Below are 121,896 nucleotides of genomic sequence, written 5' to 3' on the forward strand. Positions count from 1 at the left end.
TTGAAGTACATTCTTTCTATACCTAATTTGTTAAGATTTTCTATCATGAATGGGTGTTGAATTTTTAAATGCTTTTTCTGTGTTTTGATATGATCATGATTTTTTTCTTTCTATTATGTGATATATCACATTTATTGATATGCATATATTTAACCGTTCTACATCTTAAGGAAAAATCCCACTTGATCATGATGAATGATCCTTTTAATGTGCTGCTGAATTCAATTTACTAGTATATTTTGCTGAGAATTTTTGCATCTATATTCATTAAGAATTTTGGCCTGTAGTTTTCTTTAATGTCCTTTTCTGATTTTGTTATTAGAGTAATGCTGTCCTTTGGGAGTGATCCTCCTCTTCAATTTTTAGACAGTTTGGAAGTATTGGCAATCTTCTTTAAATATTTGTTAAAATTTTTTGTAAAGCCAACAGCCCCTGGGTTTTTCTTTGTTGGGAGATTTTTGATTACTGATTCCATCTCCTTACTAGTAATTGGTCTGTTCAGATTTTCTATTTCTTCCAATTTAGTCTTGGTAGGTTGTATGTTTCTAAGAGTTTTTCCATTTCTTCTAGGTTGTCCAGTTTGTTGGCATAGATTGTTCATAGTAGCCTGTTAGGATTCTTTGTATTTCTGTTATGTCAGTTGGTAAAATCTTCCTTTTTATTTATAATTTTGTTGATTTGAGTGCTCTTTTTTTTCCCTTGGTTAGTTTAGCTAGATTTGTCAATTTTGTTTATTGTTTCAAAGAACCAACTCTTGGTTTGGTTAATCTTTTCTATTGTTTTCCTGTTTTCTATTTTATTTATTCTGTTCTAATCTTTATTATTTCCATCCTTCAACTAACTTTGGGCTCAGTTGGTTCTTACTGTAGTCCTTGAGGTGTAGTTAAGTTGTTTATTTAAGAATTGTTTTTCTGGGGCTTCCCTGGTGGCGCAGTGGTTTAGAGTCCACCTGCTGATGCAGGGGACACGGGTTCGTGCCCCGGTCCAGGAAGATCCCACATGCCACGGAGCGGCTGGGCCCGTGAGCCATGGCCACTGAACCTGCGTGTCCGGAGCCTGTGCTTCACAATGGGAGAGGCCACAGCAGTGAGAGGCCTGCGTACCGCAAAAAAAGAATTGTTTTTCTTTATTTTTTTATTGAAGTATAGTTGATTTACAATGTTGTTTCAGGTGTACAGTAAAGTGATTCAGTTTATATATATATATATATATATATAAAATCAGTTATATATATAATCTGAAAAAGAATATAATATGTAATATTTATATTTTAATAATACATATTATATATGTTCTTTTCCAGATTCTTTTCCATTATAGGTTATTATAAGATATTGAGTATAGTTCCCTGTGCCATACAGTAGGTCCTTGTTGTTTACCTATTTTATATATAGTAGTATGTATATGTTAATCCCAACCTCCTAATTTAGCACCCCCTACTATCCCCTTTGGTAACCATACGTTTGCTTTCTGTCTGATGAGTCTATTTCTGTTTTGTAAATAAGTTCATTTGTATCATTTTTTTAGATTCCACAAATAAGTCATGTCATACGATATACCTATTTCTTTTTTTTATCTTTTTTTTTTTTATCTTTTTAATTTCGTTTTTTTTTTTTCTTTTTTGTTTGGCTGCATCAGGTCTTAGTTGCAGCATGTGGGATCTTTTCCTTGTGGCATGTGGGCTCTTTGTTGCAGTGTGTGGGCTTCTCTCTAGTTGTGGCATGCAGGTTTTCTCTCTCTAGTTGTGGCACATGGGCCTAGTTGCCCTGCAGCATGTGGGATCTTAGTTCCCTGACCAGGGATCAAACCAGTGTCCTCTGAATTGCAAGGAGGATTCTTTACCACTGGACCACCAGGGAAGTCCCCATGATATTCCTATTTCTTAATGTACACATTTATTATTATGAGCTTTCCTCTTAGAATTGCTTTTGCTGTATCCCATAAGTTTGGATATGTTGTATTTCCATTTTCATTTTTCTCAAGAAACTTTTTAATTTCTTTAAATTTTTTCTTTGATCCTTTGGTTGTTCAGGTGGGTATTGTTTAAATTCTAAGAATTCATGAGCTTTCCAGTTTTCCTCCTGTTATTAATTTCTAGTTTCATATCATTGTGGTCAGAGAAGATATGTATATGGTATGCTCTCGAGCTTTCTAAGACTTCTTTTGTGGTCTAACATTTGGTCTATCCTAGATAGTGTTCCATATGTGCTTAAGAAGAATGTGTATTTCGCTGGTTGTCAGATTGAATGTTCTATATATGTTAGGTTCATTTGGTCTGTAGTGTTGTTCAAATCCACTGTTTCTTTATTGATTCTCTTTTTGGATGATATATCTATTGTTGAGAGTGGGGTATTAAAGTTTCCAGCTATTCTATTGCTGTTTATTTCTCCTTTTAGCTCTGTTAGTTTTTGCTTTATGTATTTAGGTGCTCAATATAGTTGATCACCTAAATATAATTATTTAAAAATTTTTGTCTGGTAAAACTGAAACCTGTGTTTTTGTAGGGTTGGTTTCTAGAGATTTATTTTGTTACTTTGAATAGGCCATGTTTCCTTTTTTCTTTGTATGACTTGAGATCTTTTGTTGCAAATTGGGCACAGGAGGAATGAGCCACCTCTCCAAGTCTTTGCAGACAGGCTCTGAGCAAAGGAAGAATTTCACTAGTTCAACTGGCCTGAAGATTTAATTCTTTTCAGACCTTTTCAGGGCTTGTGTCTTCCCTGAGCCTGTGTGTGTGTTTTCCCCTAACTCCCCAGTATACATGCCTGCTTTTAAATCTGTTAATTTCCCTGAGTTTTACCCCTGCTTTTTCTCAGGTCTTCAAAGCTTTATTGTATTCTTCAGCCTATAGTATCTTGCCCCCAGGGACCCATGGGTCTGCAGTCCCCTGTAGTTTTTATGTGTTATTTTGCCTGTCACTGCTCTCAGCAGCCTCCAACCTGATAATCAAAATTATGCCACTGTTCCTGTCTGAGATTCAAGTCAGGAGAAACAGAAACTAGTTCCTCAGGGTTTTTCAGATAAGCCAAAATGTTGCAAGCAACTTCTACTCTTTCCCTTCTGTTCTGAGGAGAGGACCAGGGATTTGGCAGCTTTCTCCTGACTGCCTTACTCTGCACTATTCCACATCAGGGATGGGGAGGGGTAAATGTGAGCAGAATATGCCACAAAATTTCCTATCATTTTGTGTGATTTTTTTGTGTGCCTTTTTTTAAATTGTTATTCACTTGGTTGCTGCATAACTTCGATTTCTAGAGCTCACCAAAATTATTCTAGTCAGTCCGTTGTTTGCTTGATGTTTCCATGGGGGAATGAGGGCCTGGAGCTTCCTGGTCCACCATCTTGCTTGTGTCACTATAACATTAATTTTAATAAGTGTACTTTTCATCACTTTTATATTCTAAAGTTCTTGTAATTTGTATTGATTTGTATTTTTCTCTTTGATGCAAGTGTAAAGAGAGTGTTTAAGTAATTTTTAAGTAGAAGAGCCTCTTTATAATCTAGTTTTCGTATTAATTTTTAGTTTTTTCTTTTTAACTGGGGTATAGTTGTTTTACAATATTGTGTTAGTTTCTAACAAACAACGAAGTGGAGTAGAGTTCCCTGTGCTATACAGCAGGTTCTCATTAGTTATCTATTTTATACCTATTATATTAGTGTATATATTGTTAATCCCAATGTCCCAATTCATTCCTCCCCCACTTCCCCCCTTGGTGTCCATACATTTGTTCTCTATGTCTGCCTTACAAACACGTTCATCTGTACCATTTTTCTAGATTCCATATATATGCATGAATATATGATATTTTTCTCTTTCTGCCTTACTTCACTCTGTATGACAGTCTCTAGGTCCATCCACATCTCTACAAATGACCCAGTTTCATTCCTTTTTATGGCTGAGTAATATTCCATTGTATATATGTACTACATCTTCTGTATCCATTTGTCTGTCGATGGGCATTTAGGTTGCTTCCATGACCTGGCTATTGTAAATAGATGCAATGAACATTGGGGTGCATTTGTCTTTTTGAATTATGGTTTTCTCTGGGTATATGCCCAGTAGTGGGATTGCTGGGTTTAATTTTTAGTTTTATCAAGACTGTGCTTTCTACATTTTTAGGTCATAAAATATTCTATGGCCTAACATACTCAATTTTTGCATATTTCATGTGAACTTGTAAAGGTTTATATACGGTTTTCTGGGTACAAAATCCATGTATAAAAATTATATCTATCTAATTAATAATATTGAAGGTCTTCTACATCCTTTTTTTTGCCCCTTAATGTAGTGAAGGAAGGAGCCTTTAAGTACAGAGAAGCAAAGATAACAACACTCAGAATCCTAATGATGTTAATCTCAAGGCCATTCCCATTTCATTACTGCTGTATTTTTTTTTGGCAATTTTATCCTCTTTAGTGCCCAGGCAATTTCAAGCTGGATTTTCTGTCACTTGGAGAAAGAGACTTAAGTATGATGATATCACTAATATTTTCTCTGGCATTAGTATTTGCCAGTTTATGTTTTTCTCTCATACCGATTCTTCAGTTATTTGTTATTTCCTTTTGAATTAAATTTAATTTTGTAAATCATCTGAAATTCCTTGTTAAGGGCAGCAAATATAAACCTGTACATAATATCAAGTAACTTCAAATAGAGTACTTTTCCACCTCTGCTGCAGCTGTCATAATGTTAGTCTGTGACATGAAGATTACTTGGTTTCTGTATTCTCTGTTTCAAAAAGCAAAGATGACTTTGACACTTTAAATATTTATCTTTAAAATGGTTAGAATAAGCAATTTTCAATGCAGTATTTCTCAGTTATCTGGAAAATCCACTTACATGGAAATGTACAGTTGATCCTTGAACATGCAGGAATGAGAGGCACTGACCTTCCTCAGAATTGAACTTTACAGTTGGCACTCTGTATCTGATATTCTGCATCTATGGAATCAACCAGCTATTCATTGTGTAGTACTGTAGTAAGTATTTATTGAAGAAAACCCACATATAAGTGGATCTGCACAGTTCTAATCCATGTTATTCAAGGTCAACTCTCTATGCCCTAATATGGGAAACAGATTCATTATCAATATAGTAAATAGTATATTAAAAACTGAATACAATTGAAAAACAACCAAGAATGCCTTTATTAAGGCATTAGTGACATAAAGTAAATAGCAAATATTCAAACTATACAATTCAAAAAGTTTTGAAATATGTATAAACCTGTGAAATCACCACCTAAGTCAAGATAATGAACATATCCATCACCCCTAGAAGTTTCCTTGTATCACTTTATAATTCCTCCACACTGTTCCTTTCCTTACCTTACACCCTAATACAAATGAAATGTTGATGCGCTTTTGGTTATTATGCATTAATTTTAGCTTTTAAGAATCTCTATAAGTATAATCATTCATTAAATGCTCTCTTTTAGTTGGACTTTATTCAGCCTACGAATACACTCTGAAATTATTTTGAGATTTATCCGTGTTGCATCAATAACTCATTCCTTTTTATTGGGGACTAATATTCCATTGTATGGATATGCCATAATTTATCCATTCTCATACTGATGAACATTTGGACTGTTTCCAATGTGGCTACAAATAAAGCTTCTATGAACAGTTATTTACAAGTCTTTGTATGGACATATGCTTTATTTTTATTTATTTATTTATTTTTTGGTAAACACCTAGGAAAAGAATGGACTATTTAATGTATTTAGTCTGTTTAGTGTATTTAATTTTAGCCATTCTAATTGTTGTATAGTAATATTGTGGATTTAATTTGCATTTTTAAATGACTATTGATGTTGAATATTTTTTCATGTACTTATTGGATAGTCATATATCTTTCTTTAGTGAGGCATTTGTTCAAAGCTTTACCTTCCTAAAATTTGAGTGGTTTCTTATTATTTTCTTGCAAGAGCTGTTTATATATTCTGAATACAAGTCCTGTATCAGATATGTGATTTGCAGATTTTTTCCTCCCTAGTTGTAGCTTGTTTATTCATTTTCTGATCAGTGTCTTTGAAGCGTGAGTTTTTAATTTGGATGAAGTTCTATTTATCAATTTATTCCTTTATGGATTGTGCTTTTGGTATTATATGTAGGGCATTTTTTTCTAACCCCAAACTACAAGGTTTCCTGCCAGAAGTCTTATAGTTTTATGAAATATTTTGAGTTAACTTTTGTATATGGTGTAAAATACGAAAAGTTCAGTTTTTTTACTTAAGGACATCCAAATTTTCCAGAACAATTTGTCAAAGACAATTCTTTCTTCACTGAATTGACTTTCCATTTTGGTAAAAAATCAGTTCTGTGTATATATGTGGTCTTTATTACTATATCTTTATAAAACTTGAAATTGGGTAGTGTTCATTGTCCAAATTTGTTTTTCATTTTGGTACGTTCCTTTGGCTATTCTAGGTCCTTGGTATTTCAGTGTAAATTTATATCTCAACCTAATAAAGGCCATTTATGACAAACTTTAATATTTTGGATATTAACCCCTTGTCAGTTGCATCATTTGCAAATATTTTCTCCCAGGCTATAGGTTGTCTTTTTGTTTTATTGATGGTTTCCTTTGCTGTGCAAAAGCTTTTAAATTTAATTAGATCCCCTTATTTTTGCTTTTGTTTCCTTTGCCTTATGACTCAGATTAAAAAAATATTGCTACAATTTATGTCAAAGTGTTTTGCCTATGTTCTCTTTTAGGGGTTTTATGGTTTCAGGTCTCACATTTAGGTCATTAATTCATTTTGAGTTTATTTTTGCATATGGTGTAAAAAATATTCTAATTTCATTCTTTTACGTATAGCTATCCAGTTTCCCCAGCATCATTCATTGAAGAGAATGTATATTCTTGCCTCCTTTGTCATAGATTAATTGACCATATAAATGTGGGTTTATTTCTGGGCTCTCTGTTCTGTTTCATTGATCTATATGTCTCTTTTTGTGCCAGTACCATACTGTTTGCTTGTTTCATAAATTTATTTATCCATTTATTTATTTTGGGCTGCATTGGGTCTTCATTGCTGAGAGTGGGCTTTCTCTAGCTGCAGCGAGCAGGGGCTACTCTTTGTTGTGATGAACAGGCTTTTCATTGCAGTGGCTTCTCTTGTTGTGGAGCATGGGCTTCAGTAGTTGTGGCTCACAGGCTCTAGAGCAGAGGCTCAGTAGTTGTGGTGCATGGGCTTAGTTGCTCTGCAGCATGTGGGATCCTCCTGGACCAGGACTCAAACCCGTGTTCCCTGCATTGGCAGGTGGATTCTTAACCACTGCACCACCAGGGAAGTCTAGTACCATACTGTTTTGATGACTGTAGCTTTGTAGCTTAGTCTGAAGTCAGGGAGCATGATACATCCAACTTTGGTTTTTTTGTTTTTTTTTTTCCCCCTCAAGATTGCTTTGGCAATTCAGGGTTTTCTGTGGTTCCATGTAAATTTTAGGATTATCTGTTCTAGCTCTGAGGAAAATGTCATGGATATTTTGGTAGGGATTTCATTAAACCTGTAAATTGCTTTGGGTAGTATTACCATTTTAACAATACTATATCTGCCAATTCATGAACACAGTTTATATTTTCATTTCTTTGTATCATCTTCAATTTCCTTCATCATTGTTTTATACATTTCAGAGTATAGCTCTTTCACCTCCTTGGTAAAGTTTATTCCTAAGTATTTGATTCTTGATGGGATTTTAAGTGGGATTTTTTTTTAACATTCTGTTTCTGATAGTTCATTATTAGTGTATAGAAAAGCAACAAATTTCTGTATATTCATCTTGTATCCTAAAACTTTACTGAATTCATTTATTAGTTACTGAATTCTAATAGTTTTCAGAAAGATACTATTGGGTTTTCTCTATATAGTATCATGTCATTGGCAAATAGTGACAGTTTAAATTTTTCTCGTCCAATTTGGATGCCTTTTCTGTTTCTTGTATGATTGTTATGCCTAGGACTTCCAATACTATGCTAAATATGAATGGTGAGAGTAGGCATCCTTGTCTTGTTCCTTATATTAGAGGAAAAGCTTTCAGGCTTTCACCATTGAGTATGATGTTAGCTGTGGTTTTGTTATAAGTGGCCTATCATATTCCTGATCTGATGAGAGTTTTCATTGTGAATGATGTTGAATTTTGTCAAATGCTTTTTCTGCATCTATTGAGATGACCATATGGTTTTTATCCTTCTTTTGTTAATGTGGTATACCGTCTTGATTGATTTGTGGATATTGAACATCTTTGCATCCCTGGAATAAATCTCATTTGATCATGGTGTATGACACTTTTTATATATTGTTGAATTCAGTTTGCTAATATTCTACTGAGGACTTTTGCATCTATTTATCATATATTGGCCTGTAATTTTGTTTTTTTGGTTGCATCTTTGTCTGGGTTTGGTATCAGGGTAATGGTGGCCTCATAGAATGAGTTTGAGAGTGTTCTCTCCTCTTCAATTTTTTGGAATACTTTGCGAAGGATAGATATCAGCTTTTCTTTCTGTGTTTGGTAGAATTCCACTGTGAACCCATCTGGTCCTGGACTTTCCTTTGCTGGGAGTTTTTAACTTACAAATTCAAGTTCACTACTGCTGATTGCTCTGTTCAGATTGTCTGTTTCTTCCTGATTCAGTCTTAGAAGATTGTATGTCCCTAGAAACATCCATTTCTTCTACATTACCCATTTTGTTGGTATATAACTATTTGTAGTAGTCTCTTATGATTTTTTGTATCTCTGTGATTGCACTTGTAGTTTCTCCTCTTCCATTTCTTATTTTGTTTATTTCGGTCCCCTTTTTTTCTTGATGAGCCTGGCTAAAGGTTTATCAATTTTCTTTATCTTTAAAAAAAAACAGCTTTTTGTCTGATATTTTCTTTTTCTTTCTTTTTTGGGGGAGGGGGTTCTATTTTATTTATTTCCTCTCTGATCTTTATTATTTCCTTCCTTCTTCTGACTTTGGGCTTTGTATGTTCTTCCTTTTCTAATTCCTTTAGAGGGTGGGTTATGTTGTTTATTTGATATTTTTCTCATTTCTTGAGGTAGGCCTGTATCACTATACTTTTCTCTTAGAACAGCTTTTGCTGCATCCCATAGATTTTGGAAAGTTGTGTTATTGTTTTCATTTTTCTTGAGGTATTTTCCAATCTCCTCATCAATTTCTTCACTGACCCATTTTTAGTAGCATATTGTTTGGTTTGCATGTGTTTGAGTTTTTCCAATTTTTCTTCCTTGTGTTTCCCCCTGCTTTCTTCTTTACCATTTTCCAACCACCCTTGTGGGCAGAAAAAGTGCTTGATATAATTTATATCCTCTTAAATGTAATGAGACATGTTTTGTGGTCTAGCATGTGATCTATCCTGGAGAACATTCCATGTGCACTTGAAAAGAATGTGTATTCTGCTGTTTTAGGTTGTAATGTTCAATGGACATCTGTTAAGTCCAACTGGTCTATTGTGTCATTTAGGACCTCTGTTGCCTTACTGATTATCTGTGTGGATGACCTGTCCTTTAACATCCCACTGACATCAAAGTCCCCTACTATTATTGTATTACTGTCAGTTTCTTCCTTTGTGTCTGTTAATATTTGCTTTGTATATTTAGGTGCTGCTATATAAGTTGCATATATATTAACAAGTTTTATATCCTCCTCTTGTACTGATCTCTTTATCATTATATAATGTCCTTCTTTGTCTTTTTTTATAGACTATTTTAAAGTCTATTTTGTCTGGTGTGAATTTGCCACACCAGCTTTCTTGTCATTTTTATTTTCATGAAATATCTTTCTCTTGGCTCTCACTTTCATTCTGTGTGTGTCTTTAGCTCTGAAGTGAGTTTCTTATAAGCACCATATGGATGCATCTTGGGTTTTTTTCAAATCCAATCAGCCCCTTATGTCTTTTGATTGTAGCATTTAGTCTATTAACATTTAAAGTGATTATTGATAGGTATGTACTTATTGCAATTTTGTTACTTGTTTTCTGGTTGTTTTTGTAGTTCTTCTCTCTTATTTTCTTCTTTCAGTTTCTTCCCTTCTGGTTTGATTATTTTCTTTAGTTGTGTGTTTATGTTTCTTTCTGTCTAGTTTTTGTGTGCCTTTGCATGTTTTTGATTTGTGGTTACCATGGGGTTCATATATGTTGACCTATATCTACTTGTTTTAAACGGGTAATCATTTAAGTTCAAACACATTTTAAAAGATCTGCATTTTTTACTCCCCTCCCCTACATTTTCTGTTTTTGATGTATTATACTTCATGTTTATCCCTTAACTGTTTATTGTAGTTATAGTTGATTGTACAGTTTTTTACCTTTTAATATTTATACTAGCTTATTTAAGTGGTTGATCCACAACCTTTACTATTTATTTACCTTTACTAGTGGGATTTTTCTTTTCCTATAAATTTTTACTTCTTATTGTAACCCTTTTTTTTCCCCCACTTAGAGAAGATCCTTCAACATTCCTTTTAGGGTCAGTTTAGTATTGGTGAACTGTTTTTGCTTATCCAAGTTCTTCATGACTCCTTCAAGTCTGAAGGAGAATCTTGCTGGGTAGAGTATCCTAGGTTGTAGGTTTTTCCCTTTCAGCACTTTAAATATATCATGTCACTCCATTCTGGCCTACAAAGTTTCTGCAGAAAAATCAGCTAATAAACTTATGGGGGTTCCCTTGTATGTGATTCTGTTTTTCTCTTGCTCCCTTTAGATTTCTCTCTTTATCTTTTACTTTGCCATTTTAATTATGATATATTTTGGTGTGGGTCTTTTGGGGTTTATCTTGTTTGGGACACTGTCTGCTTCCTGCACCTGAATATCTGCTTCCTTCTTCAGGTTTGGGAGGTCTTCAGACATAATTTCATCAAATACGTTTTTGACCCCTTTCTTTCTTCTCTTTTTGGGACCCCTATAATACAAATGTTAGTATGCTCAATGTTTTTCCACAGGTCCCTTAAACTGTTCTAATTTTTTAAAAAATTTATATGCTCTTTGCTCTTCTGATTGAATGATTTCCAGTATTCTATTATCTTCCAGATCACTTATATGTTCTTCTGTATCATCTAGTGTGGTTTTCATTTCAGTTATTGTATTCTTCAGCTCTGATTGGTTCTCTTTAAAATTTTCTAGCTCCTTGTTAAAATTCTATGTTCATCTATTATTTTCCCTAGTTAGCATTCTTATTGCTAATGCTTTGAACTGTGTATCTGGTAAATTATTTATCTGTTTCATTAGTTGTTTATTTCAGAGGTTTTTTCTTTCTTTCTTTCTTTTTTTGAGTAGTGTATTTATCATAATAATGTAATTTTTTCCCTAAATGAAAACATGTTCATTATAAAAATGCAAAAACATACACGTATATAAAGGAGAAGAGTGACATTTGCTCTTTTTGTATTCCTTTTCCATAATACCCCTTTCCTCATCCAGAGATAAACACTGTTAATGATTTTGTATACCACATCCTTCCCAAACCATTTCTATGCATTTACCAAACTATGTGTTTGTGTGCCTTTATATTTATATATATTAGACATATATACACATGTATATGGTTTATACATTATAGTATCATATTGCTCTGTAAGCTGATTTCCCTTTAAATATATCATAGATATATATTAATGGCCAATTGCCTTCTCATGATGTTTTACCAGTTTACATTACCTCCAAGAGGTGTGCTTTGTTTTTAAAACTTTTATTTTACATTGGAGTATAGTTGATTAACAATGTTGTGTTAGTTTCAGGTGTACAGCTAAGTGATTTAGTTATACATATACATATATGTATTCTTTTTAAGATTCTTTTCCAAAATAGGTTATTACAGAGTATTGAGTACAGTCCCCTGTTCTATACAGTAGGTCCTTCTTGATTATCTATTTTATATATAGTAGTATGTATATGTTAATCCAAAACTCCTAATTTATACCCCTGCCTCACATTTCTGCTTTGGCAATAATAAGTTTGTTTTTGAAGTGTGTGAGTCTGTTGATCTTTTGTAAATAACTTCATTTGTATCGTTTTTTTAGATTCCACATATAAGTGATATCATACAGTATTTGTCTTTCTCTTTCTGACTTACTTTACTTAGTATGATAATCTCTAGTTTCATCCATGTTGTTGCAAATAGCATTATTTCATTCTTTTCTATGGCTGAGTAATATTCTATTGTATATATGTACCACGTCTTCTTTATCCATTCCTCTGTCGATGGACATTTAGGTTGATTCCATGTCTTGGCTGTTGTAAATAGTGCTGCAATAAACATTAGGGTGCATGTATATTTTCAAAGTATGGTTTTCTCTGGATATATGCTCAGGAGTGGGATTGCTGGATCATATGGTAGCTCTATTTTTATTTTTTTAAGGAATCTCCATACTGTTCTCTCTAGTGGCTGCACCAATTTACATTCCCACCAACAGTGTAGGAGGGTTCCCTTTTCTCCATACCCTCTCCAGAATTTATTTTTTGTAGACGTTTTGATGTTGTCCATTCTGACCAGTGTGCGGTCATACCTCAGTGTAGTTCTGATTTACATTTCTCTAATAGCTATGTTAAGCATCTTTTCATGTGCTTCTTGACCATCTGTGTGTTTTCTTTGGAGAAATGTCTATTTATATCTTCTGCCCCTTTTTTGATTGGGTTTTTTTCATATAGAGCTGCATGAACTGTTTGTATATTTCAGAGATTAATCCCTTGTCGCCTCATTTGTTGGTCGCATCATTTACAAATATTTTCTCTCATTCTGTGGGTTTTTTGTTTTGTTTTGGTTTCTTTTTGTTTTATTTATGGCTTCTTTTGCTGTACAAAACCTTTTAAGTTTAGTTAGGTCCCATTTGTTTATTTTTGGTTTTATTTTCATTACTCTAGAAGGTGGATCCAAAAAGATATTGCTGCGATTTATGTCAAAGAGTGTTCTGCCTGTGTTTTCCTCTAAGAGTTTTATAGTATCTGGTCTTACATTTAGGTCTTTAATCCTTTTTGAGTTTATTTTTGTGTATGGTATTAGAGAATGTTGTAATTTCATTCTTTTACATGTAGCTGTCCAGTTTTCCCAGCACCACTTACTGAAGAGACTGTCTTTTCTCCATTGTATATTCTTGCCTCTTTTGCTGTAGATTAATTGAGCATAGGCGTGTGGGTTTATTTCTGGGCTTTCTATCCTGTTTCACTGATCTATAAGTCTGTCTTTGTGCCAATATCATACTGTTTTGCTTACTGTAGCTTTGTAGTATAGTCTGAAGTGAGGTAGCCTGATTCCTTCAGTTCCATTTTTCTTACTAAAGATTGTTTTGGCTATTTGGCATCTTTTGTGTTTCCATACAAATTTTAAGATTTTTGTTCTAGATCTGCAAAAAAGATAATTGCCATTGGTAATTTGATAGGGATTGCATTTAATCTGTAGATTGCCTTGAGTGATACAGTCATTTTGACAATATTGATTATTGCATTCCAAGAATATGGTATATCTTTCCATCTGTTTGTGCCATCTTTGATTTCTTTCATCAGCATCTTACAGTTTTCAGAGTACAGGTCTTTTGCCTCCTTAGGTAGGTATTTTATTCTTTTTGATGTGATAGTAAATGGTGCTGTTTCTTGAATTTCTCTTTCTGATGTTTCATTGTTAATGTATAGAAATGCAACAGATTTCTGTGTATTAATTTTATATCCTGCAACTTTACCAAATTCATTAATGAGCTCTAGTAGTTTTCTGGTAGCATCTTTAGGATTTTCTATGTATAGTATCATGTCATCTGCAAACAGTGACAGTTTTACTTCTTTTCCAATTTCGACTTGTTTTATTTCTTTTTCTTCTTGCACTGCTATGGCTAGGACTTCCAGAACTATGTTGAATAAAAGTGGTGAGAATGGACATACTTATCTTGTTCCTGATCTTAGAGGAGATGCTTTCAGCTTTTCACCATTGAGTATGATGTTAGCTCTGGGTTTATCATATATTGCCTTTATCATGTTGAGGTATGTTCCCTCTATGCCCATTTTCTGGAGAGTTTTTATCATAAATGGATGTTGAATTTTGTCAAAAGCTTTCTCTGCATCTATTGAGATGATAATATGGGGTTTTTTCTTTTTGTTTAATTGAAATGTAGTTGATTTACAATGTTGTGTTAATTTCTGCTGTACAGCAAAGTGACTTCATTATATATATATATATATATATATATATATATATATATATATATATATATATATACATACATACATATACATACACACACATTCTTTTTCATATTCTTTTCCATTATAGTTTACCACAGGAGATTGGATATAATTCCCTCTGTGAGACAGTGGGACCTTGTTTTTTATCCATTCTAAATATGCCAGTTTGCATCTGCTAATCCCCAAATCCCAATCCATCCTTATCCCACTCTCCTCCCCCTTGGCAACCACCAGTCCATTCTCTTAGTCTGTCATTCTGTTTCTGTTTAACAGATAGGTTCATTTTGGTCATATTTTAGATTCCACATATAATTGATACCATATGGTACTTGTCTTTCTCTTTCTGACTTACTTTACATAGTATGATAATCTCTAGGTTCATCCATGTTGCTGCAAATGGCATTATTTCATTCTTTATGGCTGAGTAATATTCTATTGTATATATGTACCACATCTTCTTTATCCATTCATCTGTCGATGGACATTTAGGTTGTTTCCATGTCTTGGCTATTATGAATAGTGCTTTTGTGAACATAGGGGTGCATGTATCTTTTCAAAGTGTGGTTTTCTCCAGATATATGCCTAGGAGTGGGATTGCTGGATCATATGACAGCTCTATTTTTAGCTTTCTGAGGAACCTTCATACTGTTTTCCATAGTGGCTGCACCAATTTACATTCCCACCAACAGTGTAGGAGGGTTCCCTTTTCTCCATACCCTCTCCAGAATTTATTGTTTGTCAAGGTTTTAATGATGGCCATCTGACTAGTGTGAGATGATACCTCATTGTAGTTCTGATTTGCTTTTCTCTAATAATTAGCTATGTTAAGCATCTTTTCATGTGCTTCTTGGCCATCTGTGTGTTTTCTTTGGAGAAATGTCTATTTAGATCTGCCTCTTTTTTGATTGGGTTGTTTTTTTTTATATAGAGCTGCATGAGCTGTTTGTATATTTTGGAGATTAATCCTTTGTCAGTCACATCATTTAAAAATATTTTCTTTTATTCTGTGGGTTGTCTTTTCATTTTGTTTATGGTTTCCTTCCCTGCACAAAAGCTTGTAAGTCTGATTATATCCCATTTGTTTATTTTTGTTTTTATTTCTTTTACCTTGGGAGACTGACCTAAGAAAACATTGGTACGATTTATGTCAGAGAATGTTTTGCCCATGTTCTCGTCTAGGATTTTTATGGTGTTATGTCTTATATTTAAGTTTTTAAGCCATTTTGAGTTTATTTCTGTGTATGGTAAGAAGGTGTGTTCTAACTTCATTGAGTTACATGTGGCTATCCAACTTTCCCAGCGCCACTTGCTGAAAATACTGTCTTTTTTCCCATTGTATATTCTTGCCTCTTTTGCCAAAGGTTAATGTACTGTAGATGTGTGGGTTTATTTCTGGGCTCTCTATTCTGTTCTGTTGCTCCATATGTCTGTTTTTGTGCCAGTACCATGCTGCTTTGATTACTGTAGCTTTGTAGTATTGTCTGAAGTTTGGGATGGTTATGCTCCTGGTTTGTTCTTTTTCTTTAGGATTGATTTGGTAATTCTGGGTCTTTTATGGTTCCACATGAATTATACGATAATTTGGTCTAGTTCTATGAAAAATGTCATGGGTAATTTGATAGGGATCACGTTAAATCTGTAGATTGCTTTGGGTAGTATGGCCATTTTAACAATATTAATTCTTCCAATCCAAGAGCATGGGGTATCTTTCCATTTCTTTGAATCATCTTCAATTTTCTTTATTAATGTTTTATAGTTCTCAACATATGTCTTTCACCTCCTTGGTGAGGTTTATTCCTATTTATTTTATTTTTGGGGTTGTGATTTTAAAAGTTATTATTTTTTTTAGCATTCCCTTTCTGATGTTTCATTGTTGGTGTAAAGAAATGTAACTAATTTCTGTATGTTAATATTGTATCCTGCTACCTTGCTGAATTTGTTTATCAGTTCTAGTACTTTTTGTGTGAAGTCTTTAGGGTTTTCTATACATAGTATCATATCATCTGCATATAATAACAGTTTTACCTCTTTCCTTCCAATTTAGATATGTTTTATTTCTTTTTTCTTGTGTCATTGCTGTGGCCAGGAATTCTAATACTATGTTGAATAGAAGAGATGAGAGTGAGCATTCTTGTCTTGTTCCAGATTTTAGCAGGAAGGCTTTCAATGTTTCACCATTGAGTATTATATTGGCTGTGGGTTTGTCATAAATAGCTTTTACTATTTTGAGATATGTTCCCTCTATACCGACTTTGATAAGAGTTTTTATCATGATTGGATGTTGAATTTAGTCAAATGCTTTTTTTGCATCTATTGAGATGATCATGTGTTTTTTGTCTTTTCTTTTTTTGATGTGGTGTATCATGTTGATTGATTTGTGTATGTTGAACCATCCTTGTGAACTTAGGAAGAATTCCACTTGGTTGTGGTGTATGATCTTTTTTATGGGTTGTTGGATACGGTTTGCTAATATTTTGTTGAGAACTTCTGCATCTATGTTCATCAAAGATATTGGCCTGCAATTTTCTTTTTTGGTGGTGTCTTTGTCTGGTTTTCGTATCAGGGAGATGGTGGCTTCATAGAATGTCTTTGGGAGTGTTCCCTCCTCTTCAGTTTTTTGGACGAGTTTGAGAAGGATTGGTATGACTTCTTCCTTGTATGTTTGGCAGCATTTGCCTGTGAAGCCATCTGGTCCTGGACTTTTGTTTGTAGGGATTTTTTTAAATTACAGATTCTATTTCACTTCTAGTGATCAGTCTGTTCAAATTATCTAATTCCTTTGTCATTCAATTTTGGTGCACTGTATGTTTCTAGAAACTTGTCCTTTTTTATAGATTGTTGAATTTGTTTTAATATAATTGTTCATAGTATTCCCTTAAGGTTTTTTATATTTCTGCAGTATGTGTTGTTATGTCTCCTTTTCCATTTCTCATTTTGTTTATTTGGGTTCTCTCTCTTTTTTCTTCTTGGGGAGCCAAGCCAGAGATTTGTCAATCTTGTTTATCCTTTCAAAGAGTCAGATCTTGGTTTTATTGAATTTTTCTATTTTTTTAAATTTCTATTTTATTTATTTCCTCTCTGATCTTTATTATTTCCTTCCTTCTGCTGACTTTAGGTTTTGTTTCTTCTTCTTTTGCTAATTCTTTTAAGTGGTAGGTTAGGTTGTTTATTTGAGATTTTTCTTATATTTTTGAAGACGGCCTGTATTATTATGAACTTCCCTCTAAGAACTGCTTTTCTGTATCCCACAGATTTTGTGTGTTCATTGTCATTTGTCTCTGAGTATTTTTAAATTTCCTCTTTGATTTCATCATTGACCCATTGGTTTTTTAGTAGCATGTTTTTTAGTCTCTGTGTAATTGTTTTTCCTCATTTCTTTTTCTGTCATTAATTTCTAGTTTCATGCTGTTGTGGTCGGAAAAGATGCTTGAGATAATTTCTATACTCTTAAATTTGCTGAGCATTGTTTTGTGCCCTAGTATGTGTTCAATCCTAGAGAATGTTCTACGTGTACCAAAAAGAATGTGTATTCTGGTTTTTTTGGATGTAATTTCCTAAAAATCTCAATTAAATCTAACTGTTCTAGTGTATCATTTAGTATCTCTGTTGCCTTATTGATTCTCTGTCTGGAAGATCTGTCTATTGATGTGAGTAGGGTGTTAAATTCTCCTAGTATTATTATATTCCTATCAATTTCTCCCTTTTTGTCTGTTAAAAATACGAAATGCTTTATGAATTTCCATTTCATCCTTGCACAGGGGCCATGCTAATGTTCTCTGTATCATTCTAATTTTAGCATATATGCTGCCAAAGTGAGCATGAACATATGGTTTTATTTTTCAATTTGTAAACATGGAGTATCACACTGATTTGCAGTTACTGAAAAATCCTTGCATCCCTTCGATAAATTCCACTTTACATGGTGCATAATCCTTTTAATGCACTGTTGGATTCGGTTTGCAAGTATTTTGTTGAGGACTTCTACGTCTATGTTCATCAGTGATATTGGTCTTTAATTCTCTTTTTTTTTTTTTTTTTGCAGTATCTTTGTCTGGTACTGATATCAGAATGATGGCCTCATAGAATGAGTTAAGGAGTGTTTCTTCCGCTGCAGTTTTTTGATACAGTTTCAGAAGGATCAGTGTTAACTCTTCTCTAAATGTTTGATAGAATTCGCCTGTGAAGCCATCTGGTCCTGTACTTTTGTTCATTGGGAGTTTCAATTTCAGTACTTGTGATTGGTCTGTTTATACTTTCTATTTCTTCCTGGTTCAGATTTGGGAGATTGTACCTTTCTAGAAATTTTTCCATTTCTTCTAGATTGTCCATTTTATTGGCATATAGTTTCTTGTAGTGGTGTCTTATAATCCTTTGTAATTCTATGGTGTTAGTTGTAACTTCTCCTTTTTCATTTCTAACTTTATTGATTTGAGCCCTCTCTCTTTTTATCTTGATGAGTCTGGCTCAAGGTTTATCTATTTTGCTTATTTTTTCAAAGAACCAGCCTTTAGTTTCATTGATGTTTTCTATTGTTTTCTTCATCTCTATTTCTTTTATTTCTGCTCTGATTTTTATTATTTCTTTCTTTCAGCTAACTCTAGGTTTTATTTGTTCTTTCTCTAGTTGCTTAGGTATAAGGTTGGGTTGCTTATTTTTGATTTTTCTTATTTCCTGAGGTAAGATTGTATTGCTATAAAGTTCCCTCTTAGAACTGCTTTTGCCACATTTCATATGTTTTGGATCATCCTGTTTTCGTTTTCATTTGTCTCTAGGTATTTTTTATTTCCTGTTTGATTTGTTCAGTGATCCAGTGGTTGTTTAGTAATATATTGTTTAGCCTCCACATATTTGTGTTCACAATTTTTTCTTGTAGTTGATTTCTAATCTCATAGTGTTGTGGTCAGGCAAGGTGCTAGATATGATTTCAATTTTCTTAAATTTACTGAGGCTTGCTTTGTGGCCCAGCATGTGATCTATCCTGGAGAATGTTCTATGTGCACTTGAGAAGGTGTATTGTGCTGCTTTTGGATGGAATGCGCTATAAATATCAATTAAGTCCATCTGGTCTAATGTGTCATTTAAGGCCTGTGTTTCCTTATTGATTTTCTGTCTGGATGATCTGTCCTTTGATGTAAATGGGGTATTAAAGCCCCTCACTATTATTGTGTTACTGTCAATTTCTCCTTTTATGGCTGTTAGCATTTGCCTTATATATTGAGGTGCTCCTATGTTGGGTGCATATATATTTACAATTGCTATATCTTCTTGGATGGATTGCTTGATCATTATGTAGTGTCCTTCTTTGTCTCTTGTAAGTCTTTTTTTTTAAGGTCTATTTTGTCTGATATTAGTATTGCTACTCCAGCTTTCTTTTGATTTTCATTTGCATGAAATACCTTTTTCCATTCCCTCACTTTCATTCTGTATGTGTCCCTAGATCTGAAGTGTGTCTCTTTTAGACAGCACATATATGGGTGTTGTTTTTGTATGCATTCAGCCAGTCTATGTTTTAATCTGTTTACATTTCAGGTAATTATTGATATGTATGTTCTTATTGCCATTTTATTCATTGTTTTGGACTTGTTTTCGTAGGTCTTTTTTCTTCCCTTCCTCTTTTGTTCTATTGTGATTTGATGACTATCTTAAGTGTTGTGTTTGTATTGCATTTTCTTTTTTGTGTGTACATCTATTGTAGACTTTTGGTTTGTGGTTACCATGAGTTTTTGATGTAGCAGTCTATATATATACACAACTGTTTTAAGTTGCTGGTCTCTTAATTTCAAATGCACATCCAATATCCTGCATTTGTACTCTCCTCTTCTCACAATTGCTGGTTTTGATATCATATTTGTGTGTGGATGATCTACTACATTTACGTTTGCCTTTACTGGTGAGCCTTCCCATTTGTAATTTTCTTGTTTCTAGTTGTGACCTTTCCTTTCCTCCTAGAGAAGTTCCTTTAGCATTTGTTACAAAGCTGGTCTAGTGGTGCTGAATTCTCTTAGCTTTTGCTTGTCTGTAAAGCTTTTGATATCTTTGTCAAATCTGAATGAGAGCCTCGATGGGTAGAGTATTCTTGGCTGTAGGCTTTTCCCTTTTATCACTTGAAATATATCATGCCACTCCCTTCTGACCCACAGAGTTTCTGCTGAGAAATCAGCTGATTACTTTATGGGAATTTCCTTGTATGTTGTTTGTTGCTTTTCCCTTGTTGCTTTAATATTGTCTCTTTGTCTTTAATTTTTGTCAATTTGATTAATATGTTCCTCAGTGTGTTCCTCCTTGGGTTTATCCTGCCTGGGACTCTCTGTGCTTCCTGAACTTGGGTGACTGTTTCTTTTCCGATGTTAGGGAAGTTTTCAGCGATTATCTCTTCACGTATTTTCTCAGGCCTTTTCTCTCTCTCTTCGCCTTCTGGGACCCCTATAATGTGAATGTTGGTGAATTTGATGTTGTCCCAGTTGTCTCTTAAAGTGTCCTAATTTCTTTTCATTCTTTTTTCTTTATTCTGTTCCACGGTAATGCTTTCCACAATTCTTTCTTCCAGCTCACTTATCTGTTCTTCTGCCTCATTTATTTTCCTATTGATTCCTTCTGGTGTATTTTTCATTTCAGTTATTGTATTGTTCAACTCTGTTTGTTTTTTATATCATCTAGCTCTTTGTTAAGCATTTCTTATGTCTTCTTGGTCTGTGCCTCCATTCTTTTTCTGAGATCTTGGATCATCTTTACTATCATTTCTCTGAATTATTTTTTTAGGTAGATTGCCTATCTCTGTTTCACTTGTTCTTCTGGGGTTTTATCTTGTTCCTTCATCTGGAACATATTCCTCTGCCATCTCATTTCGTCTAACTTTCTGTGTTTGCAGTCCCACAGGCTGCAGGAATTTAGTTGCTGCTGCTTCTGGTGTCTGCCCCCATCTTGTTGTTGCTTCTTCTTTGTCTTTGGAAGTAGAATATCATTTTCAGTAGGTCCGAGTCTCTTTTGTTGATGGTTGTTCAGCAGTTAGTTGTGATTTGGGTGTTTTCATGAGAGCAGGTGAGCTCAGGTCCTTCTACTCTGCCTTCTTGTCCTCAGACTCTACAAAGCTTTTGTTTTCCTTTGTGCTCTGTCTAGTTTCACTTGTTTATAATGTGTTGTGGGCAGAGGCCTTTTACCTGGTGATTCAGGTAGAGATCCTGGTGAGAAATGGATGCACTGACATGTCAGCTCAGGATGTGTGCAGAGGTTTTTTTCTTATTCTTGCATTTGAAACAAATTCCTGTCTTTTCATTTTCCATAAGTTTCTCTATTTCTATGAAATTAGATGTAAGAGTTACCCATCCTGGTCTTGAAGGGATGTCCTTATGTGGGTGTGTCCATCTACAGTCTGTGTGTGTCTAGTGGCTTTTGATGGGAGAACATGAGTCATGTCTTCCCCCAGGGTATGCTGACAGCTATCACTGAGGTGGGCCACAGAGATGGCAGAGCTAGAGCCAGAGCCAGGTGTGAGCTGGGGCTTCTCCTATGTTCAGTGCCTGACACCACTGTATTGAGGGTGGCTTCAGGTCTCAAGGTGCTAAAGAAGAGGCCCTGAGGTTTGGATCCAAGCTGGTTCTGTTCTAAGTGTATGCTCCTCACTCCGCCCAGCATTAATACCTTAGCTCCAGATGGAAGCAGAGTTGGAGCAAGAGGGGCCAGATCAGGCACCCAGTGCAGGCCAGGGCCTGTACTGGAGTGGTCCCATATACCATCCAGAGTTCCAGACCACTCCTGATCTGCTGCCTCCAAGAGTGCCAGGAAGGGCCACTCCAAACCCATTCAGATGTAGTGCCAGGTATAAGCCAGCTCCGTCCTCCACAACTGCACATTCCCCCTGGCAGCAGCAACCTTCATCCTAGTGGGATGCTGCCCCACAGAGCAAGAGGGGCCAGAGTGGGCACTGAGTGTGGGCCAGGGTGCATGGTGGGGTGTCATGGGAAACTGGCCAGGGTCCCAGGCAGTCTCAAACTGCTTACTCAGCCTTGTTTGGGGAACAAGGAAGCATGTGCTTGCACTTCACAAGTGCAGTCCAAGTTTCTCACAGCCCCCCTACTAGTCTTACTGGTCCTCAAACAAGCCAAGGGGACTCATCTTCCTGGTATTGGACTCAAGGTCTGGCACGTCCCATATGTGGTTTGAACCACTCACTTCCCAGGAAGTATCTCCAGGCCTGTGTAATACCCCCCTTCTGTGTCCCCTCCCAGGGGTGCAGGTCCTGAGATGATCACTTCTCTTTCCTTCCTACCTGACTTTGTGTGGCTCTTTCTTTATAGCCTTGGTTTCTTTATCACCTTTATAGTCTTTCTGCCAGTCTACAGTTTGTTTTCAGTGAGAATTGCTCCACATGTATATATATATATATATATATATATATATATATATATTTTGATGTGTTCATGGAGGGGAGACAAGCTTAGCGTCCTCCTACTCCACCATCTTGATCTCTCTAGTCATTATTTCTTTACATAAGCTTTCTGCCCCCTTTCTCTCTTTTGGTACTCTCATAGTACATATATTGTTTCACTTAATGGTATCCCATAATTCACATAGGATTTCTTCACTGTTTTTCATTCTTTTTTCTTTATTCTCCTCTGACTGGATAATAACAAATGACCTGTTCTCAAGTTCACAGATTCTTTCTTCTGTATCATTAAAGCCTGCTGTTGATGTTCTTCTTGCATTTTTTTTCATTCCATTATAATCTTGAGCTCCAGAATATGGTTTTTTTTGGGTTTTGTTTTGTTTTGTTTTGTTTTTATGATTTCTCTCTCTCTCTCTCTGTTGAGCTTCTCATTTGGTTTATGTATTGTTTTCCTAATTTGTCTATTTGTATTCTCTTATAGCTCACTAGTCTTCCTTAAACCAATTATCTTGAATTCTCTGTCAATTCATAGTTTTTATTTCTTTGGAGTTGATTACTGGAAAATTATTGTGTTTCTTTGGTTGTGTCATGCTTCCTTGATTTTTCACCTTTATTGTAGGCTTGTGTTGATGTCTGCATTTGATGGAACAGTAACCTCTTCCAGAATTTATGGACAGGTTTTGGTGGGAAAAGATCATCAGCATGTGGTACAAGGGCAGTGGCTGAGTGGGGTGTGGTAGTTCTGGCTCCAGGTAAGTCCTGGTGCTGCTGCTCCCTGCAGCTCCATCAGCTGAGGTCACTGTTCACAAAGATTGCTGGGGTCTTCATTGGCCAGGGCCGTGACTGTCTGAAGCAGTGGTGGGGTCTGATGGGGTCTTTGGCGGTGAAGTCTTCTAGGGAACTCCTGATCTTTCTTCTCCTGCTGGGGTTGTCATGGCAAAGGGTATCCCTTTTGGATCCATGTCCAGCTCATGAGAGCCATCGTGGTAGAGTTGGCATTGGTGTCTGATGCATAGGCACCATGGAACAGCTATGAAGTTGGGCTCTGGAGTGGATGTCCACAGAGCAACAGCGGCTCCAGGGATTGGGGCACTGGCTGCCCACAGTGGTGGTTGCTCTGGTATCTGAGATGTTGGTGCAAGCTGAGCAGCCAAGGAGCTGGGAGCTGGAGAGTGGGTGCATTTGTAGAGACAGTAACTCCAGAATCTGGGGCACTGCCTAGCCCTCAGTGGTGTTGACTCCAGTGCCCAAGATGTGGGTACACACAGAACAGGCACACAAAGAGCACATGCACAGTCAGGGTCTGAAGTTTTGGGACATGCAGAACAGCTGTGGGTCTGGGGTAAGTATGGGGCTTGGTGGGAGGGGTGGCATCCTTGGTTCCAGGACACCAGACTCTTTCTTGGGGGGTTGTAGTATCTCCTCTCTGAGGGGTCCATGATGGCAATGGTTGTTGCTTACCTCAGTGAAATCTGCTTGTATTCTCTGTGGAGCAGGCCATTGGGATTCATATGCACAAACACAATGGAGTAGTCCATACTGTCATGGGGGCTGTTGAGCTCCTCAGTGGCAAAGTCTGTTGGGATTCTCCACAGAGCATGCCATGGGGAATGTGGTGGCCTTTGCCATGTGGCTGACACTGATAGCCTTCACCTTTTTTATTTTTTGGTTCCTAGCTGTCTCTGAACACCTCAGCTATGCTGATCTCCTCGGAGATCTTTGTCGTGCAGTTATTCTCGTTGGGTTCCACTGTGTTGCTATAGGCTCTTAATTGGACTCTTGAGTCCTCCCAGGGCTGTTTTCATTCATGAATAGCTGCATACTTGTTATATTTTCTTGAGGAATGAAGGCTGGTATCTCCTACTCCATTATCTGGTTCTTTTCTGCCTTATTTCACTGGCTATGAACCTTTCATACAGTCTTGAACAGAGATAATGAGAGCAGATACTGTTTTGTTCTTGAGCTTTTGGGAAAGCACTCACTCTTTTACTATTAAGTATGTTAGCTATAGGCTCCTGTAGATGTCCTTTATCAGATTGAAGAAGTTCCCTTATATTCTTAGTTTGCTGGGAGTGTTTATCCGGAATGGATGTTGGATTTTGACAAATGCTTTTTCTCACTTGACTGCTATTGTCACTCGTACCCAGAATTGGCTATGACACATTCTATGGAAATGCTTTGGACGCTATGGATTTTAAGGCCATCTTAGATTCCAGCTGAGTTTGCCTACATACACATCCCGCTTTGCTAGCTAAGCTTTGGGAGCACAGGCTTATAAACATACTGGTTTGTTGTTGTTTTTCTCATTCTCCCCCTATACCTACCTCTGAAGTTTTAGTGTGACTAGCAACTACTCTGATGTAGCTTATGACATAAATTGTTCCTCTGGTTCAAACAAGTTTGATGCTACTTTTAATATCAAATTTAGTATCCAAATACTCTTACAAAATCTGAGAAAAACTCTTGATATAAAATAACATGCATGAGCAAAGCTTCTACTAATAAAGCTGTGATTGGAAACTTTGTTGCTTACTCTACTTTATAGTAACAGAATCTGTCAGAAACAGAACAGTGAGTGTAGATAAAGGATGAGGAGAAGGAAAATGCAGAAATGCTATTTTGGTCATTCTTTGCTGTTGATTACATGAAGGGATTGGAGGTGTACTGTCACCTGTAGTTTTTCCTGATAACCATGAAGGGTATAATCTCTTCCCAAGATTACATACTAGGAAGAACAATAGTAATACTTTATATTATAACTACAGTTGACCCTTGAACAACATGGGTTTGAACTGTATGGGTCCACTTATACAAATATATACTATAGAACTATGTGATCTGTGGTTGAATCTTCAGATGCAGAACCGCAGGTAGGAGGGTCGTCCTAAAGTTACAAGTGGATTTTTGACTGCCAGGGTTGGCACTGCTAACACATGCATTGTTCAATAATCAACTGTATGTAGAACTGTATACTACATAAAGCACTTACATATAGTGTGTATGTGTATATATATATAATAAATGTATATAAATCTATAATTTGATCTCTGTGGAACAGGCAGATTATTCTCTTTCACTTGGTAGAACAGCATGCCACTAGCAATTGCTAACTATGTACACACACTGAAGGAAGCATTGAAATGAATACTGCACATGTGCTCCAAATTTTAAGCTTAGATTCATGCCAGAATATACTAGATTGACAATTACTTCTCATGTGTACGTATACTGCTAGATTCATAGACATATTCAGATAGATCTGGACAGTGACACTAAGGTTCAAGTGATAATATAAGGGGTAAAGAGTAATCGAACCAGTGAACCCACCTGACAATTTTATAGACCTTAGGAAGAAAAAGAAAAGGTATACCACAGGAAAATTGAGGTGTGAGCTCTTCTTTCCACTCTTTCTTTCCCCCGTTTTTCTTTCTCCTTCTTTCTTTCTTCCTTTTCGTTTTTGGGGGGTTTATAAAGAATCTTTTACAGACAAATTTTGGGTGTCATTTGTTCCCAGTAAACACTTACACATTCATAGGGAGATAAGAGAGAAAGAAGTGTGGATTGATAACAGGGAGAGAGGTGGTAGGCCAAATGTGGGCTGGCTATTACAGTTTTTATTGGTGAAAAAAAAGTCTGTGGGCTAAATCACTTCTGAAGACTATAAAACTTTCCTATTTGGTACCTTTATTCTCTTTGTGCAAATTTTACAAATTTCAGTTGGTTACCTAAATAAACTTCTGCCAGAAACCTTCAAGAGAATACCATTAATCTCATCTGCCAACAATGAAGCTAAATCAGGAATTGAAAGTTCCTTCCTTGAGGCAACAACCGGGCACTACACCAGTCTGCTATACTATCTCATCCAATCTAAACAGGATGACTCAAGATATGTGCTGAATATTAATATCTCAAGTTCTTGATTTGACATCCCATTTTCAGGGCATCTTGGCACACAATCTGAACTGAATTCAAGTAATGCAATAACAGCCTTGCTTGAAATTCAGAATTTCTCTCAAGAAAACAGATGGAAATTTTAGTAACCAAATCTTTCTCAATTTTTCAGATTACAGAAAGAAGTCATAGAAATGAAATGAGTTCTTTAATGCTTTTCACCTTGCTCCATCTATTCATTAATATGAGAATTTGCTTAAAAATTGAGCAAATCTAGGCATAGACTCTCTCACTATTGGGTTGGCATTCACTAAAATTTACAATAATGTCAAAGTAGGATTTTGCAATAATATTTCATTTGCCCTGGCCAAGTTCTAATCTAAAATATTGAGGAAAATTCAGCACTCATCCAATGAATCTGCATGCTTTTGACTAGTTAACATGTTAATCAAGAAAAGGGTTGTGCTGTCCAACTATTAGATAAGCTATTTGGAAAAGAAAAAATATTTGTCTGTGAATTTGTGGATGAAATGTTTCCAAGAAGAAATTATAAATGGACCCTATTTTAGTTCTCTCCTATTATGAATGACAGGTTTAACATTCTTAGAAACCCTAAGAATATAATGACTACATCTTTAAAAGCCTCTAGGGATTATCGTACATTAACGTATCAGAGTCAGTAAATTATTTATCTATAAATTAATCTTTCTAAACAGATTTCCACCCCCCTTCAATTTGAAAGCTAAACTTCTGAGTCTCTATTTCAGCAACTTTATATCTGAAGAGCCTACATCTGTAAAAACATTTCTAAAGAAAACATGAAGACAACCCCCAGAGAAGCAAATAAAATGAGATTTAAGTATATAGCAGCCCTTCTACTGTTACATTCCTAACAATAGTGGGTTCTAATTTGATGCCAAATAGAGGTTATATAACAAAATCAGTGAGCACTCTAGTGCTTTTGGTTTCAGTGAAAAATTTAGGTGCTTAAACATTTCCGTCTGTACTTCCACATTTACACCAAGATGGAGGAGTTATGTCTTTGTCTGCCAAGTCACAGAAGCCGAGGGCCCATCGGATAGGAAGATACATAGATTGTGTTCTAAGGCAGGTGGCAGAAGAAGTGCATGCTGGAAAGTCTGGGTTCTGAGGCCTTTGTCCCAGTTGCCAAAACACAAATATCAAAGACGGATTTGAATTTTCAAGTCATACCATGTTAAAAATTATCCACCCAGACTTTATTCAGCACTCCCACACAAACCATTTCGTCAATTAATAAGACCACCAACCAACAATAAGACTACCTCACAGTAGCAACAAACTACCAGACTACCAAACTAACAGACTACCTCAATCGAAAAGATATTAAGCCTAATTTAGGGAACTAGTAATCCACTGTGAAAAATTCTCACTCAAATTTATGTCCATGTTCTGGACTACCTGCTAAATTAAATAACCAGTACTGTTTTATGTTGATTTTGTCATTATTCTTTTTTAAAAGGATAATAAGACCTTAATTTTATAATACATGAAGGCATTACAATTCCAAGTTTCAAGGATGCTCCAATTTTACCTTTAGAGGTTGGGATGAAAAAGTAGCCATTAATTTTCACTAATTTCAGAATTTACCAACAAAGGCACTACAAACGTATAATGAAGTATCTGATCCACTCCTACAATCAAGGAATGAAAGGATAGTATCTTTAAAAATGGCTTGCCAGGAGGCTCATGTGCAAAAACCCTTTTAGTATTTAAACACTGGGTAGGCAGATCTGAAGCAAACTTTTTTTTAAATTGTAGTAAAATGTATATAACACAAAATTTTAACAATTTTAAGCATACAATTCAGTGGCGTTACATATATCCACAATGCAACCATTTCCACTATCATCATCCTCAACAGAAACTCTGTACCTATTCAGCAGTAACTCCCCAATTCCTGCACCCCCTCTCCCAGGTAACCTCTATTGTACCTTCTGTCGCAATGCAATTGAAGCATACTTTTAAAAAGCCAAACAGGGCTTCCCTGGTGGCGCAGTGGTTGAGAGTCCGCCTGCCGATGCAGGGTACACGGGTTCGTGCCCCGGTGTGGGAAGATCCCACATGCCGTGGAGAGGCTGGGCCCGTGAGCCATGGCCGCTGAGCCTGCGCGTCCGGAGCCTGTGCTCCGCAACCGGAGAGGCCGCAACAGTGAGAGGCCCGTATACCGCAAAAACAAAAATAAATAAAAGCCAAACAATCCAACAAACAAATCCCTCAGTTTCAACAGAGCCGGGTCAGTGAGGCCAGGAAAGCGCATTCTCCCAGTGCCTCAGTCATTAATTTTTATGTCTATTTTGACTGGCAGACCATACACTATTTTTTCTTCATGAATGCAGCAACTATTGAATACCTACCTGGGGAAGCCACTATTTTAGTCCTGGCAAATGGCAGAAAGTAAGACAGACCTAACCTCTGTCCTCATGGACCTTCTATTCTAGTTAACCATGCTTCTCCTTATCCCCACTCTAGAAATCACGTGGGAAAGTGTGCAATTTTGACAGGATACCAGTGGCACGACACATGCCCTGTATCGATAATCCATTTCCAGCGTAAGAGGACTGCTCAGAGGTGTTACGACAGAACATTATCTACCGTTCTCTATTTTAGGTCACTGCTTTACTAGGTAATGGATAAGAACAGCTAAGCTATACTAACTGATTGAAAAATGTTATACCCTTATTTGGGCCTTCTGCATCTGTTTCATTTAATTTAACATCTGATAAAATGCTATATACCATAGAAGCTGGGCATACAAAAATACTTAAGGTTTCCAATTTTAGGATCAAATTTGGAATTTCATTTATATGAAATGTCCAGAATAGGCAAATCCACAGAGACAGAAAGTAGCTAAGTGGCTGTCAAGGCTGGGGAGAGGGGTAAAGGGGGAATGATTGCTAATGAGTGTGGTGCTTCTTTAGGGGATGGTGAAAACGTTTCAGTATTAGATAGCAATGATGGCTGCACAACCGTGTGAATATACTAAAAATCACGGAAGTGCATACTTTAAAATGGTGAATCCTATGGTATGTGAATTATATCAATAAAAAAGTCAAGTCAGGTATTCAGTCAAGCCAGACACAATGGTAGTGAGAGGCCAAATTTTCAAGGTCCATCCATAGCTACCAGGGGACCCTTTTTATAGACTGTAAGAACCAGGTCAGTCAGTCCATTCTGAGGTGGCTGAGGACAAGCAATATGTACTGGGGCAATCTGAGGACTCAGATTCGGGCTGGGACGTATCTGGACAGAGCAGTAAATGGATGAGAAAGTCATCTGATCAGACTTGCCTGTTGTAATCTTAAATTGTTCATGCAGTGCCTTAATACATCCTTAAATCATACTCAAAACTTCCACACCTGCTGGAAGCAACAGGATCCCAAGTCTATATAGAAATCACTGGGATATACCTGTAAAGGAACTCTTGCAATTTATACAGACACGGCACCACACATACCGGGAAGACGTAGTAATACACCTTCCGCGCAGTGTGTGCTAGCCTTACACGTGGAACTCGGCTTTCTCCGTGAAAAGGAATCACAAACATTTTAAAGGTAAACTTTGTTTCACATGAAAATACCTGATGAAAGGTCTGCTGTTACATATAGTACTGAGGAAACTTCTTATTCACTCACCTACTCACTTGGTCATTCACTCATCTCTCTACTATGGTCATAACTCAACTCCCAGGCACCGATGATAATTTAGTAAGAGCAATCAGTATAAATACAGTAAATGCCACTTACAAATGAAATGTCTGTTGCTACAGGACCACAAAAAGGTGTTAAAATTTCAGACTCTCCCAATCAATTTTAGAACATATAAAATTATCTATCTGCAATGTAAGCACTTAAAAACCAAAAATACAAAGTAACTTGATACAGGAAGTGCCAAGCACTTGCCCAATCCGTTTAACAAAAAAGTAACAGACTGCTCAGAAACTCAAAAATGCATACAAGTGTCATTTTTATTTGATGAAATACATAGCCAAAAGATTAGAGAAGGCAAACCGCACATCCATTTTAGAAACGTCCTTTTTGTTTCTTTAAATCTGAGGCCCCCTCTAGTGTTTGAAAAGTCACATGCAGCACACAGTGCAATTGAAGGCACAGTCACAATATTTCCCCAAGACCTTCCCAAATAAAAAGAATACTTCTGTTCCATTCATGTGGCACAAAAATCAATGAGAGAAAATATATAGCCATAATTAATACTTCACATTCTTGCTATAATTCACATATCCATTATTCTCTCAGTAATTTCTCTATTTACTCTTGGGTTGTTTTCAGATTAATACTTGTTAACAAGGGGGGAGGAAAAAAACATATAAAGCATGTAGGGACTTTAATTTCCCAAACAAGAAATACACCACCTTGAAAACAACAGAAAATTTAGTGTCACCAAATAGCCTATTCTGTTTTTGTGGAAGTTATCAGTAAATATTTCTTAAAGTATATACTTAAAATTTATTATATTTGGAAGTAAGAAATTTTAAACTACATATATTTCAAAGCTCACCTAATCTGTGAATTTGCTAATCAAACCTTTTCAGTACCCTGTAAAAGGAAGTGGAAAGTGTTGCTTTGAGGGCAAATGTTGGTTCTGAAGAACACGATGTAAAGGAATTCTTAAAAATTTATACTGACATGGCACTACATAAATCCAATGGCTTAATCTCATGTTCTTTTGTAAAAGACTGATTAAATTCAGGGGGAGTCAAAAATAGTAGGTTTTCACTCTACTTTCTTAGCTAAAGCGTTTATGCATTTGTTTCCATGTTTTATTACAGAGGGTTTACATTAACAACTAGTATTACTATTACTGCAAAATGAATTCTCTATTTTTAACAAAAGAAAACAATGCAATCTTGAGCAGGAGACTGACAGAGAAAACTTACTAAGCTATTACTTCATATTCTTAAAAGTTAAGAGTATACTAAAAAATTGAAAATTCAATAGCTGTTGAAACAAGTTTAATCTGTATTAACTTTACTTAAATAAATGACTAATTTGTCACTCAATAGATCACAAATGGCTTCTCTGCACTGATCCTGCTTTCTGTTTTCGAACGTGTCACCTGCAAATGTTACAAGTTAAAAAAGACAGCTCATCTAAAATGAATTAAATAAAACTAGTTGCATTTACAAGTGGTCTCAACTTTTAAGATACCTCTATTCAAATGAACAGGACAGCATTTTTAAAGTGCAACATGTACTCTTTTGGCTCAACATAAAAAATTATGTAACTGGAAATTACTACAGTCATTTCTCTGAGAACAAATTTAGTGAAAAGCTGTTTTGAAAGTTAGCCATGAAATTATAAATTATGAGAAACACTGAAAAGTCATTAAAAATGAGAATATAAAACGCAATTACAAATAAACCAGAGTGGAAGAGGTAGCATAAAGTAAATAAAATCGAATAAATACTATACAATAACATACAAAATTTTGCTTATAAAAAACTGAAAATTGCATTGTAAAACATCCATTTTCCCTTCTTTTGAGGGCTTTACTATTAAATTAAAATTTAGACCTGGAGTCTCTGTGAAGATTTTCCAAATGTTATTAATTACTGGCATTGTTTTTTGCCAAAATCTCTCCGATCTGTCGGTCAAGTTCACTTATTATTCGATCCTCATGATTATACACACCCGTCCTCATCAAAGTATCCCTTTCTTCTATGAGGCGAGTCAAATAATCATCCAAACCTTCTTCCAATGCACTGCCATGTGGGCCATCCATTTTTCCACTCGCAATCTCTCTGGAATCCTGGTACTGTTTTTGTTCTTGTTGCCTTAACCTGAGAAGTCAAGAACGCATGCCACTCTAGCAAGCAACAAACACTCTTGGTTTTCGGTTAACAACACCACTTAAAAACAAAATGATTTAGTGGTAAAATACATTTTTTAGTAATATTTTCAGGAAGAAAACAAAAACCACTTGGTTGGGCAGAGTTAGGGCACTTATAAAAGACAGTTTTAAAAACAATACTTGTTTTTCTAATTATATAATACATGAAAACTGTAGAAATTTGGGGAATGTGTAGAAAAGAAAATCATCACAATCTTATTAACCAGAGATAACCAATCTGAGTAATAATTTTCTGTATTCTCAATTTAAAAATGCATGTATTTTAAACACAGTATTGCTAACTTTTTAGAAAACTATATAGGCAATTCTGTACATTATATGTATCACTTATTACTATAATGAATATCTTCCTATATCATTATTATTGATCTTTAGGTTGTTATTAAACTTTTGTTATGTTTTTTGAACATAAAATTTTCTTCTAAATTCACCCCACAAATATTTACTCTTACTAATAAACAGTGCTAGGTTTGGGGGATACTGCAGTTGAATCAAGAAGAAAAGTTCCCGTTATTATGGAGCTTATATTACTAAGTATTCATAGAAAGTGATATTCTATAGATGTGAATGCCTGGTTCAAAGGGCATGTACATTTTAAGAGACTGTATGGATAGCTTCAAGTTATATGCATGATGATCTTATCTAAGAGATGAAGAAAGGGGAGCAGGTGCCAGCCTGGGATTTGGGTCTTTACAATGGAATATCATCAATCGCTTTACCTTGAAAATGGGAAGTATACTTGGCATTACTATCACTTAGTAAGTATACTAAGTTTGGACACAGAGTAGGTTTTAATTTAATTTGGAATCTACAACTAAGACATAACTTTATATTCTACGTAACTGGCTACGAAAATATTTAATTTGCAACTACTTCTAACCTTTGTCTTTATAAATAAGATAAAAAAGCAATTGAGTCTAAGGCCCTGCTTCTAGATGGTCTTCATGGTAAGTAAGCCAATGAAAACCAAATCCACTTCTCAAATTACACATGGCGTTTGGGGGGAGAGGGAGGAAGAGCCTGGGAGGAGAGTGTCCTGCCCCGACAGACAAGGAGCACTGGGAATGTACAGTCTTGTTTGTTCATATACCTCTCTGAAACCTGAACTGACTCCTAAGATCCCTCACAAAAGAACAAGAAACTGAGGTATACAGTCCAAAAAGGACACCAAATACCTCTCTCTGTTCTAAGAAAAAAACCCTAAATAGTGAGGGCCCTGTGCTTTGAGACTGGGGTGGAAATCAAGTGATTAATGGGACACTAGTAAAACTGAGCAACACATGGGGATGAGTAAGAGAAGATTTCTGAATAGCTGTTTCCCCTACTCTAACTGTTACAACAGCTCTCTTGGAGGAAGAGGTCCTCTTGGGAGATTAATGACACACAGTGCCAGACTATGTACCAGGAGTTCAACCATTTCCCTGTTCATTTGTTTATGCATGAAGGACAAATGAAATTTTTACACAACTGAGAGATTATCCCTATCAAGTCTTTACTAAAATGCAATCAACATTCATGATCACAACAGGATTTTAGAACCCGTGGCTGAAGAAGTCCATAAAGTTATCAAAGGAAACTTTACTTCCCTGACAAACACTATGTATGGACTCCACTCACCCAGCTTCGTGTCACTAGGAACTTACTGCTTTTAGAATTGCTGTTAGAAAGTTCCTTCTTATATTGAACTCAGTATGCGCCTTTATACTCTCCAATAACTGGCTATGATTCTGTTCAAGAGGAAATCCTACTGAATTATTTTTAACATGGTAGCCCTCCAGATATCTGAAGAGAACTTTCTAATACTTTGCCCAAGACTTCTCTACAAATTAATATCCTTCACTCTCCTAACCACTTTTTGGTCACATTCCTTTGGCAGCTCTCTAGGTAGCTGATTTCCCTTAAAGTCTGTTGCACACTGGTAAGAACAACCCAGAGGTGGTTTTACCACAGTGTGTATTGAACACTCCTTCTATGAATGTCCCTAACTGCACTGGCTCTTTGGCAGCCAAGTCACATTGTTAGTAGTAGTCACTTAAACCCTCCTAGGCTTCCTCACATCAACTGTTTTATTATGTCTTGCCCATCACTTGAGAGATTTTTCTTATAATTTATAGAGAACTCTGCTTTTGTTTCTAATGTATTTAATCTTGTTGGTTTCAGTTCTCCCTAAATCTTAACTGATTAAGACATTAATAATAAGTTTTAATTTTATATGACTTATCGGCAAATAGCTATCTTTGTTTAAACCACCAAAACAGTGCTCAGCAAACAGTAGGTGCTTAATATGTATTTGCTAAACTAAAACAAATTGCTATATATAATAGCAAAATTTTGCAAGGCAAAGGACATGTTAAAATTAATTTGTAACATCTTCCAAACCTATGACATAGTAGATACCAAATAAATATTTGCTGAACAAAAAGAGAATAATAGTGTGAATTGAGCCCTGTAGCATGCATTATAGACCTTGACCTTTTCCAACTGATATTTATACATTAATATTCTAAATGCAGTGGTGTAATTCAGCTCCAAACCCACCTAATATAGTGACTGAATTTTCCCCATTTATATAGGGATATATCATGGGATATTCTGTCAAATGTATGTCCTATGTACACATTGTGTCCTCCCAAAATTCATATGTTTAAAGCCCCAGCCCAAAATGTGATGGTATTTGGAGATGGAACCTTTGGGAGATGATTAGGTTTAGATGAGATCATGAGCAGGGGTGTCATGATGAGATTTATGCACTTATTAGAAGAGACACAGTAGAGCTTGTGAGGACACAGAGGTAAGGCAGCTGTCTAACAAGTCAGGAAGAGAGTCCTCACCAGAAACTAACCATGCTGGCACTTTGATCTTGAACTTTTAGCCTCCAGGACTGTGAGAAAATAAATTTCTGTTGTTTAAGTCACCCAATCTATGGTATTTTGTTATGCCAGCCTGAGCTAAGACAGTATGCTTCGCTGCAACAAAAATACTAGTCTCTTGCTAAACTAAGTTAGAAAGTCTTCCTGTACACTTCCCTTAAAAAGACAGTAATTTGTTCTAATACTGCTTCCTAATGATTACTTTTCTAACATCAAATACTTGAAATTGTAACTAAGATGAACATGACACTATAGAGAAGCCCACTGTTGCAGAGTAGTTAAAAATATAACCTCTGGAATCAGATATGAACTCTGGCTCCCCGATTTACTAGCTGTGTGACCTTGGAAAGGGTACTTAAATCTCTTTAATCCTTGGTTTCTTCATCTCGAAATGGGGATAATATCTTCCTCAAAAAGTTGCTTTGAGGATTAAAAAAAGTGGAGATAGGCATATAAGGCATTTAAAATAGCTGCTGACACACACGGCAATAATTAAGAGCTATATTCTGTATTACTTACATTAAGAATATAACAATATTTGAAATTTATTTTACTTTATGTAATTAAAAATTCAGTATAATCAATTACCTTGAAATAGTAGCAATAATCCTAAAATAGTCACACAGGAATAAAATTTAAAGTACTAATGCTATGAGTGGAAACAAAAAAGCTAAATACGGCTACGTTCATGGCAAAAAAATGTTAAGAGTAATGGTCTTTGGCAAAGATTTTCTATTGTATAATTCAGCTACATTTTATATATGATGTACCTTATTCTTGAAAGACCTGATGTTGTACTTTCCCTAGACCAATGACTAAATAAAAAGTTGTCCTATTTGAACTTTAGTTTTTGTATGAAAAAAAGTAATTTCTTAGTTATTATACCTGTTCAGTTCATTTCTTATATCCAACAATTCTTGTCTCTCGGTGTTTACTGTATCTTTTTCCTCAGCAGCCAAGTAACGTAGTCTCATCTGTTCCAACTCTTCTTGCTGTTTTTTAAGACGAGCCATTTGACTTTCTTGCTCCCGCTTGAAAGAAACAAGGCAGATCTCTAATGTTAGGAATAAATATATTTTTGACTTTGACTTATGATTATAATCCTCCTTGACAGCACCCATGATAGAGCCACACACTGCAGATTCTATTATCTAGAAAGCCCAGGTTCTCTTTACAAACTTTTCTGTGATCTCCCTTCTTGTTATAAGCCATAACCACTCACGGCCCAATCAGTGATTGAGGTTAGCTAAATATCGTAAGATCTAATAGTAGTTAGAGGCAAGAAAGAGTCTGCTATCAACACAATGAGTTGCCACAGGACCAATGGTAAGAGAAGTATTTAAGAAATGGTTAATTATACAAAATCATCTAAGAAATTACAATTATATAAAGGACTGGTAAATTATACAAATTAATTATACAAAATACAAATTATACAAAGAGGTACTAAGGTTCAATAACTGTCCCTGTACTAGTAACTCCACTCCTACCTCAAGAAATAATATGCCTTTCCACTCTTTTCTCAAGGCTTACATAGAAATCTATGCACATGATAAAATTTCTTTTATATAAATGTGTGACATTCCACACAATGTATATTCCATGATTTAGTCAACCACTCTCTCAATAACAGACATTTTGGAATGCTGCAGTAAGACATCCTGTCATCTAACAAAGTTAGCTCATGAATCTTTCTATATATTTCCTTAGGGATCAGAAGTGCTTTTCTTTCTTTAGAACAGAACCCCTAAATGGGAAAGCTTAGATCAATAGGTAATATCATCTTTTTTAAAAAAGAAGCGTTTACTGAATAATAACAAAACTACCAAATCATAAAGGTGCACTTTGGTCAAATTTTACAAAGTGAACTACTCACATAACCACCATCCAGAACAAGAAACAGGAGATTATCATAACCCCAGAAGCCCCTCTGTGCTCCCGCCCAAGTCACTGACCACTCATCCTTCACCAAAGATAGGACTAATTTCTAACACCATGAGTAAGTTTTCACTGCTTTGAACTTTGTGTACGTGGAACTGTACAATGTAAGTTTATGTCTGGCTTCTTTCGCTAAACATTTTTTCAGATCCGTTCGTATTATGTGTAGTTGATGATTCACAGTACTACTTAGCATTCTATTGGATGAATATACAGTCTTTTCATTCCACTGCCGAGGGATATTTGCATTAAGTTTCCAGTTTTGTATTTTAAAGCTGATGTGAACATTATCGTACATTCATGGACTTTTGTATGCATTTCTACTGTGTATATACGTGCGATTCAAAGTGCTGGGTCATTGGGTTTAAGAATTTCAATATTAGTAAATATCGTCTGTTTTTAAAGTAGTAGTACTAATTTACACTCCCATGTAAGCATTCCAGTGCTCTATACTCTTGCCAAAACTGGGTAATGTCAGTTTTTTCTTTTTTTTTTTCTCATTTAAACCATTCTGATAACTTATGCAGTGGTATCTCATGATTTTATTTTGCATTTTTTCAAATACTAATGAGGTTGAACGTGTTTTAATATTTTTAATGGCATTCTTATTCTGTAAAATTCCTGTTCAACCATTTGGCCTTTTGCTCTACTTGGCCGTCCATCCTTCCTTATTGATATGTGTGTGGTTCTTTACATATACTGGATAAATCCTTTGTCAATTATTTAAATTGTAAATATTTTCCACTAGTCTTTGTCTTGCCTTTTACTTTAATGGTGTTGTTTATTTAATTCTAATATGGTCTAAATTTATCTGTCTTTTTGTCTGCCTCAGTTTTTAAATTTTTATTTATTTACTTGGTTGTATGGGGTCTTAGTTGCGGCATGCATGTGGGATCTAGTTTCCTGACCAGGGATCAAACCCAGGCTCCCTGCATTGGTAGCGTGGGGTCTTATCCACTGTGCCACCAGGGAAGTCCCTATGTGCCTGTTTTGAAGACATTACTTTACATTACCCTCTTGAAGCTTCACTTATCAAAAACTCATATGCAATTGGTTTTGTGTATGGTGAGATCAAGTTTCTTCTTCTCCGCATATAGAGCTCCAATTGACTTAGCAACATTTATTGGAAAACAACTTTTTCCCCCAGTGCTTGGCACTGTCACCTGTTATACATCACCTCTGTCCTTTTATATATGAGTTGTTTCTGGACTCTCTATCCTTCCAGTAAACTTCACTGTCTTAATTACTGTAACTTTGGTAACAATAACTCTGGATATTTGATAGTATGTCTTCTGTCTTCAAAATTCTTAGTTATTCTTGACTTGTGTATTTTCATATAAATATCAATTTCTAGGGTTGAAAAAAAAGGCCTGCTGGAACTGCTTATGATTATGCTGAATCTACAAATCAATTTGGCCAAAACCATTATCTTTACAATATTAATTCTTCAAACAGTGAACATAGTTTACCTCTCCAATTATTCAGGTCTTCTTTAATTTTGTCTAACAATATTTTATACTTCTCTATATACTGAGTAGCATCTTTCTTGGAATGTGCGCCTAGGAGTTTCAAGTTTTTAAATGCTACTGCAAATGGCAGAGTTTAAAAATTTCTGTTCTCTGTCTCTGGTATAGAGAATTAAAATTGATATTTACATACTCATTTTGCTTCCAGCAAGCTTGCTAAACTCACTTATTAATTCTAATAGTTCATCTGTAGATACTTTCTGGTTTACTATGTACATAACAACTGTCATCTGCAAATGACAACAGTTTTACTTTTTCCTTTCCAGATGATAGACCCTTTCGGCCTGTTACACTGGATAGAACCTCTAGTACAATATTAAGAAATGATAATAGAGGGCATTTTTCTCTCATTCCTGATCTCAGAGGAAAACCTTTAAGAAATATTTTTTGGTAGGTTTTATTAGATTAAGAAATTTCCCCTACATTCTTAGTTTGCTAAGAATTGTTACTATGAATGGGTACTAACTTTTTCTGCATTTTTGATAGGAGCATTTGATTTCTTCTCCTTTATTTTTTTTTCTTTTATAAATTTATTTATTTTTGGCCGCATTGGGTCTTTGTTGTTGGGTCTTCGTTGCTGCGTGCGGGCTTCCTCTAGTTGTGGTGAGTGGGCTTCTCATTGCAGTAGCTTCTCCGAGTTTCGTAGCTCGGGCTCTAGGCGCACGGGCTTCGGTAGTTGCGGCACGTGGGCTCAGTATTTGTGGCTCACGGGCTCTAGAGTGCAGGCTCAGTAGTTGTGGCACATGGGCTTAGTTGCTCTGTGGCATGTGGGATCTTCCCGGACCAGGGCTTGAACCCATGTTCCCTGCATTGGCAGGCGGATTCTTAACCACTGCGCCACCAGGGAAGTCCTCCTTTATTTTTTAAGGGGGTAAATAGTAAACTTCCCCTTTGTTTAATAAATAAACTTAGTTGTGATGCTTACAAGTTTTATATCTATGTTCATGAGATTGGCCAATTAATTTTCTTATAATGTCCTTCTCAGATTTTAGGATCAAGATAATGCTGGTCTCATTTTTTAAAAAAGTGAGAAGTATTCTCTCTTCATAGTTTCTGAAACAGTTTGTGTAAGATTAGTGTTAGTTCTTTCTAAAATGTTTACTAAAATTGAAACGTGAAGCCACTTAGGTCTGGAGCCTTCTTTTGGTGAAGGTTTTTCATTACATATTAAATTTCTCTAATAGCTACATGACTAATTCTATTATCTGTTTCTTTTTGTATTGGTTTTGTGAGTTCTGTCTCTCATATTCACATAAAAGTTTCATACCATTCTCTTATCTCCTTAAATGTCTGTGGATCTGTAGCCCTGTCCCATTTTTTTTAAACGTTGATATTGGGAGTTACTGCCTATTGTTTTGGTCCTTGAACACTCTTTGCCAACTTTGTTGATTTTGCTGTACATTTTCCCCATATTTCATCAATTTTTACTCATTTTGATTATTTCCTTCCTCCTAATTTCCTATTTGCTTACTGACTGTTTGAAAGAGATATTTAGAGAATAGATTTCATGCTTTTCTTATTGATATTTTTCAAGTGAACCTGAGGCTATAAATCTCCTTAAGCACAATCGTCATTAAAGCTCATGTCTTTACATGTTTTAAATATTTGGTTCAAGACATTTTCTAATTTCATTTGTGGTCTCCAATTTAGCCATGGGTTATAAGAAGTGTACTATTTCAATCATGGGGGATACTTATTATCTTTTTATTACTAATTTCTAGCTTAATCTCACTGTGCTCAGAGAACATATTCTGAATTACAATCCTCTGAAATTTGTTTAGAATTGCTGTTCGATTCAGCATATGAGCAATTTAGCTAAATGTTCCAGTGCACTAGAAAATGATGTGTATCCTGGGACTTGTTTATTTATTTATTTATTTTTTAAAGGGCTTTAAATGCTTGGCTATCTATTTATTTATGGCTGTGTTGGGTCTTCATTTCTGTGTGAGGGCTTTCTCTAGTTGTGGCAAGTGGGGGCCACTCTTCATCGTGGTGCACGGGCCTCTCACTATCGTGGCCTCTGTTGTTGCAGAGTGCAAGCTCAGTAGTTGTGGCTCACGGACCTAGTTGCTCTGCAGCATGTGGGATCCTCCCAGACCAGGGCTCGAACCCGTGTCCCCTGCATTAGCAGGCAGATTCTCAACCAATGCACCACCAGGGAAGCCCCCTGGGACTTTTTTGATGAAATATTCTACATATAACAATGGTTAGGTCATCTAAATCTTCTAAATCTTATTATCCATTGTTGGTTTGCTCTATCAGTTCCCAGGAGAGTTACGGTAAAATCTACCATTATTATGCGTTTGTCCATTTCTCCTTTTAGTTCTATTAATTTTTGCTTTATATAAATTTGTGGCTGTTACCAGGAACACTCAATGTAGAACTGTTGTCAACTTCTAGGTGACTGACCCTTTTATGATTATGAAAACTCTCTTAATCTACAGTAATGCCTCTTGCCCTAGAGTCTAAGCTCTGTGGGTTAATATTAATGTAACATACAATTTCCCCTCTTTTTAAATTCAACCATTTTGTACTTATAGTTAAAGCGTCCTTATATTTAAGTCACATACTGTTGTTTTTTTAATTCAGGTTTTAGTTGAATATGTCTTTAATAATGGTATTCAGTCCATTTATATTTAAAGAAATGGGTGATATATATGGGTTTAAATCTTTACATATTACTATTTTCTACTTCTTCCATCTATTTTATGTTCTGCTTCTCTCCTTTTGTCTTTTTTTAGATTTACCTAATATTTTATGTCATTCTATTTTTCCCTTCTATCAGCTTATTTTTACTCTTCTTTTACATAGAAATTAGGACCTTTACAACTTCACAGAAAATGCAACATACTTTAAACATTTTAACTCTATTTATCCCTTCATATCTTTTGTATTATTTGCCATGAATTTTAATTCTCTATATTTTAAACCCAACAAATACTGTGATTATTGTTTTCTCCCAATTTTTGTTAGTCTGAAAGTCTTACGTCGCTTTCAATAATGAAGTACATTTTCACTGGCTACTCAATTTAGGTGGGCCATTACTTCTTTTCAGTACTTTAAGGATGTTATTCCACTATGAATTCCTTTACTACCGTTGAAAGTTCATCTGTCAATCTCATTGTTGCTCCTGTGAAGGAAACGTTTCCCTCTTCATCCATGGCTTTAAATATTTTCTTTGCTTTGGGGCTATTTTTTTATATTAATTTTTATTGGACTACAGTTGATTTACAATGTTGTGTTAGTTTCTGCTCTACAGCAAAGTGAATCAATTATACATATAAATATATCCACTCTTTTTTAGATTCTTCTTCCATATAGGTCATTACAGAGTATTGAGTAGACTTCCCTGTTCTATACAGTAGGTTCTTATTTGTTAACTATTTTATATATAGTAGTGTGTATATGTCAATCCCAAACTTCTAACTTACCCCTCCTTCCCCCTTTCCCCCTGGTAACCATATGTTTGTTTTCTATAACTGTGACTCTATTTCTGTTTTGTAAATAAGTTCATTTGTACCATTTTTTTAGATTCCACATATAAGTGATATCATATGATCTTTTTCTTTCTCTGACTTACTTCACTCAGTATGACAATCTCTAGGTCCATTCATGTTGCTGCAAATGGCATTATTTCATTCTGTCTTTATGGCTGAGTAATACTCCATTGTACATACGTACCACATCTTCTTCTTTATCCTTTCCTCTGTCAATGGACATTTAGGTTGCTTCCATGCCTTGGCTATTGTAAATAGTGCTGCAATGAACACTCGGTGCACGTATCTTTTCGAATTATGGTTTTCTCCAGATATATGCCCAAGAGTGGAATTGCTGGATCACATGGTAGCTGTTTTTTAAGTAACCTCCATACTGTTTTCCATAGTGGTTATACCAATTTACATTGCAACCAACAGTGTAGGAGGGTTCCCTTTTCTCTACACCCTCTCCAGCATTTATTGTTTGTAGACCTTTTTATGATGGCCATTCTGACCAGTGTGAGGTGATACCTCATTGTAGTTTTGACTTGCATTTCTCTAATAACTAGTGATGTTGAGCCTCTTTTCATGTACTTTTTGGCCATGTGTATGTCTTCCTTGGAGAACTGTCTATTCAGATCTTCTGCCCATTTTTTGATTGGGTTGTTTGGTTTTTTCATATTGAGCTGCATGAGCTGTTTGTATATCTTAGAGATTAATCCCTTGTCAGTAGCTTCATTTGCAAATATTTTCTCCCATTCTGTGGGTTGTCTTTTCCTTTATGGTTTCCTTTGCTGTGCAAAAGCTTTTAAGCTTGATTAGGTCCCATTTGTTTATTTTTGTTTTCATTTTCATTACTCTAGGTGGTGGATCTGAAAAGATATTGCTGTGAGTTATGTCAGAGTTTCTGCCTATGTTTTCCTCTAAGAGTTTTATAGTGTCTGGTCTTACATTTAGGTGTTTAATCCATTTTGAGTTTATTTTTGTGTATGGTGTTAGAGAATGTTCTAATTTCATTCTTTTACATGCAGCTGCCCAGTTTTCCCAGCACCACTTATTGAAGTGGCTGTCTTTTCTCCACTGCATATTCTTGCCTCCTTTGTCATAGATTAGGTGACCATGGGTGCATGGGTTTATCTCTGGACTTTCTATCCTGTTCCACTGATCTATATTTCTGTCTTTGTGCCAGTACCATACCGTTTTGATGACTGTAGCTTTGTAGTATAGCCTGAAGTCAGGGAATCTGATTCCCCCAGCTCCGTTTTTCTCTCTCAAGATTGCTTGGGCTATTTGGGGTCTTTTGTGTTTCCACAGAAATTGTAAATTTTTTTGTTCTAATTCGGTGAAAAATGCTATTGGTAATTTGATAGGGGTTGCACTGAATCTGTAGATTGCCTTGGGTAGTCATTTGGACAATACTGATTCTTCTAAACCAAGAACGTGGTATATCTTTCCATCTCTTTGTGTCATCTTTGATTTCTTTCATCCGTATCTTATAGTTTTCTGAGTACAGGTCTTTTGCCTCCTTAGGTAGGTTTATTCCTGGCTATTTTATTCTTTTTGATGTGATGGTAAATGGGATTGTTTCCTTAATTTCCCTTCTGATCTTTCATTGTTAGTGTATAGGAATGCAAGAGATTTCTGTGTATTAATTTTGTATCCTGCAACTTTACCAAATGCATTAACGAGCTCTAGTAGTTTGACTATTTTAAATTATTTACAAAAGAGACCCAGCAGAGTTCTCTAGCTCTTCTATTATGTGAAGACAGTGGAAAGATGGCCATTTATGAATGGGGAAGTGGGCCCTCTCGACACAGGACTTGACCATGTGTACACTTTGATCTCAGACTTCCAGCCTTCAGAAATGTGAGAAACAAATTTCTGTTGTTCATAAGCCATCTAGTCTGTGCTATTTGGTTACAGCAGCCCAAACAGACTAACACAGGGGTCTGTGGCTACACAAAAAGTAGTCAGTCTTATATACCCTATCCTGTATGTCACTTATGTTCTTTGTTGTATTTTCCATCCTTTCTTCTGTTCCAGTTTGGACACTTTTTATTGGTTTATCTTCAGTTCACATATCCTTGGTTCTGCTGTTAATTCAGCTATTGAATCTTACAATTCATTTGTGATACTTTTCAGTTCCAGAATGTCTATATGATTGAAAAGGTTCTACTTCTCTAATACATTTCTCCATCATATCACCTATTTTCTAGTAGTTATCTCTAACTTTGTGTCTGGTGATTCCAAAATCTGTTGATTTATTTCTGTTGAGCAAAAGACAATAAGACATTCCACATGCAAGTCTAATAAACAAATGAAAAGATGCTCAAAGTCAGTAATCAGGGAAATGAAAATTTAAGCCACAGAATGGTATGATTTCAGACCCACCAAACTGGAAAAAATTAATACATCTGATAACAGCCAAGTGTTAGACATGGTGTGAAGAATAACAATTATACACCATTCTTGGGAACTGCAGATTTGTACAACCACTTTGGAAAGTAATTTCACAACATTTAGTGAAGCAGAAGAAATGAGTGAACCCTATGACCAGAAGTTCTACTTTTAAACACTAGAGAAAAATTTTAATGTATAAAATATTTCACTGTTGTCTTATTATGAGAAAACTTAGAATATTCATATGTTTAAGTTTTATAAAGCAATAAAATAAACTTTAGCTACTGCATCAAAATAGCTAAATTTTGAATCACACAAGGTAGTCACAGAAGAATGATTCAAACAGAATATTTCCATGTATATAAAGTTTAAAAACATACAAAAGTAAACTGTTGTTTACTGATATTTTTAATACCTTATAAGCTTATAAAGAAAAGCAAAGGAATAATAAATATCAAATTCAGCTAAGTAGTTACCTGTGGAGAGGATGCAGGTTAGAAAAGGCACAAGGAGCACTGATAATGCTGTTTCTTACACTAGAAGGTGGGGGTTGAAGTGCAGAAGAATCTTCTTTCTTCCCCCTCTTTGGAATGTATGATATATTTCATTTAAAGAGTAATTATTAAAAAATAAAGAAAGGAAAAGAAATCCAGACAAGGATACACCAAGTTGTTATCTCTGGCTGAGGAGGTGATAAGGTTACCAGTGACTATTATTTTTCTATGTCATGATGCTGCAAAATTTGGATTTCTTTTACACGAAGCAAATATAATTGCAAACAGGAAAAAAATGGTCAATTATTTAATTTTAGGTTATTTTGTAAAACTGTATGAAACTTGAAACATTTTAATCCTTAAACATAAGAAAAGCCTTTAAATGCCTTGAATTTTTAGTCAAGTATATATCATTAATAATAATCACACATGCACACACAAAAATTAGAGGTTAGAGGAAGAAATCCTCTCTGCTGCCAGGTGCTCTGGGTTAAAGGCTCCTCAATCAAGTGAGTATAATCTTTATTTTGCCTTGGCTGCCTATAAATCCAGAGAGGAGATGTAAACATGCATACACTAGACTAAACAGCGGCTAAAACGTGGCCACTACTTACTCTCCCACTCACACATACCATGTAAGTCTGTGGGAAAAAACTTACAGCTAAACTAAGGAGCTCAAGTCAAGTTTTCTGAAAATAACCCAGAGCTGACAAGTCAGTAGGAGGGCCTGGATGGTTTCAAGACACAGTTTTTAACCAAGACTTGGACCTCCAACTGTTTTCTTAAACAAAGATTTACATCCCATCCTTGGCTAAATTACTTGTAAATTAATCAAATTAATTACTCTGACTGGATAAGCAGGAGGCTGGACAAGATAGTGCTGATGTCAGCCAATGAAGTCTGTGTTGTTTTAACTAAATATATCAGCTTAGTTTTAAACAGATCTACTGTGCACAAATATGGTAAGGGACTCACATCCTACCCAAAATCTTAGTTCTGTTTCCTGTCCTGTGAACAAACATACCTAGTTTTAATGTATCAGACATGATAAAAATGTTAAATTTCTCAGAACAACAAATTCATACCTTTTAATAATGATTCATTTATTTTTAAAAAGTAGTGGCTGTTATTCTTCCTCCATAACTATATTCTAATGTGTCAAGAAATGTTTTAAAATAAATATGCTACTTAGAACACAGTGAAGTAACAATCTTAACTTGGAGATGGGAAAAAAAGAATCTAAATTACCCCTTAAATGTCTAACAACCAGAACTCTTTAAAGTCAGTGTTATACATCATACCAAAGATAGCATATCCAGACTGTATGGATATCGTTTCCTTGTCTTCTAAGTTAGGACCCATTTTACGTTACACTTATTTATATTTTACAGCTGTCGCCTACCCAGTTACCCAAGAACAAAAAAGTTTACAACATGGAAACAGGGTTTTATGCTTTTGAATCAGAACAAAAGATTTTTTTCCAAATAATTGGAAGATTATGATTTTTTAAATTCACAAATTGACTATACTGGGTCACCTTTGAGTAATGGAAATCTCTGTTTAAACATTCTTTTGGCAACAGGCACGGAGCATTAGGTCTTATTTCCAAGCTTTACCAGCTGGGTTTTGTCATTAACATTTATTAACAATCTAAGATATGGCTTTCGCCGTCTAATCCGTACTACACAAATGTTTTGTATGGCCCTCCAGAGGATTTTGCTGTGACAAATTACTGGCAGAGATTATAGCCCCGTGGCTATTCACCAGAGGCAATGTAAAATTAACATGGTACTAATCCAATTTAAACAAGAAGTTGCACAAACAATCCTCTGAACAAAAGCAGATAGAGGATTCCAATTTTATATTCAAATACAATGTGTTTTTAATAAAAAGCTTTAGAAAAAAAATTGAAGTAACTTTCACACATATAAATTGTGCCTATTTGATGAAGGTATTAATTTTAATCTTCCAAAAACAGTGGCAGAACACAATTCACTATGGTAATCGCAAGGTCTATTAAATTTCTTCTTAAAGTGTTGCATCTCAAATGTGGTCTGTAGAACATCAGTGATTCCTAGTGACCTTGAAATATGTTTACAATGTTGTTTCTAAAGCAGAAAGTCTGTGGGATAAGGAATAGAAGTGGTCTGCAATGAAGGTTACTGTACTGAAAGAATGAGACTATTTTCTTTCATGAAGTAGAAGTCTGGAGTTGAACCAGGAATTTAACACCATGTTTTCTTTTCTTCTTAATTCACTTACAGTAACTTAAGAGAAAAGAGGCATCTGAACTTTTGTGATATCCTCTGTTATTAGGCACAAATAGTTAAAATTACTTTGCCAATGCTTTTTAGGCAAGAAGATAGAAAACACTTAGGAAAAAAGGGTAAACAGAAAACAATGAATTAAAGGAAAAATCCAGAAGATAGCAAAAGTGTATGAGAATGCATATGTTAGGAAGGAGGGGTGCTTGGGTGGGAGCCTTTTAAACTGAACGTTTTTTTAAGAGTCTCAGTCCATGAACTGGGGGGTTTTTGTTCAGATTATTTTCTTACATTTGAAAAACCACCTCAAACAGTGAAAACAATGTCATCTGTCAACATACACATATTAACATAACTTAAAAATCAATTTACTCAAAGTAATGAATTTTTGCATGGATATTTCTTAAGAAACATAACAATTATAATGAAATTATGCTCTGATAATTAATCACTCATTTCTCCAGAAGAAATGCCCTATCAACAGCTCACAGGCTTCCATCTTTTCATTACTAACTTTGGCAATGCCTTGTAATTAATTACGATTGCATTAGCTCTTATCCTTCATAAGTTGCATAAATTTCTTCAGTGGTAGGCACTGTCTGCCACTTCCTCCCAATCTACTCTCCATTTTAAAACTTGAAATGAGGGGCTTCCCTGGTGGCGCAGTGGTTGAGAGTCCACCTGCCGATGCAGGGGACACGGGTTCGTGCCCCGGTCCGGGAAGATCCCACATGCCATGGAGCGGCTGGGCCCGTGAGCCATTGCCGCTGAGCCTGCGTGTCCGGAGCCTGTGCTCCGCAACGGGAGAGGCCACAACAGTGAGAGGCCCGCATACCGCAAAAAACAAAACACTTGAAATGATTTCATATCTAATACTGATATTTATTATTATTTTTTAATGTTTATTTTATATTGGAGTATAGTTGATTTACAATGTTGTGTTAGTTTCAGGTGTACAATTGAGTGATTCAGTTATACATATACATATGTCCATTCTTTTTCAAATTCTTTTCCCATTTAGGTTGTTACATAATATTCAGTAGAGTTCCCTGTGCTATACAATCCTGTGCTTATATTCTTGTTGATCATCTATTCTATATATAGTAGTGTGTATAAGTCAATCACAAACTCCTAATTTATCCCTCCCCCCAACATTTCCCTTTTGGTAATCGTAAGTTTGTTTTCTATGTCTGTGCATCTGTTTCTGTTTTGTAAATAAGTTCATTTGTATCATTTTTTTTTTAAGATTCCACATATAAGTGATATCATGGTATTTGTCTTTCTCTGACTTACTTTACATAGTATGATAATCTTTAGGTCCATCCATGTTGATACAAATGGCATTATTTCATTCTTTTTTATGGCTGAGTAATATTCCATTGTATATATGTACCACATCTTCTTTATCCTTTCCTCTGTCAATGGACATTTAGGTTGCTTCCATGTCCTGGCTATTGTAAATAGTGCTGCAATGAATACTCGGTGCATGTATCTTTTCGAATTATGGTTTTCTCCAGATATATGCCCAGGAGTGGGATTGCTGAATCATATGGTAGCTCCATTTTTAATTTTTTAAGGAATCTCCATACTGTTTTCCATAATGGCTGTGCCAATTTACGTTCCCAACAGTGTAGGGTTCCCTTTTCTCCACACCCTCTCCAGCATTTACTATTTGTAGACTTTTTGATGATGGCCATTCTGACCAGTATGAGGTGATATCTCACTGTAGATTTGATTTGCATTTCTCTAATAACTAGTGATGCTGAGCCTCTTTTCATGCACTTTTTGGCTATCTGTATGTCTTCACTGGAGAACTATTTAGATCTTCTGCCCATTTTTTGATTGGGTTGTTTGTTTTTTTCATATTGAGCTGCATGAGCTGTTTGTAAATTCTGGAGATTAATCCCTTGTCGGTTGCTTTGTTTGCAAATATTTTCTCTCATTCTGTGGGTTGTCTTTTCATTTTGTTTATGGCTTCCTTTGCTGTGTAAAAGCTTTTAAGTTTGATTAGGTCCCATTTGTTTATTTTTGTTTTCATTTTTATTACTCTAGGAGGTGGATCCAAAAAGATAGTGCTGTGATTTATGTCAAAGAGTGTTCTGCCTATGTTTTCCTCTAAGAGTCTTATAGTGTCCGATCTTACATTTAGGTCTCTAATCCATTTTGAGTTTATTTTTGTGTATGATGTTAGGGAGTGTTCTAATTTCATTCTTTTCCATGTAGCTGGTCCAGTTTTCCCAGCACCACTTATTGAAGAGACTGTCTTTTCTCCACTGTATATTCTTGCCTCCTTTGTCATAGATTAGGTGACCATGGGTGCGTGGGTTTATCTCTGGGCTTTCTGTCCTGTTCCTTTGATCTATATTTCTGTCATTGTGCCAATACCATACTGTGTGTTTTTTTTTTTAATTAATTTATTTTTGGCTGCACTGGGTCTTTGTTTCAGTGTGTGGGCTTTTTATTGCAGTGGCTCCTCTTGTTGTAGAGCATGGGCTCTAGGCTCACGGGCTCTAGAGCGCAGGCTCAGTAGTTTTGGTGCACAGGCTCAGTTGCTCCATGGCATGTGGGATCTTCCCGGACCAGGGCTCAAACCTGTGTCCCCTGCATTGGCAGGTGGACTCTTAACCACTGCGCCACCAGGGAAGCCCATACCATACTGTTTTGATGATTGTAACTTTGTAATATAGTCTGAAGTCAGGGAGCGTGATTTCTCCAGCTCCGTTTTTTTCTTCTCAAGATTGCTTTGGCTATTTGGGGTCTTTTGTGTTTCCACAGAAATTTTAAAGTTTTGTTCTAGTTCTGTGAAAAATGCCATTACTAATTTGATAGGGATTGCACTGAATCCGTAGATTGCCTCGGGAAGTAAAGTCATTTTCACAATATTGATTCTTTCAATTCAAGAACATGGTATATCTTTCCAACTGTTTGTGTCATCTTCAATTTCTTTCATCAATGTCTTATACTTTTCAGAGTACAGGTCTTTAGGTAGGTTTATTCCTAGTTACTTAATGTGATGGTAAACAGGATTGTTTCCTTAATTTCTCTTTCTGATCTTTTGGTGTTGGTGTATAGAAATGCAAGAGATTTCTGTGCACTAATTTTGTATCCTGCAGTGTTACTGAATTCATTGATGAGCCCTAGCAGTTTTCTGGTAGCATCTTTAGGATTTTCTATGTATAGTACCATGTCATCTGCAAACAGTGACAGTTTTACTTCTTTTCCAGTTTGGATTCCTTTTTCTAATACTGATATTTGAAACACCGTTTTTGAACCATTTCTCCCTCAGCTTTGAATGACAAAATACAATGATAACCCACTGTCCTCGTGTTTTTCTAATACTTATTTTCTATTATTTATGCTAACTTCACTTGCATTTCTTACCACTCTGCCATGTTCTTGTTAAATATCAGCCCTCCCAGCTGAACTTTAAGTTTACTGTGGGGAGAGAATTGCTGTATCTAGAGCATCTACCAGTGTGCAAGGTGCATAATAGGCTCTCAATAAGTACTTGATGAATGAAAAATGAACAAATAAAACAACTATAGATGTTTCTTCAGACTCAATGCACTCTCATCTCTTTACACCTAACTTTAGGAAGTTCACCTACTGACAGTATTGCATATGTGCACAATTAGCCCTAACATAGGTTTTCCCCCTTTTGTCAGTTTCTACAGAACATCTATATTAAATCTACCATCCAAATACAAACTACTGTTACTAGTCAAACTATACTGAACCTCACTTCCTCACTGCTACTATTATATAACAACATTCTCCTATCTTGTAGACTTAAAAATTTTCTATTTTTGGTTGGCGTCTGTCATTTTTCAGCTACTCAGTCGTAAATCCTTCTAATATTTGTTCTATTCATCAATATTCCAAAGCTACCATCTGATTAGGTCCCCAATGACTGAAACCAAGAATACTACACAATAGCTTTATGGCTCATATCCTTTTAACAACAGTTACCATTTATTGAGCATACACTATGTACGAAACACTGTGTTAAATGCTTTACAGACCACTCATTTAATTCTCAGAACAACCTGTGAGGAAAGATTTTTCATTTTCCAAATGAGGAGACTAATCAGAGAAATTATATTCCCCAAGTCCCAGAGGTAGTTAAGAAGTACAGCCAAGATTCAATACTGCTCTCTTGACTCCAAGGCCATGTTCTAAACTGCTGTGTATGCTGCCTGTGGTAGAATTTGTATCCTGTTATTTTTAATAGCCACTCTCACCACATTATTTCCTTGCTCCCAATTCCACAGGGACTCCTCCCTGTGGTACTAAATGTAACTTAACTATCTTGCCATCATGACTTTATATTAGCTTATTCTCTTTCAAAGTCACTTTAATTCTCATTACCTGAGCTAGTCTATCTGTCAGTGATGTCATTTTCCTTGCTTATGATATGCCAAATCATGACTTCTTCTGCTTCAATACTCACTCTGTCAGAAATCCCTAATGTCTTCCACAGCTCACTTTGTTCTATTTGAAATTCTTTCACTATGTGGCTTCTATGGAATTAAACCATAACATTATAAAGCAGGAAGAGCCTGAGACCGCACTCTAGTCAAATGAGTCTAATCCTTGCTCTATCACTTAGTACCTGTGTGATCGTGCGCAACTTACTTAATGTCTCTAAGTCTGCTTCTTTCATCGATAAAATGGAAATATTACCTGCTATATAGGGATCTTGGTTAGGATCAAATGAAAACGTATGAAGGGCTTAGCATAATACCAAGCACTTATCAGCTTTCCTTCCTCCTTAAACATAAGAATTCTAAGTTCTATCTGCCACATCTTCAATTATCACCTCTGCAAAAGGATTCCTTCATGTTATTAAGCTCAATCATCCTCCCAACATCAGTCCATATTTCTAAATGCTTGCTGAATTTCTTTCTGTAAAAATTAAAATGTTCAAATCTGCAAGTCCTGTCTCCTCCCCATGCCTCAATCAGCTTCTTGTCTTAATAACCATCATTACAATCCTGGAAAACTCTCTTTCCAAATACTAAGGCTTGAACCCTTGACATCATCTTTGACTTTCCACTCTGCATTCTGATTAGGTATAGTGTATTGTATAGAATCTACCAAAACCATGTCTTTTAAAATAATCTCCTTGTCATGTTCCCACTGCTACCTAGTCCTTATTTCCTGAAATGACCTCTAAAATGGGACCTCCTCTGTTCTCCATGGAGAGTCTATGCTTTCTGACTTTGTGCCTCCTTGCTATAATCATTCTATTCATTGTATATACATTTTCCCCACAGCTTTCCTAAATCACAACCAATTCTCCAGAGATCCATCTCAAATATCTCATCTTCTATGACACCTTTCCTAAGTTCTATTAAATAGATGTACCTCCCCTCCTGAGTACTCTGTACAGGTCTTTTCAGGGCTCTTACTATTTGGCAGTAAATGTTGTATTTACAGTTTTCTTCCCTATTACTAAACTGCAAGCTCCCTGAGGCAAAGACCTATGTTTTACTTATAACTATAAATCTAGGACAGTGCCTTGAACACAGGAGGCCCTCAGTACTATATATGACTATTCATTCATTCATCTATGCTTAGTCTTGTGAGCATCTATAAAACATATTCAGTGTGTGTAATATTATTTTATACTTATGCTTACAATCTCAATTCATCTAAAAGCTATGTTAAGGCAAACTGCACTATATATTCTCAGGCAGTCTAGTACATACTCTTCTATGAAGGTGGTAAGCATTTAGTACAATACCACAAAGATGTTTAATGACATTTGATGGTTTGGGAGACACATTAAAAGAAAAATACAAATCTGAGAGACCCTACGTACCAAAATTGCATTCGGCATATAATGGACACATTTCAGAAAAGCAAAACTTACAATAAACTAACCACTAACCACTAATCATCCTTAAAAGTTTAGGTCACATAGATGAGATTCAAAATAAAAATCTTGCTCATATTTTATTTGATCTTAATAATTTGAAGAAATTATAGCCAAAATTAAGGTTAATTCCTCAGGAAGCTAATGGCATTTGTTACCTGGTACCAGGAAGGAAAAAAAAAAGTAATGTAAAGAATTTAGGAAACTACTCTCACTTTTAAATCCTTGTAAAATTATGCAAAAATCCCGTGATTCCTTTTTTTAATGAATAAATTACTGTGTCTTCCTAGGAATGACTTTTAAAATATGTTCTTAAAATTCTCCCCCCAAAGGCACTCCCAATAGAAGGAAATTAATACTAAGGAAAAAAGGATGGTAGTTTTATAAGTGAAAGTAAAAGGAGAAAAAGAATGATTGTTTTTAAAGTGAAAGTAGAAATTATTCCCAACTTGCTGTGGGGAAGAGGACAGTTGGCTTTAAAAAAAAAAAAGGAAAAGAAAAAGGAACTAGAAGTTTTAGTTTTTATAAAGGAGGATCTTATATGTAACACATTAAAAAAAGGGGGGGTGGGGCCTAATCTCAAATACAGAACTGGACATTTAAATACAGACATATGAACCTAACAGATATTGCCAAATGTGCAAACTTGTAAAAAAAAAAAATCAAGGGAGAAAGACATAAAAAGAATAATCCATCATTAGCTATAAACTACATACCTGTTTAAGTCTGGCAAGTTCTTTCAAAGCTCGTCCCCACTGCTGCTTATAATGCAGCTTAGACTTAGTTGTGGATTCCAACTTTCTTTCAAGTTCAACCTAACAGTGATTAAAATCATATCAAGTGAAACACTATACCACTGTGTACAATCACTGAAAGATAATATATACAAAGACTCTGGCTTAAGAAAAGAGTTTATATAGTGTAACATACGACGTCATCTAAAACTGTTATATAATTTACTGTAAATATTATGGCACATGAACATTTTCTTGTTTAAAATATAGTTGTATTTTTACTGCCTAACAGCCTATACTAAAAGGAACTGAATCAGTCTTAACCTCCAGGCAGTTACTATAAATGTATTTAAAACATATATATTACATAAAGATCACAGAGTGAAAAATACATTTTTTTTTTTAATATAACAAAAAGCAGTTGTTAGCATTCCATTTCACTGACACTCTCAACCTTGAAACCAAATTATTCCTTTCGGAGACCTATCATTATGTGGAATTTTGTCTTACATTGAAGAGAGCTTGTAGAGATACTTTTATAACTCTATTTTGGCAAAAATCATAGAATGCTGAGAACAGTGAACTGTTTTATCAGAAGGCAGTTTACTGAGAGTACAAAGTCAAAAATATTTTAAGAATGTTAAACCCAAGAGTAAGAAAAATAATGCTCCTAAAAACACTCATCTAACTTTTATTTTCTATTTTTCCTCAAATATATAAAGAAAAACACGAAATAGATTTGATTTTTAAAATACGGTTATTTATACTTGCAGCAGGCAATCTGTTGTGTATGAACTGAAGCCAACTTGGCTACGTTTTGGAATGTACTCTCTCAAAGTTTCAAACCAAGTACCAAACAAATTCATGTAGCCAACAGACAGTTTTACTATTTAAGTGATAAGGTAATTATATGGATGAATTACAGTAAAATACTGTTAATCTAAACTGGTCTAATTTTTTTATATCAAGTCTAGTTTTTCCCATACACACAACTCCTAATGTTTTGCAGAAAAATAAAATCGAAGACACTATCCAAAAATTCAAGCTTCAGAAAGCTCAGAAGGAAAATAAAATGAAAGGAAAAGCAGATTGCCAAAATCCCTTCACAAAAGACCAGAATGTTCTCTGCAGTAATATATGACTTCATGGAGTCAAGGTCTTTTCTGCTTTACAAATCCCTAGTGCTTGGATTTAAATGTGTTGACATTTCACAACTATACTCATACATCTTAAGTTGACTAATACTCTGAGATTATCAAAGATGATCTCTTCCACTTATGCCCTAAAGACTTATACTTATTAGCTGGTAATTTTAACAAGAGGACATATGTCAGAGGAAAAGCAAAAATCTGTTTTATGACTGTGTGATAAAAGAATAGTATTCAATTATAAAAGTGACCATGTCCCTGGGTCTTGGAGAAGGTACAGTATCCTAGACGAGCCTCAGAATGAGGGTTAGGACAACCTAGAGAGATCACTTATACCCACTTAACTGACTCCATCAGAAAAAGCTGGGGAGGTTTTGTCAGTTTTGCCATGATTATCAAAATAACTCACATTTGCATTGATATTCACACAGTAGTTCACACTAATTTAAAATGCATATATAATCAAAACATATAATGTCTTTATTCTTAACAAACCAAAAAAAACTGCAGCTAACAAATCTGAGACGTTACACATCATTTTTCTAATTCATCCCAAACTACCAAATCAGTGATGCCTAACTTTTTTTAAGGGTACAGATGCCTCTGTGATTCTAAAGAAATATATGGACCCAACTCCCAAAAAAAGGTACACAACCAAAATTTTGACACAATTTCAGGGCATTCAAAGACCTCGAGTTAAGAGCCCTTTTTTGTGGGTAGACATGAGACTTTGGGAAGGCTTTTTTGACTTAAATCATAAGCCAAGTTACAGACTCAAATTAAAACTTGGCTCAGGACCTAGAGTCAATTCAGAGGCTAGTGAAGACCAAGCACAGACTTTCACTGATTCTCAATGTCCCTGTTTCTATCCCTGATATACCCACAACTCTAATTCTCTACTGGAGGCATGGCATTGTCTTTGCCTCTAATTTCCTATTCCCCAGTTCCAATGTGTCACAAAAAACTATAGATTTCTCCCTTGAAATATTTTCCAGTTTTATTCTTTTATGTTCTTTCTACTATTTCCTAAGCTCAGGCTTATCTCATCTCTTGTCTGCTCAGCCTCAAACGTATTCTATCTACAAATCCTGGAAATAACTATTATATCAATTTACTCTCTACTAAAAGATCTACAACAGCTACTACTTGCCTACAGGACTGAGCCTAAACTCCTCTGCCTAGGTGTTAAAGCACTCCAAGATATAATTTCCATCCTACTTGTTCTACTACTTTCTTGGTATTCCTCAACAGGAAACCCTCTACTCCAACCACCGGGTTTGTCTCCCCTACATTCACCTTGTCCAAGTTACTTCCTGAGCCTGTCGATTCTTTTTCTTCATCGCTTATTTAAAACTTCAGATTCAGCTCAAATTCTACCTCTCCATGGAGCTGTCTTAAAACTACTACATTCTGAACACCAAATGACTTCTGAATTGCAAAGAGTTCCTATCACATTCCCTGGTATTCGATTATATATGGTCATTTAAGGTTCTCTGAGTCATCTCCCCAATTATATTACAAACTCTTCTACAAGTGAGGTCCCAGGGACTTCCCTGGCGGTCTAGTGGTTAAGACTTTGCCTTCCAATGCAGGGGGTGTGGGTTCGATCCCTGGTCGGGGAGCTAAGATCCCACATGCCTCGCAGCCCAAAAACCAAAACATAAAACAAAAGCAATACTGTAACAAATTCAATAAAGACTTTAAAAATGGTCATCAAAAAAAAAAAAGTGAGGTCCCAAAAAGGATAACATACTTTTACTCTTTTCTTTTCTCTCATTTTTCCCTTTGTCCTAAGACACATTAGATACTCACCGAATGTTCTTAAATACACAAATTTAGTTTCTGTCTTAATCTTCTGTATGCATTACTAAATTATAATGCTTTCCCTATTTTATTTGTTAAAAGTTCCAATTGTTTTTAAGCTATCTAAAAGTCATTTCCTAACTAAAAGCACATCAAACTATTCACTTCTTAAGGGAATCAAGAATTACATTTGGTAAAACTGTATCGTAATGTTAACTTATTTTTAGACTATTTCAGTGAAAATGGAAATATTTGTGTTATACTGAAGAGACCAGTAAACAGAAAAGAAAAAAGCTCTCAATCAGACATAACCAGAAGTTGTAGACTAAATCAGGTACTTTTTCACTTAAGCCTTCCTTTTTATGCTTTTATCTCTTTGTTACTTAAGAAATAAGATTCTGCCCTCTTCTGGCTCCAAAAAAACTTACAAAGAATGTTCAAAACAGCTGAGAAGCCTTGTTTTGCTAGGCATTTAAAAACAGTGGATGAATTCATTAGGTCTGATATAAAGGTGCTTCCATTACACTTTTTTTTTTCCCTCAACAAGTTCATGGTGCTGTTTATATTTGTAATATGTTTGGTGATTTTTATCCTTTTGGTAGAAGTGTAATTGGAAGAAGAAATTTTAAAAAATCATTTACAATTATTTCTATGGTGATATTATCTAGTATATATTCAGAAAAGATGAATATCATAAGCCCTCTGTTCCAATTTTGAGATATTTGGCCCTGAATTTCCCCAAGATAAAATGGAAATACTCTTGACACCTACTTAAGAGAACTTGTGAGAATTGATGAGATATTGTCTGAATGCTTCAAATATCTCTGGCAGGCCACATAATTCATAATATATAAACAGAAATACTTTAACATTTGGTTTAATCAAAAGGGGTGGGAAATGTCCAGTCTGATTCAAATTCAAGGTTACTGGTAGAGAAATGAGAAGGCCAAAAATGGAGAATGAAGAGATTGTCCAGAAAAGAATGAAGCAGAATCAACAAGACTTTGCAATTAAATAGATATTGGGGTAAGAAGAGGAACCAAAAATAGCATGGCATCTGACAAGCTGCAGAAACATTTAATGAATTCAGAAACGCTAGAGGAAAGCAGTTAATACCCTTTTCAACTCAGTTTTTTTTAACCACTCTTATTCTTGTCTCCAAATTTTCTATATGCACCCTTCTGCCTCTTGAATAGTCATATCAAGGGCTAAATTTTATATCTATGCTCCAACCATCCCCATCTCTCTTAAAGCTTCAATTTCTCCTTGCTGTTAATTTCTTCTCCTTAATCTAAAAATATTCTCTGATTTTCCTACCTCTAAATAAGCTTTTCTCAAGAGCTTTAGGCCCTTGGGCTACATTTTTTCTTGTTTTCTGAGGTTTTTTGAAATTTATTTTTTTATTATTTTTTAAATTTTTGGCTGTGTTGGGTCGTCGTTACTGTGCGTGGGCTTTCTCTAGCTGTGGTGAGTGGGGGTTACTCTTCGTTGCGGTGCGTGGTCTTCTCACTGCGGTGGCTTCTCTTGCGGAGCACGGGCTCTAGGTGCACAGGCTTCAGTAGTTGCAGCACACAGGCTCAGTAGTTGTGGCTCACGGGCTTAGCTGCTCCTCGGCATGTGGGATCTTCCCGGACCAGGGCTCGAACCCATGTCCCCTGCATTGGCAGGTGGATTCTTAACCACTGCACCACCAGGGAAGCCCTTTTCTTGTTTTCTTTTCAAAGCCAAACTTTCTATAACCTTCTGCAATTTGGCTTCTTAAAAATCAGTGACCTCTTAACTGCCAAACACATGGGGGGGGGTCTTTCCTCAACCACTCTTGACTTGCCCATCATGAGAGATTACTTTCACTTCCTCACTCTTTAAACTCCCCCTTTCCTTTTGGGCACAGCACTAGACTGTTTTTATTACTTCTCTAAATCTCATTAGCCTCCTTCCTCAACTCTTGATTGTTCTCAAAGCTGAACGTCCCCCTAAGTTTTATCATCAATTAGCCTTCCTAAACACTCCTTAAGCAATTGCATATACCTGTAAGCTGTTACTTTATTCAAATGACTCTCAAATCTGTTTGTCTAGCCCTATTCTCTCCCTACTGTATTTTCTCATTTTTTAACCATTTAGTTAACTCCTTCACTTAGATTACTGCATTAGCATCTCAAATGTAGTATGTCTAAAATCTGAATTCTCTACAACTTCCATCCCTCCAAAAAAGTTCATCGAAAATCTTCATTTCTCTTAATATTAACATCCATTAAGCCAATCTTATAAATTGGCTTACAAAGAGTAATCTTTGACTTTTCTTACCAGATGAAATATGAATTCTTTAAGCAAACATCTAAGCTCTTCCCTCATATGGCTGAAAATTACCTTTATTTCCAGCATTCTCTTATCAGGCCTACATTTATTTTAAAATTACAGCTGACATTTGCACAATGCAGGGGTATGAATGCTAATCCTCCATGCTGTCAAAAAAATGCCTATAACTTTACAGTTGGCCCTCTGAATATGTGGTACCGCATCTGAGGAATCAAGCAACCACGGGTCATGTGGTACTGTAGAATGTATTTTCTGAAAAAAATCTGTGTATAAGTGGACCCTCACAGTTCAAACTCATGTTGTTCAAGGGTAAACCAAACTACTATAATGATTAGGTTCTAGTCAAGCAGCTATCCAAATATGCAATAGATATTTTAATCTTTTTTATACTTTTGTTCAGTACTTCTTTTTGGAATAACCTCACCCACATATTTACCTATTTAAAGTTTCACCTATTCTTAGGCTCCATATACAATGTCATTCCTTCTTTATACTTAGTGTGTTGATTTCAGAAGTTGACTTTGTTTTCCCTTTGGACTCATGGCATTTAGCAAGAGAAAGTTAGACGATATCTGCTCGTTTGCCTTTTGCTTTAGTTATTTGGGTATGTTCCTCGTCTCCTTCTGTAACTTGTTATTTACTTGACGGTATCCTGAACATTTCTGAATCATTCATAATGGCATTTAGCATGGTAATTTAGCATCATAAATAGCATACAACTTTGCTGGATAATGAAAAACCAACTCTATCAATCAGCATCCTGCCAGGAATCTAGAAATCAGAAGCAATTTAATACAGGAAACCGGTTCAACAGATAAAGAAAGAGCAGAAAGGCCAAAGAGGATATGGTGAGGCAACCCAGTAATCAGCAGCAGCAAGAAGCCCCCACCTCTCCTAGGTAGGAGGGACTACAAAAAGGTACCAGGAAATAGTAGTTCTTAATACAAGCAACCCACAAACTGGGGATGTCCAGTGGGCTAGAACCACAGTGGAGACTGACTAAAGGAAGCTGGAGAAGGGATGCCTGGTGGGAGATGGAACCATAAAAAGATGTAACTACTGCCAGAGAAAATAAGGGAGGTAGAGAGGCAGAAAGAGAGAGAAGAAAGAACTACTATGGCATCTTCCCAACTCCTATCTACCAATCTTCTGTTAGTGTCCCCTAGTGGCTGAATCTACAGAAGAGAAAGGGCAAGGAAGCCTTCACTACAATGCTGAGTGGGAACAGACAGGCAATGGCTGCCACGACAATTAAATCCTTAAGCTTCTAAAGCTTATTTTCCTGTTTATTATTAACTCCGTTATTTTCTTAAGTATGCTATATCTTTTTAATAATGCCTAAAATTTATCAAACTCTAAAATGCAAGAGCTCATATTGTCAAACTTAGATTGTCTGTTGGATATTACACATTTTTTAATGCCTAGAACTTGAACATTCTGTCTGTGGGGAATCCCAATATAAATGAGAGTCAGGACCTGGCTTCCAACTGCAGAAAGCAAAATAGGATGGCTATCGCTTCTTCCAAACTAAGAGTAGAGTACAGACCTGTGATTTAAATGCGTGCTCCTACCTGAAACAGTGAATCTAAAGGGCACTAATACGGAGAGAGGGTATTCACAATGGCTACTGCAAAACTGAGAGTTCAACAGCCTAACACTAGAATCAGGGGAGACAGAATCCAGGGACATGGCAGTCATGGCACCAACAGTAGCATCCTGAGTAGACTGTTTTATGACAGGATGGGCCCATGACTTGCTTCCCCCAGGTTTTTTAGCTTTCTTGACAGGTTTGTGAATTCCTCTAGTCCAAGAGTTACTCAGTTCTGTTGTCTGTAATCAAGGACTGCAGTATAAGCTATAACTGATAAAAGCTATGAAATTCAAGTATTGACAATGTCATGTGCCTCAAATTCTCTGATATGTTATTTGGTATCAGAATACTACAGTTAAATGTTATTACATTGTATATTCAAGTATCATTTTTTATTTTATAAATTTACCAGTAAGGCTAGTTAAATTGCCATAAATTGACATGGGTACCTTTTCCAAAGTGAGAAGATTTATTTCAGACTGTAGCCGAATTTCTGGTTTGCTGCTTTGCTGATCCTTGAACTGATGGAACTCTTTGTCCAAAATCTTATACTTATTTTCAGCATCATTGAGCTGTATAAAAAAAATTATAGCCACTTTAAAACAGCAGTACGCAAAGTTTAGTATTACAGAATTCAATTCAATAGTGTCATTTTTTACTTTAAGGCATGTTTATATTAGAAAATTTAGAAAATAAAGTATAACGAAAATTAAGATCTCCAGTAATCTTAAAAATTCAGTAAATCAACAATATACAATTGATTACAATACAATTGTACAATTGTATTGATTAACAATACAATGCAATCGATTAACAATATACAAAACCTTTTTAGGAGTACGAAATTTCTTATAAAACCAGTATCTTGAGAACATTTTTGTTAAATTTTGGATGGCAAATGGAAAAGTCGGTTTATAAAAATACTGAAAATAATTTTTAAAAATGCAACATGTAAGATTGAGCATTATACCTAATTATCGATGAAAGCATTATACCTGATTATCGATGAAAGCATTATACCTGATTATCGATGAAAGTAATTTTAATGCAGTATTATTTATTGTTCCTATAATTTGATACTGTATGAATTTCATAATTCCAATGCTATTACAACTTACAGATTATTTGGTCCAGTCCCTTCATATTTATAGGTAGGAAAATTGAGGATCAAAGAGCTAAATTACTGAGGCAGTGCCAAAGAGCTAGTGAGCTAGTCACTAGGAGACGAATGAAGAGAATTCAGATCTTTTCATCCCCTGGAATGATGCTCTAATGAATAGTTCCTTAAATTAAAAAAAAAAAAGAGAGAGAGACTGCCTTGACTAAACACTGTAATTTCCCTTAGAATGGTTTCAAAACTACCAAGAAAAAGAAAAAAAGATATAAAGGTATTTTTTTTAAATGTGGGATTTTTCTAACCAAATGCAAAGAAGCACTGTTTAAAGATGCTTTCTGAAAACATACACCAATATGACTAGCCATCTTTAGATAACCCAATTATCTCTTTAAGACTAAGACTTAACTAAATGCGAAATACTGAGAAAACTGGTGGCAAAAATGGAACTTAAATTACCAATAATAAATTCTTGTTTTATGCTAATAATTATCAATAATTCTAATTAGGATTTATCTAGCATCTTTAGGTAATGAATATCCCACACATGGAAATTTTCCATATAACTGAAGTTTACCTCTTTGAACATGTAAATTTTGTTTAAAGTTGAATAGAAACCTCTCTAAAGAATCTGTCACATTTTTGTTTTAAACAAAAACTAATAAACTTAATATTTGGCATTTTTTTGACCATTCAGGACATTATCAATCTACTATTAAGAATTACTAATCAAGCTACTAGGCATACTGGGTTCTTTTTCCTTTGCTAAGTGGCCTATAAGCTACATTGATTTTTTTCAGTTCTGATAACTGGCTTTACATATTTGAATATATATACTTTATCTTCATCACCTTGCACTGACAGTGTATCTATCTGTCCCTTCTACCTGTCCAGTTAGAATTGTGTGTATAGTACATGTAACCTGGTTCAGAGTAAGGGCCTAAAAAGTTTTCTTATATATAAAAGGGGAAATGTTTACAGTCATGGACTTTGCAATTTGGGCATCCCGGAAACTTCTGCTGCCCACCACAGTTTTTTCCCCAGGTCTTAGCTTATGTTTTAGAAGTGCCCCGGGGAATTTTTCCACAATACCAGTTCTTCCCGCCAAGGTTCTTCCCACAATGTTGCCAGGGTTCTTCCCACAACGTTGTAAGCTAATTATACCAGTCTGGGACAGGGTGGACACATGGATTTTTTCATGAGCTCCCCCGGTAATTCTAATACATGTTAGAAGCCTTTGTTCTAGATGGCTGAATCTCCCTGATAAGTGGTAGAAGAGAAGCATTACCGGCGAATCTCATCACAATTGCCCACTTTTACAACTTTATCTTTCATAAATTTACATGTGACCACCACAATAACAATCAAATTTATATTTATAACCACCTAAATAATATGATCTTAACTGACCCTGAACTGCTATGGAAACTATTCTTCATGCCAGGATTTACTAAAGACTTCAGAGGCATTCATCATACATATCTAATCTACACTGAAATGTTTCAAGACAGATAGATAAGCTTCATTTTTAAAAGCCTGAGCCTTCCTTTTTCCAGCAGATATTTATTAAGCCCCTATTATGTGCTGAAGACTGGCTGGGCTCCAGGCATACAGACAGAAACCAAAACAGTTTTATGGAACTAATAATCTGACACTGATCAAATTATCACACTAATGAAAATAAAAACAAACTGCTATAACATATCATAAAGAAATAGAATAAGAGAATAATACCCCAAGAAAACATATAACAAAAACTTGACCTAGACTTGGACAGCAGGGGTCAGGGAAGATTTCTCTGGGAAAGTGATGCCTCAGCTGGAAACTGAGGGGTTAGTACAGTTCACTAGGCCAAGAAAAAGCAGCACACACAAAGATCCTAAGGGTGAAGCATGCATGGTATGCCTGAGGACCTGAAGAAGACGAGTGTGGCTGGAGAGCACACAGAAAAGGTGAAAGAGTGGGAGATGAGGTGAGAGAGGTAGGCTGGGTCCAAACTATGCAAAGCCTGGTAGGGCTAGGTAGTAATTCTGATCTTTATGAGCATTAAGACAACCCTGAATTTAGAGGAGGGTGTCATGATTCCAAATTTCAAAAATATCACTCAGGCTGCGACAGGAAGAACAGGTTACAGGGGTCCATTACTGACACAAAGAATACTTACAGCAAGGTCAAGTATGGACAGGAGGATCATGGTGGGTTTTAAATGCCTTTAAGACACCCAAGTAGAGATGTCTAAAAGGCAATGAGATAAATGGGTTGAGAGTGCAAAGGAAAGGTTTGGGATATAAATGCACAAGTCTCAGAGATACAGATTGTCTCTGAAACCACAGGCACGAATAAGATTGTTTAGCACAGTGTAAGTCTGGAGCTTGGAGGAAGTCCAATATTTAATGGCCAGATAAAGGAAAATAAACCTGCAACAGACCTGAGGCATGGCCAGAAAAGTAGAGAAAAACAAGAAGAGTGATGTTATAGAATTGAGAGAAGAGAATATATAAGAACAACAGTGTTGATGTTGTCAATAAGTTTGTCAGTAAGTTTGAGTAAGATGAGAAATGAAAAACACCCACTGGTGGCTTCTCTGACAACTGGCTGGCTGGGACAATGGGGATGGAAAGCTGAGGTGGACGGGTTGAGAGGTGAGAAAATGGAAAGGAGCACAGACAATTCTCTCATGAAATTTGGTTCTTAACTGAACTTGGTCCAGTGATATATGAAGAATATCTACATTTGCTCAAAGGAGCAAAAAATTTTAAGATGAGAGTTAACTAAAATATAGCACAATCTCATACAAATAATTATAAGGGAAGTAAGATTATTCCCATATAGTCCTCAGCTTTCAGGAAAAGAAGATCCACCTTACATTTGACTCTCAGTGTAGTAAATGTGATTAATAATCCAAATTACTGGGAATTTTTATAACTCCTTGTTATAAAATGATAACATGTGAATGTTATCATTCACATGTTATCATTTTATAATGATGTGAATGATTTCTATTATTATAGAAATTCTATGTATTATATTATATATTATAATATATATATATTATATATATTATAAAATATATATATTATAAAATATATATATTATAATATATATAATATTATATATATATTATAAAATATATATTATATATGTTATCATTTTATAATGATGTGAATGATTTCTATTATTTCTAGAATGCAAATAAACTCTAAGTTTAAAGAGATGACAAGTATTTTCATCCAACCTGTTGCTGAAGTCGGTGTTTATCCTCTTCTAGTTGCTTCATCTTCAACCTTTCTAGTTCTACTTGGTGAACACAATCTTCTTTGGCCCTACGGATAGAGTCCTGGAGTTCTTGCAGGTTCCGTTCACGTTCTGATTTCAGTTCCCTTCTTTCTCTCTGAAGCTTAAAACAGGTACATCTTTAAGAGGCTGACCTATTACTACCTGCATTATACTAGTCAATATTCTATTACCCTTATATATGGTCAAATGTTCAGAATATTTTATGAAGTGATTTTTATATCATTTTCAGGTATTAGAGAGTTAATGTTTAAGTGTACTAAATTATAAATTTTCAATCATTTACTCCTAAAATACAAAGTATTATCCCAAAATCCATATATGATGCATAAATTCAATTGAAAAGGCCCTAAATGCTTAAAACCCCTATTTGAATAAACCCATTTTATTATGTAAGCAAATATGCCCAAGTTTCTTCTCGTCTTTAGAAACTTCTTATTTTTTACCTAATCACATAGAAGATAACAAAGCCTTAGTATTAGGAACAAATACACATTATGTTTAGGTTTAACAATCTAAATCAATTTAGAAATTGCCGAAAATGTGCAGAGATAAGGCTAGGGTGATATGCTGAGAAAATTTTAAGAAACATTTGGGTAAGGAAGGGGCATATAATATTTCACAAGGAAGAAATTCTAATAATTTGAGGTGAACTTTATAGTAATTTAAAAAAGTAGTTAGGGTACAATTTAATAAGACCTAACAAAAATGCTAACTAGGCATGGTACTAACGTAAGTTTATCCTTTCTTGGGATCTAATCTTCAATAGGCAAGAAGGAGGTATATTCCCTTCTTAGTGAAATACGAAATCATGATTCTAGGTCCCTGAGCCTACACTACATTTTCTCTTTTCTCTAGGTAGTGCAACTATCCATTCCTTCCACATAATTGCAAAGGTAACCAAAAATCTCCACTATTGCAAAAGTCAGCCAAAGCTGACTGAATAATAGTTAAGAATTTCAAATAACAGTTTTCTACCTAATTCCTCACCTTCTAACATATAAAACATGCTTCACCTAGTTGAATAGCAGTTTTCTCCATAATGTCTGAAAGACTATTTCCATGAAATATACTTTATACAGTACAAAGGAAAAACAAATGAATGGTATGAATTTAATATATGGATTCTGTGAAATAAAGGCATGATAGATGAATAGAGTACCTCTGATTCTGCAAGGGCCAGCTGCTGCTCTCGCTTCTCCAAGTCAACTAGGGTTTTTTGAAGTTTTCCTTCGAGAACAGTATATTCAGCAACCTAAAATATAATAAAAGTTATCTTTTCCCCAAATTCAAAACACAAATTCAAAAATGCATATATTATGATTTTACTGAAACAGAGGATCTGAGACTAGGAAAATCATGAATTACATATACCAATTCAAAGCAGAAATTCTTTCCACTATACTCTAAGGAAGGAAGCCAATCTAGCTTCTGCTTGGGTATCTCTAGTAATATTCAGTCTCCTGAGGAAGCCCTTCTCCCACTGGGTGGTAAGTTAGACTGCCAGTAAAATCTTGTGTTTTAGTAAAAACTTAGCTCCTTAAAAATCTGCCTTGCTCAATATTCCAGTATTTTTCTGAAGCCCTCTTAGTCACTTATGCTGTTTCTCTGGAACTAAGACTGGTGATAGGCCAGCTATCACCAATCAGTTTCAAGTCAGTTCTCCTATTATTGAGATCTAGTCCTTTATTACAGTTTAAACAACTGAGTTCTTAATTGCTTCTGAAGCTACAGTTCCTGCTTGGGACCTTAGCCTAGTACCCCAATTTGTACAAGCCTAAAGTCCTGCTCTGCTCTGTCTTTAAGGATGTGAGTCCCATTAAGGATAGAGGTCTACCTGCTTGGCCTGTATAGGATCCTCTCTCATGGTTTTCTATCTTTTAGTTCAGACTGATCATATTTACTAGGACTTTCTGAACCAAATTTTCTGTCCTCCTCACCAACAAGTCTCCAGGTCCCAGGCCCCAACCTGATTTTCTCTTTACAAGCCTGGGTTTGATGCTCGTTAGAAGCCCTGTTTTTAAGCCTTTAATCCTGTTTCTATCCCTTGGGAAGAAAAAAAGTATCTTCACATATTTGACTCCAGTGATAGCCATCATACATCCTCCTAGTCTTTTTTTCTCCAAGATAAGCACAAGCGTCAACTATTATTCACATGTTATTATTTCCACATCCTCTAATACTTGTATTTAATCTGGAGTCTACATTCTAAACTAAGTCCTTTCAAAAATATGGTACCCAGGGGGCTTCCCTGGTAGCGTAGTGGTTGAGAGTCCGCCTGCCGATGCAGGGGACACGGGTTCGTGCCCCGGTCCGGGAAGATCCCACATGCCGCAGAGCAGCTGGGCCCGTGAGCCATGGCCGCTGAGCCCGCGCGTCTGGAGCCTGTGCTCCGCAAGGGGAGAGGCCACAACAGTGAGAGGTCTGCCTACCGCAAAAAAAAAAAAAAAAAGGTACCCAGATGTGATCTCACTAGTTCAGAGACTAAAGAATGTGCACTGCTAAAGACAGGTCAACAAATGTCTCCTAATTTTAACTCCATCTAAAATTGCATTTGCTATCTGAGGATCCTAGTCACACTGTTCATTATGTCAAAGAAAATCCCCAAGGTCTTTGTTTTTAAACTTGGAATAACTACACCCATTGTCCAAGTGAATGTTTTACTCTGACTACAGAATGACATTTTTCTTTATTAAACTTTATTTTGATGATTTAGCTCAACATACCAACCAAGCAAGATCATTTATTAATTCTGTTAACTCTACCACTGATTTTTGGTTCATCTTTAAATTCTTAACCAAATCACTAATATAAGTGTGTCAAATTCTGAGTGCCACATGTAAAAAAGCCTTATAGAAAGACAGGTAAACAGGATGGGGAGGAAGTATTCAAACCATATGTTCGTCCTCTGGCAACCCAAACATCTTATCCATGTACCATCACAGATGCGAAGTACTCCCAAATTTATTTTGCAAACTCAACCCCCCCTCCAGAGTTGCAGACCTGTAAATCCAAATACCTGCTGAACATGCCAAGAGTCCCCATAAATCTCAAACTCAAAACTATAAAACCTGAAATCATTCATTATCCTTTTAATTTTTTTTTTTTTTTGCCGTACACGGGCGGGCCTCTCACTGTTGTGGCCTCTCCCGTTGCGGAGCACAGGCTCCGGACACGCAGGCTGAGCGGCCATGGCTCACGGGCCCAGCCGCTCTGCGGCATGTGGGATCTTCCCAGACTGGGGCATGAATCCGTGTCCCCTGCATCGGCAGGCGGACTCTCAACCACTGCGCCACCAGGGAAGCCCTATCCTTTTAATTTAAACAAATATTTATTGTATACGTAGCAGATGCTGGGCAAAACAAAGTCATGTGGAATCTATACTCTCAGAGAAGACAAACTATAAACAAAGAAGTGAATATTTAATATAATAGTAGGTAAATGCTACGAAGAAAGTAAAGCAGAATGAGGGGACAGTTAGTGCCTGGGGGCAGGGGAAGAGAGCAGTATTTTGGATACAGTGGTCAGAGAAGGCCTCGCTCACATTACTCTGAGCAGAAACCAGAAAGTATCTCTGAAAGAAAAGCAGTCTACAGATCCTGAGGAGAGAGGTGGCTTAGCATGTTTGAGGAAATACACAGAGGCCAAGACGGTTAGAATAGACTGTGTGAACAGAAGGCTGACAGAAGATGAGGTCACAGAGAAAGCGAGGGGACAGATTACAAAAGGCCTTGTAGGTCCTGGTAAGAACTTCGAGTTTTATTCTAAATGTGATGAGGAGTATGATGTGTTTTAAGGAGGAGGAGTACATAATCTGACTTCCTCTACTCTTGGCTGATATCTCAAGCTACAGGGGTCAGTAATGGAGGACAGGATACCAAGTTAAGAAGTAAATGCAGAGACTCCGCAGTGCCAATGCAGGGGGCACAGGTTTGATCCCGAGCGGGGAAGATCCCACATGCCGCACGGTGCGGCTGAAAATAATAATAATAATAAAAATAAAAATAAATATAAAGAAGTAAACGTAGTTATCTAGGAAAGCGATTGTGATTGCTTAAACTAGTAAAATAGTATGAGAACGTTACAACAGTGTTTGTCCATTTCCTCACTTCCATACTTTGAGTTATTTTCATCATATATTTTGCTTTTACATATAAGCATCAACATTGAAAAACACATCAGTCACATTAAAAAATGGCTCAAAGATTAACTTGTCTTAAAAGCTAAATGTGCTGTATCATCTGAAGGCTTACTGTGATAAGATGCATACCGTAAGCCCTACAGCAATCACTAAAAAAGAAATAGATATTGCTAATAAGGCAACTGTAGAAATAAAATGGAATCATAAAAAAAAAAAAAGAAAAATTCAATGAATGCAAAAGAAAGCAGGAAAAGAGAGAAAACAAAGAATGTATGGGACAAATTGAAAACCAAGAGCAAGATAGATTTAAACCCAAGCACGTCAATAATTAAATATAAATGGCCGAAAAAAACTTTAAAGAATTTTCTAGTCCATACCCTGTCCTGTCTCTTGATCTAGTGTAGCAACTACCCTGCCATGGTCTTCTACCATTTATAGACATTTCATTAACCACTAATATGAGAGTATTTTTACAGACTTGAATTTGGAATATTTTAGACAAGTCTAATTTTCAGGGTTGTTTTACTCAATACCTTGAGTATAAATAGATAAATATTAAATTTTGGCTTTCTGGAATAAGATCAGATGGTCTCACGTTATCATTCTAAAAGATGTGACTTATAACATTTCATGATTCAATCTTTTAAAACAGCTTAAGAGTTTTTGGTCCTTTTTATTAACTAATAGATTATAATGTAATATTTATATATACTTAAATGTTCTATTTTCTTTTTAAATACAGAGATAGGCTTCTTCTCTAAAGTATTCACTTTCTATATTTATTCACTTTTTGAACAGGTAATAACACATTTGTAGGGTTCAAAATCTAAGGAGTACAAAACAACTTACAGTGAAAACCCTTCTTCCTATCCCTGACCCATTCATTCACTTTATCCAAGCCAATATATAACCACTATAATTAGTTATTCCTTCCAGAGATTTTCTTTAATGTATATAGAAGATACTATCATTAATATTCTTTCCTCCTTCAATTTTTATAAAAGTCATTACCTTTTTCTTTACTAGTGATTCCCTCTCTCGGTCCCTTTTCTTCCATTCCTCTGCAAGAGCTTGCATATGAGCCAGTTCTTTCTGCTTTAGCTGTCAAAGGAAGAAAAATAAAGTAAAAAAGAGAAACCCTAAATATTTCAAATAAATAAACCAGCTGTTTTCAGTTAAATAATTAATATTGATCATGATATATTTCTTTCAGACATTCCATTTTATTTAAAACAAAACAGAGGATGCCTGAGGTGAGTAATACCCATATGAGTATAATTCAGGACAGTATAAAGTTAATAGCTGTTTTCTACCTCTCTTGTTTAACAACTAATGATTCCAGCTTCCAGGAGGGTATGATAAATGAGATCTTGAAATTAAAAGAAACCTTCAAGTCCTTAACCTCTGAATTCTAACCTTCAGTGCTAATTTTGCCCACAAATCATGGAGAAAGTTTAGGAGAATCCTTTCTGAGTGGCTTCTGTGAAGCTGTCACATTTTGAGTAATTTTTAATTCTTCATTTTTTTAAAGAGTAAGGCATTCTTGAATTCAAAGAGACTAGACAGAGTACCAATGGAAAAGGGAGAAAAGCCTACTATGGAGAAGGGAAAATATACTAAATAGACAAAAAATCTTTTACGTAACATTTAAAAAGTAACCTGATTTTCAAAAATGTCTTCCTGCATCTCTTTCCACATTTCTAGCTCAAGTGCTGCTTTGTACTCTAAGGTTTCACGAGGCTCTGTCTGGATTTCTGAAGGACAAGGTGCTGGAGGAACAGAAGATGGCTTTTGTTGTACAGCAGATACACCCTAAGATATGAATGAAAGAAGCATACTAAAACAAACACACTCACGCATATATACACGTTAGGTCTGTTTTAAAGAATAATTTCATAAGATTCAATGACATATACCTGAGATGAATCAGACACAAAAATCTCACGCATTTTCACTAGTCCGTAATCTTCTAAAGTCACTGTGTAAGAAAGATCTACTATCCTGTTATTTGACCTACAAATGAAATCAGAAATATTTTAAAACTCATGGAAACACTTTTATATTATTTCCTTTTACTTCCCCAATGCTAGAGCACTGAGTAGACAGCATGTCTTGCACCTGACACTTGCTGCTCAAAGTGCAACAGCTTCTGCAGACTTCAAGACCTTCTATATATGTGATATTATATGATCACAAACACAGTATGAAGTACATACTTACATTCACTACAAAATGACCTACAACAGTTACAGATTTGAAAAAACTGAACAGTATAAAAAAGAAATTTTATATCTCACTGCCCACAGATAATCACTGCTAAAATTTCATTTCCTTCCTCTTTTTTAGATCTGTAGATACACATGTACTCATGCACATAAAATCATACAGTTTTGTCCTTTTTTCCCCATTTATCCTCCTGCATTTTCCTCCTGTGTAATGACAAACATTAATTAAAAAATATAATTTTTAATGCCTGTAAAACACACTAATGAATTTATGTAGTAAAATTTTAAAAACTTAACAATTCCCCTACTCAATTATATATAGATTATTCTAGACTCTTTTTCTACTTTGCCTGGAATGAACAGCCTTGTTCATAAATCTTTTACTGGATATGAGCACTGCTTCAGGATTAAATCCTAGAAGTGGGATAATTATGTTACTTGTATTATAACGAATACCTTTCTGTATCACAGAACCTGAATGCAGCATTTACCATTAAATAAAAGGACAATGTTAGAGGAAAATAAAATTCTACCAACAAAAAAATGTGGCTTTGTTTAAATCAAACAAAGCTTTAATGAATGGATCCCACATGATTAGAACTCTTAATAACTTTTACATTTTCTTCTTCTAATGTCAGATTCCAGAAGAAATGAATAAAATAAAATGAAGCGCTATCATCTCTGAAGTTTTCACTTAGGTAAATCTCTTAAAACGTCTGTCTACAGAGCAGGGCGATAAAAGTTATTCAAAGCAATCAGCATTAAAATAACTTCCAACAAGTAATGATTATTTTCATTATATTCTACTTACAATAAGAGAAAAGAATGCTGATTTTTAAAAGAATTTTCAGTTAACCAGAATAACTGATTCTCTAAAAACCTGTTCCCAGATCTCCAAGTGAATAAAGGTCTACTAAACCCTTCACTCTCTGAAAGTGGCATGGATGAGGAAAAGTAAGGGAAGAAATTCCAATAATACTTCTACATCTCAGCTTTTTACTGGGCCTGATTTTCTTCTACAGTCTTACTATGCTTTAAAAATAAAGGCATGTGATATGTAAGGTTAAAGTCAATTTAAATTTCTATTGTTAAATATAAAAAGATAACATATTTGTTGAATGATTTTGTGTAAAATATGTGAACTCAAGTTTTTCACTCTGGCAGTGAATTTCAGGGCAAAAAAAGAATATTCATTTTTTAAAAGTGTCGAACGTTTGCAACGTTCTCCAAGTATATTTGAGGCAAAAGTTTAAATATTTTTCAAGTAGAAAAATTCAAAATAATGTAAAAATACATTATAAATTTGACCCTGAGTTACTAAGCTAAAAAAAACCAAACTGATCCTGAACTTAAAATTATCAGTCTAAAGAGAGGAGAGAGAAATACTTACTCAACACTCTAAGTATAACAGTATTATGGTAGCACAGATTCACTCTGTGAGGATATAGTAGGTATCAGAAAGCTAAAGAGCAAACTGGGGTATAACCCCCACAGGTCAAAGAAAAAAGATCAGAAAAAAAAAAAAAAGACATGAAAGGATAAGGTTGTAGCTGGCTAAACAGAATAAAAAGCAAAGCTAAGACCAGCTCTAGGAAATGCATTACCCTTGTGCTGCTATAATAGGCACGCTTTCACTGAAAGTTTGTCGCCAACACTGTTCACCATTAGAACCTAAAAAGCGAGTTTTTTCTGAAGACAAGATGTTAGAAAGTTGGATTCTGGCAATTCCCAGAAGTAAATCTTTACTCATTTTATCCTTGTGCCATAATTCAACCAGCAATGGAATCCTAAAAGGAAAAGAGAAACATATGTTCATACCTATCAACTCTGAACTAAGGCTTTTCTATCAACTCTGAACTAAGGCTTTTCTGGACTAAAATTTTTGAATTCCTTCAATGTAGCCAAAGATGTTTTTGCTACCTGGAATGTAAAGGCTCAATTCCACAGGTAACAAACAGAAAATACTATTAGATTTTTTTACACCTCTTCCTGTGCAATAAAGAAAACCCTTCCGAACACTACTATTCCCACAAATGGTTACATAACGTTTAGTTACTCTTCATTCTTTCTTTTAAAATTCTTTTCAAATTGTGATACTCTGAGAAAGTAAAAAGACACTTCACAGATCTCATTTTTCGTCACAAATCCATTTCAGATGGCTGGATCAACATTTCCATTTTATATAGATGAAAAAACAGAAAAAGCAAATAATGCATTACAGTCATTAAGTAAATCAATAATAAAAACTAAACAGTTTATTTATCATCACATATTATATTAGGAAAAAGCAAGATTACTTTTCAAGGTTCCTTCATTATTCATATATTGTTTTAAGAAAGTTCTAATATCCCAACTCAGGCAAACAAGATATGAAAATCTAAAAAGAGCCCTCGTAACCACATAAAACTTTATAGTGGAACCACAAGTGTCACAGATTTTAAATTTGTTTCTAGATTCGCAAATGCATAAGCAGCTATGGATGTAAAAATATAGGAATTCCTCTTGTTAATATGATACAAATTTTCAAGAGTTGATTTGAGAAAATAATATCATAATATAATATCATACACACCATGTATACATTACCTTAGGAAGGTATCCTGCAGCTGATGAGGCATAGTTGCAAAATCAAATGCACAGTAAGATTGGGGAAGAAAAACTTCCATGTTTTTCCGAACTTCTATAGGAGGATTAGTCATAATAGGAGCTGCACTTCCGAAGAAAGGATATGAGTACCTAGAATTTAAGAAAAACAAAATCCTATAGTTTACAAATTTAGTCTGTTAAAAAGTATAATATGAATATTAAATAAAAATTTTTTCATAGATAAATGGTACAAATACATTATGGTTTTAATCCTATCACCAACTTTAAAATTATACAAATATTTTCAGTGTTGATATAAAAATCACAGAAATTATAGAGAATTATAGAGAAAATTATAGAGAAAATGCATTATTTGCACAGCACTGGTTTCCAAAGTTCCTTTACAAGATCCTCTGGGGAAGGAGGAGTATACACTGGTATTTTGAAGGCAATACACCAAATAAGAAAGAGACAGTCACTTTGATACACTTCAAATAAGACAAAGATTCAGAAGTGAAAATGACTCCACTAAACAAAGACAGAGCTGCCATCTGTTAAGAGCTCCCTGAGGTATACAAATGTAGCAAATTAACATATTGTACACATTACATTCATACAATGTAATATGTCAAAAATATTTTTATAAAAAAATAAGTACTAAAATGGGGGGGGGGGAAAGAGTTCCTGAGGGCATGGGTCTTACCTTTTTCATCTTTGTGCTCCCAGAACAGTTTCTGTCATATAGTAAACTGTCAAGAAATGCTTGCTAAATTTAATTTCTAAACCGATTTTTCTTTATATAATAATGTCCTGATTTTGTATGAGCTAAAAAAACCCTTAGTCAACTCCAAAAGGATGCATTCATAGTATTTTGTCTCTGAATTGAGAAGCAAGCATGAAAGCAACTCAAATATACTACAGATGAATCAAAGAGTGGCATAACACTATTACTTTCTTTCATCATAAAAGTCACATCAGATTAAATAGAAGAATGTCTGACTACTGCTGAACTTATTTTGTACGTAAAGCCAAATAGAGATATTGTAATGCTCACTTAAATTTCATTTTATAATTTGTTATTCATTAATAAAACTAGACTTTAAACTCTACTAGTAGAAATTGCTTTTCCTACAAGAAGAATCCTGCTCATAAACTCAATTCCTACACAATTACATAAACTGAATTTAGGTCATCTCAGAGAGCTCATCCCCTAGAAGTTTAACCCCCTACTACAGATGTAGTGATTTAAAAGGAAAAAAAAAAGCAAACACATTAAATTTTTTCTAGTATCAGTTATTTCACAAATTCCATTAGACAATTGTACACTACAATTTCATATCAACACAGAGCATGATAACATAAAATCTATCAAACATAAAATGCCCAACATTTAAAAAAAAGCCTTAAAATGAATCAAAGACAGAAGCAGTAGTCCTCAAGTGATTTCTATAGAGTATTAAGTGGATCATACCTATTTCCTCGGGGTAGTATATTCTTTCCCTTTTCTTTGTCAAGTGAACTAGTAGCCTCCCTCATGTACTGACATATTTCTGACTCTGTCGTCTTCACTAGATTGAGCTCTTTGTTTATATGCCCCATGCCCTAATACCGGACAAACTGCTGGCATAATGTAGGCACTTAATGATTAAACAAATGGCCCTATGGCAAGCAGGAAACACAAAACTAATATGTGCTTTCTAACTGGGCTTGTTCAAGGCTCCTCCCTCACAGCATCCAATCTCAGATCATCCCTGTGCTTCTGGCCAACATCATCTCTAAGTGTCCTAAGATCAGTTTCTCCAGTAGTAGCAGGAGAGAAAAAGGAACAGTTCTATGTTATATAAACCCTGTGAGAAAAGCTATGTCTATGGCAGAAAACTTTTTCCTGGCTTTCAATTTTTAAAAAAACATTTTAGTCATGATTCTCAGCCTCTAACATGAGGTAAAATGCAGAACTTAGGCTGTGAGGACAGACTTCCATTCTATGACTTCACCGTGTGAACTCAGTGCCGGGTCCCTTTGATTCTGTCCATTATTCACACCAAAGCTCAGAGGACTTTGGAAACAACTTGATAAGGAATCAAACAACTGAAAAATTAGATACAAGTAGGAGTTGATTTATGCATTTGAAAGACAGACATGCCTCAAATAACAGCAGGAAGCAATGAGAAGTTGCTGACATTCCTGGGAATGGCAATCCAAGATGATGGAAAGATTTTCTGATTTTCTCATTTTAATCAAATAAAGACCAAAAATTTTATTACAAATGCTAATGCTTATTCCAAAGTAATTTATGAGGACCTAAAGACTCCAAACTAAAACACATAATTATATTACATTTAATATATATATTAGCCACAAAGTCTATGGAAATGTAATATTATTAAAAACAAGCCATTATGGGGACTTCCCTGGTCCTAGGACTTCCCTGCATGGGACATGGGTTTGATCCATGGTCCGGGAAGATGCCACATGCCGCGGAGCAACTAAGCCCGTGTGCCACAACTACTGAGCCTGTGCTAGAGCCCACGAGCCACAACTACTGGACCCCACATGCCACAACTACTGAAGCCCGCACACCTACAGCCTGTGCTCCACAAGAGAAGCCACCACAATGAGAAGCCCATGCACCGCAAAGAGTAGCCCCTGCTCACCACAACTAGACAAAGCCCAAGCTCAGCAACGAAGACCCAACGCAGCCCAAAATAAATAAATTTAAAAAAACAAAAAAAACAAGCCATTATGTAAAAGCCATTTAACTGACTGAAATATATATATTTCAATTCTCTAAACTGAACAGTGTGGACACTTCCAGTTCATTAGGTATGGTTTTTAGATTCATAGGTATAAAAGGTAGATATTAAGACTATAACCTCCCATTATAACACAGTTTTATAGAAAAATCAGACACTATACTCCCATTATTTTGACCTATGGCACCTTTTCTGGAAACAATACACTTTAAGTTCAAGAGTCACTATATTTTAAAAAGGAACATTAACAAATTATTATCAATACCTACAATTACTGGCAAGACTGTTACCTCTCATACTACCAATGCCACCTTTGATTAAGTTCAAAGTCATTAGGACATAATAGCCTTACACCCTTTTAGTCCACTGATTTAACAAATGTCATAACTTCTTTGGTGACATTTCTCCTCTGCAAACCCCAAACAGAGAAAAGGCATTTCTCCTCAGAAAATATTCTGAAACAAAATCAAATCATACCTTAATATACAGTTGACTGGAAAACCAACTTCCAAATCACGGATACTCCTTAAGTCTATTGAAAAGCAAAAATGATGTGATGTTGCAGGAACAGCAATTTTCTGTCCTGAAGCTGTTCCTGAAGCAATGGATGTAGTCACTGGCTGGGCCAGTAAAGCAGGTTCAGAAGAACTGACAGCTAAAATGAACATAAAAATTAAAAAAAAAATTCTGTTTGCTAACAATTTCTCTTAAGTTTATTCAGATAATTTAAAGATATCATCTCATTTACCTTCAAGCAAAGACTTGACTATCTGATTTTATAAACATATGAATTGAGGCATAAACTTCTTAAAGTGACTTGTCCAATATTATGTAGGCTTTAATTCCCATTATAGAACTGTGTAAAAAAAAGAGCTTACTCTCACTCTCAACATATATTGCAAAACATAAAAGCATACAGTACCAATGCGGTAATGTATGATAGCAGCCTGGCAGGCACTAATATTTCTAAGAGACAGGTGAATATAGCTTAGTATTTGAAGGGTTGTATTTGAGACTTATTGCAGATATAATTACATCACTTTTTAAAAAGTAGTTTGGTTAGGGTTTAAAAAGTAGTTTGTTAGACTATGTCTAACAAAAAACTAAAACTTGACAGAGAGACAAATATCATGATATTGCTTGTATGTGGAATCAAAAAATGGTACAAATGAACTTATTTACAAAACAGAAATAGAGTCACAGATGTAGAAAACAAACTTATGGTCACCAAGGGGGAAAGGGGAGGGGAAGGGATAAACTGGGAGATTGGGATTGACATAGACACACTACTATATATAAAATAGATAACTAATAAGGACCTACTGTATAGCACAGGGAACTCTACTCAATACTCTGTAATGGCCTGTATGGGAAAAGAATCTAAAAAAGAGTGGATATATGTATATGAATAACTGATTCACTTTGCTGTACACCTGAAACTAACACACGTTTGTAAATCAACTATACTCCAACAAAAATTAAAAACAAACAAAAACACTAAAACTTGAAAAGACAGAGGTATCTAGTCCAATCCTATTATACACCAGAGATGTTTAATGAATGGCCCAAGTCCTATAGCTACTCAGTGACAGACCTACAACTTGCACCCGAACTTCTAACTCCTAATCCACCACTGCTCTTACAATTTATACTACTAAATTTAACTGTAGATTCTTACGTAACAGATGGAAAAATTTTATAAGACCAGATAAATATGCATTCTCAGACTGTCTCAACTTTAGGATCAAAAATGATTATTTTAAGTTTACTATAAGAGGCAGTTAGTATCTCTTTTCTCTAAAATTCCAGTGAAATTGAGATACTGAAGAGTTTGCTAACAATCTATTAGAAAGAACTATATTCTTTAATTTCTTTTGAATAAGCTACTATTTCTAGTATGAAAATAAATGAAAAATTATCTTACCTTTTAGCAAATTCTATTATGAAGTTAAGTAAATTGCAATTACTTTAATCTGATTCTTTTTTTTACATTGGCTTTTTAAAAAACTCAATTTTTACTTAGCACCCATGAAAACTCGCACAGTCATTTATTAGATGGCTGAAAAATCTATACCTAAAAGATCTGTGAAAAGAATACCTTACCCTTTGGATTCGGTTTTGTGTCCTTATCATACTGTAAGCTTTCCACTTCACTTTCTGTTGCGTCGTCTCTTGTTGGAGGTGACTGACTGTGAGGTGGAACAGGGGACATGCGTGGAGACTTGGCCCCAGTGTGTGTCTTCTCCTTTGTGGCGGTGAAAACTGTCTTCTTTGAATGGTGTGGCTCATGTTCATTCTGGGTCTTTAATTCAATTAAAGACTAAAAACAATTTTTAAATAAAGTATAATTTGCAAAGAACTCTCCTTCATAATTAAGCAAAAATCGTGATGTTGTTTTTAAAAAATATTAGCTTCCTTTCCCAGTTTGGACATTCCTAGTCTATTTCTCTTCATAATTTGCAAATTTTCTTATAGCATCTAGGACCATAAAAAGGAAGATGAACAGGAAGGAAATATGATATCCAGAGCTCCGTATCAAAATGCATCCTAATGCATAAGAAGGGATATTCAGTAAAAGAAGTCAGGCATAGGTGTCCTCGGGAATGGTTATTCCTACCAAAGCAATACAAAGGAGGTCTATATTACTAGAAAACAAACAAAAAACCAAAAACCCAGAAGTCTAGTATGATTTTCTTCCTTTGCTCCACTATCCTCTAAAAATACATGCATATATGTCTTTTTAAACTCTCACTTCAGTTCAGCCTACATAAAAATCAGTTCTTTAAAAGAACCATGACACTAAAGTTGATTCTGGGGCTATATATAATCAAAAAACATATATGTTCAAATAAATGTCTCTATTGCCTAGAGACAGTATGAGGACTATAAAATACTGAGCCAAAAACCTTATCTTAGCTAAGGCTGAGTCAACCAAAAAGGATCCATTAACGCAGATTACCAGAAACTGGGTCTAAAAATATTCTCTTCTACCGTAGTCCCTCTTCTGCCACAGTCACTGACTACGAGCTGGGGGTGTGGGGAATGGTTTTCACTACATGAAAAGACTGGACTGAAGGGCTCTGGACAGTGTCACCTATGAAATGCGGCAGAAGCCACAGCACTTTTCAGAAGGGTCTTTTTGGAGAGGAGGTTATCATATAATGGAGGCCACTACCTAAGAATAATAAATACTTTCTTATGCGGGGTAATGCTTCTGAAGCTCAACTTTTGTGACTAATCATGAACTACATCGAAGAAGCTGGAGGAGGGGAAGGAGGGTCACTACTTGCCTGGGCATCTAAGCCTTCTCTCTGCAGAGCCACAGACACTCCCACAGTGGGGGCTAGATCCACAGGAACAGGTGCAAGCTTTTGTTTGGCTCGGTTTGGAGGGTCCAGAATAAAAGCACCTTCAACTGTGACTGGGCGATGGTTGATTTCTGTACTACCCTTTTTCAGTAGTCCGGTTAAGGGTATTTCTGTACTTCCCAGTGACTGGTCTCCACAGCAGAGGTGGATCTAATATGACAGGGAAAATCAAAATCAGGCTTTATATTTTCTCCTTTATTCTAAACACACAAACCTAACAAAAAGTTATAAAATGATCCATAGAAGGAAAACAGAATGCAGATTATCTTATTGACCTGCAGTGACTAAGGTACTCACACATGATTGTTAAAACTGTTGCTAAAGCACAAAATTTACCCAGAACTCAATAATAAAGTTACTAATTCTTTTCATTTTTCCTTTCAGTACTGTACCCTCCTATGTTATCACATTCTCTTTTCTGTCTCTTTGGTGAGCTATGGTTACTTTAATATTTTACTATGCTATCTTACATATGCAAATTATATCATGAATATATGAATTTAAACGGAAAACAAATACATCAAGCATCTTTTCTATTTCCATTATAACACTAAACACAGTTCTTAAAAAATCAGTGAGTGGGTCCAGCCCTATTTGGAAAATAAAGAACCTCAAATAATTCTGTTTTATTCACCCACAAAACACCATGAATGTTTCTTTCTCTCTTTTTTTGCTTTTCAAACTTTATATATAAAACAGAGTGCTTAACAGTGAAAGGTAAAAGAGAATACCTCTGGGGTGGTGGAATGTACTGTTAATCACTGCTAGCTAATCAAAACTTAAACATTACCACCTTTTGCAACGACCAAAAAAAAAAAAGAAAGGCTGCTCCAGATATGTGTCACATAACTATTCTTTTCCCTTACTACATTGAAGCCACAGCAAACCTAGTATTCATATGAACAATGGATACTAGGTATTCACTGAGGCCCGCTTACCACAAAACAAAACAAAACAAAACTTTTAATTCTACTATCAGCAATGACCTATAACAGTCCTAATGTTATTAGGTGTGATATTTTTAATGGGCTGGAGAGAAAGGATTTTTATGACTTAAATGTCCATGAGAATCAAACTAATAAATAGTTTTGGTAAGGAATTTTATAAGATAAAATTCAAAGTGCTTTTTTCCTGCATTTCATTTTATATCATCTTCAACTTTCTAAATAAATACCTTGGATTTAGCAGAACCACCTCTAAAATTTAGTTCCACTAAAATTTCTTAATGCCTCTTTTCACTATCCACTCAAAACGCAAAGTCTAATGAATGATCACTTTACTATAAAAAAAAATGACTACCCCACCCTACTTCACCACCCATTTCAGTCTGATTAAAATTAATCATAACAAACAGCAAAGTAATTTTGGACTAGATAAGGTTCATTTTTAAATAAAGTCCAATTTAAAACTGGTTTACAAAACTACCAAGTTCAAGAACAGGTTTTAGAAAGTTGTTTTATCTCTTTGATTTTAATAGCAATAAGGTGTATAAATTCTGAAATCTAGAGTGTGATCTGTGTGGTGACAGCTAATCTCCACTAACAATAATAAAACCTGCCTGGTGCCCGCAGCTTTAAGCTCCAGGTACAACTTTTTATTATAAATGACCGATACCTGAGCTACCTCTTTCCACAGTAACAAAGTAAGGCGGTATATCTCCTAAAATTCTGAAATAACTGTCATGCTGTGACTGTACAAGTCAGGATAATTCCTTAAAAATTAAAAGATGTGGCAGAAAGATGATATCCACTTCAGAAATAAGACAGAGTTTGGGTACCTGTTTAATGCTTAAAAAATCATCTCATAGGAAACAATTCTCTGCCATACCTACCTGTAGTTTAGACTGAAGAGCCAGGTAAACACGAAGAATTTCTATACTGCTACGTATTCGAACAGATGCTCTCTCTGGCTCAAAGTCTGGGTTGATCAAATCATTGAAGGGTTCATTTGTAACATCATTCCCCAGTAAAGAATAGTAAAAGAAAAACTCAGGCCGTCTTTCTGGAAGTTTCATGGTACATGGAATTAACTAAATATTTAAGAAAAAAAAGGATTATTATATTATAAACCACTAAACACCCTTAAAGATGTCTGACAACCTCCAAAAATATTTGCTAAAATTATTTTTTATTTCAAGCCTTAAATTAATAACTCAAAATTTCTAAATCTCTGCCAAATTACTACCAAATCACTAGTTTAATTTTTAAAGGTTTATCTTACACAAGCACAGAGACTAAAATATTTTTATACATTAATGTTGTTTTAAAGCTTATGTTTCATTCAACTAGTCGATGAAAACTCCATAAAAGTTCTTTTAGAAGAAAGTGGTCAAATATTTTACACTGAGCTTTCCTTATTTCCACATATCCTTACTCCACCATCCTCTCTGTAAATAAGAGAAGGTTTTTAAAAAATCTTAATCCAAGCTATTTACTATAACTTCTTTTGATGGAAAAAAAAAAAAAGCTTTGTAGCTACTCTTACAAAACTTGGAGACCTATAAATTAAGTTACAAAAGGCTGTCTTCCACCCACTGTAAGGAGCTGCTGCAGGGGGAAAATGGAGCCCTTCACAAATGAAATGTTTACTGGGGGTGGAACAAGATGGCGGAGGAGGACATGAGCTCACCTCTTCTCAAGAATAACACCCAAAATCACAACTAACTGCTGAACAACCATCGACAACAAAAAAGGTGGAACCTACCAAAAAAGATATCCTACATCCAAAGACAAACAAGAAGCCACAAGGAGATGGTAGGAGGGGCACAATCACGATAAAATCAAATCCCATACCTGCTGGGTGGGCAACCCACAAACTGCAAAATAATTATATCTCAGAGGTTCTCCCACTGGAATGAAAGTTTTGAGCCCCATATCACAATCCCCAGCCTGGGGGTCTGGAATCGGGAGGCAGAGCCTGCAAGGCATCTGGCGTTGAAGGCCAGAGGGATTTGATCGCAGGAAATCCACAGGACCAGGGGAAACAGAAACTCCTCTCTTGGAGAGTGCACGCAAGGTCTTGTGTGCACCAGGAACCAGGGGAAAGAGCAGTGACCTCATAAGAACCTGGGCGAGACCTAATTGCTGGTATTGGAGGGTCTCCTGTAGAGGCAGGGGTTGGCTGTAGCTCACTACTGAGATAAAGACACTGGTGGTTGTATTTCTGGGGAGTACCCATTGGCATGAGCCCTCCTAGAAGCCACCATTTTCTCATCAAGACCTGGCCCCATCCAACAGCCTCTAGGCTCCAGTACTGGGATGCTTCAGGCCAAGCAACCAACACAGTCCCACCCATCAGCAGACAGGCTGCTTAAAGCCTTCCTGAGCCCACAACTTCCCAATAAACACACCCCTTGACATGGCCCTGCCCACCAGAGGGACAAGACCCAAGTCCACCCACCGGTGGGTAGGAACAAGTCCTTCCCACCAGGAAGTCTGCACAAGCCACTAAGACCAGCCTCATCCACCAGGGGGCAGAGAGCAGAAGTCATAAGAATTACAGCCCTGCAGTCTGCAGAATGGAAACCACAATCACAGAAAGACAGACAAAATGACATGACAGAGGAATATGTCCCAGACAAAGAAACAAGATAAAACCCCAAAAGAACAAGTAAGTGAAGTGGAGACAGGCAATCTACACGAAAAAGAATTCAGAGTAATGACAGGAAAGATGATCCAAGGTCTTGGAAAAAGAATGGAGCCACAGATTGAGAAGATACAAAAAATGTTTAACAAAGAGCTAGAAGATCTGAAGAACAAACTAACAGAGATGAACAATAAAATAACTGAAAAGAAAAATACACTAGTAGAAATCAATAGCAGAATAAACAAGGAAGAAGAACAGATAAGTGACCTGGAAGAAAGAATGGTGAAAATCACAACCACAGAGCAGAATAAAGAAAAAAGAATGAAAAGAAGCAAGGACACTCTCAGAGGCCTCTAGGACAACATGAAGAGCACCAACATTCGCAATGCAGTAAGTCCCTTACATACGAACTTTCAAGTTGCGAAATTTCAAAGATGCAAACATGCATCTGGTTCCAGCAAGGAACCAGAACCTGTGCCATCAATGTCAGGCATGAGTGAAACTGCGGCTTACCCTCCATCTATTGCTGATAATCCTTCAGATTTACCATCTCCCACCTCCTCTCCCTCCTCTAGTCAGTAACTCTTCTTGCCTGTTCACTTGATGCCAGCCCCTGTATACCAGCTGTTGTACTGTACTACCATACATTTCAAGGTACTATACTGTAAGATTAAAAATGTTTTCTTCATTTTTTCTTTTTATGTATTATTTGTATGAAAAGTATTATAAACCTATTACAGTACAGTACTATACAGCTGATTGTGTTAGTTGGGTACCTAGGCTAACTTCATTGGACTTATGAACAAATAGTACTTACAAATGCACTCTCAGAACAGAACTCATTCGTATGTAGGTATAGGGGTCCCAGAAAAAGAGAGAAAGGACCTGAGAAAATATCTGAAGAGATAACTGAAAACTTCCCTAACATGGGAAAAGAAATAGTCACCCAAGTCCAGGATGTGCAGAGTCCCAGGCAAGACAAACCCAAGGAGGAATATGCAGAGAACATGTTAATCAAACTGACAATAATTAAAGACAAAGAGATAATATTAAAAGGAACAAGGGAAAAGCAACAAATAACATACAAGGGAATCCCCATAAGGTTATCAGCTGATTTTTCAGCAGAAACTCTGCAGGCCAGAAGGGAGTGGCACAATATATTTCAAGTGATGAAAGGGCAAAACCTACAACCAATAATACTCTACCCAGCAAGGCTCTTGTTCAGATTTGATAGAGAAATCAAAAGCTTTACAGACATGCAGAAGCTAAGAGAATTCAGCACCACCAAACCAGCTGTACAACAAATCCTAAAGGAACTTCTCTAGGTAGAAAAGAAAAGGACACAACTACAAACAAGAAAATTACAAATGGGAAGGCTCACCAGTAAAGGCAAACATAAAGTAAAGGTAGTAAATCATCCACACACAAATATGCTCAGAGGGGAACAGTAGGGAGTTTCCTTAAAAAACTAAAAACAGAGCAACCATACGATCCAGCAATCCCACTCCTGGGCATATATCCAGAGAAAACCATGGTTTGAAAGGATACATGCACCCCAATGTTCACTGCAGTGCTGTTTACAATAGCCAAGGCACGGAAACAACCTAAATGTCCATCGACAGATGAATGGATAAAGAAGATGTGGTACACATATACAATGGAATACTACTCAGCCATTAAAAAAATGAAACAATGCCATTTGCAGCAACATGGATGGACCTAAAGATTATTGTACTAAGTGAAGTAAGTCAGACAGAGAAATACAAATATCATATGATATCACTTATATGTGGGAAAAAATGATACAAATGAACTTATTTACAAAACAGAAACAGATCTGCAGACATGGAAAATAAACTTATGGTTAGCAAAGGGGAAAGGTGGGGGGAAGGGATAAATTGGGAGTTTGGGATTGACATATACGCAGCACTATATTTAAAACAGATAACCAACAAGGACCTGCTGTATAGCACAGGGGACTCTGCTCAGTATTCTGTAGTAACTTAAGTAGAATATATATATATATGTATGTATGTATAACTGAATCACTTTGCTGTACACCTGATACACAACATTGTAAAGCAACTACAGTCTAATACAAAATTAAAAAAAAAAAGAAAGGATATCTTCCATACTAGGAGTGTTACTTCTCAAAGCTGGTAGTTTCCTGGCTATGTGACATGAAGACATGGGATGCTTGTCCCATAAAATGCAAAATACCTTTTAACAGACCTTTAATGTTTGCTAGCACATTGTTAAAAGTAACAGACTATAAGTAACTGACATGTTCTGCAACAGGAGATGGCTTAAAAATATTATAGTTATCAAACAATATGGCTCCTAAATAATGATATAGTGACATGAAAGTTACCTAAAATATTTTTAGGTCAAAAAAAACTTACAGGACAGTTTGTAAGTCTGTAAGTTTGTGAAAATAAAAGTACTAACCACTTAGATTAAAACAACCCAGTATTGAGCACATAGTAAATAGTCAATAAAGTTATTTATTTTATATTAAATATATTTTATATACAAAGCAAGTTATTACTTTAATCCTATACTTTAAAATGTATTTGTTTGATTAGATTTTAATCATGTAGATTTATATTTATTGAGAGCCAGCACCTATACACTTTTAGTTGTTGAGAGTGCAAATTCTGGAGTAAGCCCCGACCCTCAACTTTGGTTCCACCAATGGCTTGCTATGAGACTTTAGACAAGTACTTAATCACTCTGTACCTCCATTTCTCTTAGGGTTCTTGGAAGGATTAAAAGAGATAATACATGTTCACGTCTACAAGTCGGCCTAGCACATAGTCAGCTATTATGTGAATGGGAAAATATCTGAGGAAAAGAATATACTGCTCTTATGGGTGATTATTTCTGAGGAGTTTAATTAAAAGAGACTTTCATTTTCTTTTACTTTCTTCCATAGTCAGAAAGCAATAAAAATTTTAAGAAATAAAGATAGCCCTTTTATATTTCATAGCACATTTAATTCTAAGTAATTCCCACTAAGAGAAGAGATGCTTTTAAAAATCCTTTATCATCCTTGGATTTAGAAACAGGTTTTTTGCCCTAATTTCAATATTTAAAAAGGAAGCAAGATTATCACAATCCAGTATTCTTACTCTAATTTCATTCCTGCATTCTACTACTTTATAGTATCAATGTTCTAAGTCACTTGTTTCCATCTGAAAGGTATGTTTGTTTATTGCTAGATGCTTTCTCACACTACCTTTGACTAGCTTGAGAAGAAAAAAACTAAACTATTTTTTAAAATCCTTGGCTTGTCCATAAAGAGTGAAAAAAGCAAACAAGTAATACTGAGCAGTATCAAGGGATGAATAAATTATTGGGCTTAATTTTTTGTGTTTTAAAATATTATTGTAAAATACACATAACAGAAAATTTATCATTTTAACCATTAAAAACTGTACAGTTCAGGAACATTAAGTACATTCACAATGTTGTGCAACCATCACCGCTACCTAGTTCCAGAACTTTTCCATCACCCCAAACAGAAACACCAGAACCACTGAGCAGCCACTCCTATTCCACTCCCCCATAACTTCTCCCTCCCCTGGTGACCACAAATCTGCGTTTTGTCTTTATGGGTCTGCCCATCTGGATATTTTATATAAATGGACTCATACAGTATGTGACCTTTTGTGTCTGGCTTATTTCACTCAACATGTTTACAACATTCATCCTTGTTGTAGCATGTATCAGTACTTCATTTCTTTTATAGTTAAATAATACTCCAGAGTGTGTGTGTGTGTGTGTGTGTTTATTTATTTTGTTATTTTGTTTGTATTTATTTTGTTAATCTATTCATCCATAAATGGACATCTGGGTTATTTCTGTGATATTCTGGGATACTGTAAATAGTGCTGCTATGAACATTTATGTACAAGTTTTTATTTGAATACCTTGTTTTCAATTCTTTTGATATATACCCAGTAGTGAAATTGCTGGGTTCTATGGTAATTCTGTTTAATCTTTTGAGGAACCTACTTGGCTTAATTTTTATCAGAGATAGCAAATAGCTTGCCAGACATCAATCTGTTTTTTTATTTTTAACTAAACTGAGTGACTTGTCCTAAAAAGTTACTTTGTATTACCAAGAACTGTATTAGTTTTAGTCGTGGATTCAGTAGGTCAATTACCCACAAGCTTTCACTATATAAATATAGGTTCACACATACAAACTACATGTTAAGCACATTAGTTTTATCTCATTCCTCATGCACACCCACAAGGCTGGTACTACTGCCACCATACAACTGAGAAAATTCAAGTCTGAGAAAGGTTAAGTAAGTTGCCTAAGTTAAAGAAGCCAGTAAGTAGTGAGAATTAGATTCCAACTCAAATTGATCTTACTCCAAAACCCCTTCAGAGACAAGAGAGCAAAATATGGGAACAAGAGAATGTGGAGAGTGACCATATGGCCAGAAATTCCTAGAATATTTACTAGCTAAAAAACTTTCTCAAAACTTGGTTTCCTCATCTCAAAAATGAAAATAATAATCCCCTAAAGTTGTGCTAGGATTAACTACAACATTAGCAAAGTAGTGAACACATACCTATTTCACAAAACATAACACAAGTAAAATTATGCCTTCCTAGGGAGTTGAAAAAATATTTTTAAAAATAAAGTAGCAATTTAAAATACTTTGCAGGTATTTAATAATAACACAGTAAAAACACAGTAGACTCACTATCTAATGTGTGTTCTGATGTGGTTAATGAACAAACAGTGGACATCTAGCTTCCCCCCCAACCAGGGTGGCATATTAAGCCGGGGCAATCCACAAGCAGAGCTTTTTGAAGAGAGGAAAAAAAGGAAATTGATGGAGAGACAAAATCACATATATATAGTGTCAATGAGAAAATGACAGTACCAAATTGGGAGAGAAAAAGCTCAAAGAATACGTATATATAAAAAGTACTTTTTGTAGTGGGCATGAATTCAGTGTGACAGAGCTAAACATATTTCCTGAGAAAAATCTTTACCTGATAGATCTTATTAAGATTTAGTGTGGTCACTAACTCATATTTCACTTATGAATGCGGATTATCTGGGAAATGTATACCACTAAGAAACTGAATAGTCTGATAAAAAATTTAAAGTCATAAGCCATATTCTCTATTTTTTAAAGTATTAATTTATTTCAGGTGCTATAGATCAACATAATGTCAAAAAATCTGGACTCGATCCTGAAAAGGACAATGAAATAACAGCTACTTTTGTGTTGTACCAATGCTGGGAGGAAGCAATCGGCAACAGGCCCTGAGCATCCCTGCACATTCTTGCTGAGTGTAACAAGAATGCAAGGCCCTGACCACTCTTACCCAGGCCATCTCCCAGCATTGTTTATGCAGCTCATAACTTTCATAAAGTAACGTGTCTTGCCAGACAAAGACCTAGACTACTTACAGTAAAAGTCGTACATTCCCTAAGTTCTGTGTTCCTCAGCTGTGACACACTCCCAATGAGTGTGGAGCAACCACCTGAGCCCCTCTATGTCACCTCCCTGGGACTTGGGATAGGGGGAACTGCAAGAAATATGCTGATAATCATGTTGCTTGCTGTGCTAAGAGTAGTACACTCCTTTCTCTCTGACCCAAGAATCTTCTGTCTTCTGGCAGCATGTAGGCTAATTTGTTAGTGTGTAAATAAGGTAAAATCTAATCCCAGACCTGACAGCTATTAAGGTCTGACTGAGACAGTGTTCCCAACATTGTATATTTCTCCAAAAAGTAAAGTATTTAACACTTAGAAAAAAATCATTTCATAACAGTCTTTACAATGTCACACAATACAATGTGAAACAATACTTATTTATGGTCTTTCTTCTAAATTCTAAGAGATTTAATTTATTCTCTTACTACCAAGATCATCCCAATTTATTCTTTTCCTAAAACAAAAATGCTTTCTGATATGAAAGAAAACATTTTTCTAAATTATTTTTGTAAGTCTACTTGCAAGTCTTTTTAATACCTAAAAGACAGATTTTAAAAATAAAATGTTTTCAAGTTCTTCATGAATCACTCATCTCACCTGCTCCAACTGGGTGGCGAATGCTATGGTCACGGACATCATGAAGAAGTCAGTACAATACTCTGCTGGTCCAATCTGATGATAGCCTCCCTCCTCATTCAGCACCGCCACAATGTCCTTTGCGTCAAGTCCAGACAGGCCGGCAGGTACTTTATGGAAAAAAACACAATTAAACTACATTGTAGTTTGCCATAAACCATTATAAGATTTTGAAAGCTGGTTATACTTTTTAATTTACTTGGCAGTTTTCACAGATACAGTTAATATCTCAGTAAGGTTTCCTTTGATTTCAATTTAATAAACCATGTAGAAAAGGTATCACAGGTTGCCCCAAGGAAGTAAATCTAAACTGCGAACTGAAAAATAAGTAAAACTTGGCTAAAAAGAGCAAGGTGACTAGATAGAGAATGAGGGAGTGGAAAATGGTGTTCTAGGCAGAAGAAACAATATATACAAAGACACTGAAGCAAGAGAAAGCATGTGGTTAGAGAACTGAAATAGATATGGCATGCTGGATCATAGAGTGAGGACTCAGGTACAGAAAGTGGGGAGAAGCCGTATCATAAAGAGCTTCCTTGAACACCATGCTGAAACATTTGGATAGTTTTCTAAGAATAAGAGAAAACAATGAAACAATTTTGAGGAGAGAAGAGCTATAATCAAATAGGCTTCGTTATGAAGAGACTGGAGAGGGACAAGGATTTTTCAAAACTGATTAATGAAAAAAACAAAACTACACAAAACTAAAATAATAGACAATATTCAGTGTCAGGGAGATTGCCAGCAGGTTGGCACTCTCCACGTTGGTAGGTACAGACTAGTACAACCTTTTGGAGGGTAATATATCAGGGCTTATCAAAATTTTATATATGCATACCCTGTAAACCAGCAATCCTCGACTCCTTTAGGAGTTAAGCCAAAAGAAATGTGCTTACAGTAGCACTAGCTAAAAATAGTTTAATGGTTAAGAGTATAGACACTACATTCACATAGACCAAAGTTCCAACCCTAGTTCTGTCATTCAGTAGTTGTATGGGAAAATTATATGATCTCCTTTAGTCTCCATTTTTCCTTCTGCAAAGATTTTACAGTGTTGTTGAGAAGATCAAATTAGATAACAAAAGCACTTAGCACAGTACCTGACAATTAAGTACTTTAATAAAGGTAGCCATTAAATAGTAAGGTCAGCAGAGCTTAAGAGGTCAAAATACTATGACAGGTCTCGCATTATCAGAAAGGGAGAACACTAGGATAAATCTTGTGGTGTAGGATTAAAAGGATTGAACGTGTCAATGTGAATATATGTTGTTCAGTATATATATGGGCAAATCGATATATAAAGTATATATGTATATATACGTGTGTCTGTGTAAATGTATCCATATGTCTGCGTGTGTATGTATACATACATGGGAACAACACCCCAATAGCACACGTAGCAGTTGGACCTTGACTTGTAAACATCATTCTTTTCTAAAAAGAAGCAGGGCTCCTTAAAGTAATGGCTGAATCCAGGGCTGAGATAGGAAAATTATTTGATGAACCTGGACCATCTTCTTGTATCAGGAAAAAAAAAAAAAGCTCAAAGAGACTTCCCTGGTGGTCCAGTGGTAAAGAATCCGCCTTCCAATGCAGGGGATGCGGGTTGGATCTCTGATCAGGGAACTAAGATACAACATGCTGCGGGGCAACTAAACCTGCACACCACAGCTACTGAGTCAGCGCACTCTAGAGCTCGTGCACCACAACTAGAGAGCCCATGTGCCGCAACTACTGAGCCTGCGCACGCTAGAGCCCGCACCACGACTGGAGAGAAGCCCGCGAGCCAAAACAAAAAATCTTGCATGCCACAACGAAGATCCCATGTGCTGCAACTAAGACACAACACAGCCAAGTAAATAAATAAACATTTTTTAAAAAAAGCTCAAAGGATTATTGAGATCATAAAAAGGAAACAGAAGCAGCTTGAAGGGGTTCTCAATGCCCAAATCTGGGACAAATAATGATGGTTAAAGATTATAACCCGCTAAATAAAGAGAAAACTATCAAGTCCATACTTAGGCAATACAAATAAGTGAATAAATTGAAGGTATAATGAAGAATAAATATTTTTCTAATTTTCTAAATCTTCCCCACAAAATATTTATTAAGTACAAAAGAAAACAAAAGTTTATATTTGAGAACACAGACACATACCACCATAATCAAGTAATCAAGTGAACATAATCAGTAATGAGACTACATCAAAATAGTGCGCCACCTGATAAGATGCAATGAGAACAGAGCATCTTAATAGGCCTGCCAAAGATGCATAACCAAAATCTAGTACCAGACAAGCCCAAACAGTACAGGGGACACAGCCTCACCAAGACTGAAACCTAATCACAAGACTATAGAATGCTTCCCCTCCCCCTTACCGCTATATTACTAAAAGTCTATTTTCCTTTACCCAGTATATCATGTCCATCTTTCAATAAAAAATTACAAGGCACACTAAAAGGCAAAAAAAAAAAAAAATCCATAATCTACACTTCAATCTTAGGAAAACAGAAAAAGAGGAGCAAATTAAATCCAAAGTAAGCAGAAGAAGAGAAACAATAAAAACTAGAGCAAAAATCAATGAAATTGAAAACAGGAAATCAATGGAGAAAAAATTTAACAAAATCAAAACCTGGTTCTTTGAAAAGATCAATAAAATCAATAAGCATCTAGTCAGCCTAAGAAAATAAAGAAGACACAAATTACTATTAACAGAAATGAAAAAGGGGACATCACTACAGATTCCCATGGAAATTAAAAGTTTAATAAAGGAATGCTATGAACAACTCTATGCCCACAAGTTTGATAACCTAGATGAAATGGACAATTCCTTTCAAAAACACAATCTGCTAAAACACACACAAGAAGAAACAATCTGAATAGGCCTATATCACTTAATGAAATTGCATCAATAACTTTAGAGAACAGAAAACACCAGATCCAGATGGATTCACTGGTGAATTCTACCTAACATTCAAGGAAAAAATTATACCAATGCTCTACAATTTTTTTTTTCCACAAGACAGAAGCAGAGGGAATACTTCCTAACTCATTATATGAGACTAGCATTATCCTAATATGAAATCCAAGCAAAGACATTACAAGAGAAGAAAACAACAGACCAATATCTCATAAACATAGATGTAAAAATCCTCAACAAAGTATTAGCCAATAAAATCAACACAATGTGTAAAAAGAACTATACACCACAACCAAATGGATTTACTCAAGGTACACAAGACTGGTTCAACATTCAAAAAGCCATTAATGTAATCCATCATGTCAACAGGCTAAAGAAGAAAAACCACATGATTGTGTGAATACATGCAGAAAAAGCATTTGACAAAATCCAACACTCATTCATGATAAAACACTCTGCAAACTAGAAATAGAGAGTAACCTCCTCACCTGATAAAGAACATCTACAAAAAAATCTACAGCTAACATCATACTTAATGGTGAGAAGCTTTCCCACTAAGATCAGGAGTACGGCAAGGATGTCCCCTTTCACTACTGCTTTTCAATAGCACACTGTAAGTCCTCGCTAATGCAGGAACACAAGAAAAGAAACAAAGTCATGCATATTGGAAAGAAAGACACAAAACTGTCTTTGTTTGCAAGTAACTGTAGAATGACCATCTATGGAAAGACCAAAAACAAAACAAAAAAAACCTACTACTGGAACTAATAATAAGCAATTATAACAAGGCTGCAGGAGACAAGGTTAATATGCAAAAGTCAACTGCTTCACTACAGACCAATAATAAACAAGTGGCATTTGAAATTTAAAATACCATTTGCAGAAAATTAACCACCACGGAGACAAGATGGCAGAGTAGGGGATGTAAGCTCACCTCTTCCCAAAAAAACACCAAAATCACAGCTAACTGACGCACAACCATCAACAAAAAAAATGCTGGAACCTACCAAAAAAGATATCCTACATCCAAAGATAGAGAAGCCACAAAGACAGGGTAGGAGGGGCGCAAACTCAGTAAAATCAAATCCCATTCCCCCTGAGTGGGCGACCCACGAACTGGAAAATAATTATGTCACAGAGGTTCTCCCACAGGTGTGAAAGTTCTGAGCCCCATGTCAGGCTCCCCGGCCTGGAGGTCTGGCATGGGAAGGAGGAGCCCCCAGAGCAAACTGGCTTTGAAGGCCTGTGGGGTTTGATCGCAGGAAATCCACAGGACCGGAGGAAACAGAAACTCCACTCTTGGAGGGTGCACACAAGGTCTCAGGCACACCAGGACCCAGGTGAAAAAGCAGTGATCTCATAGGAGCCCGGGCCAGACCTACCTGCTGGTACTGGAGGATCTCCGGGAAAGGCGGGGGGCAGCTGTGGCTCACTGCAGGGACAGAGACATTGGTGGCAGTACTTCTGGGGAGTACTCATTGGCGTGAGCTGTCCTGGAGACTGCAATTTTCTCCCCAAGATCTGGCCCCACCCAACAGCCTGTAGGCTCCAGTGCTGGGACACCTGAGGCCAAACAACCAACAGGGCAGGAACACAGCCCCACCCATCAGGAGACAGGCTGAGTCTTTCTGAGCCCACAGCTTCCCGCTAAACAAATCCCTTGACACAGCCCTACCCACCAGAGGGTCAAGACCCAGGCCACCCACAAGTGGGCAGGAAACTCCCACCAGGAAGCCTACACAAGCCTCTTAGTTGGGCCTCATCCACCAGTGGGCAGAAAACAGAAGCAAGAACTACAACCCTGCAGTCTGTGGAACAGAAACCTCAATCACAGAAAGTTAGACAAAATGAGATGCCAGAGGAGTATGTCCCAGACGAAGGAACAAGATAAAACCCCAGAAGAACTACTAAGTGAAGTGGAGATACGCAATATACATGAAGAAGAATTCAGAGTAATGATAGTAAAGATGATCCAAGATCTCAAAAAAGAATGAAGGCAGAGACTGAAAAGATACAAGAAATGTTTAATAAAGAGCTAGAAGATCTAAAGAACAAGCAAACAGAGATGAACGATACAAGAACTGAAACAAAAAGCCCACTAGCAGGAATCAATAGCAAACTAAATGAGGCAGAAAAATGGATAAGTGAGTTAGAAGACAGATGGTGGATATATTGCTGCAGAACAGAATAAACGAAAAAAAATGGAAAGATATGAAGACATTCTAAGAGACCCATGGAACAACATTAAAGGCAACAACATTCTCATTACATGGGGTCTCAGAAGGAGAAGAGAGAGAGAAAGGGCCCAAGGAAACATCTGAAGAGATCATAGGTGAAAACTTCCCTAACATGGGAAAGGAAACACTCAAATCCACGAAGCGCAGAGAGTCCCAGGCAGGATAAACCCATGGAGGAACACGGGCCAATATCACTGATGAACATAGATGCAAAAATTCTCAACAAAAAACTGGCAAACCAAATCCAACAATATATTAAAAGGATCATACACCACGATCAAGTGGGATTTACCCCAGGGATGCAAGGATTCTTCAATATCTGCAAATCAATCAGTGTGATACACCACATTAACAAACTAAGGAATAAAAACCATATGATCATCTCAAGAGATGCAGCAAAAGCTGTTCACAAAATTCAATACCGATTTATGATTAAAAGCTCTCCAGAAAGTGGGCACAGAAGGAACTTACCTCAACATAATAAGGGCCATATATGACAAACCCACAGCTAACCATTCACAATCAGGAACAGCTGAAAGCATTCCGTCTCACCACTTTTATTGAACATAGTTTTGGAAGTCCTAGCCATGGCAATCAGAGAAGAAAAAGAAATAAAAGGAATCCAAATTGGAAGAGAAGAAGTAAAACTGTCACTGTTTGCAGATGACATGATACTATACATAGAACATCCTAAAGATGCTACCAGAAAACTACTAGAGCTCAACGATGAATTAGGTAAAGTTGCAGGATACAAGATTAATAGAGAGAAATCTCTTGCATTTCTATACACTAACAATGAAAGATCGGAAAGAGAAATTAAGGAAACAATCTCATTTACCATCACATCAAAAAGAATAAAATACCTAGGAATAAACCTACCTAAGAAGACAAAGATCTGTACTCTGAAAACTATAAGATGCTGATGAAACAAATCAAAGATGTCACAAACAGATGGAAAGATATACCATATTCTTGAACTGGAAGAATCAATATTGTCAAAATGACTATACTACCCAAGGCAATCTACAGATTTAATGCAATACCTATCAAATTACCAATGGCATTTTTTGCAGATCTACAACAAAAAATTTTTAAATTTGTATGGAGACACAAAAGATCCCGAAGAGCCAAAGCAATCCTAAGAAAGAAAAACAGAGCTGGAGGAATCAGGCTCCCCAACTTCAGACTATACTACAAAGATACAGTAATCAAAACAGTATGGTACTGGCGCAAAAACAGAAAGATAGATCAATGGAACAGGATAGAAAGCCCAGAAATAAACCTACGCACCTATGGTCAATTAATCTTCGACAAAAGAGGCAAGAATACATAATGGAGAAAAGACAGCCTCTTCAATAAGTGGTGCTGGGAAAACTGGACAGCTACATGTAAAAGAATGAAATCAGAACATTCTCTAACACCATACACAAAAATAAACTCAAAATGGAGTAAAGACCTAAATGTAAGACCAGATACTATAAATCTGTTAGAGGAAATCATAGGAAAAACACTCTTTGACATAAATCGCAGGAATATCTTTTTCAATCCATCTCCTAGAGTAATGGAAATAAAAACAAAAACAAACCAATGGAGTAAAAATAGAGCAACCATATGATCCAGCAATCCCACTCCTGGGCATATATCTGGAGAAAACCGTAACTTGAAAAGACACATGTACCCCAATGTTCACTGCAGCACTATTTACAATAGCCAAGACATGGAAGCAACCTAAATGTCCATCCACAGATGAATGGATAAAAAAGATGTGGTACATGTATACAATGGAATATTACTCATTAAAAAGAATGAAATAATGCCATTTGCAGCAATATGGATGGAGACTATCATACTAAGTGAAGTCAGACAGAGAAAGACTAATATGATACCACTTATATGTAGAAATTTTAAAAATATGATACAAATAAACTTATTTACAAAACAGAGACTTACAAACTTAGAGACTCATGGTTACCAAAGGGGAAAGGTGGGGAGGAGGGATAAATTGGGAGTTTGGGACCGACATATACACACTACTATATTTAAAATAGATAACCAACAAGGACCTACTGTATAGCGCAGGGAACTCTACTCAATATTCTGTAATAACCTAAATGGGAAAAGAATTCGAAAAAGAACAGATATACGTATATGTATAACTGAATCACTTTGCTCTACACCTGAAAGTAACACAACATTGTAAATGAAATATACTCCAATATAAAATAAAATTTCTTAAAAATGTACCATCAAAAAATAAAATAAAATACCATTTATATTAGCGCCCAAAACAATTAAATACTTAGGAATAAATCTAACAAAGCATGCAGAAGATCTATATGAGGTAAACTATAAAACTGTGATAAATAAAATCAAAGAAGAACTAAATAAATGGAGAAATATTCTATGCTAATAGGACAATTCAATACTGTCAGGATGTCAGTCCTTCCCAACTTGATCTATACAATCAATGCAATCCCAATCAAAATCCCAGAAAATTATTTTGTGGACATGGACAAAACGATTCCGAAGTTTACATGGAGAAGCAAAAGACCCAGAACAGGCAACTCAACATTGAAGAACAACAGAGTCGGAAGACTGATAATACTCAACCTCAAGACTTAGTATAAAGCTACAGTAATCAAGACAGTGTGGTACTGGTGAAACAGACACAAAGATCAGTGAAACAGAATAGAGAGACTAGAAATAGACCAACATAAATACAGTCAACTGATCTTTGACAAAGTAGCAAAGGAAATACAATGGAGCAAAGATACTCTTTCAAAAAGTGGTGCTGGAACAACTGGACATCCACATGTAAAAAAAAATGAATACAGAAACAGACCTTAAAACCTTCACAAAAATGAACTCAAAATGGATCACAGGGCTTCCCTGGTGGCGCAGTGGTTGAGAGTCTGCCTGCCGATGCAGGGGACACGGGTTCGTGCCCCAGTCCGGGAAGATCCCACATGCCGCGGAGCAGCTGGGCCCGTGAGCCACGGCCGCTGAGCCTGCGCGTCCGGAGCCTGTGCTCCGCAACGGGAGAGGCCACAACAGTGAGAGGCCCACGTACCGCAAAAAAAAAAAAAAAAAACCAAAAAAAAACCCACCAGATCATAGACCAAAGTGTAAAGCACAAAACTTTATTAAATCCTAAAAAGACAATACAGGAAAAACCTGGATGACCTTGGGTATGATAATGACCTTTTAGATGTGACACTGTAGGTACAATGCATGAAAGAACTGATGAGGTGGATTTCATTAAAATTTAAAAACTTCTGCTCTACTAAAAACAATGTCAAAAGAACGAGAAGACAAGTCACAGACTGGAAAAAGTATTTGCAAAAGAAACATTTGATAAAGGACTGTTATCCAAAATATAAAAAGAACTCTTAAAATGCAACAAAACAAAACACACAACCAATTAAAAAATGGGCAAAAGACCTGAACAGACACCTCACTTAAGAAGATATACTGATGGCAAGTAAGCACATGAAAAGATGTTAACATCATTTATTACTAGAGAATCGCAAATTAAAACAATGAGACACCACTACACATCTATTAGAATGAACAAAATCAAAAACAGTGACAACACCAAATGCTGACAAGGACATGGAGGAACAAGAACTCTTATTCACTGCTGGTGGGAATGCAAAATGGTAGTCACTTTGGAAGACAGTTTGTTGGTTTTTTACAAAATTAAATATATTCTTACCATATACTCTTACAGTTTGGCAGTTTCTTATAAAACTAGGCATGCTTTTACCAGATCCAGTAATCACGCTCCTTGGTATTTACCCAAATGAATTGAAAACTCAGGTCTGCTCAAAAGCCTGCAGAGATGTCTGTAACAGCTTTATTCCTAACTGCCCCAACTTGGAAGCAACCAAGATATCCTTCAGTAGCTGAGTGTTTAAATAAACAGTGGTACATCCAAACAATGGAATATTATTCAGCTCTAAAAAGAAATGACCTATCATGCCACAAAAAGACACAGAAGAAACTTAAATGCATATTACTAAGTGAAAAAATCCAATCTGAAAAGGCTCCATGCTACATGATTCCAACAATACAACATTCTGAAAAAAGCAGAACTACGGAGATAGTAAAAAGATCAGTAGTTGCCAAGGGTCAGAGGGGCGGGAGGGATGAACAAGCAGAACATAGAGGATCTTCAGGGCAGTGAAACTATTCTGTAGGAGACGCCAATCATGGATATGTGTCCTTACACATTTGTCAAAACCTATACAATGTACAACACCAAGGACAAACCCTAATATTAATTATGGATACTGGGTGATAATGATGTGTCAATGTGGGTTCATCGATTTCAACAAATGTACCGCTCTGGTGGGAGATGCTGATAGTGGTGGGGAGGACTGTGTGTGTATGTGGATATCTGGGAACACTTAGTACTTCCCACTCAATTTTGCTGTGAACCTAAAAATGCTCTAAAAAAAAAGGTTTATTAATTTAAAAATAAAGGGGAAAAAAAATGAAGGTTTTCTTAAACTAAAGCTGAGTTAACAGAGACCAGCATAAGCATTTTTGGCTATCCTGCACTCATCCTAGGAAGAAAATTTTCCTAAATAGCTATTTTTATAAACAATATAAAATTCTGTTTTGTTCTGTTATACATATCAAATAAAGAAAAGACAATCTTTCCCTATTTCTAATTTTTGTAAACAAGAGATAAGAGCAACAAGCGTTCATGTGTAACAATGTCCCAACGTTTGTCTGCTGCTCTAGAGTAAGATCAGTTTACACTCCTGCATTTATCTTCCTATAATACCTCCTCCCCTCCCTTCCTCAAGTTCTAGTGCACAGATGTAACTTCTCAGAGAATAACCTTACAGATGATGTACAAACCTCTTCCATCTCGAGGAGGGGCTCCCTTTGCTTTAAAACTATCCACGGGTGCCTTTGTATCTGTTTCCAAAGCAATGCTTATCTGTATCTCAGACTTGAACTTGGTGTATTTATTACTCAGCAACTGGTACCATTTTGGTGCCTAGAGAGTAACAACAAAACAAAATAAAAGCAAAACTCCTTAATTGTTAATAGGAAATATACAGTAGTGGGAAATGTTTTATAAGGTTCTAAATATATTTCCTGTAGTTTCTCAGTACCTTCTCCTCTTTTAAAGTATTTTCTTTCCCCACATTTTCCTCAAAAGAAATTAATCCTGCTTAGGAAACTAACTGAATTTCCTCGTGAAAAAATTAAGTATAAGTTTAGATTGCCTTCCTTGTTTCTACTCCTATGCTTCAACAGGTAATAATGTATTAAAGAGGAGGAAACCCAGTACGTGTATTTCTTTCTATCTTCACTCATATCCCTAATCTCACTTCATCCCTTATAACAACAACAACAAAGACTATCAACCTTCCATTCCTAACCCCTAATTTTTCACTTTTTCTGTTATATGTTTTCTGCCTGCCACATTTCTGCTTTGTTCTGTTTATATCAAATCAGAAAACGAAAAGCTTAGTGTTAATAAAAATACTAACAAAATACTTAAGTAAGGTCTAATGGTAGAGTTCTGGGTTATGAACCATGTATTTGACTGAAACTGAAATAGAAAGGGTTTCTCACAGACTGAGGTATCCTAAATTACCTGAATAGCCACCTCCTCCCCCAAACCGCAAGGTCACCTCAAGAATTCTAATACCGATATCAAAATCTCATGGCCCAAGACCACGTGTATCATTAGTGAAGGGGCACCATTTCAATACGTGTAAACAGCATTCTTACTCTGACCACTGTAATATAAAGGCATAGGAACTGGTGCTTATAGTGATCAAAACCAAAAACTGCAGCTTTATATTCAAATTATGTTTGTAAGTAAAACAGAGTGAACTAGCGCACAGGTATTTAAAAAAAATCCACAACCAAGTTTTTTTAAAGGCAAAAACTCAGTTTGTTGCTGTATTTCTTATGACAGATATTTTCTAATCTTAAGTATAAGCCTGGAAAAAAAGATTTTTAGCTGTTCACAGGATTTATGATATATTTTTGTTATTAACTCAGAAAAATAAATCTAGGCTCTTCTGTTTGTGTTTATTTATAAAGAATCAATTTATCTTGAAATTCAAATATTCTACTATCCAACTTCAAATATTTCTTCTGCTGGCAAACAGAAGACATTAAACAAGACAATATTTGGTTTTCCCAAAACTAACATAATTTAAAAAAATTTCTCGGGGGCTTCCCTGGTGGCACAGTGGTGGAGAGTCTGCCTGCCGATGCAGGGGACACAGGTTCATGCCCCGGTCCAGGAAGATCCCACAGGCCGCGGAGCGGCTGGGCCCGTGAGCCATGGCCGCTGAGCCTGAGCGTCTGGAGCCTGTGCTCCACAACGGAGAGGCCACAACAGTGAGAGGCCCGCGTACCGCAAAAAAAAAAAAAATTCTCCTTAACTTTGTTCACCAATACGATGACAAACTGCCCTAAAGGACTAGACAAGGGGAAAAGGAACACCAAAAGCATTTAGAGGCATGATCTCAGCTCAGATATCCTCCTCCTGAAAGGATTTATCTTCTCTTTAACCAAAGCAACTGCAGAAGTAATCAGGGTCTAAGCTTAAAGAAGGAAAACCTTTTTCAGAACTTGGGGGCAGAGAGGTGATGAGTACCTAAGGATGGAGGAGAAACAAGTCCTCTTTTAAAGCAGTTCAGTTTCTTTTGAATAATTCCAAATTTGGGCCAGGTTGACTGGCTCATTTGCAAATACAAACATACCCTTGGAGATATTGTAAGTTCAGTTCCAGACCACCACAATAAAGTGACTATTGCAATAAAGTGAGTCACACAAATTTTTTGGTTTCCTGGTGCATACAAAAGTTATGTTTACACTATCCTGTAGTCTATTAAGTGTGCAGTAGCATCATGCCTAAAAAAACAATGTACATACCTTATTTAAAAAGTACTTTATTGCTAAAAATGCTAACCATCATCTGAGCCTTCAGTGAGTCATAATCTTTTTACAATAGTAACATCAGAGATCACTGATCACAGATCACTGTAACAAATATAATAATGAAAATGTTTGAAACATTACAAGAATTACCAAAATGTGAGCAAATGCTGCTGGAAAACAGCCCCAACAGATTTGCTTGACATAGGGTTGCCACAAACCTTCAACTGGTGTAAAAAAAAAAAAAAAAAAAAAAAAGTATCTGTGAAGCACAATAAAGTGAACTGCTATAAAACAAGGTATGCCTCTATCATTGCTATCAGTACCAAAAATGTTAGTAACAGGTAAATTTTTCTTCACAGAATCCTAATTTAAGATTCAAGTCAATTGAGGACTTTAAATTAAAAGAAATTTTTTTTTTACTTTATTTTCTTAAGAAAGTTGGACCAGAAAAAAGTCATTAGGAAAAACTGAAAGTTAGAATTTCTAAAGTCAATAACACACAAAAAAGGTTCTAAGATATTTTAAAAGACATAAGAAGCATTTTCAATAACAAAAAGCACAGGAATCAAGACCCTGAGTTGTTCTTCCTTCCTGTGGTGGGAGTACTATTTACATAACAAGTGTCTTTCAAGAAATTCCCTTCCTCTAACCACTACATAAGGAATGCAAGGAGCGGGAAGCAGGGAAACCAGTTAGAAGGCTACTATTAAGACAGCCAAGGTAAGAAGCACAGATAGTGGCTTAAGTTGAGATGGCAGTGTGAAAATGCAGAATAGCAGATGGATCAGGAGGGAAAACCAACTGCAAAGGGTGGCCAAGGAGGCCAGGAAAGGGACGTGTCAAGGAAGACTTCTATACTTCTAGCTCGCCTAACTGGTAGGAGGGTGGTGACCATCCACTGAAGCAAGGAACTCTAAAAGAGGTACACCTTTGAAGGTGAAGTGCAGGAGCTGAACGTGTTAAAGGTAATAGCAACTTGAACACAGATTTGAACTCAGAGAGAAGTTTCTTTGAGAGAGATGGTTCTCGGCCAAAAGAATGACCAAAAGGTCAGGATTTTCTAAATCAAATTCATCATAAGAACTAAGAACTACCATAGTGGCTCAAGCCCATTATCTATTAGGTCCAATATTCCATGTTCTTTCCATCAATCTGTTATCTATTGAATATAACCAACTGTTTACATAATCAGTAACAAAACATCAAAAGGTCAATACCTGCTTTGTTTCTTGAGCAGTTCTTAGGTCTAGAACAATGTAACCTATAGTTTCCCTGGCTGAAGATAAAGGATCCAAGGCAAAACAATGGAGTTTGATAGGAGTACGCTGTAGCCTGCAACATAACAATTTATGTGATAAATAAAATCGCTTTTGCTTAATACTGAACTTTCTATTAGCTTTGAAAAAGCAGTCTACTACTATCAAGACAATTATAATTTTGTTGGATAACCTATATCTATTCTATATTTTCTGAAAAACTCTTCAACTGGAGTAATTATTAATTATGTCTACTTATCTATACACCAACTAAAGTAATATACAAAACATGTCAAAAATTTGTCTCTCATCGAAGAAGCTAACATCTAGATCAATGTTTCTCAAGCTTCTGTAACATACAAAACTCTTTTAAAGTCAAAAATTACCATGAATTTTCAAGATTCATTTTAAATTGTCTTTCTTAGACTGTCACACACACATAAAGCTTCAAATACACACGCGTATATGCTTATAGCTCTTTTTGTTGCTAAAAAAACAAAACAAACTTAAGAATCAAATGTCATAATATCACAAATTATTAAAATTAAGTTAACAACAATTCAATTTACTACATGATAAGGTCATATAAGCATGACCTTCACTGGTATAACATGGCTTCTTTTGAGTCTGGAACCCCTATACTGGCTCACTCATATAGTAAGCTGATTGGATTTTGCCACCACTGTCATCTAATGGAATGACTATGAAACCTGCACTTGGCACAAGATCATCATTTCTATATTTAATTTATCTGTGTTATTTTCTCAGTCTACAAAATACAGAGTGGTACCACTCTGCACTAACACAATTAGATACACAACCACCAAGGCAGGCACTAATATATCAAGTCTCTGTCTGAGCAGATATTACAGAAGTCACTGAGATGAAATACAAAATTCTAATATCCTCTAGGAATTTGATACCCTTTCAAATAAATCCATGGACTAATCTAACAACAGAAGAAATTAAATTTCTCCTTGCTTTCATTTTTTAAATTTGGTACTTTTATTTCATTTAGTACTAAGAAAGAACAAATATTAAAGAGATTCTATGTTCCCCAGAGGAACCATATTTTCAATTCTTTTTAAAATAAAAGTATTAGTGTTCTTGCCTGCTCTGGTCGTAATAGTTCATGAAATAATAAGAAGCTATAACTTTAAATATGTTTTATATACCAATAAAGTATTTAAAGGTCTAAAATCAAGTGTAAAATTAGAAAGAATACCTCATATAATTACTACACACACATATATATATATATATATCTCCTTGGCAAGCCAGGTAAAATATACAATAAATTTATTAATAAAAATTACAGTGGGGCTTCCCTGGTGGCGCACTGGTTGAGAGTCCGCCTGCCAATGCAGGGGACGCCGGCTCGTGCCCCGGTCCGGGAGGATCCCACATGCCGCAGAGCAGCTGGGCCCGTGAGCCATGGCCGCTAAGCCTGCGCGTCCGGAGCCTGTGCTCCGCAACGGGAGAGGCCACAACGGTGAGAGGTCCGCGCACCGCAAAAAAAAAAAAAAAATTACAGTGAATTCCAACCCACATTTAATAGTGGGTAGGCATCATGATGGCACTTCTAGAATATTTATTCTCTCAGACATTAGCAAAAAAAAGAAAGAAAAAAGCAAGCTAAGCTAAGTGTAGTAGTTAAAAGCTTAGCTCTGGAGTTGAACTGGCTGCTGGGCTCTACCACGGTCCAACTGACTGACTTAAGGCAAGTTACTTAACCTCTTAGGCCTCAGTTTTCTCATCTGTAATACAGGGGAAATAATACCTACTTCATAGGGTTAGTCTGATGTTTAAATGAATTACTGTTGCAAAGTACTTACAAATTTCCTGACACATTAAAAAACCACTCAACAAATATTACTATTATCTACTTAGAGATATATATGTATTTATTTATAACAGACTGAAAAAGAGCCAAACAGGTTGAAAATAACAGTCACCTGTGCTGATGAAGTGCTTTCCTGTCAATTTCCCAGGCTAACTCAGTAGCAAATTCTGGCTGGTCAGTATGGTCCACAGGATCAGTAGCCAACTGTTCTCCATCAAACTTTGCTTCTACTACAAGCATATGTTTTGGACGTTTGGGGAAATGGCGACCTAGAGAAAAAGACTGTACAGGTTAACCACAAGTGTACAAAAATCAAATACGATCATTTAGCATGTGTTTTAAAAACTGACATATGTTAACAGTGGTTGACTTGTATAGTCCATAAACTACCTCACTAGCACATACTCACAGATACACTCAAATTCATGATTCATAAAAAACATTTATCAAATTGAAAGCTATAATTAATTAGTGCTTCTCTAACACTAATGTGCAATGAATTACCCAGGAACCCTGTTAAAATGTAGATTCTGGTTCAGTAGGTCTGGGGTGGGCCAGAGAGTCTGCATTTCTAACAAGATCCCAGGAGATGTCCATGGTGTTGTCCTTGGTTCACACTGTGAGCAGCAATGATCTTAATAACATTTGAATTAAAGAGTTAAAAATGTGATTACACCAATTTTAGATATTACGATACTAGTACTTAATAGAGAACAGTTAAATCATCTGGAGAGTTGAGAAATAAATTAGCAAAAACAAATTCACCTGCATCTTAATTTTCCTGCCAACACAGTTAAGAATACCTTACAAATTAGCCAAAGGAAAATAAACACATTTATTCATTCATGTTATTTTCAAGGACAATGTTGTATATTATCAAGAAATATTAAAATATTCTATCTACACATTACTGTCCATTTGTACTGCCTGACCTCATTCCTTTACTGTTTGTTGAAGGCATATTCAAAGTCGGGTATACGCCAGAAAATGGGATGCAAAGAGTAAAACAGAGTACTTGTTCTTGAGGAATTGAGGGTCTAGTGGAAAGAGACAAACTTAAAACACTGAAAACAGAAAGTTAAAAAACTAAGAAAGACGCACTAAGAGTCTTAGAGCCAACATGTTTCCAGGTCTGGTGAGGGGGATTTCGGTGAGCGGGATTTCAGTTAGGGGAGTTTTAACCACTGTTAAGTAAATACATCCCTGCTGCTACTCACCCTGCTACAAGCCACTTAGTAAGGAATTAAGCTGGCCAGAAAGAGCTTGATTGCAAACCTGTGAGTTTCAACCTGATGTTCTCATTTGAAACTCCCTATTAAGAGTCTTACCACACATGGCGTGGCTCTCCCAATTAGCACTAATTGGAGGCCTCTCACTGGACCTCATTTTCAGCTGCTCTGAAAGATCACTAAGTTTCCCAAATGAATTTCATATATGTCAAAAAACCCTGTATTTTCAGACTATCCTAACTACAACCTCCAATAAGCTTGAAAATAGAGGATAAGCAATAGAACAAACAGGTCCCTGCCTCGTCCCAAAGACAATGAATACCTTGAGAACAGAAACGCTGTCATTTTCGTCCTTGGAATCCAGTAAATAGCCCAAAGTTTGCTCATAGTAGAAACCCAATCATTTTATTTTGAATAAAGGGCATTTCTAGAAATGTGGTCAAGAAATTGCAAGCAGCTCAATATAGTTGAAGGACTGGGAACACATGAACATATGGCAGGAGGGGAGATGAGGCTGAAAAGATAGGCAACAGGTCTACCATAGAGGGCCATGTACGCCACTCTTAAGTACAGACCTTACCCCTCAGCACACCGAAGGATTTTAAGAAAATTAGACTGGCACTTCAGAAAGGTTATCCCCAGACAGTAAGGTGGACACTAAGTGTTTTCTGAAAAGAAAACATTCATGAAACAGACTACTGAGACGATTACTACAGTAGATTAGGTGGATAATGACGGCCCCAAAGCAAGACACCCAGAATGGAAACTCATTCATTTAAAAGTTTATATGAAGCACGTACTATTATTTTAAAAATAAAATCAACACTCAGTGACCATGTATAAGTTGGGGATGGAGAGGGAATGCAGGAAGACGATGACTCCCAGGGTCTCGGCTTGATGCAACAGCGTGGTTACAATGAATGAAAATACAAACACAAGAGGAGGAACAGTTTGGAGGACCGTGGGCCAGTTTTAGATATGTTTGTAGCAACCCCTAACTGACCTTCCGGACTCCAGGTTCTCTTCCCTGCAAGCTGCTACTAAAGTACATTTGCAAAAAATCTCTTTCCTACTTCACTGGCTCCCTATTTTTTAGAACATTAAACCTAAATTCCTTGGCTTTCAAGATCCTCCAAGGCCTATTCACTCTATCTGTACAAGCTTATTTCTTACCACGATATTCCTGAATATTCACCTTCCTTGGGTCTGGTCACCTTGCTGACCTCTTCACTGTTCCACCCACCATGCTCAATCCCACAGTGGCCTGGGTTGTCCAATCTCCCGGAATGACTTTCTTCTATCCTCGCTTATCTAAAGCTTACCTACCACTCAAGGCACTTCAGCCATTATCCTCTCCCACCTCCAAAACCTGCATTTACAGCCTGTATCATTTATTTTTATTTTATTTATATTACATCCCAACATACGTCCTGCACATTAATTTGATCTCCCCAAGGAGACAGAACCCTACAACCTTGAAGGGAGAGAGCACTTGACATTTCTGTTACCTCATAGCATGCGCACAGTTCCAAGTCCAAAAGCTTATGTTCACCAAATTACAATGGGATTTCAGTCCTATGTCTTTAAACGTCAGTAACCTAACAGTTAAATCTGCCCCAACACTAAAGCTTCTGGTCAGTCTTCTCTTCCAAAACTCAAAATTTGGGTTTGTAATGTTTTCTTTCCTCTCACCACCCAAATGATGCCAGGCCTCCACAAGATACCTCCCACGGCAGGACAGGGGTCCCCAGCCATTCCTCTCACCACTCAAGATGACGTCTTCGCGTCATGTTATTCAAAACCTATCCTCAATTTACCTATCAACTCCTATACCCTCCACTTTCCTGCAACCTGCTCTCCAACCACACTGAATTCAAGCAATCAAAGAACATGCCTTGTTTTTCTATACCTTAAACACGCCACTGGCTCTTCCCTTTGCCTGGAATGCCCTTCCTTCCTTTTTTTGCGTCTGACAAATTTCTAATCATCCTGTAAGACCCAAATAAATGTCACTTCCTCTGGGAAACCTTTCCCAGCTTTTCCCCAGACAGAGATGGTCATTCTCTCTTCCACATCATGATGAATTATTTGAATTATTTATTGTTCTCCATGCTACTCCCTTAGCTTTTAGAACCAGAACTATTTTACTCTTCCATTCCCAGCACAGTGCCTGACACTCAGTGAGTCTCCAAATAAACAACTGTCACTCATTCAACAAACCAAACTTCGAGGCATGTGTAATAGACCCTCTCGACAACTGTAGTCCTCTACGTCCCCCGTCAAGAGCTGTAAAGGGAACAGCCACCGCAACACTTCTGAAAATGCAAGAAACGTGTACTCGAGTCAAAGTAAAATTCTCACCAATGGTACTACCAGGAGACTGCTGAACAGAACGTGCTTTCCAGGCACACTTTCGGCTCATAATATACGTCATCGACGTGCTGCCTCTGATGGAAATCGTTTTTCCAACATTCTCTGGGTCTACGGCTAGTCACGCTAAATATCACCTATCCCTAAGAGCTCTCACACTCCCTTGGGGGATTTTTAAATCAACTGGCCAATAGACCTCACTGTGTACAACTTTGAAGAAGTCTCTGGGGACGGCACAAGCAAAGATGACAGGGTTTTTCAGGTTAATAAACCCTCGGTCCCATACTACTCTGTTAAAATTCAGGAAGCAGCAGTCGCAAACGCCAAGTCCCGGGCCACTCACCTTCTAGGATGGACACGACGATGAGCAGTTGGTCGGACTTGGAGACCATGGTCGCGGTCGGCGGCCCGCAGGCGGGGTCTGCTGCGAGGAAAAGGAGCCCGGCTGAGTGGCGGGCAGCCCGCGACCCCCGGCTGGACTCCCGCCGAGGCTCCCGCCACCCGCCTGAGGCCCGGGACACCCGGACCCCGCTCTGCGGTCCGCCTGCAGCGCGCCCGGCTCCCCGGCCCCGGGCCGCCAGTCCACCCGCAACCCGGCCCCGACTCAAAAGCCGCTCGGCCACCCGGCCCGGCCTGTTTCCAGGGAGACGCGAGTCCGCCGCCTAAGGACCTTTTGCCGCCTGCGTAGCAGCTTTTTAAACGCCCGGGTGGCCGCCGCGGCCTCCGCCGCGCCCCGCTTCCACCTAGCAACCAGGCCCGCAGGCCCACAGCCCGGGCGAGGCTGGAGGACAAAGGGTCATAGAGACCAGGGCAGTCGAGGATAGAACGCCCCTCAGCCCGCTTCGCCTCCTGCCGTTTTACTCAAAGTTCCAGAGGCCTGAAGAGAAGACTAGCCATTACCTCACAGCGCCCCCTGCTAGCCGGACGAAGGAAAGCGGGCAATTTGGTGGAGACCAATTGCGCAGGCGCACTACTGCAGTAAACGCTTCCGGAAGTTCCCCAGAAACGAAAGTGGATTTGTTCTCTGCTTTACGCCCTAGACACAGCCTGGGAAATATATCAATAGAGATTACAAAAAAAAAAAAAAAACTAGCTCTGTTCAGGCCCTCATTGTCAACACTGCTTAAGATTTAAGTCACATAAAAATAATGATTTAAGTTTGAACTCTAAAATCAACTAAAATTGTCCTCGCGCGGCTGCTCAAGTTTCCATGCTTTGTAAACAAGTAGCGTCAATACGGTAATTGCTGTAAACTGTTGGCGGTGACGTAAGCTCTCTGAGAATTTCCTGTCCAGTAAAATTTACCCTAAAACAAAAACATTGTCACGTGGGCCGGGGAATTAAAGGTATACGTTCTTCTACCCCCTGACGACAAAGTAATGAGCAAAGTCAAGACCAGAATAAAGAAGGCATCTAAAAACTGTAAACCGACATTTTCCTCTTTCTACCCCTTCTTCCCCACACACTTCAGGCTTTATTTTAGAAAACATTAGAAATCTTTCGGAGGGCACCTAGTTTGAAATGATCTTGGGCGGGATAGGTGGGAGGGAGGAGGAAGAGAGAACAATTTCCACTCCTTCACCCCCACTCAACCCCAACCTCCGCTTTGTGCCCCAAAGAAAAGGAGGATGTGGAGACCACACTACTTCTAAGACCCTTTCAGGCCCCATCAGAGCCCTCCCTGATAGAAAGCATTATGCAAAATAATATCAAAGTAGTGATCTACTTTGGGTTCATCATTGAACAATACATTCCCTTGCAGAAAATGTCAAACAGACTCAAAAGTAGGTAGAATAATATAATGAACCAGCAGGTACTCAGAACGCAGCTTCAGAAATTGTCAACTAAAGACCAATCATCTTCATCTGTTGCAGAGGAGCAGGGATTTGAAGGAAATCCCTAAGGTCATATCAATTCATCTCTTTCAATATGTACCTCTAAAAGATAAAGATTTTTTAAAATATCTTAAAATATTAGATACTTAACCACAATTGCATTATTACACCTTAAAAGTTAACAATAATTCCTTAATACAATTAAATATACACTGTTCAAATTTCCCTGATTGTCTCATAATTTTTTTTCCGTTGGTTTGCTCAAATCAGGACCCAGACAAGTTCCAAAACACAATGTATTTGGTTGATCTATCTCTTGCCACTTTTAATCTGTAGGTACTCGCCTCCACTTTTTTTTTTCCTTGAAACTCTTCATTGAGGAAACTGGCCGCGTAATTTTATAGAGTTTACCCCTGTCAAAATTTTGTTGATGCAATACCAATGTTGTTATTTAACATATCCTCTGTTGAGCAGTCTAATAAATATGTCCACATTGACAATACTCAAAGAATATTAGCAAACAGATGAACAACAACAAGCAAAATACAAGGTTATCAGTGGTGTAAAACACTACTTAGCCTTAAACTCTAGAAAAAGGGAGGTCAAAGCATGAGACTAAGGGTCTCCAGTGGAAAGAGATCAGAGTTTGGGACCTACTTCTGCCAATTTGCATGCTGGGTTACCTTAAGCAAGTCACTATCTGTTTTAGCCTCAGTTTCAGCTATACAGTGGTAGCATAGATGATGCCTTAGTTCAGAACTTAAATGTAGTAAATGCCATTTAATTGTTACCTTTTTATATGAACAATCTCAGACCTTAAATAGTAGCTGTAAAAGAACTAGGAACTGCCATCAATATACCTCATTGTTTTGCTTTAGGATATCCACCAGGGCTGAAAACCTGGATTGTAAACCATCGCTGAATGCCAGAGAATAATCTCAGGTGAGAAAAAAATCTGACAAATCGTCGACATAAACTAAGAAACTTTTTCACATGGTAAAATTTTCACATGGCTCTCTTTCTCTGGATTTTCCCCCCAAAACAACACTATTACTTCTAAAATCACCTCATCACAGCTAATGAAAAGTCATCAACTTAGTTGGCATGGTTTTTTTGTTTTTACAACTATAAAACTAATGACGTGAAATTTCTCATTTATCCCACCTAGAAATGGAATTATAATTCTATCAGCATCTAAAGCCTCCTTATCTGTTATTCTACAATCTAATTTCCTCTCATATGTGATATTTAGCAGTAATAACTTCAGTTCTTGCATAAATCATTGTATTTTAGCTTAAATTCATGAGAGGAAGTTTTGTTATAAGTTTATAAAGTATCAATACTGTTTCAAAATACATAAGTGCTAATAAGATATAAAATTTGTGTCTATTACATAATGTGAGATTCATTACACTGTAAACATGCAAATTCAAACTAACAAGTTTGATTAAATCCTTGATTCTGAAATCATGTTTGTCAACCTAAAAGCTTATCATATTAGGTAGCTTTCTATTTCTAGGGATTTCCCAGAACCAAACAAAGCATTTTGACTCATTTCAAGCCTTTCTTTTTCTGTAGCTATTTTATATTCCCGCAAACCTCTTTCCTAGTAGTATGTCTCTATATTTCTTATCAACACGTCTGTGGCCACCACAGGAGGGATCATGAGCTGTGTTCCCCTTCCTCAGCCCCTTGCCTCTTTTTGTCCCCTCCCCACATACTCACACTTTCACACTTAGTAAAATTTAAGGCAAGCTCCAAGGACTAATAAAACTAACATATCTATTGAATAACTGCTATTTGTAAAAGCATGGTGCCACCCTGACCTTCAAGGCATGCTTAGAAAATAGCCTCCTTCTAGAAGAGGGAGCAGGAATAGACTTAATAACTAGTCCTCACTTAGTGTCAAGGTGACTTCCAATCTAGGGTCTGATCTCATTAAACTTGGTCATTAATTTCTGTGCCTTTAATCCCTTAAAGAAGGACCACTAATATCTATGGTAGTGGAGACAATGGAGCCCCATAGTAAAGAGTCAGACATACCTGCATTCCAAGTTTCTCAACCTATCAGCCTTGCGGCTTAGCCAAAATTACTTTGCTCTGAACCTCAGTTTTCCCATCAGTGAAACAGAGTTAGTAGTCCTCACCTCACATGGTTTTTGTGAGGATTAAATGTCATTGTCTCTTTTAAGGGCCTAGGATGTGATGAAATCTCTGAATATGGTAGCTATTTTTATTGTGAATGTGGAGGGATAATTTATTCTGCTATTATTTTGTGATTTGTTCCTTTTCTGGTTCTTCAGAAATAACCAGATCCTCTATATCCCCCCCACCTATGCCTATATTTATGTTCTGGGGTAATATCCCCCCATACAGCCCCTCTCCTTGCCTTTTGTGAAAGACCACGGCAGAACCTTCCAAAGTCAGATACTCCTCATGTCAGGCAGGTGCTGTTAACTAGTGCAGTGGGCTGGGCCTGGCCTGAGCAGAAGCAGAGACAGCCCTTCTCTGCCCCAGCTGGGTATTGTCATGCAGTAATAGGCAGATTTTCCAAATTTCCATAAGAAGCTAGCATTATAGATATTTACGTGAAACGATTCAATTTTTAAATGCTGGTAACTGATTTCAGTTTAAAGAAAAAAAAAAAAACCCACTGCAGGAACCAAACCAAAACTTCTGCCAGCCACAGGTTAATTACCAACACCACACCTCATCCCCCACTCCCAACCTAAATTCATGAAGGTGGTTTTAATAGCTGTCCCTGACCGGCTGCGGAGAGTGGTAAGGAAAGGAGAAGAGGTTGCCTTCGGCTGGGAAGGAGAGGAGTGAAGGGGAACGTGGTGGGGACCCACAGTCCACTTCTTGGCAAACCCCTCAGGAGGGGATGGAAATGGGGAGGGAAGTGAGGAGTTAGGCCCCAATTTATCATCCTTGGCACGGGTTCTTATGCCCCTAATTTCACATAGAATCAGCAAATTCACTAGACTTCAAGGGCTTGGATGAGAGACAGCTGAGCAGTGACCAGCAAGGACAAAAATTTTCAAGGCCTCCTCAATATTTACTCGGTGTAAGAACCTTAGCACCTTTGCACAACATTTTGTGCGTGGATGAGGGGAGCTCCAATGATGACTGAAATGGAATTTCTGCTGTCGAAAGGAGCTTCGGATGGACGTTAAGAGTCTAAAGAAAAGCAACATTTCTGGCACTCTCTCCTATGTGGAGTAAGCTTCATGGGGTTACTTTAGGCTGAGGTGAGCTTTGAGCCACCCTGTTATGGTATGTTGTCACCGTGGCTCTCTCTGAGGCAAGGTGTAGAGAGTGGGAGAATGCACCCTTCTCAAGACAGAAGAGCTGGAGACACTCCTGGAACTCTGGAAAGGGCTGCAGGCCAATAGAAAATGCTGCTCAGTTTTGCTTTACAAAGACTATGCCGTCAGTAGAGTGGCCACATACTAGGGGCAGCAGACTTTCAGGGGTCCATTTTAGGGGTAGAGGATAGAACAGATGGTAGACGCTGGGATGAAAGACCCGCCACAGTAACACTGACATTGAGAAACATTATGTGACATTGTGGGACTTTGCTTCACCTATTATGTAATGTCTGATGTGTTTTTCTTGTTTGTTTTTCTCTAAAATGCTCCCCTTTGAAAAACTGAAACCAATACTGGTGGAAGAGCTGGTGCCAGTCTACTCAGCTGTCTGGTGGAGAAATTCCCCAGGCTTCTGGGTGAGTGTTGGGCCCATAGAAGTCTGACCCCACTAAATGGTAACAGAGTCTTCTGTGCTAAAAGATATCCCTGGCACAAGAGTTCTATTTAATGCTGATGTTACAAGTACACCTGAAGCGTATAACGCTATTCCCTACCTCAACGTGTTAGACTGAACCAACCACAACAAATTACATAAAAATAATTACAGCCCCACCTCTTAAATTAAGAGAAAGTCTCTAAACATATGGCCTAGATTCAGAGAAGACAGAAGCCTCCCTTAACTTCTCACCCACATCCCTAAGCCGTAGCACAAGCAGCTCCGCTAATCAGCAGCTATAGCAAGCTGCAACACACCATTTCATGAGTGCTACAACAAAACTGTTATCCCATGCAATTTTGCATAAATCACAATGCTATACTTCCCGAATTTTTACATGTGTTCCTGCTGCCAACATAATAATTTTTATTTGCATAAATGTGTACTTTTCCAAGCAGGTTCTAGTAAGCATAACAAGAACTCACACATGTGTCCCAGGAGAAATTCAGCATTGAGCCGGGAGCCACTCAGAGGGCATTAGGGATAGATGGGTCTTGAACCAAGAAAGAGCAACAGAGAAGGGAGGACCACACCTGTATCTGCTGAGTTAGGGATACTTGCATCTTTGATCCCAATTCTTTGGAGAAAGAAAAGAGAGGAAGAAAGAGAGGAAAGGGAATAGAACAGTTGATCCCATTCCTTTCCCAATCTAAATTACTTAAATGGAAACTTCATTGAAACAGGGAGGGCGGGAGGAGATGAGATTTCAAACAGATGTGAGGTAAAATTTTCAACAGGAAATAAATTGGACTGAACTGATATTTTAATAGCTGAAAGTGATCAGAAAGCTGTGGGGTCTGACTAAGCTGTCATAACGGGATGGGAGAAGGAAACTCAATGCTGCATAGTTGAAAGCAGTAACTGGAGAAAAATGGAACCATTTCATATTTGTACCCTGACCTAAGTTCTGATTGTTGAACAAACCAGTCATTTGATGATGATGATGGTGATGATGATAATAATAATATTCTATTGACTCTTCTGATCTTTCCAGCAACATTATGGAGAATAAAGCAGGGTTTTTACCACTTTTCAACAGATACGAAAATCTGAAGTTGGATAAACTTGAACAATTTGATAACAATCAGAGGTCAGGTCCTCTGAGTGCTTCTGTTAAGGTACCCTAGTGATTCTCAAACTGGGGTACACATATGACCTGAGAACATGGAACTGTGCCAGAGCTCTGGAGTAGAAATTTCTATAACACATTGTGGGGCAACAATGTTAATCAGTGGTGAGAAATGAAAACATGTTTTTTATATTAAAATAAGCATGAAACTATATGGATACAATAAACATTTTGCATGATTTTTAAAGATAGAACATAACGCTTCAAAGAAGTTTGCTTTGGACTACACGGTCAGCCTTCAACTAACCCAGACTCCGTCCATGTTAACCCTCCTCTCCAGTTAGTGGGTAATTTAGTGGACCCTTTGAAAAGCCCCTCACTTACACTCTTGAGCTAGATTCATCTTTAAAGCTGCTTGCAATAGTGAAAGGAGGAAATACAATGTCCAAGGGGAAGTAATATCCTACTTCCACATGACACTCTGTGGGGTTAGAGAAGATTAAAGTCATCCTAATTATATGTTGAAATCATTGTTATTTCAATACAGTGAATGAAGTCCTTAGGAAGGTTGACTTTGATATTCTAGTTACGCCAGATTTAAATGGTTGGACATTTTCAGCTGAGGGGTACTCTTAGGATAGTTGAGTGGGATAACGGAATATTAGTGCACTTTGTTAATTTTCACAACTGTGAATTGGTTTTTTATCATAAAAATAATTAATGTCCCAGATGAGAGCTGACTAAAAAGTAAAAAGCAGTGATTTAAAAAAAAATTTTGGCTAAAAACTGCAACATTAACGTTGAGTGGCTTATCCTAACGTTAACCAGAAATATACCATCTTCCAAATATCAGTAAATGTAAATTCCAGTAAGTTAGAAAACATGTCTATTTTGTTCATTGTCCTATTGTTATTGCCTGGAAGAGTGCTGAGTAAATGTGTAGTAGAGGCTCAATAGACTCTTATTGAGTAAACAAGCCAAATTTACAACAATCATAGAGTTATATCTGCATCAGTTATAGAGAGTAATAGAGATGTAATTCGTACATGTGCAGAGGACAGAGGTGAATACATAATTCGGTGCAGCTCAAGAAGTGTAGCTGTGAAATTTTCTTGATCAGATTGCACCAACCATTCTCTGATACATTAAAAACACTGTGTAATCCATTTAGTTTCAGCAACTTTTTAACAATATGAAAAGAAATGATTTATTGGACTACAGGAGAGAAGAAAGACCTACAGTGGTGCTTTGGGAAAGGCTCAAAGGCTAAGATGACAATAAAGAGATGACGTCAAGGACGTCAAGGATGAGAGTGAGTGAGCTACCCTTGAAAAAGTGATTATTCTACACGTGTTAAGAGGAGAAAGGAAAATTTGAAGAAAAGGAAAAAAAGATATAATATTAAATTCTATGTTTCATTAGTGTTCTCAAGAAGCCTGACAAGGAAAGAGGATTACTCCATTAGGGAGTGAGAAGGATACTTAAAATAAGAAAAATGAACTATTTTAAAATCTAGACTTCTGCAGAATTTAAACCAATAGTTATAGACACAATGAGACGTATTTTCGAAATACATTTTAAAAAGTGTTTATCAACCAGTTCTAATAATTCTTAGTTAAACAACATTTGCATTGTATCAAGATATGGAATATTATAGTTTTGGCCACCATCCAGCAGTGTTTATTAACAAACTGGCTTCTGTCATCTCTATCAAGGAATATGTACATGCCAAAATGATGTCTTTTTAACAGGGAGAAGTTAAAAAGATATTTTACTACTTGTTTGCTATTATTTTCTTGTCGGGAATGTTAACACTGTTTTGATACAGCACATCCCAAATCCTTGTTTAAATTAACAACATCCCCAATCCTTGTTTAAATTAACAAGTCATTATATTAGTAGAACACATGCCAATGAAGTACAATCTAAGTTCCATGAGACAGGATCTTGTTTGTTCTACTTTCTATCCCCAGGGTCTAGAATAGTGCTTGGCACACAGTAGGCATTTAATAAATATTTGTTGAATGAATGGACAAAAGTACAAGGATTTTAGCCAGTAGATGGACTCTAAACCTAACGTGGCATGACCTATTTGACTAATATCCTCTATTATAAAATAAATTTATCAAAATGTTAAACATTTTCTTGGAATATTCATTTCTTCCAAATAAAATGCTATAATATTATTTTGTTATATTTAGCTAGTAGCTTACTTTTGTCAAACTTTTATACTTCAATTTTTTTAATGTAGCAATCAGAAGTTTTCAAGGACTTTCTCTTGTTTCTTACCTTGACCAAAATAGAACCATAAGATTCCCAGGAGTTTCTTCAAATTTCAAATACCCAAACTCACATTGCCGTCTATCTTGGAAAATTTACCTCTGAACTTAATCAGAGGAATTGAATAAATTTATCATATATCTATGTTCAGTCAAGTTCACTGGTGATTTTTTTTTTTTAATTAAAGTAAGCTTCTAAGTTTTAGGAAAACGGAGCAGAGATTCCAGGGCTTGAATTTGTTCCCATTTAAAAAGTATTAAATGGTATAACAAATGCATTGCAACGGACCCAATTATCAGCCCATCCAAATGGTTAACTTACCACTTCTCAGAGTAGAGCTTAGGGAGTGCTCATCTTACACAAGTGGCCAGGTTTCTTTTCTTCTTGTCCTTTCCCCTGAAGGGTTTCTGCCTAGATCAATTAGCTTTCTCCCTACCCAGCCTGGTTCTCATGAGTATGGGTGCCTAATGTTATCATTTTGATAAGAAAAGGTGGAACTTCATAGCAGTTCCTTGTATTCATTACCTTCACATTCATTTAAATCAAACAATTTAATCTGATACCTGGTAATGAGGTAATTATTCCATACATTTTTTTTCTGTCCCTCCCCTCAAATCATCCATGATTATATTCAAAGATAATAACATCCAGATACGTTATTTACTTTGGTCAAAATTTCACTCATTGGGACATTTTGTTTACAAGTCCTCCCCCCAAAACAAAATCTCATTGGATTAAAATGTTACAGGTTTTTGGAAACAGAACCAACAAATCTGCTTATATTAGTTGTTTGTACCTTATCAGATACTGCTTTCCATTCTAAAATCTCATACATGAACCACCAAACACAAAAGAAGAAGAGAGTTAATTTAATACATTTACCTTAATTTGAGAACTTTCTCTTTTGATGAAGCTCTATCTTTTTTCTACTTTCTTATATCAGCAAAATAGAAATCAATTTAAATCTAGATGATCAGTATTTAGCTAGCTTGAATATTTTATTTCCTCTGTGGCCACATGGTATTATAATATGTAGGAATTATGAATCCAACAGATTAAGTGTAAGTAGATAATGGAGGATGGATGCCAAAGAGCCTATGGATCTGTAGTCTGCAGAATAAATACTGCTGAGTTTAATGGAGAGAACGTAGAAACCCCAAAATAAGCATCTTTGAAGGGCAGAAGATTTTCTATCAAAATACAGCACAAGTTTTCCACAATTATTTTGGCACCTAAGTAATCTTCAAAAGCATATATTTTCAATGCAGTTACATTTCTGCTAGAAAACAATCATGTGGATTACCTTCCATCTGTTTTTTATCACCTCCCCCTCTCCTCATACCCTTAAAGATACTGATTTCCTAGACATCCAAGCTATGGAACAAAACACAAAATTTCACCAAAGAAGGAAAAAGTTAAGTTCATTTCTAAAGGTCACTTGCTTCTATTTTTGTATTTTTGATGTTATTTTTAAATATTTCAATAAAGTTAAAGGAATGAATGAATTATCTGAAAAGAGACCACTTTTTAAAAACATAAGGATTATTTTTGTAATACTATAAATAGTTATTGAACTCCCTCTTCAATGTAATTCTCCAACTTGATGATGTGGTACATAAATTATTCAGGAAGAGATGTATCTTAATCACTTCTTATCAGCATTGATATTTTAAGATTAGATCTCAAGGACATTGTAGGTAAAACATAGTTTAAGCACAAATCCTATTACTGAGATTTGCTTTAAGATCTTTGGCATTTTGTGATTGCTAAAAGCCCTCGTCTCTTATAACCAGCCATATTATTATGTTGTATTTAATGGAAACTTTTAGAATTAATATTTCAGATGCTATTTAAAGTGATTAACTTAAATCGATAATTACAGAGATTCAAGCAGCTTCTCTTTCCCTATTATTCCAGCCTATGACGTGAAACAGTTCACACTAAAATTATGAAACAATATGTTGAGGAATTCTTCAATATTCCATATGTTGTATAAGTATCAGTATGCTTTTAGCTTCAAGAAGTGGAAAACTTGACCCCAACTGGTTTATAGCATAAGGAAATGTTTGTACTTGGTACTTTAGAAGTAGGGAGAGCTTCAGGGTTCGTGCAATCCCTACAAGTCCATCGCCTGTGCTCTTCATTTTGAGTTATTTCATCCTCAGGTCAGTATCCCTCACTGGGGAGAGACTGTAACAGCACAGAATGATTTCCAGAGAAACAGCATCTTTTTGGGGGGGCTTTCTCCTAACAGTAAGGACATTCCTTTTTAAGCAGCTGGAATCTCATGGGCTCACACTCTCCCTCGGGCTCATTTCTGAACAATCCTATGGCCAGGGGAATGCCACAGTTGACTTGTCTATACCCTATTCCTAAACCAGACATTGTTGCAAGAGTTTGAGATTAGCTTTAAACCAGCCAGGTCTAGTCCGGAGGCTGGAGATGAAGTCACCTTTCTCTGAAGCACATGGTTTGCAGAGACAGGACAGCAAGATAGGATACAGTTAGGAAGGGAGAATGGAGAATGGAGGAGCACTAACAATGTTTGGCAGAATAAAGCTTTTTTTTAAATAGGTAATTGCCTGTGATGTTGAACTAAATATTCAGTTAAAGGCAACAAAACAATATAAAGCAGTAATCATCCAAGTAGGGGGATATTACAAGCATCTAAAACCATTTTTATTGAAGTTAAATTCCCCTCCCTATTCTGATTTGCACCTGTATGAGGCTCTCTTCCTTGTCCCACTGAAAATTAGTTACTGTTGGGAGACTTGTTGGATCTGATGGATGAAGACTTTAAAATTATTGAGAACTATGCCTGTAGAAAAAACTTTTTAATGTGAGGGGCCAAAATAAATGGTTGTAAAGGAATAAAATAATGTAGCTGGTTATTCATATTTCATCCTGATGTCAGCCTCTTTTCACTTGCTGTTTTGGTTTCAGAAATCCTGTGATAAAGGCTATTACTGGGTTTTTAAAAATATCTCTTCCAAAAAAAAAGGCAAAAAACCAGATTTCACCTAACCTAGTGATAAGGAGAGCAGCCTAACTTGTTTTGTTTTGTTGACCCTGTATCTCACCTAAGACTGTGTCTCTTTGGTAGAGGATGGTTCAGGAGTAACTGTAGCATTGTCAGCCCTTTCTCAAAAAAAAAAAAGGCAAAAATAATTTCTCAAAAAGCCCTGACCAGCAGTGGTCACCTTTTTACATTGTATAGACTTCATCTTGGAAACATTTGAATAGGAGAATTTCTTTTTACGTGAGCTAATTTAAAATCTAATGATTTCTTTTTCTAATTTTAAACAAAATAAAAATTCAATGCAGGGCTTCCCTGGTGGCGCAGTGGTTGAGAGTCCGCCTGCCGATGCAGGGGACATGGGTTCACGCCCCGGTCTGGAAAGATCCCATATGCCATGGAGCGGGTAGGCCCGTGAGCCATGCCCGCTGAGCCTGCGTGTCCGGAGCCTGTGCTCCGCAACAGGAGAGGCCACAACAGTGAGAGGCCCGCGTACTGCAAAAAAAAAAAAATTCAATGCAGAAAATTGAGAACATATAAACTTCAAAGACTGTTGGTAGGGATGGAAATTGGTGCAGCCACTGTGGAAAACATTATGGAGGTTTCTCAAAAAACTAAAAATAGAACTACCATAATACCCAGCAATCCCACTCCTGGGTATATATCTGAAAAAAATGAAAACACTAATTTGAAAAGATACTTGTACCCCAATGTTTATAGCAGCATTATTTACAATTGCCAACTGTTCATCAACAGATGAATGGATAAAGAATATGAGATATATACCTACATCTCTATATAAATATAGATATAGATATAGATATACACACACACACTATGGAATACTACTCAGCCATAAAATAGAATGAAATTTTGCTAGTTGCTACAACAAGGATGGACTTGGAGGGTATTAAGCTAAGTGAAATAAGTCAGACAGAGAAAGACAAATACTGTATGATGTTACTTAGATGTGGAATAAAAAAAATAAAACCAGTGAATATAAAAAAAAAAAGAAACAGACTCACAGATTCAGAGAACAAACTAGTGGTTACCAGTGGAGAGAGGGAAGAAGGGAGGGGCAAGAGAGGGGTAGGGTATTAAGAGGTACAAACTACTGTGTACAAAATAAATAAGCTACAGGGATAGATTGT

At 36.3% G+C, this 121,896-nt stretch overlaps 1 protein-coding gene across 3 annotated transcripts; it reads right to left on the bottom strand.

The window, feature by feature from the left end:
- Positions 1 to 30,444: 30,444 nt before the first annotated feature.
- CEP120 (centrosomal protein 120) lies at positions 30,445 to 109,523 on the bottom strand. 3 transcript variants are annotated; one of them, XM_082649865.1, is made up of 21 exons: positions 109,409 to 109,523; positions 109,082 to 109,159; positions 105,252 to 105,408; positions 103,258 to 103,372; positions 99,992 to 100,133; positions 89,927 to 90,075; positions 82,109 to 82,306; positions 80,200 to 80,427; positions 79,013 to 79,229; positions 77,387 to 77,564; positions 74,157 to 74,306; positions 73,175 to 73,357; positions 71,262 to 71,358; positions 71,005 to 71,157; positions 70,357 to 70,446; positions 66,367 to 66,459; positions 65,146 to 65,307; positions 61,246 to 61,368; positions 53,921 to 54,019; positions 36,114 to 36,259; positions 30,445 to 32,287 (listed from the first exon to the last, which is right to left on the bottom strand). In XM_082649865.1, exons 2-21 carry the CDS (start codon positions 109,128 to 109,130, stop codon positions 32,053 to 32,055), a joined length of 2,964 nt encoding a protein of 987 aa, XP_082505991.1. In that variant the 5' UTR covers positions 109,131 to 109,159; positions 109,409 to 109,523; the 3' UTR covers positions 30,445 to 32,052. The 3 variants fall into 3 exon arrangements, with proteins under 3 accessions (XP_082505991.1, XP_082505992.1, XP_082505993.1); XM_082649866.1 differs by having other exon boundaries at positions 109,082 to 109,162; positions 109,409 to 109,511; XM_082649867.1 differs by lacking the exons at positions 99,992 to 100,133; positions 105,252 to 105,408; positions 109,082 to 109,159; positions 109,409 to 109,523 and having other exon boundaries at positions 103,258 to 103,318.
- Positions 109,524 to 121,896: the final 12,373 nt, after the last annotated feature.

The sequence above is a fragment of the Grampus griseus genome, assembly GCF_964374135.1.
Source record: "Grampus griseus genome assembly, chromosome: 3".
Lineage (NCBI taxonomy): Eukaryota > Metazoa > Chordata > Mammalia > Artiodactyla > Delphinidae > Grampus > Grampus griseus.

Bases quoted from the DNA above. Each gene is read 5' to 3' on its own strand.
- CEP120 (XM_082649865.1), bottom strand. From the start codon at position 109,130: ATGGTCTCCAAGTCCGACCAACTGCTCATCGTCGTGTCCATCCTAGAA. The intron at 71,359-73,174 runs GTAATGCATTTC...TTTCATTTGTAG, and splicing joins CCTATTATAGCAGCACAAGG to GTCAAATAACAGGATAGTAG. The intron at 61,369-65,145 runs GTTGGATGAAAA...TTTTTTATACAG, and splicing joins AACACCGACTTCAGCAACAG to CTCAATGATGCTGAAAATAA.